The sequence below is a fragment of the Mesocricetus auratus genome, unplaced genomic scaffold (assembly GCF_017639785.1).
Source record: "Mesocricetus auratus isolate SY011 unplaced genomic scaffold, BCM_Maur_2.0 Super-Scaffold_100007, whole genome shotgun sequence".
NCBI classification, from domain to species: Eukaryota; Metazoa; Chordata; class Mammalia; order Rodentia; family Cricetidae; genus Mesocricetus; species Mesocricetus auratus.
Genome location: NW_024429191.1, coordinates 37,153,493 through 37,275,388, shown reverse-complemented (window position 1 = coordinate 37,275,388; position 121,896 = coordinate 37,153,493). Strand labels below are relative to the sequence as shown.

General features: G+C 46.8%; 2 protein-coding genes across 2 annotated transcripts; one reads left to right on the top strand and one right to left on the bottom strand.

The window, feature by feature from the left end:
* Window positions 1-327: 327 nt before the first annotated feature.
* Window positions 328-25,838, top strand: Faxdc2 (fatty acid hydroxylase domain containing 2). Its single transcript, XM_040748691.1, has 9 exons — window positions 328-469; window positions 13,709-13,756; window positions 15,686-15,777; window positions 15,873-15,976; window positions 18,813-18,934; window positions 22,661-22,866; window positions 23,242-23,347; window positions 23,606-23,772; window positions 24,507-25,838. Exons 2-9 carry the CDS (start codon window positions 13,709-13,711, stop codon window positions 24,697-24,699), a joined length of 1,038 nt encoding a protein of 345 aa, XP_040604625.1. The 5' UTR covers window positions 328-469; the 3' UTR covers window positions 24,700-25,838.
* A 480-nt stretch (window positions 25,839-26,318) lies between these two features.
* Window positions 26,319-75,838, bottom strand: Larp1 (La ribonucleoprotein 1, translational regulator). Its single transcript, XM_005067732.4, has 19 exons — window positions 75,440-75,838; window positions 47,459-47,520; window positions 47,188-47,253; window positions 46,232-46,406; window positions 45,367-45,495; window positions 45,083-45,289; window positions 44,824-44,986; window positions 43,717-43,861; window positions 39,535-39,709; window positions 39,260-39,429; window positions 37,273-37,665; window positions 36,425-36,548; window positions 36,124-36,329; window positions 35,606-35,712; window positions 34,724-34,875; window positions 32,922-33,066; window positions 31,202-31,311; window positions 30,970-31,097; window positions 26,319-29,722 (listed from the first exon to the last, which is right to left on the bottom strand). Exons 1-19 carry the CDS (start codon window positions 75,792-75,794, stop codon window positions 29,516-29,518), a joined length of 3,219 nt encoding a protein of 1,072 aa, XP_005067789.1. The 5' UTR covers window positions 75,795-75,838; the 3' UTR covers window positions 26,319-29,515.
* Between the last annotated feature and the right edge of the window lie 46,058 nt (window positions 75,839-121,896).

Here is a 121,896-nt window from a genome sequence, read left to right as displayed (position 1 = left end):
GGGAGACGGGAGGAAGGGAGAGAAGTCACTCCTCTGATCTGGAACCTTTGGACTAACTGTGCTATTGCCTACTACCCACAACTTTTCCTCAGCCTGTCTTCCGTGTGGTAACACTTTCTAAAACTGGAGAAGACAGGGAAAAAGAAAGTTTGAAGGGAGCAGAATTTGAGCCCATTCCCTGTTCCCTTGAGCTGTCCTCTCTCGTTAAGGACATGTCCTTCCAAAAGAAAAGCATTGTGTTTCCAGCCCACACAGACCTAAACTTTTTCTCAATCACGTGCCTGGCCAGAGCCAGTCGGCAGCCATGTAATGCGATCACCAGGGCCAGCCTCCCGACCCACCCAAGCTGAGCCGGGTGACCACAAGGTTAGCCTGCAGAACTACGCAGCAGTCACACACACAAAACCAGCACTACAGACTGGACCTGTGGCTTGGAGACAGGGACTCTTGGGAACAGCCCTCTGCAAAGGTGAGCAAGGGACTGTTGGGAGGGGATTATTTGGGAAGGCCAGGATACATCCAAGCCTGCCTCTGCCATCAGCCTGTCCTTGCCCCTCCTCGGCAGGTGAAGTGTGCCTGGGCTGTTCCCTACCTGTGCCACACCGGGTCAGCACCACCTGCCTGTGTCTGCACCTTCTGCCTCCTCCATGTTGCTTTTCTCAAAACTGATGGAGTTCTTATGAGCCCAGTCTACTTTTAAAGCTGGTGGGGGAACAGTTCCCCAAAGAGAAATGAAACTGGAAGAGATTGTTGGGAGGCAATCCTCATCCTAGAAGATCATACTCTAAGTCTCAGGAAGGATGTGTGGGCTGGGAGCTGGGCAGCCAGGTCAAGGTGCCTTGAGTAAAACAGTAACTCCAGGTTCGGGCCATCAGTACATCCAATGGTCCTGAAGAAGGACACCCACCAAGCTACTGGGTAGAGATGGAGCCGAGAAATGCTTTTCAGGGAGAGGTCCGGGGTGTGTAAGCCAGGCGAGACACAGGGCTGCTGCATGTGAGTTGCTGTCAGTTTATCTTGTAATTCCAAACAGATGTCACTGGCTGAGACAAGCAAGCAAGTCAATTTGATAAAATAAATGCAAAGAGGGTCTGCTTCTGCCTTTACCAAACAAGTCACTAGAAGGAAGGAAAACCATACAAATGCCCAGCCACTAGCCCTGGGAACATTCTGGGAGCCAAAACAAAACAAAAGGAAACACTTTTCTTATTTTGGGCTCTGTGTTTATTTATTCAGCAAGTGTTTCCTGAATGTGGGCTGGGTGCCAAGCTGTATTTGGCACTTAGACACCATTATAAGCCAGGGCCTTACAGATGCTAGACTTGTGTCCTATAATCAAGCCACACACGTTCTTTTGTTTTTCGTTTAATTTTGAGACAAGCTTTTGCCAAGCTGCCCAGGGTGACTCTGAACTGTGATCTTCCTGCTTTGGCATCCAAAGTAGATGGGTTTCTGAATGTGCACAACCATAACCGCTGGCCAGAAACTCTTAAAGGACATTACCCAAGGGAGTCTGAGCTTCTGGAGAACCCTTCATCATCTCTGTTCAGCATCAGCCAGCTTTCTTCCCGCCTCTCCTCACACCAGGGCCTCTGTTGCTCTCGTGAGCCTTTCTCCTGCAGAAGGGCATGTCTAGGCTGCTGCCTCTGAGGCTGGTGACTGGCCAGGAGGTCCCCTTGACTGGCTGGCTCTTCCCTAGGATGCAGACAGCCTGTGCAGAAGGCTGGGGGCGGAAGAGCATCATGTCAGTTGTTGGCTCTTGTGAAATAGTTTTTATCGTTCTTTTTTTGTTTTTGTTTTTCAAGACAGGGTTTCTTTGTGGCTTTGGAGACTGTCCTGGAACTAGCTCTTGTAGACCAGGCTGGTCTCGAACTCACAGAGATCCGCCTGCCTCTGCCTCCCAAGTGCTGGGATTAAAGGCGTGCACCACCACCACCACCACCACCACCACCACCACCACCACCACCACCACCCAGCTTTGAAACAGAATTCTTTTTTTTTTTTTTTTTGGTTTTTCGAGACAGGGTTTCTCTGTGGCTTTGGAGGCTGTCCTGGAACTCACTTGGTAGTCCAGGCTGGTCTCAAACTCACAGAGATCCGCCTGCCTCTGCCTCCCGAGTGCTGGGATTAAAGGCGTGCGCCAACAACGCCCGGCGAAACAGAATTCTTAAAGAATATGGAACTGGGGCTGGAGAGATGGCTCAGTGGTTAAGAGCACTGACTGCTCTTCAAGAGGACCCAGGTTCAATTCCAGCATCCACATGACAGTTTAAAACTGTAACTCTGGTTCCAGGGAATCTGACACATTCATACTAATGCACATAAAATAAAAATAGTAAGTTATTTAAAAAAATGGAGCCTGAGACAAAATGTTGAGAAGCCTGGCTTCCACTAGAGACCTTGGAGGGTTTGGAGTGAGACTCTTTAAAAAATATTTCTGGGGCTGGAGAGATGGCTCAGAGGTTAAGACACTGGCTGCTCTTCCAGACGTCCTGAGTTCAAGTCCTAGCAACCATATGGTAGCTCACAACCATCTATAATGAGATCTGGTGCCCTCTCCTGGCATGCAGGCATACATGCAGGCAGAACACTGTATACATAATAAATCAAAACAAAGAAACACAAAACATTCTAAAAATATATTTCTGGCCGGCCAGAGGTGGCGTACTCCTTTAATCCAGCACTTTGGAGGCAGAGGCAGGTGGATCTCCATGAGTTTGAGACCTGTCTTGGCTCCAAAGCAACAGAGAAACTCTGTTGGAAAAACAAAACAAAACAAAACACCAAAGGGGGAAAAAATGGGGGTGCTAGCCCTGATCTACCACACCCAGATTGTTTTTGTTTCATAAGACAAGATGCTAGTCCTGCCTGGCCTGGAACTTTCTGGATAGCTGGGACTAGTCTGAAACTCTTTCAGTCCTCCCACCTCAGCCTCCCCCGTGCTGGGATTGCAGTCATGAGGCAACACCAGCAATTTTGTTGAAACTGTTACTGTTTTTGTTCTGTAAGTTATTAGGCCAGGTGTAATGGCACACACCTGTGACCCCAGCATTCCAGATGAGGTTGGCCTGGGCTACAGAGAAAGAGCCCGATGCAAAGACAAAGCAAGCTGGATGTGTTGCTGCATCCGTGATCCCAGCACTCATAAGTGGAGGCCGAGGAGTCATTTCAAGACCTGGGCTATAACTCCTCTCCAGAGGAAGGGACAAAAGGAACAGGAAGAGTCCATGGGGGCTAGCCCAGAAGCAGTCCTTCTTGGTTGCCCATCTAGTTTTCTGTTTGTTGTTTAATACTTACTCACTTTTGTTTTATGTATATGGGTGTTTAACCTGTATGTATGTTTGTATACCACATGTATGTCTGGTGCCCTTGGAGGCTAGAAGAGGGGTTGAGTCCCCTGGAACTGGAATTACAGATGTTGGAATTAACAGTACTTGCTGCTCTTACAGATGACCTGAGCTCTGCAGCACCCACATGGGGCAGCTCCTAACTGCCTTTAATTCCACTTTCAGAGGAATCCAACGCCCTCTTCTGGCCTCCACAGGCAGTGTTTTCACATAGAAAGTCACACACCCATACACATACATAATTAAGAATTAAAAAGAAGCTGGGCGGTGGTGGCACACGCCTTTAATCCCAGCACTCAGGAGGCAGAGGCAGGCGGATCTCTGTGAGTTCGAGGCCGGGCTGGACCGACAGCCTCCAAAACAATACAAAGAAACCCTGTCTCGTAAAACCAAAAAAAAAAAAAAAAAAAAGAATTAAAAAGAATGGCAGTTATAGTGGGGCACATCTTTAATCCTAGCACTTGAGAGGCAGAGGCAGGCAATTTGAGACCAGCCTGGTCTACAGAGCAAGTTCCAAGATAGTCAGTCCTACACAGAGAAACATGTCTCTAAAACAAACAAAACTTTTTTTTTCTTTTTTGGTTTTTCAAGACAGGGTTTCTCTGTGACTTTGGAGGCTGTCCTGGAACTAGCTCTTGTAGACCAGGCTGGCCTCGAACTCACAGAGATCCGCCTGCCTCTGCCTCCCAACAAAACTTTTTAAAAATCATTAAAATAACTTCACAAGATGTTTACAAAGCAATAAAACTTCTAACTGGCTCATTTGGTAAAGGCACTTGTAGTCAAGCCTGAGTTGCATCCCTAGAATCCACAAGGTAGAAGGAGAGAACAGACTCCTAAAGGTTGTCTTCTGATCACCACACGTGTGCTATGTCTGTGAGGACACACGTACAGATATGTTAATTAATATGTAATAAAGCATCTGGGCAGTGGTGTGCACGCCTTTAATCCCAGCACGCAGGAGGCAGAGGCAGGGAGATCTCTGTGAGTTCGAGGTCAGCCTGGTCTACAAAGAATTCCAGGATAGGCTCCCAAGCTACAGAGAAACCCTGTCTCAAAAAAAAAAAATGCAATAGAGCATTTTAATATAAGTGACACCCATTCACATAATGACAACACACATCATAACACCATAGCTACATAAGCAACAATTCAGAGAAACTAACCAGACCACTCTGGGAAGAAAGAAAGACTTATTGGGGATCAGCCTGGGGACACAGGGAAGAGCAAGCAAGTTTTTTTTTTTTTTTGAGACAGGGTTTCTCTGTATTGCTTTGGAGGTTGTCTTGAACTCGCTCTGTAGACCAGGCTGGCCTCGAACTCACAGCAATCCACCTGCCTCTGCCTCCTGGGTACTGGGATTAAAGACGTTCGCCACCAATGCCTGGCTTTGGGGGAAGGTTACAGTTAAAATTATCCCTGGAGAATTAAAGGTAGTTCCTAGCAGTTAGGGACCCCCTAAAATATCTGTTTTTTTTTTTTAATAAATAGAACCATCCCTTTAGGCTTGTTTACCCAACAAAGTCAGCACTAGCTGCATATCAGGTTTAAGGTCAGTCTGGGATATACAAGACCCTTCAAATTTAAAGAAAAGAAAGACTTCCTTGTTCCGACTGACCTCAAACCTGATGATATGCAGCTGGTGCTGACTTTGAAGGTCTTTTTGTTGGTTTTGTTTTTGTTTTTTGGTTTGGTTTGACTTTTTGAGACAGGGTTTCTCTGAGTACCTCTGAATGTCCTGGAATTTGTTCTGTAGACCAGACTGGCCTCATACTCAGAGATCTGCTTGCCTCTGCCTTCCAAGTGCTGGGATTAAAGGTGTGCGCCACTACCACCTGGCCTTGATTAATTCTTAAGGAAGGAGACAAGAATATTTGTTGCTTCACAAGAAGCCAATGTCTAGGTGATATTAGGATATTTCTACTTTATCTATCCATCTATTTAGTGTGCGTGCGTGCGTGCGTGCGTGCGTGCGTGTGTGTGTGTGTGTGTGTGTGTGTGTGTGTAATAGGAATTGGTTCTCTCCTTCCTGCTTGCTTTGAGGTAGGGGCTCTCTTTTCCTCCTGTCATTAAATTCCACCTTGAGTCACCTATCTCTGTCTCCCAATGTACCTACAAGTGCTGAGATTAAAGATTGGAGCCAATACACCAATACATTAGCTTTTTGTGTTCACATGAGTTTCAAGATAAAACCCTGACTAGCAAATGCTTTTACCCACCGAGCTATCTCCTGGTCTAGTGTTAGGAGCTTTGGGCAGTTTCAGAAGCCTCATCTGGTCACCACCTCCAGAGACAATTCATAGGCATGTTGGCATAGCTCAACAACAAACAGCACATTAGGGAACCACAGGTCAGTAGATAAACCGCACTACTGCCACAGCCCCAGGGCCTTTCCACACAGGAGGAATGCCTCATCCCTTGTCCTGTGTGTCTGGAGCAGAGTCCAGCCTCTTCACTTCCTCATCCCTTGCTCCAAGCAGTACCTGCTCCCCAGAGCTCAACTCTGCCTCTTAAATGACCATGGCTGTCACAGGTCCAGCGTTGGGTCTTTTTTTTTTCCCCTTCGGTTTTTACGAGACAGGGTTTCTCTGTATTGTTTTGGAGGCTATCGGTCCAGCCAGGCCTCGAACTCACAGAGATCCGCCTGCCTCTGCCTCCCGAGTGCTGGGATTAAAGGCATGAGCCACCACCGCCCGGCTCAGCGTTGGGTCTTAATGAACCAACAGCACCCCAAAGGAGTCTGCTCCTATCTAACTGTGATGACCTCTCCCCTGGACCCTTTCATCTGCTTTCTCCACAGACTGAGAACCGCCGTCCTCTCAAAATCATTCGACCATCAGGTGTCAACTTTATTAGATTCCATCTATAAGGGACCCTGGTGGTTGTCTTTCTGTTTGGGCTTTAAAAACAAACAAACAAACATAATGGTCTCTAGTTTGTTCCATCCATCCTACTGAAGACAGGATTCTCCTTGTCATTCTTTGTATGGCTGAGACCTCAGTTTTGATTTGTCCATTCATTGTTGATGAACAATTAAGTAGTCCCTTCCTTCCTTGCTAGTGTAATAATGAAGATAAAATTCAGGGCCTCGTATGCATGGGAAATGCTCTATTAGTGAGCTACACCCCACACCTCCATCCATTAAAAAAATCATTTTTATTAAATCACTTTATTTTAATTAACTCACAAATAAAATATCACACAGCTGACTCAAGGAAGTCGAACACTTGGATAGTCCAACTCTACAAATCTCTGTGATCCCCACACAGTGGGCACTGCCTTCCATGGCCACTGAAGCAATGGTGCTGTTATAAGAATGAAGTTTATTTGGGGTTTACACTTCCACTACCAATCGGGCTGTCTCAAGTAATTCGCTCATCAGAACTTACTTTCCATTTCTTCAGTTTGAAAGGAGGTTTCAGTTTTTAGTTATGTTAAGAGTGCATTTAGCCGGGCATTGGTGGCGAACGCCTTTAATCCCAGCACTCGGGAGGCAGAGGCAGGCGGATCTCTGTGAGTTCGAGACCAGCCTGGACTACCAAGCGAGTTCCAGGACAGCCTCCAAAGCCACAGAGAAACCCTGTCTCGAAAAACCAAAAAAAAAAAAAGTGCATTTAAAGTCTACACTGCCTCAGCGCCCCGATGAAAACTCATAGGGTGACCCCAATTATGGGCACACTCCAGAAACTGATTTCAAAAACACAAGACCTTGCAGATTGCTGATCTACCAGCCAGGCTCCCTGGTAAGGGATGTCAGGGTTTGTGGGCTCTGAAGCCCACTGGTGTGGGTGTCACTGGCACCCAATCATGAGCCCACAGCTGCACTGACTGCGTTGTTGTCACCAGGCCAGACTGTCCGGAGGATCGGAGGAGCCACCTGGGATGAGAGGCTTTGGTTTCTGTGTGTGGTCCTGAGTGTGTAGCTGCTCAACATCTAGATGTTCTAAACTGTCAAAAAGGTGTGTGTGTGTGTGTGCACGCCTATGCCTCTAGGCCATGCACTCATACAGAAGTGTAGGTGTGTGCATTTGTGCACTCCTGCAGAGACCAGAAGGAGCTGGAGTTAGAGATATTTGTGGGACACCTCCTTATATGGGTTCTGAAATCAAAACTCCAGTCCTCATGGTTGTGCCGCCAGTACTCTTAACCACTGAGCCATCTCTCCAGCTCCCATCTTTAATTATTTATTTTTTATTTTGAGGTAGGGTGTTGCCAAATTTTCTGGGGGGTGGTGTCAAGTAGCTAGGATTGTAGATGTGCACCACTATATTGGCAGTTACTGAAATTCTCAGTGATTGTAAGCAGTAACTCAGTGGACACAAGAGTGTTGGCATCTCAGTGCATGAACATCACTAGATCACCCATTGGTTAACCCTGGATCACCTACCTGTGAGTTCCAATGGGCATGCCCTCCACACCTGGCCAGTAGCTCGGAGCTCCTTTTTCGTTTTTTGAGTAGCTCCATCTTATTTTTATGAGCACACAGGTTTCATTAAACAGAAACTTCACTGTTGTTCTTCCTTTTCTTCTCACCCCCTTTGTTATCTTGCACCCCACAACCACAGTCTTGCTTCTTGTGGTCTGTGTTTTTGTGTCCCCAGCTTCTCCTGTGATGTTCTATCTAGTTTCATAGCCTAGCCTGACTCTCTTACATGCACATGAGAACACACACACACACACCCCAGCATTAAAAGTTATGAGCAGAAAAAAAAGCTGGGCGTTGGTGGTGCACGCCTTTAATCCCAGCACTCAGGAGGCAGAGACAGGCAGATCTCTGTGAGTTCGAGGCCATCCTGGTCTACAGAGCGAGTTCCAGGAGAGCCTCCAAAACAATACAGAGAAACCCTGTCTCGAAAAAAAAAAGTTATGAGCAGCATATGGGAAAGAACATGCAGGGTTTTGTTGTTTTGTTTTGTTTTTCCCAAGACAGGGTTTCCCTGTCCTGGAACTCACTCTGTAGACCAAGTTGGCCTCAAACTCACAGAGATCCACCTGCCTCTGCCTCCTGAGTGCTGGGATTAAAGGAATGCACCCCCAATGCCCAGCTCATTTTTCTTTTTGGCTGAACAAAATTCCATCATGTATAGGTACCACATTTTCATTATGCATTCATCTGCTGATGGACAAATAAGCTGATTCCATGTCCTAGGTATTTTGAATAGAGTAGCAATGAACATGGATGTGCAAGCATCTCTATGACAGGGTTTGGTGTTTTGAATGAGAATGGCCCCTGTAGGTTCATACATTTGAATGTTTGGTCCTCAGTTAGTGGAACTGTTTGGGAAGGATTAGGAGGTGTGGCCTTGTTGGAGGAAATGTGTCACAGGGGGTGGGAAACTTGAAGAGCTGATGTGAACTCTCAGCTACTTCTCCAGCACCATGCCTACCTACCTCTGGTCATGTTCCCTCCCCTGATGATCTTGAACTAACCTTCTGAAACTGTAAGCCAGCCCTCACTTAAATAGTTTACTTTAAAAATTACCCTGGGGCTGGAGAGATGGCTCAGAGGCTAAGAGCACTGACTGCTCTTCCAGAGGTCTTGAGTTCAATTCCCAGCAACCACATGGTGGCTCACAACCATCCCTAATGAGATCTGGTGTCCTCTCCTGGCTTGCAGATATACATAGAGGCAGGATGTTGTATTCACAATAAATAAATAAAATCTTTTTAAAAATTGCCCTGGTTCGTTGGTGGCACATGCCTTTAATCCCAGCACTCGGGAGGCAGGGGCAGGTGGATCTCTGTGAGTTTGAGACCAGCCTGGTCTACAGAGCAAGTGCCAGGACAGCTTCCAAAGCCACAGAGAAACCCTGTCTTGAAAAATCAAAAAAAAAAATAAAAAATAAAAAGTTTTCCTGGTTATGGTGGTTCCTCACAATAACAGAACAACTAAGACATAAGGTATAGAGGTATAGAGTTCTTTGGGTGTACGCCCAGGAACAGTATGGCTGGCTCATATGCTAGTTCCACTTAATATCTAAGAATGCTCTGTGCTCATTTCCACAGTGGCCTTGCTAGTTTTCAGTCCCACTGAAAGTACTAAGGTTCCCTTTTCCTTGGTCTTTGCCAGCACAAGTTATCTTTCAGATAAGAGACATGCTTACTAAGTGTGGTGCACACACTTAATCACAGCCCAAGGGGAGGTTGGAGGCAGAAAGACCAGGACTTCAAGGACATCCTCAGTCACCATAGTGAGGCCAGCTGAGACTACATGAGACTGTATCTCAAAAAAAGAAAAAGAAAAGTGGGGATGGTGTGTGTGTGTGTGTGTGTGTGTGTGTGTGTGTGTGTGTGTGTGTGTGGTGGCACACACCTTTAATCCCAGCAATCAGGAGGCAGATCTCTGTGAGTTCAAAGCCAGCCTGGTCTACAGTGGGAATTTAGGACTGCCTGGTTTACAAGAGCTAGTTCCAGGACAGCCTCCAAAGCCACAGAAAAATCCTGTCTCAAAAACCCAACCAATCAAATAAATAAACTGGAGAGACTGGGAGATGGCTCAGCAGTTAAGAACATTGGCTACCCTTGCTGAGGACCTGGGTTCAGTTCCCAGCACCAACATAGAGGCTCACAACCACCCCTAATTCCAGTTTCAGGGAATCTGACAGCCTCATCTGAACTACATAGTCACAAGGCATGCAAAACATCAATACACATAAAATAGCCTAAAACAATTTTTTTAAAACTGGCTTTCAGTTGCATCCCACGGAAAGCTTCCAGAGAGAGAGAGTCCTGTCCTATCTCCTCATTGGGGTTGATCTGTGTCCTTAGAATGTGCTGTCTCCGTAGAAACTGAAAATTGCAAGAAGGAATATCTTCCACGGCAATCACCACATTCACACAGCTGAATCTTAAATCTATCTTGACATGAAGATCTGCCATAGCTTAGGCTGGCTTCAAACTCCCTAAATAACTGAGGATGACCTTGAACTACCAATCCTCCAGCCACCACCTCCCATATGCTGTGTTCACAGAAGTGCCTGCCTAGTTTATGCAGCGCTGGGTATCAAACCCAGGGAGGGCCTCGTGTATGCTAAGTGAGCACTCACCCACCCAGCTAAAACTACCACCCTGTAAGTCTTGAGTGGAAACATGGATGCAGTCTGCCTAGAGCTCAGCTTCCACAGTATACACTAAAACCTAGTCTAAGCCACTCGAGTTGGTATACACATGTAGCCCCAGCACTTTGGAGGATGAAGCCAGAGGAAGTTTGAAACAAGCCATCTGAGAGGAAACAATTCACTGTGAGCTTGGAGACATATGCCTAAGGATGAGAAGCATCCTGGGCATTCAAGGGCTTTTGTCCTCAGAAGTTTCCTAGCACAGGCTTACTCGTTTTTTTAAGATTTATTTATTTATTACATATACACTAGATTGAATTGTAGATGGTTGTGAGCCACCATGTGGTTGCTGGGAATTGAACTCAAGACCTCTGGAAGAGCAGTCAGTGCTCTTAACCTCTGAGCCATCTCTCCAGCCCCCATTTTTTTAAGTTATGTTTTAATTCATCGTTGTTTTCTTAAATCTTTGTTTTTATGTGGGAAAGCCTACACACAGGTGTAGAGAGATCAGAAGAGAGCGCTGGATCTCCCAGAGCTGGAGCTACCGGCCCTGTGCCAACAAACTCTCTGAACAGCCCAACCGTCTCTCCAACCCCAGTTTTTAATTGTTTGAGACAGATTTTACCGTGTATCCAGGCTGGCATGGGGTTCACTATGGAGACCAGACTGACTGTCCTTGACAATGACCCTCAGTCTCTCAAGGGCTGGGGTGAAGGGTGCACATCACCAGACTTCTAGCTTGGTTCTTCTGAAGATGACTTTGCAAAGTATGGGTTGTGTGGCTGAACTGAAGGTTTTCCTTCAGGTTCATAGCTCCAGAATTTGCCACAGTCCCCTGTCCACAGTGAATTCTTCACAAAAGCTTCTGGAAGGTGTGGAAGAACTCTGGAAGGTCAAAGGTCAAATCTCACAAGCTCTGGACAAAGATAATGGTGCTGATTAGATGGGAGGATGCTGGAGAAGACTTTGACTTGTAAGGGAGGCTCCCCATGTGCTGTTGCACCACGGGTTCTGGAAGCTTACAGAAGAAATACTCCAAAAATACCTCCTGCCTCCTCCCAAGTGAGAGAGCCATTCTGACCGTGTTTGTTACTTTATACTGCCTGATAGCAACAGAGAGGAGACTGTGAGCCAGAGCTATGCAGGTGGCAGCCGTTCTGCAGACATCTGGATAATGCCCCCGCCACACACAGCATCTTGAAGCAAACTTGGACACTTGGCTACTTGTCACAAGACTGTTAATAGGCTCAGCCCTAAAGTCCTCACACTTCTGCCTCCCTGGGCCGTACGCACCATACTTTTTCAGATTCCCAGACAGCAAGCAAACTGTGGGTCTTGGAAGGACCTATGTTACTCAGAGACCTGGTGGGGTGTGAAGGGAGTTTCTCTGACCTTCCCTGTTCACTTGGGGATATTGACCAGATCAGAGACTTTTTTTAAATTTGGTTTTTCAAGACAGGGTTTCTCTGTATTGTTTTGGAGGCTGTCCTGGAACTCACTCGGTAGACCAAGTTGGTCTTGAACTCATAGAGATCCGCCAGCCTCTGCCTCCCAGTGCTGGGATTAAAGGCGTGCACCACAATTGCCCCACTCAAAGTCGAGTTTAATACTGGCTTGGTCCTGCCTCAAAACACTATGCTTCACAATTCCTTTATAATCCAGTTCATTGATGTAACAATGGCCAGATGTATCTACCTCAGGTTTGGACCAAGGCTTCTGTCCTTGTGGTATAGATATGACTCTGCCAGGTCCTATTACCAGCTCCCTCATCCCTGCCCGGCATCTTTAGGGAAGAGCTCCCCAAGGGGCAGGACATAAGCAGGCCCAGCAGCCTACCCCACATCAAGCATCCTCTTCCCCTTCATCTAAGCTCCTTCCTGTTGTCCCACGTTGGGCTAGGAGACCTGAAATCCCTGCAGCTGGGTAGAGCCCCAGGTAATAGGGGGACGGTGGCCTATTCCTCTGAGCTGATCTGTGGCCTTGTGTTCCAGACCATGCTGGACATGCCTAACAGAGACAAGGAGAAATTACTACCTAGTTTTCAGTGACAGTCTGTGTGTGTGCAAGTGTGTATGTGTGAGCGTGGGCTCCATGGAGGAAGGTGGGTGTCTTCCTCAATCACTCTTCACATTATTACTATGTTGCCTGGCTGCCTCCCAATGTTGGGATTAAAAATTAAAGGCAGACACCACCATGCCGGGATATCCACCTTAATTTTTGAAGTAGGATCTCTCATTCAACCTGGAGTTTTCTGATTCGGCTAGACTGGTTGGCTGGCCAATGAGAGCTGGAGGTGTCCTTTTGTCCTTGCCACCCCAGCATTGAAATACCATTGTGTACCGCTGTACCTGGATTCAGTGAAAACTTTCTTCTCTGCACTCTTTGTCCTCTGACTCCTGAGTGCTGGGATTACAGGCATTCATGTGTCGCCTCGTCTGCTATTGGAACTGGAACCCAGAGCTTCAGGGCAGCTACACCTGCTCCACTCACTAAGTCACAGCCCCAGCTCTGTGTAGCATTTTCTCTATGAGACCCCCCTCTTCAGTCCTCCACAGGGCCCTGTACTCATGGGCAATACCCATGAAAGACAAAAACATCTGCACATAATCTTTTTTTTTTTTTTGTTTTTTGTTTTTTTTTGTTTTTCAAGACAGGGTTTCTCTGTGGCTTTGGAGGCTGTCCTGGAACTAGCTCTGTAGACCAGGCTGGCCTCGAACTCACAGAGATCCACCTGCCTCTGCATCCCAAGTGCTGGGATTAAAGGTGTGCGCCACCAACGCCTGGCCCAATCTTTTTTTTTTTTTTTTTAATTGTGTGATTGCTTTGCCTGTGACTGGTGCCTAAGGAGGCCAGAAGAGGGCATCAGATCTCCTGGAACTGGAGTTACAGATGGTTTTGAACCATCATGTGGGTGTTAGGAACTGAACCTGAGTCCTCTGCATGAGCAAGCAGGGCTCTCAACTACTGAGCCATCTCTCCAGCGCCCCCAAATCAGTTTTGTTGTTGTTTGTTTGTTTGTTTTTTTTTTGCTTTTTTTTTTTTTTTGGTTATTCAAGACAGGGTTTCTCTGTGTTTTGGACTCTATCTTGGAACTCTCTTTGAAGACCAGGCTGGCCTCGAACTCACAGAGATCTGCCTGCCTCTGCCTCCCGAGTGCTGGGATCAAAGGTGTGCGCCACCACTGCCCAGCTCTCCAGTATAAATTTAAGGATCAGTTTATCTGGTGCCAGCCTTCTCTTTCTCCACTGCCCCCTCTTCAGTGGCACATGGCAGGGACTCTAAAACCTGTACTTTATCTTCCAGATGACAGGAGACATGGAAAGCCCAAGACGCCATGAGAGGTCCACACAGGTAAGCACCCAGTCTCCCACTGTGCTGGTAAAGGGCTGTCCCTCCTCAGGGTGTCATATTCTTCTGTTCCCTTTCATTCTACACAGAAAAAACCTGTCTCAAAAAACAAAGAAGGCTGGAGAGATGGCTCAGAGGTTGAGAGCACTGACTGCTCTTCTAGAGGTCCTGAGTTCAATTCCCAGCAACCACAAGGTGGCTCAAACCATCTGTAATGAGATCTAGTGCCCTCTTTTGGCCTGCAGGCATACGTGGAGGCAGAATACTGTATACATCATAAATAAATAAATCTTTAAACAAACAAACAAAATATCCCCCAACTGTGGCCCATGACTTTAATCCCAGCACTCAGGAAGCAGAAGCTCACAGATCTCTGTGAGTTTTAGCCAGTCTTGTTTACATAGAGAGTTCAGGGCCAGCGGAAGGTACGTAGTGAGACCCTGTCTCAAAAACAAACAAACAAACAGTCCAGGGCTGGAGAGATAGCTCAATGGTTAAGAGCACTGGCTGCTCTTCCAGAGGATCCAGGTTCAATTCCCAGCTCCCACATGGCAGCTCACAACTGTTTGTACCTCCTGTTCCAGGGGATGTGATACCTTCACACAGACATACAAGGGGCAAAACACCAATGTACATAGAATAAAAATAAATTATTAAAAAAACCAACCAACCAGACAAAAAGAATCCCCTAATAGTCCAGGAAGCTGCTGACTTGTCCTCAGAGCACTGTAAGGGATTCACTGTAATAGCCCAAAGAAGCTTGTCAAAGTTAGGGTGATGAAGCCGGGCGTTGGTGGCACACGACTTTAATCCCAGCACTCGGGAGGCAGAGGCAGGCAGATCTCTGTGAGTTCGAGGCCAGCCTGGTCTACAGAGCGAGTTCCAGGACAGCCTCCAAAGCCACAGAGAAACCCTGTCTCGGAAAAAAAAAAAAGTTAGGGTGATGAGTGTCAAAGAACAAGTTACCATGTAAGCAGGAGGACCTGAGTTCAAACCCCAGAAGGGATGTAAAAGCTGGATACCTCAGCATGTACTTTTAATTCCAGCTCTGAGTAGCAAGCACAATCTGAGACCTTGGGCTTTCTGGCCAAACAACCAAGCCTTGTCAATGAGCTTCAGGTCCGTTAGAGATTCTGTCATAAAAGACAAGGTGGGCAGCTCATGAGGAACAGCATCCAAGTTCTTTCTTTTTTTTTTCCAAGACAGGGTTTCTCTGTATTGTTTTGGAGGCTGTCCTGGAACTTGTGCTATAGACCAGGCTGGCCTGGAGCTCACAGAGATCTGCCTACCTCTGCCTCCTGAGTGCTGGGATTAAAGGCGGGCACCACCATCATCCAGCTAGGCTTAGGAAGAGTGTGGTGTGTGACATTTGTCATTCATGTCTACAGTACAAGGGATGTGGGTGCATACTGGGAGAGGCCTGGGACCTTGCTATTCTCTCTTGGTTCCTTCTATGACTTCTGGTTAGAGAATTTTTTGGAGATTGTATAAGGGCTATCATCCAGCGGTTGTCAGTGAACTCTGTGAGACAGGGTTTCAAGTAGCAGGCAGATCTTGAATTCTTGTTCTTCCCACCTCTGCCTCCCAAGAGCTGGGATTACAATTGTGTGCCACCATACCTGACTGTAATTGTGATCATTGAAAAAGGGACTCCAGGACACACTGAGTGGCTCTTTCCCTTTGCCAAGAGGTCTGATGACATACACATGGCATAGCTGTTAAATGCCTTTCCTATCCAGATCTGGGTGGCAACATTGCTCAACAGTTTCTCTGGAGTTGGGGCAATCCTATTCCCTCCCCCAGCTCTGGCTTTCATAAACACACCCAGCTACAGCCAAGAGCCTTTGGTCGGGAAGGGCCTTCCACAGACGGGGAAAGGTCATCAGCCTGCTCCCAGCAGGAGCCTGATCAACCTGACACCCTCAACTGCAGGAGGGACACATCTGGGGCTCCATGAGGAGGACGGCTCTCATCCTGGGCTCTGGGCTGCTCCTGTCTGTGGCCTTCTGGAACTCAGTCACATGGTAAGTGTGCTCTAGGCCTTTGGGGTGAGAGGCACGGCGTGAAAGAGCTGGCTTTCCAGTCTTTTCCCAGAAACAGAAATGCTTTTCTTTCCAAGGCATCTTCAGAGATTTTGGGGTGCTTCTGGCTACTTTTGGCAGACCCAGTGGGAGAAACTGCTGTCTACATTTGAAGGCAACCAGTGGATCCTGTTCATCATAGGTGAGGTTCCAGCAGAGGGTTGTATATGTGGGACTCCACACTTGTTCTCTTCCGGCACTACCTCATTATTTTTATTATTATACTTACTTCACATACGTGTGGAGGAGGCATGAGCATGCCATAGCATGCGATGTGGAGGTCAGAGGACAACTTGCAGAAGTTAGGTCCCTCCTTCCACCATGTAGTCCTGGGAATCGAACTCAGGCTGTCACACTTGCTGCAAGTGCCTTTACCTGATGCTCTCTATCTTATAGGCTCAATCTGTTTTGAGACAGGGTCTGAAAATGTGGCACTAGCTGTCCTGAAGCTTACTGTGTAGGCCAGGCTGTTCTTGAACTCACAGAGATTCTCCTGGGTGTTGGGATTACAGCATGCATCACTAACTGCCCAACCTGCTGAAGATTTTTTTTTTGAGGGGCTGGGGGATGGGGTTCAAGTCAGGGTTTCTCTGTGGCTTTGGAGGCTGTCTTGGAACTAGCTCTTGTAGACCATGCTGGTCTCAAACTCACAGAGATCCGCCTGCCTCTACTTCCCGAGTGCTGGAATCAAAGGCCTGCGCCACCAATGCCCAGCAAACCTGCTGGTTTTAACCAAGGTTTATGCTGAATACTTATAGGCACTTTGCCACATGAGCAAGAGTTGAGTATGTCATGGTACCAGGTCTGTTCTGTCGTGTGAAAGACGTTCATCTCCTATGAATAGATATTTTGGCTGCTCTAAATGTTTGTGATAAAAAATACTATTTATTTCCTTTGTATGTGTGTGTGTGTGTGCACCTGAGTGTATGTCTGTGTACCATGTTCATACAGGAGCTGGGAGTGACAAATTGGCTTCCCTGAACTGGAGTTACAAATGTTTGTGAGCCACCATGTGGGGAGTGGGAATTGAACCTGGGTCCTCTGGAAGAGCAGCCAGTGCTCCTAATTGCTGAGCCCTCTCTTTCTAGCCCCCAGGTTTTCCTGTGATTTTTATTTATTTAGATATTTCAAGACAGCATTTCTATGTGTAGCCATGGCTGTCTGGGAACTCATCCGTAGACCAGGTTGGCCTCAAACTCACAGAGATTTACCTGGCTTTGCCTCCCAAGTGCTGGGGTTACAGGTGTGTGCCACCAACACCACACAGGTTTTCTTGTTACTTTTTTTTTTTTTTTGGTTTTTTGAGATAGGGTTTCTCTGTGGCTTTGGAGGCTGTCCTGGAACTAGCTCTTGTAGACCAGACTGGTCTCGAACTCACAGAGATCCACCTGCCTCTGCCTCCCAAGTGCTAGGATTAAAAGTGTGTGCCACCACCGTCCAGCTTTTCTTGTTATTCTTAAAGATGCTGTATCAGCATTTCTATGCACAAACCTATGTGTGTTTGCTTTCTGTCTCTTTTTCACTGCAGGGTCTTTCCAACTATTCTGCAGAATGAGTCTACCAGTGGTGCTCCCACACTGGCCAAGTCCTTCTTGTATCCTTCCTACCCCAGATGTCTGATGGGTAAGGAAAGAACTAAAGGAAGGGGACAGAGACAGAACTGAGTGAAACAGCGTCTTTGTCCATCGGGATTCCTAATCCAGTAGTTAGGCAACACTGCTGTATGCCCTGGATAACTGCCGCAGGTGGCAGAGTAAAGCATGAGACTGGGTGTCTTCATCAGTGTTTTCTTCATTTGTATTTATTACTATGTTTGTGATGCCAGTGGGGACATGCATATGCCACATCGTGTGTGTGGAGGTCAGAGGACAAGTCCAAAGTTACTGCTGCTCTTTGCATTTTTACATGGTTTGTGGAGCAGAGCTCGGGTCATCAGGCTTATCTAGCAAGAGCTTTATCTGCTATGATACACTGCCAGGCTTTATGTTTCTTCTTCTCGGCATAGGAATTCACGTATCCCAGGATGTCCAAAAATGGGCTATGTGGCTGAGGATGACCATTGAACTTCAGAGCTTCCTGTCTTCCACTAGTATTTTCTAAAAGTTTTTGTTTTTCAAGCAGGGTTTCTCTGCATCTCCACTCATGAGATGACATGCCAGACAACGCTGGCACACACCTAGCCCACTGGAGGAAGAGGCAGGCAGATCTCTGTTGAGTTCAAGACCAGCCTGGTCTACAGAGCTAGTTCCAGGACAGGCTCTAAAGGTAGTCTCAAAAAACCAACAACAACAAGTATTTCTCTATGTTAACAGTCCTAGCTGTCTTGGAACTACATCTGTAGACCAGGCTGGCCTTGAACTCAGAGATTAAGACATATGCCACCACTGCCCAGCTTCTAAGATGCTTTACAGAGCATCAGCACTGAGAATAATTGACCAGGCGGTCAAATTGCTTCAGCGCCCAAATAGGAACACTTGTGATGAGAGTAAAAGCATCTGTAACTGTGCTGAGAGGGTACAGCAGCTGTTATCTCAGAAGGAGGCAGAGGCAGAGGGATTGCTGTGAGTTTGGGGTTCATCGGGACTGCACAGTGAGAGTGAAACCCTGTCTCAAAACAAGTCAAAGGAACAAAACAAAACCCAAACTCCCAGGTGTGGGGTACACACCTTTAATCCCAGCATTTGAGAGGCAGAGGCAGAGGCAGTGGGGAAACCTATTATGAGTTAGGGTCAGCCTGAACTACACAGTGAGACCCTTTGACCCTCCCTCTTTTTCCCCCTCACCTTCCCTCCTCCTCTCCCTCTCCCTGGGGGAGGGGCACAGAGACAGACAGACAAGACAGAACAAATACACTTAGTGACTTTTCCAGGCTCCATGGCTAGCATATGAGCAGTAAGTCACCAGGCAGAGGACAGCTCCATTCAGGTTCATCCACTTCCTAGTGGGGCTGCTCTAACTCCCTCTGCTCTCTGCCTCAGGTACTGCGCTGGTGCCTGGGCTGTGCTTCTGGGGCTTCAATGGCCTTCTACTGGTGGTGGACACAACAGGGAAACCCAACTTCATCTCCCGCTACCGCATCCAACTGGGCAAGAATGAACCGGTAAGTGTCACTGCAGCTCATAGTGTTGGGATTACAGGGACCAAAGTCAGGACAAGATACTTACCTTTGAGGTGACCTGAATCCAGAGGGTTAAAGGAGCTGGGGGGTGGTGCTTGATTGGTAAAGGGCGTGTCTAGCCTCAAAGAAGCCTTGGGTTCTATCCCTAATGCACACGTGGGGGTGTGAAGCTATAATGCAGTCATTCAGGGAAGTGGAGGCAGGAGGCCTTCCTTGGCTCTGTGCTGAGGGTACAGCAAAGGGTGTTTGAAGGTACCTAGGGCTACAGGAGGCCCTGTCTAAAAGAAAAAGCCAGTGAGATGGTTCAGCAAGGGAGGGCTTTTGACCCCTGGAAGTCACACAGGAGCCTGTGAGCTGCCTAAGTATCTACCTGAATGCCTTATGTGTGTCCCACCCATCGTCAGGAAGCGGAGTCAGCATAATGCTGGGTTCCAACAAGCAGCACTGAACCCATGGCACTGAGACCATGGATCTGAAACCAGACACCCACTGCCCCAAGGGAGGTATCCCCACTGTGGCAGGGGGTGATGCAGACTCTAGATGTATAGATGTAGGTAGTCATTTTAGCACATCCCCTTTTTTTTTTTTTTTGGAGACATGATTTTTCTATGTAGCTGACTGTCCCAGAACTCACAATGTAGACCAGGATGATCTTGAATTCACAGAGATCCACCTGCCTCTGCTTCCCCAGTTCTGAAATTAAAGGTGTGCACCACCATCATCCAATGCAACCAGCAGTGTGAGCTGTCCAGACAACCACAGTAAAGGCAGGAAGAGCCCCGGCTTCTAAGCAGCTGCATTTGCTCACTGTAGGATTGAGTCACCACACTGCAGTCTGGACCTGCCTTCCTGGTGCTCTGACAACCTGCAGAGACAGTCTTTCCTTACACAACAGGGCAGCGGCTGACTCTGAAGACAAGCTGTTCCCTCAACCCCACCCAAACCCTGTCCTGGCAATAGGCTCTTAATCGCCCAGGTGCCTGGTGAGTCACCTCTACTCTCAAGGCATCTTCCCAGCCTGACACCAAAGGCAGTAGGTAGAAAGGAGTCTTGAAGGAGTCCTCTGGAATGGTCCCCTCCTGACATGGCAGCTGCCAGAGTTAGGAGGACTTCCTCCAGCCCACCCTGGCAGAACAGACTGAAGCCCTCTGTGTTAGTATTTGACCTGTAAGACCCTTTCATCTATAGGCCTGCTGTCTCCAAAGCAGTCACCACTGACAAAATGCCTTCAACCTTAAGGCTGAGCACTGTAATGACTGTCAGGGTTCAGATGAGGCTTTGCCATAGTCTCTGGGTAGGACATGAGACACTAGAGCCTCTTCTCCCATCTCAAACAGTCTCACGTAGCCCAGGCTGGCCTCCAACTTGCAATATAGCTGAGGATGACCTTGAACTCCCAACCTTCCTTTCTCCACTGGTTATGCTGCTGGGGATCAAACCTAGGGCTCCAAGGATACTAAGAAGGCACGCTACCCAGTAAGCCATGTCCCAGCCCCACCCTGGGCCTTTCCAGTTCCAGGGCTCCCAAAGAGCCTCACTAGTCTACAGCTCTGCGTACCATGCGCCACCTAGAAACCTTCCTATGTGCAGTGATTAGACAGCACTAGGCAGTGTGGGGCCTCTCTCAGAGGCCAAGGTCTAGAGGTGAGTGATCTGCTCAAGTTTCAACTTTCCAGGTGGCAGAGGCAGAGCTCAATCCATGTTATTCCAAGGCCAGCATACCCATGCTTCAGACTTTCTGAGAACACATAAGGAAGGACCTTGGGACCTCTCCCTAGATAGCTGCAGGAGGTGCTGACTTTAGAAGGATCCCAGGAACAGACTGCAGTGGAAGCTGAGGGCAGCAGGCATCCCTAGGGTCCTAGCCTGCCCACACACTCGTCCATCTCTTCCTTGCCTATGCACACCTCTCCTCCCAACTCCTTCCTAACCTGGCCCCACTGTACTGAGGGGATGAAAGCCCCATGCCCAGCTCCCATCGCATTAGGTCTCATGCTCTGCTCTGGGTCTCGCTTGCCACATCTCCTGGCTCCTGTCCTTTCTGAACCAGGAAACGGCCTCAGAGCATTCTTCCTTCTTTCTTACTATTCTCTCTCTGCATTATCACATAAATGTTTTACTGTTTCCATCTCTAAGAAATAAAACACAAACCTTGGCTGGGTGGCACACATGGAATCCCAGCATCTGAGAGGGAGGCATGATAGATGGGAGTTAAGGCCAGCTTGTGCTACATGAGACTTTTAATATTTTTTTCTAATGTGTATGGGTGTTTTACCTGCTTACATGTCTGTGTACCATATATATGGAGTACCCACAGAATCCAGAAGGTAATGGATTGAGTCTTGAGCCGCCATATGCATGTTGGAAATCAAACTGGGTCCTCTGTAAATAGAGTTAGGGTTTTTAACCACTGAGTCATTTCTTCAGCTCCCAGGACTTTCCAAAACCAGCCCTTGGTCCCACTTAACACAAACACTGCCACCCATATGCTGCTCCTTGAGGCAAAGCTCTTTGAGAGTCATTTAGGTACTCTCAGGACTGTCCATACTGTCTGAGCCGTCTATGCAGCCTCCCGGAACTGGATATGCAGTCTCTGTTGTTCGTTCCTCTTGGCTGTATTTTTCCAAGCATTTAATAATAAGCAAGGCCCCCCCCCAAGACAGGGTTTCTCTGCCTTGTTTTGGAGGCTGTCCTGGAACTCGCTCTGTAGATCAGGCTGGCCTTGAACTCACAGAGATCCCTCTGCCTCTGCCTCCCGAGTCCTGGGATTAAAGGCATGCACCACCAATGCCTGGCTAGTAAGGAAGTTTTAAACAGAAAGAAATGTAGGAAAAATATACAAGACTCATTACAGACCATTTCAGATTCAACCATTTAAATACCCTATAGGCCGGGACGCAGAGGCAGGCAGATCTCTGTGAGTTGGAGACCATCCTGGTCTAGTCTCCAAAGCACAGGGAAATCCTGTCTCAAAAAAAACAAAAACAAAAACAAAAAAACAAAAACAAAAAAAAAGCAAAACAAACAAAAGCCAACCCTACAATCTATAACTTTTTCTTCCTAAACTGCTCCAAGTTTGAGACACTGGATGACCACTATTGTTTCTGGTCTTTCTGCTGATGCCTCCTTCCTATTTCTGTAGATGACAAAAGTGGCCTAATTCTCAGGTCATATATTCCCAGCAGATATCCTGCAGCCACCAGGGCACTTGGCGGAGGCTACTAGTTCTTAGGTAGGCAATCCAAAGCGACCATTTAGCCCTTTCTCCTGAGACAAGTTGTCACCTGTTCAGACTCTCTGGACTGGTCACAAGCAGAGCAAACTAAGGTTGGAGCCCTGCCCACGCTGGCCTTGAATCCATGCAGATGTTCCCTATGTAAGTCTAGGGCAGTCAAACCTTCTCTAATCCTTCAAGGTGGCTGAGCCAATCATCACTGCTTATCTGACCTGTGTTTAACTGGTTTTATTTCATTGTCCCTGTAGAGTACTGGATGACCTGTGGGCCAGAACCCAGCAGTGGCTGACCCTGGCACACAGAGCCTATGCTCTGGTGAGACATTCTGGAGGACAGGCAGGACTGTACTGCTCACCATGACCAGCCCCAGACTGTGGACTACCCCAGTCACTCCCAGAAACCCACCCTGAGCAGGTCAGGTAGAGACCTACTTCTCATGTGTCCCCTCCCCCACACCCCTTGTCTTCTGGCAGGTGGACCCTGTGAAGCTGCGACAGTCTATCCCCACAGTTCTCCTCAACCAGACTATGATCTCTCTTCCCATGCTGCTCATCTTCTATCCTTTCTTCAAGTGGAGGGGAGACCCCTGCTGCCGAGAGCTACCCACCTTCCACTGGTTCCTTGTGGAGCTGGCCCTTTTCACCCTCGTGGAGGAAATCTTGTTCTACTACTCACACCGGTGAGCTCTCCATGTGCACACAGCCTCACCCTGGAACAGCTCCCTGGTCAGCAGAGGCCACTAAACTGTGGTCTCTGTCCTCAGGCACCACACCAAAATTGCCAGACACAACTCTTTCTCCAACCTGACACAATGCCAAGTGAAAGAGGAGCTACCCTATTTGTATGGGAGAAGGGGTCAGTTCCCACCCACTTCCTGAGTTCTTTCTAGTATCGGTTTACTTCACCGATAGGGTTGCCAGGTAATGTAAGCCAGTCTCATCCTCCACAGACTAGAGGGCAAGGAGTAGCTTCTCAGATGTGGACCTCAACCTCAGCTTTGCTTTCTCATGACCTTCTCAGGATGGAGAAGGAAAACTATGAATTATCTTTCCAGGCTCCTTCACCACCCGGCATTGTACAAGAAAATTCACAAGAAACATCATGAATGGACAGCACCCATCGGTGTGATCTCAATCTATGCCCATCCGATAGAACACGTGGTAAATACAGCCCCTGGAGCCCCAGAAGTGGAGGCTCCTGGTTCCTTGCCCTTACTGAATAGCCGCCATCTCTTGTGCCAGGTACCCAGTGTGTTATCGTACCCCTCCCAACCTTTTAGACACTGACTGCTTAAGACAAAGGTGAAGCTGAGTTGAGTGTCTTAAGTTACAAGCCAAGGTGGTCTCCCTGAAGCACCATGCAGGGCAGAGTGAACACCCAGCTGGGTGCCTCTACTGGAATCAGCCTTTCTCTTGCAGGTTTCCAACATGTTACCAGTTCTGGTGGGTCCTCTAGCAATGGGCTCTCATCTGTCCTCCATCACCGTGTGGCTGTCCCTCGCTCTCATCATCACCACTATCTCCCACTGTGGTTACCACCTGCCTTTCTTGCCTTCACCTGAGTTCCACGACTACCACCATCTCAAGTAAGCCAATAGTACTTTTTTTTTTTTTTTGGTTTTTCAAGACAGGGTTTCTCTGTATTGTTTTTTGGGAGGCTGCCCTCAAATTCAGAGATCCGCCTGCCTCTGCCTCCAAGTGCTGGGACTAAAGGTGTGCACTATCATGTCTGCCTCCTTTCACTGATCTACAAACTGAGTTCTGGGATAACTAAAGAAACAACCACCCCAAAGGAGGGGAGGGTGATGGTAGCAGGCTTTTAATCCCAGGTCAGCAGGTGAGTCTCTATAGTGTGAGATCTCAGCACCACATACATATCAACCTTGCTACTGTCCATACCTACAGCTCCTAGTATTGAGAGGAAACAGGAGAGCTGGGGCTTGCTGCTTGACAGCTTACTGGATTTAGGGAAAAGAACTCCAGGTTCAGGAGAGTTCAGAGTAGTGGAGGACATAAATGCCCACTCTGGGTCACGCACAATACCCAACAGAGGCCCAGGGATCGTTAGGCCTTGCCCAGGGTTCTATCCGCCAGTTCATAATCACACAGTGGCTCACAATTTTAATGCCAACACTGGAGAAGTTGAAGCAGGAGCAGTGCCACAAGCTCAAAGCCAGCTACAGAGTTTGGTGAGACTGTCTCAAACACAGTAAACCCCTAGACAACCCTCAATTGGAACCCTTCAAATGCTCCAGGCTCCACTGTTATAGCCGGACAGCATGGTGATACTAAGCATGGGAGGTTCTCTTCTCTCCTTCAGGTTCAACCAGTGCTACGGGGTGCTAGGCGTGTTGGATCACCTGCATGGGACTGACATCATGTTTAAGCAGACCAAGGCCTACGAAAGACATGTCCTCCTGCTGGGCTTCACCCCACTTTCAGAGAGCATCCCTGATCCTCCAAAGAAAACAGAGAGTCCACTTGGACCATCTGGACTGTTCCCTCACAAGTAGGAGGTGTGGATACTGCCTAGGGGCCATGCTGCCCTTAACAACTTGGCCACCACACTCACCATCAGGGTAAAGGGAATGCAAGATTCCTGTCAGGAAAAGGCCATGATAGGCTCTGGGCTTCCTCCCCCCTCCCCAAATCACTATAGAGCCTGGGGGAATCTCTTGGTTCTCTGATACAATCCCCATACAGCTGGCTCCCTGTGGCCTAGTTGGCATAGAGAATAGGGTAATAGTGGGACTGGAGGCTTCTTGGCTCCAAAAACTTTTCTCACACCCACAGCCAGGGCACCCTGGAGTAGTCACAGGCCAGATGTGTTGATGTGCTACACACAACTCCTGCTTCCCATCAAAGCCTGGGTCAACTTCTGCCCTCCAAAGACACAAATCCCTCAGAATGAACAATGACAGCCCACAAGAACTTCTCAAGAGCACCCCAGTCTGTGCCTAACTCAGAACTCATGTCAGGGAGGACCCAGGTCAGTACTCTCTAAACCCAAAAGAATCTTCTCCCTCAACAATGAACCTCAGAAAACAAGCTCAGGGAGTACTGTAGCAGTGGGGTTTCTCCAGTAGTTTTTACCAAGGCCCCACCTTGGCAGTTCATGGTTAGGAATTTTGGGATTCCAAAAACTTGGCAACTAGGTTGGATCTGAAAGACTGCCACCATTACCAATTCGCTCAATCTCAGCACAGCTGTGCTGATCTGACATTTTAGTTCAAGGTTAGTCAAGACTCCATATTGTGGCTCAAATAAAGTAATTTTTAAACATAGCGGTTTGCACTGTAGTCCCAGCTGCTCAGCCTAGACAAACACAGGAAAACATCAATGTCTAATGAGCCAGTTCTCCAGAACAGGGCCTCATCCTGTAGCACTGAGGCCAATGCAAGGCCAGGCCAGCTGGCAACTAAGCACTTTTGCAGGCAGCCCCAACCTTGGCAACCTGTGCCCTTCCATTTCTTCACTCCCGCGCCCTACCCCATCACCAGATGGCAGCCATTCCCTTCCTCATATGAGCATTTTGATATGAAGTATCATAAGGGGCAGGGACAAGAAGCTAAAAATGGAGACTATGAGGTGCTGTTAAAGGTACATGGCCAGTCCCCATCAAGGCCCTAAATAAAGTCTCTATTTAACTCTAGTAGATTGTGTTGTCCTCTCCCCATACACACACCAGGAAGTAAGGCTGAGCCAGGTGACACAGCCATCCCTGTGATTGAGGTGGCTCACCTCACAATCTACAGAATGGAGGCCACTAGTGGCCATTATCATCCACTTACCTTGAAGTAAGAAATGCTAAAGTGTCAAGTCTTGGAAGAAAGCCAAGACCACACCATACCTAAAATTCTGTAAACACTTTGCATAAGGAATTCTTGCATATATCCTGGGGAATGGAAACCCAACTCCACCCTTTCACAAGCTTCACAGTCTATAAGGGTCAAGGGGGCTCAGCACCGAGGGTCCTGCCTTAAGTAGATGCCCAGAAGCCAATTGCAATCTCTTCTTTGCCTGTACTTTACACTATGCTCATGCAGACAGTGTGAGCTTCTCCATCTAGGGACACACACCAGGCTCCTCTCTCAACCCAACAGCAGTGTCCCAGATGGGAGACCAGCCAGTGTTTTGCCTTTTCAAGTTTTTATTTTTATACATTTTTTTGTATTAAAAAGAAAAGCATAATAATTACCACCAATTACAAAGGACTAGAGCAGGACCAGAATAATGAATGAATCACTTCAGCCTGGGAAGCAGACACTCTCAATAATATTAATGTTATAATACAAGCTCATTCAAGTATTTTACATTTTTTTGTCCTGTTGAATGTGATATCCTAGCACATGGTAAAGACAATGTACGAGCGTAAGGTGGAACCTTCTTTGAAAAGCCCATGATGAGTTTTCCTTTCCTGTGAGAACTGAGCTGAGCGTTCTCTTCTGCCTCTGCCATCACCATAGCTGGAGGAGAGAGTGGGGCTGGGGAGAATCCATGGGCCCTTAACAAGAGAGGTACTCTGGGGCTCCCATCCAGGGGACCGGGTAACCCAAGCCTCTGGTACACTCCATTAGCCTTGTCTTCATGCCCTTTCCCTGGCTTCCAGACCATCCAAGCAGCTTGCTTTCTTTTGTAAATGTCATCAAAAAGGAGTGGGAAAGAGCAACAGAACAAAAACATTTAACAATTTGACATGGGGCGCAGCAGCTCTGTCTGAACCCAGGGGTCCAGGCAGCCTTCTCTTCGAGGAGTGCATTTGCTCGGAGGCTCAGAGGGCAGAACACAATCTGGCCCTTGCTGGGCCCAGGCTGATGACCAACCCTGGACAGGCAGAGGATGAAGGCGGTTCAGTTTGGCAGGCTGTCTCTGTCTCAGGTCCTGGATCCCATGGGAAGATGGTGATGGGGAAGTGGCTTGCTCTGTTGGCCCCTGCCACTCCTGGCATACTTGTCACAGATACATCGGTCCTAAATTCAAGTGTCTTCAGAAGGTGAAGATGTAAACTACTCTGCAACGTCAACTCCTAACACGTCACAACGAATACAAACAAAAACCGCACACACACACATACACACGCACAGGCACACACACATTCCCACCCCTCCTCAGCCTGTGTTGAGATGATAGCCTTGTCTTCCTGCCCCAAAGGGGCTTCCTCCCTCAGAGGGGCCTGAGAGGTTCAGGGAGAGGATGGCAACCCTAGCTTGGATAGTCTAGATGCGAACCACCTTCCCCCACACTGGTCCTCAAAGCCCTGAGGTTCTGTGGTACTGGATACAGTATAGGGCTGAGTGAGGAAAGGAAGGAGAAAGGAAAGGAAGAAAAGGGAGCCCACTCTTTGGTGAAGGTGCACCATAGGGCAGGTACCAGACTTCAGGAAAGGCCTCAGATCCCATCAGCGGATCCTGTTCCTGTATCATTTGAGACAACTGAGTCACAGGAGCTGACATGGGATGTGCACATACTAAGTAAGCACCGGGAGGGCAGAGTGGGGCAGGGCACAAGCTAAAAGCAACAAGGTACCCAAAGACAGAGGGCAAGTTCTTGCCAGCCTGGGATGCTGTGTCCTAGTCCCAGCCTTTGGGACAACAGAGGAACTCAGTGATAAAGGGGACCACACAGATTTCAGTAACTGAGCATTCTCAGGGCCCAGTGTGGGGGTGAGCATCTCCCCAGCCCATGTGCTCAGTTCTTCCTTCACCCCCCTCCCCAGCTCCCGATGACAGCAGCCTCCAGTCACTCCTCAGGCATGTGCAGGGCAGCTCAGGCAGACGGTGGCTTAAGAGAAGTCAGGTATAGTCTATGTCCGCATATACCTTCCTGCCACAGGGCTTCACCAAACAGCAGGATCCCCCGGCCCTTGTTCCTCTCACCTCCTGATCCCTCGCAGGGTCAGTGAAAGGGTGGGCAGAGGTGGCCTGCAGGGGGTGGGTGTGTTAAGATGGAAAGACCACACCAAACCCGTGAAGAATGGCACCTTTCTCCACATTGCGAGACAAACCTCCTTGAGGTCAAAGGTCTTTAAGGTCAGACACAGATCTAAGCTGTGGCCACGAGAGGATGTTCACCTCCTTGCCCTGGGGTTGGGAGACACTCTGGCTGAGGACAAGGCCAACTCTGTTTACAACAGTCTGAAGCAAACTTGGCCTTGGCCTTGGGGTTCCGAGGGAAGAGCAGGGTGGCCTGGCGAGACGACAGCGAGCAGAACAAGGACAGTGGCAGCAGTGTGCAGACAACACAGGACATCAGCTTGAGACCATGAGACAGCAGGCTGTCCTAGGCACAGCTCTGATTGAGCTGCCCCCAACTCTCTTGCCTCCAGGCAGGAGGCCCCGTACATGCAACTCAGTCCCGAGGAAAATTCTAGTTAATCCAAGCCCAGGGACATCCCAGGCAGGCGGAGCTCTTCTGAGGCTCGAGGAGGAAAACAGGCATTTGGGCATTAGTTCAGGTTCCCGCTCCACAATAAGGCAACTTTTAAAAAAATATTATTTCCAAAAACAGAACAGAAGAAAAATTCCAAGGAGGGGGAAAGACATCACTTTCTATGGATTAGGTGGGTTCTGATTTTTTTGTCATTTTTTAGTGGTCGATTTTTGTCTTTTTTTCCTTTTTTTGTTTTTTGTTTTTTTTTGTTTTTGTTTTTCCTGTTTTCTCAAGGATGGAAAGGTCAGAGAAAAAAAAATAAAATGAATCATCTTTCAATAGTCTCTTCTGGTGTGAGCAGCGTCTCTGGGCTGGGGAGGGGGAGGGAGAGGCTGGAACTCCCCAACCCCCACTCTGAGATCCTTTGGTTTCCTTCCCCCAGAGGTGGCAGAAGGGTATGTGAAACAGCAGGGGACACGGTGATGGCAAACCCCAGTTGATCGAGGGGCTGGTGCTTCTGGGGCCCATGGGCACCGCCAGAGCCTTCTGATGGGCTGCATAGTTGGCTTGAGGGGAGCGGGAAGAGGCGGGGAGACAGGTCGGCCTAACAGCCGCAAGAAGGGCTGAAGAGTGATTTTGGTAATCCAGACAAACTATCAATAATTTAAAACTTGATATATATATATGTATATATATATATATAAAAAATCTCCCCCTTCCCCTCCCCCTTAGAAGTTAAGATGGAAGTCATGGAGACAGGAGGGGAAGAGGGAACTTGGAGGCTCCTGCCCAGGGGGCACCTAATAGCCCAAATGGTGTACACTGCTAATTAGCACAAAGGCCCATCCTAGGAACTCTAGGCCTGTTCCTTCTCTGTCCACTCTCCTGGGACTGGGCACCCCCATGGATCCTTGCCCACCCCACCCCTTCTATCCCATACCCCAGGGGGCTTCTGAGCATTCACTTTCCCAAAGTCAGTGTGTCCGAGTGCTGGCTTGTCCATTTGGCATCTTCCCGAGTGGCCTGGCCAGTAGATGTCGCAGGGGGTTGGCAGATCCCAGTGGCAGGCCTGCTGGAAGACTGGGAAGGGCACCGTTTCCTGCCCTCACCGCTGCCTCCTGCTACCACTGGGTGTCGCTTGTGGTTGCCTTCCTCGCCCATGGGGGGCTGCAATAGAGGAGTCACAGGTGGTCAGAAAGCACTAGCCACACCACTTTCCAGGACCATAGAGGCTTCCTTTCCGCCTCCAAATTAGACAGTGGTTTGGTTTACAAATGAAGTAGGACCCATCCTGTGCTTTCATGCTGACACTACCAGAAATAAGGTAACTGATCAAAGCAGAAAAGTAATTTGCCAAAATCCTCCTATAATTAGGTCTATATTCTAAAAAGCAAGCTTTGATTCTACAAGTTTCTATCCTCTTCTATGAAGGGTCTCTTACTTAGGAAATGCCCTGTGGTATGTGGCATACAGCATAGTGTATTTGTTGGCTCCACAGAACCACATACACTGGACTGTCTTACTCCAGGCCTCACTAGCTACACAAGCCAACAATGCAGACTGTGACTCAGTCCGCCCTACTATTACCAAAGGCCACCAACAGTGCTTTCCAGGTACCAGGGTCAAGCCACTGGTCTACCTTAACTAGTCTACCCAGCTACCTCCAACTTCTCTGTACACACTCTCCTCCCCAAGAGTGGGTAAGAACACAAGTCCAGTTTACCCATCCATATAATTCTACCTACATCCAACTGGAGCTGGCCAGAACAGTGTGCTCACCAGTGCGGGCACTGAAAGCAGCATCAGTTTTGACGGAACTGAAGACCACTGCTGCTACTCACTTACACCTACCATTTTCTGCTAAAAGTGCTCAAGAGAACACAGGCTGCTACATAATAAAACTTTTTGGTTAAAGCCTTTTCTGTCTTCTTTTGGAGATGGTCAAACCCAGGGCCTTGAATAAGTTAAACATGTACCTTGCCAGTAAGGTACACCCCCAGCACCGCAGATTATCTTAGCATAGACACCAATGATGAGTCAATTAAGCTGACTTTAAAGGCAACCTTTGATACACTCAGAAGTAATACCCAGACTCACCACAGGATGTCACTGTCCAGGCACTGCTCCAGACAATGGAGAACTGGACACTAATTTACAAATTTCTGATCTTTTCAGGAAGGAACATGTACATTTATCAGGGTAGACGGTCCTGATCCTGACACAAACTACAGTAGTGGGCCCGGGCAAGCAGGTGGGCCATGACACGAAGGGATGGAAGGAAAACAGGAGGGAGGCTGGGAACCACCATTCTAGTGAGTACCCACTGTCCGCTCTCACCATCATTTCACATATGGGAGAGGGATGCTGCTCTTTACAGGACAATTAGAGGAGTCAGAAGAGAGGCTTTCACTCACGTCCACTCGGAAGTCTTCTAGACGTCGGAATTTGCCGAGGTATTCTTGCAGTTTGGGGTCAATGTCCAAATTTTTGGCTTTGGAATATTTCAAGAAGGCCCAGAATTTCTCTAATCCATAGAGCTGGCCTGTGAAGAAAGGAGAGTTGGGGAGCTGGGCTGAGATGAAGGGAGACGTGGGGCCTAATACAGCAAGGTCCAGGAGGGTTCCTGCAGCTCTGGCAGACTCTTACCAGCCTCATAGTCCTTTACAGTCTCCTCCTGGAAATCCTTGAATATGTCCAGTCGGAACTTCTTCTCTAGACCATAACTGTAATATCGAAAAAGGCACTCCAAACCATATCTGTGGAGGACAGAAGCTGGTGAGCTTGGCACAATGTCCACTGGAACACACCTTGCTGGCCTAGCAAAGGAACTTGAACAGATATGACAGTGAACTATCCTAGACCAGAAACATGACAGGCCCACATAAAAACTCCAGCAGCACCAACACCAGCCCTGAAGAGCCACAATGTTTAATTCTGCCAGGGCTCAGCCAACTCTACCCACCATAGCGTACACTCACATTGACCTGCTTATTCTGTCTCTAACTACTGCTTTTTACTCCAAAAGCAGTAGAGGAGCCCCGACAGACTTTACAGACCGCAAAGACAACATTAGTTCCTATTTAACTGTTCATAGGAATACGTGCCCTTCTCTGCACCAGCTCTCTGACCCACACCAATTAGCAGGTTTGTTCATTTGCCTTATTCAGAAAGTTCACCACTAGAAATATAATACCAAGGAAATGACCAAAAAACACAGATTCCTATTTTACAGGCATATAAAACTGTTCACATAGCCTCCAAAACAATACAGAGAAACCCTGCCTCGTAAACCCCCCCCAAAAAAACTGTTCACAGCTGTTATGAAATAACTTTTCTGTACACTGTAAAGATGTGTTTTTGCCAAGGTGCCTTCTGATTGGCTTTATAAAAGAGCAGATTGGCCAGTAGCTAGGCAGGACAACAGACTCAGAGGATGTGTGGAGTCTCAGGAGTATTGAGGAGGAACAGCAGAGAAAAGCAAGATGAACATGCCATATTGAAAAAAAAGTACCATCCTGTGGAAAAGAGTGGATAAGAAATATGGGTTAATTTAAAATATAAGAACTTGGTAGGCAAAGGCAAGCAGATCTCTGAGTTTGAGGCTAGCCAGAGCGAGTTCCAGGACAGGCTCCAAAGCAATACAGAGAAACCTGTCTCGAAAAACAAAAAAATAAAATAAAATGTAAGAGTTAGGCAGTAACAAGCCTGAGCTACTGGCCCGGCATTTATAATTAATAATATGTCTCCAAGTGGCTATTTGTGAGCTACTGCCAAGACACAGAAAAATTCTGCCTATACACAGTGGCACTATTAAACAAAATGCAATCCTTTTAAGAACAGAGAAGTGGTTTAGAACAATTCTGGAATTGTTACAATGGGCTTTTGTTATTAAAAGTTCACAATGAAATTCACTGAATGGGTTGGGGGTGGCATATGCCTTTAACCCAGTATTCAGGAGGCAAAGGCAGGTAGACCACTGTGAGTTCAAGGCCAGAGTGAGTTTCAGGACATCAGGGATACACAGACTGTCTTTGGGGAAGAAAAGAGAGAAGAAATTCAGTGAATGATGCTGGCCACACTGTTTCACAGTGCTGTGTAGATGACCCTCTGCAACAAAAGCCTACCCTATGTGCCAACGCATCCCTGGCCCATATGCTTATGACATAAAGGCAAAATTGAGCAGAGAGCAAAGGAATAAACACAAAGGAGACACCTTTATGCACAATCATACCACATAACCCTTTAAGCTCTGAAAAATTATGTAAATACCTTGCTCATTTTTAAATTTCCAATTTCAGCTCTGGCAGCTGACTCACTGGGGCCCTACCAGTCTCCATGTGCCACACAGAGTCCCTGGCTCACTCACCTGTAGCCTTCTTTGGCATCCTCCAGTGCCAGCTGCTTGAACTCCTCATACATCTTTTTATTGAAGTGATCCCGGAGGAAGAAGGACCAAAAGCGGAAAAGGGTATTCATCTCCTGAGACTGGCCAATGCCCAAGCGCTTCCGCTCTGATGGGAAAGATAGGAGAGGGGAAAAATCAAGCCAGACTGCCCTTTGTTCACTCAGAGCTAACTAACTGCATGCAGGCCTTTGTTGCTAGGCAACATTGGTCTCTGACCTGTCTGTCTGTCTAGCTTATTCTCACTTTCTATCATCACTTAGAGCAGTGATTCTCAACTTCCCTCAGACTGCAACCCTTTAATATAGTTCCTCATGTTGTGGTGCCCCAACCATCATAAAAAATTATTTCACTGTTACTTCAGAACTATCATTTTGCTAATGTTGTGAATTGTAATGTGAATATCGGATATGTGATCCCCACAAAAGTGCCAAGGCTGGCCGGGCGTTGGTGGCGCACGCCTTTAATCCCAGCACTCGGGAGGCAGAGGCAGGCGGATCTCTGTGAGTTCGAGGCCAGCCTGGTCTACAGAGCGAGTTCCAGGACAGCCTCCAAAACAACACGGAGAAACCCTGTCTCAAAAACACCAAAAAAAATAAAAATAAAAAAAAATAAAAAAAAAAAAATGCCAAGGCTGAGAAAACCACTGACTTGGAGGAACAGGTAGAACAAGGCCTAAAGTACAAAGAAATCACTTTTCAACAAACTAAGTAGTATAGCATATTAACATAAAAGTATACATATAGGAGAGCCTGGCGTTGGTGGAGCACGCCTTTAATCCCAGCACTCGGGAAGCAGAGACAGGCGGATCTCTTGAGTTCGAGGCCAGCCTGGTCTACAGAGCCAGTTCCAGGACAGCCTCCAAAACAATACAGAGAAAACCTATCTCAAAAAAAAAAAAAAAACAAAAAACAAAAAAACCGAAAAACAAACAAAAAAGTATACACATAGAAGAGATGGCTCAGCAGTTAAAAGCATGGCTGTTCTTGCAGAGGACCTAGGTCTGGTTCCCAGCACCCACACGGTGGCTCACAACATCTGTACCTCTAATTCCAAGAGATTCAAAGCCCTCTTCTGGCCTCCAAGGGTACCAGGCATGCACATGGTACACAAACACACTCATACTCATCTACGAGCTCCAGGTTCAAGTGAGACCCTCCCTCAAAAATAAGTAGATGCTGACTCAAAATATATAAAAAGAAAAAACCCAAAACTCCTACCACAGAGTGATGGGACAATAAGCAGACAAAAAGCGTCTGAACAAACATCATTAGCATCAAAGACAAGGCGAAGCATAACTTAAGAGATGCTGTCATGTAGCTTCTTTTTATTTTTTGGTTTTTCAAGACAGGGTTTCTCAGTGTTGCTTTGGAGGCAGGCTGTCCTGGAACTTGCTCGGTAGACCAGGCTGGTCATGAACTCAGAGATCCGCCTGCCTCTACCTCCCGAGTGCTGGAATTAAAGGTGTGCGCCACCAACGCCCAGCTAAGTTTTTTGTATTTAAAAACCATCTCACCTAAGTCTAACATCAGGCATTTTCTTAAGTTTTTATTTTGAGCTTCATTATTGAGGCAGGCTGGCCTACAAGTCAAGATCTTCCTTCTTAGCTCAGTTTCCGGAATGTATTTGACTACAGGCCATTTCTTATTCCAAGGTCAAAAAAGGGCAACTGCTTGCTCCCTGCCCTGCCCCCTCCAGCCTTTATACTCTGGGGCACCAAGTGAGTCCCTAAGAAATGGCCAGGGACTAGGCTGGCCCTTACTTACCATTAAGGCAGCGCCTCCGATACTTGTGGTAGACATGTTGTGTGAAGCCATTTTCCTTGAGCAGCTCATGTGAAGGATGCTGGAATTTGGGCAGCGACTGAGGGGTACAGCCATAGCTGCCAACTGCAGGTGTTCCTTCTGAAGGACTGGAGCTATGGAAGCACAAGAATGATGGTATCACCAGTCACAAATGGCCTACTTAGCCCCACCCTAAGATTAGGAGAGGTCCTTCTGACCTACCAGCCAGGGTGCAGTCCTGTACTGCATGGCCCTTAACCTACAGCAACCAGCTACACAGTGACCTTGGAAAGTTCTGAGGAGTCATTGAGGCTCACATGGCTTAGGACACTGGTCCAGGGGTGGCACAGATCAATGCCTAAGGAACTCACGGTATTATACCGTTACCTAATTCTAGTGTCCGCCATCTCTGTGGGTAGCAAAGCACACAGACTGGTGACTCCCAAACCTTACTTTAATACAGATCCGGTAAAAACAAATGTAACAAGTGTCTGGGCCCTACACTGAGTAGCTGAGTCATTGAACTGTGATGCTGAGGATGGAACTCAGTCTTGTCATGACAGCATGTCTTTACAGCCAGGCATGGTAATCCATGCTTTCCTTTAATCTCAGCACTAGAGAGGCAGAATCTCATGGCAGGTGAATCTCTATGAACTCAAGGCCAGGATGGTCTACCTAACAGTTACAGACCAGCAAGGCTGCATAGTTAAGACCCTGTCTAAAAATAAAAGAATAAAACACAAAGTAGCATCTAATTCTCAGGCCTTGGGCTAAGACTCCCACACAGCTGCTTGGATTTGGATTTAGCTGGTGAGAGCCATGAGTCCTACATGCTTCACAGGCAGCCTGCCCTGACCATAGTACCTAATGGAAGCAGTCCTGGGCCTGTGCTCCCGGGAATCCATCACCCAACCCACATGACTCTCCAGGGGGGGGTTCGAGCTGTGTCTTGTCTTCCTTTTTCGAGGCATCTGTAAAATGAAACCAGAACTTGTTATCTACACATCTACTACTATGATGTCATCAAGCAGCCCTTAGCATACAAGTGGTATATCCCATTTTGCAAAAGCATTTTCTTATTTGCTATAACTGTAGGTTGAATACAAGGCATTGTGCACTAGACAAGGGCAACACCACTGAGCTATATAATCCCACCCCTACAAAAGCATTTTCTGATTATCTCACAGGTGAGGTGGAGGAGCAGAGAGATGTGCCTGAGGTCTCACATCTGGTCTGCCCTCCCTCAGGCTCTGTAGGCCACGCCTATACTCAAGTCTACTTTGTGAGCTCTCAGCCTAAGTATGCTACTGGGGATCTTGGTCCTTTGTTGGCTCAGACAGGACAAAAAGCAGGCAGGAATCCACCTGACTGAAGTACCTTACCTTGGCATCTAGGGTCCGTCCTTCTTTCACCACTGGGTAAAATCGTGATGTCTGACTAGAGTCTTTGAGCTGAGGGGTCCGGGGTGTGCGGGGGGTCCTGGCGTTTCGGTAGTTTGGTGACTCTGGGACAGTGGTTGGTAGAGATCGGGCAATGGTAGAAGGCTCAGGAGCACCAAACAGCTTGTTGGCCAGGGCGTCAGTTGGAACTGCAGAGGCAGAGTGGGGTCAAGGGGCAAGGAAATCTCTGGCTAGGGCTCAATACCCCTTTACCCACACTGAGCTTTAGGTGCCCACCCCTTACCTTGTTGGAACCGAGGCGGTCCAGGAGGAACCTCCTGGTTGGGATCCACAGGGGGCTCAGGGGTCAATGTGTCAAATTGCTCCCGACTAATCATATTCACTTTTTTGAAGTTCTCGACTTCTTGCTGTAGATATGAGGTAGGTGGAGAAGCTGTTAGTCAATAAGATGCTCTGGCTGGCTCAGGAATCAAGACTGGCAGGAAACTGGTGAGGCTAGCTTCCGTGCCCACACACGATTCTAGTCTCCATCACCATCCCTCAGCACAGGTACCCTGCATGAGGGTACTCCTCTCAAAGAGGTCAGTGCTGACCTTGCTCCTCTCCCTACGCATGACAGCTACCAAGGAACTTGCTGCAGACTGTCCTTTCGCTTCCTGGGTCTTCCTACGACTGTGGACAGTGTCGGCTGCTTTCGTCTCTGCATTACTACCTGTTCATGGCACAGGCTTACCATTAAGCCCACTCAGCACGAAACATAGCTACTTCAAAAACTGACAAGAAGTATCTCCATGAGGATCTCTCTTTTCTCCATTTTCCACTAATAAGAGTCCCTAAAAACTGATTTATACGTGTCTGATTACTTAAGACTAGAGATAACAATCCAATTTTTATCTTTCACAGGGGTCTAACCAATTGTGTGACATCAAAATGAATGGTTAGATAGGACAGCTAGTCACCCTATATGCTCTTTACACTATACATATACACATTTCCTCTTGTCACAGTATTAATCACTCCCTCGTACATACAAAGTTATAATGGCCAAAGCCACATGGCCAATCAACCTTCCTCCTCTCCACATGTCACAAGAACCCCAGGCACTTGCTCAAGGCTATGGTTGAGCCTCACCTTGATCTGTGAATACTCAGGCTCAAACTTCTCAGTCCATAGGTCTTGCTCATAGTAGAAGAGCCCATCATTAATGACCTTGGCCAGCTCAGCACTCATCTTGGCACGAGAAGTATGGTTGCCTGTGCGGTCCCCCCCAGGGTGCCGACGCATGTAAGGTGGTGTTTGAGTGACAATGAGGATCTTGTTGACATCTCGGTCATCAATCTCATAATCTGAGTCCTCATCAGACCAGGCAGTAAAGGTATTCTTCCGCCCGTCCATCTGCTCCATCTCCTCGTCAAACAGGAAGTCTAGTTCTTCTTGCTCATCCTGATCCTTAGACATCAGCTGCTGGGAGGGAAGCTGCTGAGGCAGAGCAGTTGGATGGGAGAACCTGGGCTCCTCTGACTTCTGAAATAGGGACAGACACCAAAAGGGGAATGATTGGAGAATGACATATGAGGCCCTTGGACCAGATTTTCTGGTTGCCCAAAAGGCTCTCATGTCTCTCAGTTCAAAAACATCACAACTGTAACCCTGGCAACACCAGCAAATCACAGGTATCCTCTCTGAACTCAGCTTCATGGAGAAACCCCAAAGAGTCCAGTTCCTTTACTCAGTTATACACAGTCATCCACAAACAACTGTTTCCCTTCACAGTCTACACACTGGCTGCTGGAAGCAGGCACAAGCCAATTCAGTTGAACCTTCCATCACCTGTCTGTCTACTCAACACTTTGGCAGTCAGGAAGTTTCAGACAAGCAGCCGTGTTTCAGTACCTTCAGTTCTTAGACTGGATCCCAGCCACAGCAGATATTCAATGGTTTGATGAGTGAGCACCCACCCAACAGTACCAGGACTGTATGAAAGCCTGAATGAGCAAGAGAAGACCCTGCACTTAGAAACTTCAGAGCTCAGGAGAAAGCGTACCAGCAGTCATCTGCAGCAGGGTTCAGCAAAGGTTCAAAACAGGTCTAGGACGTACAAGGACGGTGGTGAGCCAGCTAGAGTTGGGTGTGGTTAGGCAAAGCTTCCAAGAACAGGCCACTAGAGGCTATATTATAGGCAGGAACAGAGTAGGTTAGGCAGAAAAGACCGAATGTCCCAAAGACTAGTGACAGACTCAATGGACATGACACCAGGAGAAGTGTATCTTCCACACAGTATACATCCAGGAGGCAATTCTCTGATGATGGGCCAAGCACATCCCAAAGAAACTCCAAACTATTTCTTTGAAGGTTTAAGGTATGCTACGCAGAAGGATTGAAGCTAGCTACCCCTGGCTACCATCTTTCTAGAGCTTATACAGTTGCCTGGGCCTTGGAAAGTGCTTGTCTACTCAACAATGTTTCTCTTGGCTGCAGTCAACAACAGTGAGATATTCTGGGAATGAGCAGACAGGATAGGCAGAGAAGACAGGAGAGCCAGACACAGTGGCAAAATATATATAGGACAGAATTATATAGAAGACAAGTTCAAGATCAGCTCTGAGGCCACTTCACAAGGCCCAGACCAAAGGTCTCTAAAGAGGGAGCTGAGGTTGCAGAGGTAGAGGAAATGAATCTGGTGCCTGCAAAGGCAGGGATCCTACCTATAGTCAACACACAACACACATACTGCTTTCCCTTTTCTAGGACAGTTTGACCCCGACTTTCTTCATCTAAGATAGAAACTGAGATCCAAAGACACTAGCCATCACTGCAGGAGACTTGCTGTCCTCTCCACTGCCTCTTCTAAAGGCCTGAGATACTTAACATACAGAAGACCAAAGATAGAGTTGGGGGAAAGGCCCCAGAAATGAAAAAGGAATAGCCACAAATGAAAAACCTAAGCCATAGATGGATGACTTTATCCTATGGAAAAGCCACACGTAAACTAAGTTGGGTATCTGAGAGAGGTTTCCAAAGAATATGAACAGGCTGCATTAGCATTCCTACACCAGAAAACCCAGGATCACTTAGGTTTTCAGCTTAGCCCCTCAGGACTAAGTCAGGCCTCACCCACCTTGGGGCGTGCTGGGGAAGGCCGAGGCCTTTTCTTCACTTCAATCCAGCTCTCAGAGTCCAGGTCTGGGAGACTGGCAGACAGGCCCTTGGGAAGAGTCTTCAGGTTGCTGACCTCCTCTGTTTTGGTTGGCACTGGGGTAACAGCACGGGGAGAGCCAGGTGCTGACTCTGAAGGGAAGAAAAGCAGGGCTTCATTATCCTAGTCCTTTCAGGGCAGTCCTGAGGTGACTACACACTGGAGGATAACATATGCAGCCCCCAATCAGCACCTACCCGTCTCCTTCTGGTAGTGCTGGCGGGGAACAAACTCTGGGCAGTTGAGAAGCTGAGAGAAATCTGTTTGTGAATAATCCACTATTGGGGGACCAGGAAGGGGCCACTTCTCAGGTTGTTCCCTCCTGCGGACTTTCTCCTCAACGATCTCCACCACCGTGCTGTCCTTTAGAGCCTACAGAGGAAGAGGGACAAGAATGAAGAGAACCAACCACCTAGGGCAAACAGATCTGGAGACAACCAGGTCCCTAAGCACCTGATTCAGGCCAGCAGCGGTAGTAACTGGCTACACCTTCCCTGATTGACAGGCACATGTAAAAGGTATAAACATGAAAATGAAAACCAAAGTTACTCAACAAGCCTGCAAGTCAACTTCCAGAAATCCACAGAACACTTGCATAAAGTAGACCATATGTCCAAGATTTAGGCAAAAGGTCGTTAACAGTGGCAGTGACTGTAATAGGAAAAGCAACTGCCGTCATGCTGGCAATTTAAACCATAAGACAGGAATAGGTCAGGACAAATACTAGCCTTTTATTTGGACAAAAAACAAAACAAAACAAAACAAAAAACCCCAGAGATTTATATAATACAACTGTATTTTGTTTTTTTCTTGTTGTTGTTGTTGTTTGTTTTTTCGAGACAGGGTTTCTCTGTGGTTTTGGAGGCTGTCCTGGAACTTGCTCTGTAGACCAGGCTGGTCTCGAACTCACAGAGATCCACCTGCCTCTGCCTCCCGAGTGCTGGGATTAAAGGCGTGTGCTACCACTGCCCGGATAATACAACTGTTATTAAGAGGCACAGGTAAATTATTATGGGCTGTTATCTCTGGATACAAAAGGTGAAGATTAGTCTTTTTCTCTTTCTTTCCTTTTTCCAAGACAGGGTTTCTCTGTGTAGACCTAGCTGTCCTAGAACTCACTCTGTAGACCAATGTGGCATCAAACTCAAGACATCTGCCAGCCTCTGCCTCTTAAGTGCTGGAATTAAAGGTGTGCACCACTACATCTGGCTTAGAGATTTTCTATGTAAACTCTTTGAAATCTTTTGAGGGATAGACGAAAAGGGAAAACCCAACATAAGGTAACAGTGTCATTATAGCCAAGGGAAGAGGAAGAGAGATATTGTGGGTGGGAGTGCAGAAGATTGACATCTAGAAAGGGTTATGCAGTTTCTTGCAAAATTAGTTTGTATTCATTCACCTTTGGATCAACCACACTACTTCTAGAGATCTATAACAAAGACAGAAAGCTAAACACACAAGGCCATATGCTGTTAGTATATCAGTAAGACTGGAAGCAGTTAAGGGCACTGACTGCTCTTCCAGGAAGGTCCAGGTTACATTTTCAACACCCACATGGCTTCTCAAAACTATCTGTACTCTAGTCCCAAGGGGAATTCAACCCCTCATTTCTGGCCTCTGGAGACACTACACACACACACACAGTGCACAGATACACATGCAAATAAAATACCTATACATACATATACTGCCCCCCCCACACTGAAAGGAACTGGAAACAACCAAGATTCTATCTTAATGAACGCCCATGGGATGGTGTACTACGCAACTTATAATAGAATGGGATAGTGAGTTCCAGGATAGCCAAGGCTACGAAGGGAAAGCTGGGGGCGGGGGGGCCAGACAGGGACTTCTATTTTACACTGCTTCGAAGCTAGCTCTCAGATACATAAAGTAAAACAAAGAAGCGATAAAATGCCTGTGACTTATCACCATATACCAGTGCTTGGGAGGCAGAGGGAGGCGGATCTCCGTTGAGGCCCAGGCCAGCCTAGTCTACATACCAAGTTCTAGGACAGTCAGAGTTACACAGAGAAACCCTGTCTCAAAAATGTAAAACAAATAAAATATCAACAATTTTATACATACACGTCTCTATGTTTTTATTTCATTTATTCATTTTTGTTGTTGGTGTTTTTTCCAGACAGTTTCTCTGTGTAGCCCTGACTGTCCTGGAACTCACAGGGATCTGCCTTCCTCTGCCTCCTGAGTGCCTGAATTAAAAGCATGCACCATTACCACCAGGCAAAAATGAGTTTTAATACTTTAATGTCATGTAGACTTTGAGACCATGTATTTTAATTTTTTTCTGAAAACTGAGAATTATGATGGCTGCTATAATTCACAAAATTTGAGTGCAAAATAAAACTAATACATACCTAGTTAAAGGCATAGTTTCACAAAAAAAATTTTCTTGTGACATTCATCTGACCATGTAAATTGCCAACAAGAAAACAAAAGCCAGCCTGCAGTGGTAATGAATGAATTATTATAGGAACCATATGTCCATAAACACTATGGATTAAAACAAATTAATTGGGAATTTCGGACACAAAACTAAAAACACAGAAGCCAGACATGGTGGCACACATTGTAATTCAGCACTTGGGAGGCAGAGAGAGGCAGGCAGATTTCTAAGAGCTTCAGGCTAGTCTGGTCTACATACCAACTTCCAGAACGACCAGGGCTACACAAACAGACACTCTGTTTTAAATGAAAAGAAAACAGGTCTGGGGCACACACCTTTAATCCCAGCACTTGGAAGGCAGAGGCAGAAGCAGGTGGATCTCTGAGTTCGAGGTCAGCCTGATCTAAACAGTGAGTTCCAGGACAGGCAAGACTACATGAAGAAATCCTTTCTTGAAAAACGAGAGAGAGAGAGAGAGAGAGAGAGAGAGAGAGAGAGAGAGAGAGAGAGAGAGAGAGAGAGAGAGAGAGAGAGAGAGAGAGGGAGGGAGAGAGAGAGAGAGAGGGAGGGAGAGAGAGAGAGAGAGAGGAGAACACAAACATCTCATACTGTACTTTACTCAACCTAGAAACAATGACTAACCAAGTAGCAACAGCAATGTGTGATGTCTAAACTCCAGTTCCTCTGAAGAGGAATTAATGATTTTTAATCCCAGCACTTGGGAGGGACAAGTAGGCAGATTTCTGTGAGTTCAAGGCCAGCCTGGACTATGCAGAGAGTTCCAGGATAGCCAGGGAGATTATACAGAAAAACCCTGTCTCAGAAAACAAGAAAAAAAAAAAAAAAGTAACAAAACAAAACCCTAAAACAACCAAAAGGCAGCTCACCTGGAGCAGGCAGGGTGAACTATGGCTTCATGGATCAAATATAGGAAAGTATTACCCAACAATGGACTGAGAAAAAAATAGAGAGCAATTCATATTGTTTATAATGTATAGTGAGTGAAGGGCATGGGGATCCAGCTCTCCAAGTTGTACGAACTGTTCACAGGATGCAGAGGATCAAGGTCTTCTCTCTGTCCCTCCTGTTCTACATCTTGGTTAGTGAACAATAGACAAGCAAGTGTCTCATCTCAAGCTAGCTAAGCAAAGGTTGATTAAAGTGATTAGAGTACCACTATTGTGCAACCCCTAAGGAAATTGTTTTTGCAATAACCGCAGTAGGTTTTATCTCAGGCGATAGACTGTCACATGCCATCCAAAAGAAGACACTAGCCATTTATTTACAAAGCCCTGATTCTCACTTCAAAACAGAACACCAAGTTACCCAAACTCAGAACTATAGATGCACTAGTATGTGAGATGATGCCTGTCCCGTGAGACATGTAATCTTGTACAGGAGACATGGCCTAATTTACCCAACAAAACACAGCAAAGGAAGAATGAATGGGTTGAAGGAGATGCAAGTCCACACAGATCTGATCTGGACTCTCATATTTACAAACCATTTCATTTTATTTTTGGTTTTTCGAGACAGGGTTTCTCTGTGTAACAGTCCTGGCTATCCTAGAACTCAAATTCATCCTGCCTCCGCCTCCTAAAAGCTGGGATTAAAGGTGTGTGCCACCACTACCACCCAGCTTATGAACCACTTTTAACTATGTCTGACAGCAATTGGGGAGAATCTGAAACAGAGTATCTGACAATATTAAATAATTGTTAATATTTTTAGGTGTGATGATGATACTGTGGCTACTGAAATGCTGTATTTTCTAGGAAGACCTACAAAGATGAGTAAAAGCAGATAAGGGTACACAGGCAGGACGAGCTGTAGCTGAAGTGCTATACCATGGTGGCCCCTTGGGACTCAGTAGATGCAGTTAGTGGGGTTTCATGCAGAGTTCAATCCTTCAACTCAGGACTCACATGGTTCATCTTACTTTCCCCACCCTTACCCATGGGAGAAGACATACCGCAAAGATGAGTGAAATGTCAGTGGTTAGGGCCTGTACACGGTGAAAGGAAGCAATAAGGGTGATGGGAAGGAAACCATCAGCATCCATTTTCCGTCTCAGGAAGAAGTCTCGCTCTAAATTGTCCACGCTGAAGTAGTATTCACTAAGTGGGGAAAAAAGGCATCACTGAGGGGCTATGGGCCTTCCCTGCTTCCTATCCACCCTTGCAATCTCTAGGCTTCTCGCCCCTCTCCTATCATACAGCTTAAAGCAGAGGCTCTCAATCTGTGGGTCACAACCCCTTTGGGGGTCCAAATAACCCAACCCTTTCACAGGGGTGGTCACCTAAGCCCATTAGGAAATAGATATTTACATTATGATTCATAACAGTAGCAAAATTTGTTAGGAAGTAGCAACAAAACCAATTGTATGGTTGAGGAACTATATTAATAAAGGGTCACAGCATGACGAAGGTTAAGAACCACTGACTGCCTTCCACCCTTTCTGCCTTTCAGCTATCACAGGCGAGCCCAACAAACTAACCCTCCTTTGAAACACAGTTCCCATACTGTTCTGCTCCTAAAACACTAACACGACACTGCCTGCTTCTTTATATGAGGTTTCCTCTGTTCTGTGAGCCAGCACATTAGTTATGAGTAAGGACAAAGTGTTTATACAGAAATAGCTTTAATCCTGTACTTTGTTACATATTGTGACCTTGGAGGAGTTACTGACTTGCCTGCTCCCCTATAAAATAGGGCTAGGAGAATATCCAGCTCATGGAACTCCTATATGCAGAGGTTATAGGATGGGACAAGACTCGCCTACACTTGGCAAGAGCCTGGCCACAGTGACAGCTCAAGGACATGCTTGCCAGCATGTACCACACTGCTGATGGGTTGCTTTGTGACTATAGGTGTATGTATATAAGGGAACCAGGCTGTTCACCTGTTAATGGCAGTCTTTACTTTCCTTAAGGTAAATGTGAGTAATCTGTAATGAACAGTATTCTGTGACAGCAGAAAAGTCATTTTGCATAGCTTAAACTGGACTACTACATCATCGCTCACTAGACCCTGTCCTGGGCCCGACTCTGGCATAGACTGGCAGAGCCTTCACACTCACATCTGGCGCTTGATATAGTCCTTGAGCAGCTCCTGGTCCACATTGTAAATCTCAGTGCTGCTGAGATTGTCAAAGTAGTAGGTGATGTTGTTCATGTACTTGGGGGTGCGGGGCCCCTCTGTACCATCAAATTTTCGGTAGCCAAACTGGTAGTCAAAGTGGGCTACGGGAGAAATGGGCATCATTAAAGAGAAAATTCCCCACCTACTACCCCTCACACTCCCTTGGACATCCCAGAGCCCAAATGGACTTCACGTACTTCTAGTGCCACCCCGTCCACGACCCCGTCCACGACCACGGCCCCGTCCTCGGCCACGGAAGGAAGCCCGTGCCCCACCAGCCCCATCACTCTTCACACTCGATGTCTCATCCTGGTCATGCCAGGCAGGCTCTGGTTTGGTCTCTGGTTGCCAGGCTGGGGTGGGTGGGGCCACAGATACAGGCATGTAGGTAACAGGTTCAGATCCTATGGTGAGAAGGAGCACAAGGTAAATCCTGAGAGCATCCTCCTCATCCAGACCCTCCATAGTAGGCAGTACATACCTTTGATCTCCCCTCGGCTAGCAGGTGTATGTCTTGGCTCCTGTGGGCGAGTGGGACGTGAGGCTAATTTCTCTCTTGGTACTTCAGGCTTCATGTCTATTTGCAACGGAACCCACTTGTGTTTGTTCCCTGAGGGACAGCATGGGCATGTGAGAGAGGCATGGCAGGCCCCTCCTACATGGCTTTTTTCCTTCCCCCAAAGTTTTGGCCCAAAACTACCCATCTGGTAGCCACAGGCAGAGTCTTTCCAAACCCTGTGGGCACCCCACCTCCCCAATGTCTAGAATGAGGAGGTCGGTGGCTTTCAGGGTTAAGAGTCACTTTCTGGAGCCAGACACCTGGCTGCCCAAAATTAAGACTAACTTTCTATGGGGGTGGGGGGTGGGGAGAGGGCACGGGAGGAGGGGAGGGAAATGGAGAGGGACCTGGAACTGACTTGTGAAGCAACCTTGTTTCTAATCTAAATTTAAACTTAAAAATAAAGAAAAAAAAAAAAGACTAACTTTCTAGGATTCCTTCACACATGCCACATCACTGCCTGTGAGTTTAGGTGGAGTGAGCAGGAACCAGGGAGTCATCTTTGATGGAGAAAGGATGCTGTGCTGAAGTGAGAATGAGTCAGGGTTGCTACCTCAGGCCTGGCCTGTGTGTCTGTGAGAAAAAGCAGTCAAGCCTGTGTCATTTCAGCGGGTTTTTACAAACTCTTAGGGCAATGTAAAAGCCCATTTAAGAGTAGATGTATTAAGGCTTAACACAGCTGTTCCAAGCAGTGAGTCACCTCCTGGCCTGAAGACCCTCCAAGAGAGTGATTTAAAAGTTCTGCAAGCTGTACCTCCCAGGTCCTGCCCAAAACAGGACCACTTACCTTTCTTCTTCTGCCCGCCTCGCTGGCAGTCCTCATCCCCATTCTTTTCCTCCCCTGATTCATCTGACTTTGTTTTCGGGCTCTCCTTACTATCACTTCCATCTCCTTTCTCCTGCTCCTTCATGTCCTTCTTGGGAGGCAGCTTACGGGCAGGTTGAGGCTTGTGGGACTGTGGCTGCAGTAGGCAAGGGAGAGAGTGCATACTAAAGCCTCCTGGATTGGAGGAAGGATACACCTGGTCATTGGGAAGGTATTAGGACAGGCTACACTGGATACATCCTGAGGCCTAGCATTCACTACAACAAGTAGGAGAAACAATTCATTTCTCTAGCCTACCCAAATCTGTGGGCTAGAAGAAATGCTGACCCTGGCTTGTCTGTACCACCTTTACAGTAAGGGCAAGACCCACTGAGGTGGTCACTAGCTCAGAACAAAAAAGGATGAGAGGGACAGAACTGACCAAGAGTCTTTTCTGTCAGGGTCTAGGGGAGCTAAGTACACTTTCCTAATCTAGAGCCAGGACTTAACCTGATATCTCTCCTCAATCACTCAGAAAACCCTGCCACATTAATGGAGAAATACGAAAACAGTAGCTGTCTCCTAACCTACTGAACCATCAAGAGCTACTACACTAACTTTGGGGATCAGATCACTAGAAGGCAAAGAGGAAATGAACAGTGCCTGGCAGATCCTGAAACTAGGCAAAGGCTCACATGATGGTAATTCCTAGTTATTTCATTGCTGCTCACCTTATATAATTAATTCACACGTGTTTGTTCAGATCAGAAGGAACAGCCATCCTTCTTTGAGTAGTTGGAACTACAGAAGTATTCTATAGTGCCCTGCCAACTACTCCTCTTAAAACTCAAGAAAGGTGAGATTTATGGCTCTTGGACAAAAGCCAACAGAGTTTGTAACGACAGCACCTGAACCTGTCAGCCCCGCCCCACACTCACCTGCACACTCTTATTGGCTATTTCTCCAGGTGTAGGCCAGTTGATTGCATCTCCAAAGTCACCAACCTGCAAGACATAGTCTATGAAGACCCCAGGATTACCCTGTCTCGGTCATTTCATCCACAGCCACACCCAATTTCCCCTGAGAGATTTAAGCCATTTCAGATGCCATGCAGGAGCATCCAGAAGGTGCTCCCACAGTCTTCATGAGGGGCCAAAAGTGCTTACTAGAACAAGAAGAGGCATCACCCACAGGAGTCTCGCTCCTTACCTTGCTGCCCTTGCGCTGTTTAGGAGCAGCTGCCCTCACTACCTTGGCTGGAACAGAAGGTTCTGTGGGAACAAGGAGAGAGAAAACAGCTGTTAAGAACCTGTGTCACCACCATGCCCACCTGACCATGCACCTGCAGGTTCCCAAAGGAACCACTGCAGAGAGGGTAAGAAAGACTATGTGCCGACAGCCCTGCGACGAGGTTCACATTTCTTGAGAAGCCAACTGAAGCTTGAGAAGGAAGCCCATGCCCAAATCTGCACTGTAAATCAGGCCTCCAAAACTACGGCAAAATCTCTAATAAAAACGTTCAGGGCCATACCAAGGCCTGCTTTGTCCTCACTGACCTATAGTTGAGGCAAGAACCGGCTTCTCTTCCCCTAAAGAAAAAGTATTTGACCCTATAGTTCTGTCTATTTGGACAGCATCTCACAGCGCAGCCATTACTGCTTTGGAACTCTTTACAAACACCAGGCTATTGAACTCAGAGATCCCCTGCCTCCGCCTCCCAAGCACACCACCATGCCTAGCCAAAGTTTAACCACAATAGTACAAGTTAAACATGAGCTATGCACAACTTCAGCTTCAACTGAAATCACCAAATTAAGTCTATCCGCTTTCACAACAGTCACTAAAATATAATGGTCTCAAATTGTGTGAAGACGGACACAATGAAAGAGCAGTCACAAAATAATATTTTCTGTGGAACAGATAAGAATGTGTACATTCACACATCCACAGGGCAAACTCTGGAAGGATCTATTTTAGGAATGAAGAGTATATCTACAAAGACAAAGACAACTTTTAAAAAATGGTGTGTGCACATGTCTTTTCTTTTCTAAAGTCAGTGGCTCTAGTTAGTTTGCTCCCATCTACATGCACATAATTTCCTCAACGCAGCTCTGAAAACCAAGACTGTTGTCTGTCCCTCCCTCTCTTTCCCTCCTCTGGAGATCCACAGGACTCAGTTCATCCACTTAGTTATTGCTTCCCTCCCCTACCTTGCCAGGTCAGGAACTGCCCCAGCCTCCAAGCACAGAAATCTGTCCAGCTGGCCTCACAAGAAGGTTCGTCAGACCATGTCTTTTAAATGAGCAGAAAGTGTCCTTGCCCAATTCCGAACTGTGAGGGAGGCCAATGCATTCCTAGTTTCCGGCCATTACTGGAGTCACTGCCCCTAATGGTAGATACATGCCTTCTGATAGCTGGGGTTGTAGAGCCCAGCCCACAGCACCCTCACCCTCCAGCACTGAGAAGCAGAATACCAGAAAGTCTCAGTTGTAAGAAAACCACTGTCGGGCGACCCCAGGATGACACCATCTAGTAGTTGCTTGACTAGTCTAAAGATCTTCACCTGTGCCAAGTGTGGTAGCATATGCCTTTGATGCTAGCACTTGAGAGACAGGAGGATCTCTGGAAATGTAAGGCCAGCCTAGTCTAGATGGTAAGTTCCAGGAAGATCAAGGATACATAAGAGTGACCCTGTTACAAAATAAAACTAAACTAAAAGATTTTCACCTGCTTTAGCCCAGGGTCCATCTAGTGCCCACTTTGAGCTGTAAAAATTTCGTTATGTGCTCAGCATTGGTGCATGAAGGAAAGCAGGCCCCAGGGCTAGCAACAAAGTTTACCTAACAGGAAGCACATGAGAACTGGGAGTGAGGTATACTAAAGATGTATCTGAAAAGAGGGCAAAAGTTTTCTAGACATTGGTTTTTAAGTTTCTTGGTCTGGGTAAAAGAACACTGCCAGAAAATGTAAAACCAACTGCAACTGTTTTCTGATTTCCACGGGCATGCCATCAAGCTCCTGTTCCCTCAAATAAATGTAATAAAACCCCTTTAAGCTCTTTTTTTTTTAAAGGGTCTTGCAATGTAGCCCAAAGCAGTCTCAAAGTTCCAGCAATCCCCCGGTCCAGCCTGCCAAGTGCTGAAATTCCAGATGTGTGCCTCACTACCCAGCTTATTCCCCCCACCACCTCTTTGTTTTGTTTTTTTTTTGAGACAGGATTTCTCTGTGCAACTAGCTATGTAGACAAGGCTGGCCTTGAACTCTCAGAGATCTGCCTGCCCCTCCCTGCCTCTGCCTCCCAAGTGCTGGCACTGAAGGTGTGCAACATTACAGCTTCCCAGCTTATTATTTTTCTTTTTTTATAAAAACTCTCAAAACTGAACCAGACGCTGAGATCACCCTTAGATTTCAGCAGAACATGATCATGGACTGCAAGTTCTGTCCCCAGTACAGAGAAAAGGCCTGAAAGAGCCTACTCATTCCTATATGAGCATTCACCTGGGGGAGAGGGGAGGGCAGCCTCACACTTTCTTGGGTCACGCAGAACAATCTTAAACCAATCTATGGAGTTTGTTAGAAAGTTCCACCCCCGAGAAGGCTCACTGAGGATCATTGGTGTCCCTTTTTTTCCCCACTGCTCCTTGTTAGAGTCTCTCAGACCACCTCCAACAAGTCCCAGAGTTGGGAGGGGAAACCAAATGGGACTTCTAGAAATCCAGCAAAGTTCTGATGAGCTGCCACCAGGAATCTTCCATAGCTTGAAGAGAGAACTAGGCTTTTGCATTTGACCCCAATCATACATGCACCATCCTCTGCACATACATGTGTACAGGGGTGGAGTGGCAGAGACAAAACACTGGCCCAGTAGGACTTGACACCTAAAATCATTTCCAATGAAAAACAAATCTTCTGTGCTGAGGCTGACACTAACTCCTGTGTCATCCTGCACCAAGTCAAGTCAGCCCTCCTATTTATTGCCTTCTGCCCACTGATCCAAGCCAAGCTCAGAACACATCACTGTCGCTTATACAAGAAAACACCTATTTAAGGCAGATCTACCTCCACTGTTTGCAGATAGTGAACATGGGAAGGATTTTCCTACAATCCGGTAAGGGCTAAAAGGCTTCATTCATTCTCTTGCAAAGGCTGCTATCAGCCTATGAGGAACTCCATGGGTTCCCAGACATACACTGCCAGTACAAAGCCCCCTTGCTGTAATTTGGGGCTCTTCCCTATTCTTCCCAACTAGTTACCACAGTCTGGGCTCAAAAAAAGGAGGGGTCAGTATGATATGGTAGGCCCAGATCCTAGAACAGGTTCCTCCTCAATGATCAGAAGCTGCAGGGTACATGGGAGAGGAGAAATCACCTTCTGTCTCAGATGACCAGGTCTAGCCAAGCACTGGGTCATCTCTGGGGGGGGGGAAGGATCTCAATTACAAAAGAAAAAATAATAAACTGTCTCTAACTCCAGTCATAGGAGATCCAATATGCGTGCTAATTAAATAAATAAAGACTAAAACATTTCCTAGAAAGTGCATAAACAAAAGAAAAAATTTAAACCCTAAACAATAGCAAAAGAAGTTATGTCTGTGATCTTCCACTTTCCAATGTTTGGCCCTTTACTCAAACAACTAGGAAAGTCAGATGGCACACTTATGCACATGGAATGAGCCCCACTGAGTCTAGATTTCCTCTGTGAGAAGTGAGATAATACTTATGTCAGAGGACCCACTGGAACATTTAAGTGAACAAAACACAGGATGCCTAGCACATAATAAAGCACTCAGCAAATGTTGTGTTACAATTTGAACCCTCATCCTCAGCAGTGAAGACAGCTACTAAGCCATCTCTCAAAAGGGAGATCACCATTCCAGGAGATTTCTAGAAAAGTCTGTTTCAATTCCCACCCCAAATTATAAATCAGACCCCCTAGCCTGTCTCCTAAGCAGAGATCTGTGGGGAGTAGGCACCCATAGCCTCACACTACCCCACAGACAAGAGATAGCTGGGATCCAAGGTGTTTCCATAGGAAAGAAAACCTTAAGAGTTCTACAGCTGAAATAGGAAAACACGAGGAAGTTTACTACTGAACCTAGTCCCTTACACCACACAGCTTTTCATAAAGCCTAGGGTCCTTTCAGTTGAATTTCTGGAATTCAGTTTTTCACTCAGGAAGAGGAACAAAGTACAGGCCTCAGGGAATCCCTCCAGCCCAGCAAAAGGGCTAAACCCACAAACACCTGGTACGAAGAGACCAAGTATTTTCTGTATTGTCCAGGTCTAGAAAGACCTAAGGCTGCTAACATTTTGTAACAAAGGCTAACAATCCACAGAGGCCGTACACCTCCTGAGTTGAATTGAGGACTTGGTTCAACCACACTGAAAGTAATTAAGGTTTCTGGTAGAGAAGGTATGTAGTAATTCAACCTTGTCAGGTCACAGCATAAAGAAATGGATAGGGGAAGAAATACTGGATTGAAACCAAGGGCCAGTACGGATGGAGGGATGACATGGGTTAGTTGGTAAGTCTAAAGGAAGGAGTGGGTGGCCAGAGTGGGGCCAGAATGGAAGGTCCTAGATTTGCTGGTGCTGGTTATTATATCCTACAGATCAGCGTCTATCTAACTGGCTGAGTTTAGCCTGACTGCGAGGCTTGGCTGTCTGAGAATCACAAATCAGCCAGCTATCCCATCCCTACTCCGGGTTCCTCCAGCTCCCTCATCAGGCCAAAGTCAACGTCCTTTTGGGAGATCTCCAGAACCTGGGTAAAGTCAAGACTCTCTACTGGTGCTCTCAGGACATGGTGCATGCATGTTAATACTCAGTTACCTACTGGCCTCTCCAGACAACAGGTGTCCTGATGAATACAGGGACCAGGCTACTCTCACAGCAGCAAGCACAGAGCCTAGCCCCAGTAGACTCATGAGGTCCTGGTACCAACCTTTGGCCTTTAGTCTGACTGAGCCTTCCAGGAGAAAAAGAGAAACAAGCAGCCTAGATATTACTGGCTCCCATAGGCCCTGGGCCCAAGGCCAGGCACTAATTCTATCAGATTCAGGGTTATGAAAGCACTGCCAATTATTTCGGCAACAGCAGTTTCTTCAGCTGCACTAAAAGCTGATAGGACTCTGCAGTATGAAAACAGAAAAGTCAAAAGACAAAAACCTCATCCTAAGCAAGGTGTGAGGTGCTAATGATTGTAGCTACAGTTAAACGTGACATGGGTCTCACAATCTTTAAAATAAAGATGAACTTATTCCTTTCACTGGTCCCACAAACAAGAATATCAAGATATATGCTTAGAAGTGTTCATCAAATTCGGAGTCAGCAAGCCACAGAATAAGACCTGGAGTGTGTATTCTGATATTAAAGACAAAGACTTAACCACCAGGAAAAGGGTGGGAAAGAAGTCAGGGGCCACAGAGTAGGTCAAACAGCAAGGCCATGGGTGCCAGTGATATGATCATGTGCTAGCCTCCCCCCAGTCCTCCAGACTTTGCCCCTAGAAGGCTCCTTAGCCAAGCCTTCCATCAGAGGGACACAGCCTCACCCCAGCCCAGAGCCCTGACTATGGAAGGCAACGACGTCACAGGGAAGGAAGTTACCTGCATGTGCCTCTCCCTCCCAGGCCAGCCTACATAGAGTCGAAGTTAGAACCTAGAGATGGACAAGTCTGTCTTTGTTTCATTCCTACAAACCCCAGCAACTTCCCAACAGGAAGGTTCTGTACAGGGTAAAAAGAATGTCCAGGTAGCCTCCATAACCTTGTATGGACTCTCTGTGGCCTGAACTACCACTTCTATCCAGTTTCCAAGTCTGCAGATAAAGCACAGGAGGGGCTATGGGGAGTAGGAGGAGGTGGGCTTCAGAAACAATGCTGCAGGCCAACATCCACCTTGTATCTTGTGGTATATAACATGGGGGGGGTCGTCATGGAAGCAGTCACATGATGCTTGCTACCCTAGCCAAACCTATCTTTAGCTTGCGGTGACCCATGCATTCCGTGCTCCCACTCCTCCTGCCCAGACAGGGACTTTACAGCCCAATAGTGCCTGTGGTCACCCCACAGCTGGTACCAGTGCCGGAAGCCCTACCTGAAAATGGAGTAAAAATAAAGAGCTGAAATCCCAGCTCCCTAATTGGCATTTTCTGAAGAGCTTACTGGACCCTCGTCAGATCAGCAACTACCACCTCCAGCTGCATGCTGACTTATGCAAAGACTAAGGAGGTATCTTCTAACGAGACACCACTGATTCTCTTCCAAAGGATGCCACCTTTCTAGTGTCCAGCATGGGGGAAAGACTTCCTTTCCAAATGTGCTATGTTGAAGCAAAATGGCTGATCCTTCCTTCACCATAGTAAAGCCTCAAGTGTAAAAGCCTCCTTTTATGCCTTTAATCCCAGCACTCGGGAGGCAGAGGCAGGCAGATCTCTGTGAGTTCGAGGCCAGCCTGGTCTACAGAGTGAGTTCCAGGACTGCCTCCAAAACAATACAGAGAAACCCTGTCTCGAAAAAAAACAAAAAACAAAACAAAAACAAAAAAAACCCAAAAAACCACTATGCATAATAAATAATTTTAAAAAAAGGAAAGAAAACCAAGGCTCATAGAAACTCACTCCATTAGCAGACAGCAGAGTTAGTCTCTCTCCAGCATGTTTTGCCCCACAAACTAGCCATGTGTCTTAGAGAACTAATGGGAGCTCTACAAGTACAGGTCCCCAGCATCCAGGACTTTGTGTCAAAACACTCACTGTAAATATTTACCAAACATATGGTTACCTCTCAAACTCTCAGGAATACTGGTAAGTGCCCCTCCACATTGCAACTAAGCAGCAAGGCCACACAGCTGGATTCTCACACCAATCTAAGCACCCAAGGCCAGCTGTGGGAAAGTGTGAAGTAAGCAAAACAGCAAACAACCTTCCAATCATAGGCTTTGGGTGTGAAGCTCCCCAGGCAGTACTATAACCCACCACCAGTCCTGTGGCCGAGGTGCTCCCTTTGCCCTGAACACAGGGGTTTAGTCCCTAAGCAAAATTCATTCCTGGAAATACTCATGGTTATAGTACTGCCTGAGGCAGGAGGATCTCTGAGTTCAAGGCCAGCCTGGTCTACAGAACAAGTTCCAGGAGAGCCAGGCCTACATAGAGAAAACCTGTCTCAAAATAACCCCAAAATAAAATGATATGCATGCACATGGCATAGACACACTTGTGGGTAAAACCTTCATACATATAAAATAAAAAATAATAATAATGCCAACCCCCTCCCACTGCTGTCAAATCTCCCTGCCTCAGCCTCCACATACCCCTCTACCACTATAAATCAAGTCTCTCAAGCAGTTGACTGTTGGGAGAGGCTTCTGACTCTCCAAGAAATAAAGTACTTTCTACTGCCCGGATTATTGCAATGGATACTGACACCCAACCCAACCAGAGCGGAACAGGAACTGAAAATACTCATTGCATACCGGGAGTCTGCAGCTTGGGAGTAACCAATTCACACTCATAGGTTAGGGAAGCAGCTTCCCACAGCACCACTGACAGAGCATCTACTATTCATCTGCTTCCTCACACGCACAAGAATTCTGACTAAAACGGAGGGGTGCTTGGACACCATGACATCTTTCTTCTTCAGTATGGATCAACAGACTAGGATAGGCCCCTCAGTGATAAACTTGAAGTCACTACAAAACAGGAACAAAGCAAGCTGGGCACACATATCTATGGGAGCAGCCTTGGCTAAGTCAATCAGTGCTACATGCTATGCCCCAATAGGGAAGAAGGAAAGCATAGGACAGCATGGATGGATGGATGGACGGACGGACGGACGGACAGACAGACGGACGGACGGACTGACACAAACAAGCTAGAGGGGGGAGAGACAGAGCAACTAATATTCTGCTCTACCAAGTCTCTGGATCCTGCTCCAAAGATGTCACATTTGAGTCCTGTATACTATACTTTCCCTCAGATGTGGAGGGAGTTTCCTGGAGTGGCCAGGTCATCCAAGCAGGAAAGGCAAGAAGATCCCAAGTCTGAGGAGAACCAGAGCTACCACAGCAAGTTTGGTGCTAGCTTCAGCTACACAGTGAAACTCTATGTCTCAAAAAGTATAATAGTGGAGGGGATCTGACCCCCACATCAAACCAACCCTACCCAATGATGTACCTACCCAACCACTGGGTTAAAGGCATGGACTGTGGAACCCATTTTTCAATGTGCTAACCAACTCTAACATAACACACAAGGCCTGGGAAGACGGGTCAAAACTAACCAATAGATCTCATGTAGCCTGTAACATGGTAAGCTTCAACTGGGCAACGTATCATTAACCACTACAAAGTGGCACAAAACATGCCAGGCAGGCTGCTTGTTGAGTCTGCTACATTCACCCACAACACTGTTAATGTGAAATGAGCTCAGGGGAGTACAGCAACCATTTTTCATTTCTTTGGATTTCTGAATCTTTTGGGACCCAAAAGATGGAAAACAGGGAAAGTGTAGCTGGTAGACAGTTCACTGAAGCTTAAGACATCCAGTTATATCTGAATTTAAGATAAGCAAGGTGAACTGTTACATTATGTACTACTATGCAATACTCAGGACACACTTAAAATGCTCCTAAAATTCAGTTATCTAAAGCCCAAACTTAACCAATGTTCTATATCCTTAGTTGTTAAACCTGGCTACCATGAGAGGGAAGGAAGGATGGAGCACTACCTCCTGTCCAAACTCCAAAGTGGTAGGAGTACTACAGTCCCTGCTCTGGATACTTGGCAAGAACACACCCCACCGCAGCAGTGGGTAGTGGCCGGCAGACTGTGACTTTTACTTTACATGCAGATTCTCTCAAAAGCAGACAGCTACCCATGGGGACAAGCCTCCTCTGAAACTTGGAGCTATAAAGCCCCAGTTTCAAGTGTATAAGAATTATCCTCTAGAACTTTCTGCTCAGAATGGTGGGAACAAGAATCTGCTAAGGCTGGGCATGGTGGTACACCTTTAATCTTAGCACTTGAGAGAGAGGCAGGCAGGTCTCTGAGAGTTCCAGGGCAGTCAGAGCTACATAGTGAGACCCTGTCTCAAAACAAAAGCAAACAAACAGGGGAGGGGGAGGAAAATAAACAAACAAAAGATTATGCTGGGTATTATAATGCTGTCCCCACACTGACCAAGCAGCAGCAGAGTGGGCAATTCTAAGTTGGTTATGGGCTGGGCGGTGGTGGCGCCTTTTATCACGAACTCAGGAGGCTCAATTAGCAGGCAGATCTGTGAGTTCAAGGTCAAACTGGTCTAAGAGTAAGTTCTAAAACAGGCTCCAAAGCTAGAGAAACCCTGTTGGGGGGGGTGGTTTTGGACATAACTTGACAGTTTCTTTACTTTAATCCAAGGGATTTTAAACTGTTAATTTGATAGGGGTTACCCAGAAGCACATCTGACATTTTAAAATCAGGGCTTCTTAAGCCAGGGGCTGGTAAAGCTAGACTCCTAATATTTTTTATTTTACATTATATTCTGTTGTGTGAATTAAGAACTTCTTTCAAAAAATGGTAATAATACTAATAAAGGTGGTGGTGGCACACACCTATAATCCCAGAATTTAGGAAGCAGAGAGGCAGATGGATCTCTGTGAGTTCCAGGCCAGCCTGATCTATAAAGTGAGTTCCAGGACAGCTAGGGAAGAAAACAAAAACAAAACGAGAGGGGGGGGGGGAGAGAGAGAGAGAGAAACCCTGTCCTGAAACAAAAAAAAATCAAACAAACAAACAAAAAAGGTGGAGCTGTTACATAAACAGTCCCCAAGTCCTCCCCATTTTGCTTTAACACTCACCTAATTCCAGAGCAGAAAACAGTTGGAAAAACCCTCACCTCGCAGCTGTAGAAACATCACCAGAGACATACAGTAACATGGCACGATCTCTCCAGACCCCAAAAATCTACCTAGGGAGGTGTGCTGTCCTGGAACCCCCAGTTTTAACAAATTCCCTGCCATGGAGAAAAGAGTCTGGCCTCCCAAGCCCTGCTAGGGGTTCACACCTGATCAGGAGTCAGGAAGTTTTAATGTGAGCATAGAAGCAGGGAAGAGGAGCTTATCAACCTGTCTGCACTTCAAGCCCCACGAATAAAGAAAGACGAGGTCACCTGGCTGAGGTGGCGCATGCCTTAAATCAGAGCACTCGGGAGGCAGAGTCAGGTGGATCTCTTTGAGTTTGAGGATAGCCTGGTCTATAAAGCTACACAAAGAAACCCTGTCCCAGAAAACAAATAAATAAACAAGTAAATGAAGAGAGACAGACAGACAGACAGAGGAGGTTGAGAAACTGGAACTGTGGCAGACCCGAGGTCACAGGGAGTCAGTTTGGGCTAGGCTTAATGTTTAGCTTCACACCAACCTCCCAAATGTGGCTATGCCAGGAGAAAAAAACTCTAAAGTCACTGTCCATCTGTGTCATCCTTAGAGCCACTGTCTCCATCTTTTCTTTCCCCCAAACCTGCTTTTTGCCTTACTCAAAGCCCCATGTCTAAGTCCCTTAAAATAATGGCTACTACTATTTACTAAGCACTTATTCCAGAAAAATCAAGCCTCCTGCTGTCAGTCTTTATGCTAATGCATAATTACCTTTATAATCCCCACAGCAAGATTTAGCTTAGAAGATTCAAAGCTAAAGCCAAAAGAATTTACGTTTACACTAAACAGCACAGAGTAGAAAAGTATGTGACTCCAAAGATCTGAAAACAGGCAACACAGGAAAGAAATGCTAGAGTTCTTTGTTTTTAATGCCCCCCCCCACAAAAAAACTCCAAGCTCAAGTCTGCAGATTTTTTTTTTTGAGACAGGGTCTCTCAATGCAGCTCTGGCTATCCTGGAGTTCACTATATAGACACGGCTAACCTTGAACTCTCTGATCCTCATCTACAATGCCTGCAAGTCTTACAGGAAATGAGGTTACTCACCAGAAAATCAGCTCTCTGAAATTAGTTCATCTATGTGTGTTGGGGGGAGCATAGCTGGGGGGGGTGTTGAGGGGTTGTCAGAGCAATTGTTATCACAAAAGCAATGTCCCATGGCTTACTAATCAGCAAGGTCTTGGGTTCAAGCAAAAACCAAAGCCCCGGAGAATTTTGCTTCCAGGAGCAGAATTCAGACAGATGGGCACAGGAAGCTAAAAAAAGCCCACAGATCACAATGTCAAAGAGGAGGCAGGAAAGGGGAAACAAGGTGAAAAGCCAAGATATGCATTTAGGCCCTGCTCTCAGACCCAGGGGAAAACTTGAATGGGGCATAAGTTACCTTTCCTTACCCTTGATAACCAGGGCTAAGTACTTCCTCACCCACCAGCACTACATCTGTCTCACTAGAATAAGCTACGTCTTCCCACTCCACAGACAAGTCATGACTTTCCTGACTTGTCTCGATAGACAATTGGATCATGGACGTGGTTCAGTGATAAATAAAGCCCTCCCAGAGTACTCCAAAGGCTCTGGGATCAGTTGCCAGCAATCTGATTTTGAGATCCTGGGCCTGGGATCCTGCCACTGGGAAGCAATGTTGAACAGCCAATCGCCATTCCTAGTGCTCAGCATATGAGGCTTTAATCTTTAGCCTACCTGGGTCTGGCTCATGCTACTACCTGGTGATGCTCTCTACATAATCTCAGACTGCAAGAGGCTCAGGAAAAATCTGGAATCTATGCCTGTTATAGGTAGAAGAGCAAGAGCCACCAACGTGAGTGCTTACAACTTAGTCAGCAATGGATGAGCAGTGCTCTTCTCTCGATGGTGTGTGCATATGATGTACTGGGTGCTGTGGAAAGATGAAGGACAGTGCACAAACAGGATCTGCTGTGAGCCGACAAGGCTGACAATGGGGTCAGCGCTGTCTCCATTCAGGGACCATTCTGTCCTAAAACAAGACTTTGAACTCTAAGACTGAGCTCTCCCCAAGAAATAAAAGAAAGCCAGGAAGAACAAATGCAGAAATGCAAGCCAAGTACAATGAGGGAGACCTGGATGGTGGTCTGATAGCTGCTTGTACTGTTGTCCTAGCTCACCCGTTCAGCTACCAGCAGGACAGTGTAGCTGGTAGTAGCTGGTAGGCCACCGCCATCTTGAGCAACATCTTGCCTCAGGACAACAAAGCTCCAAGGAATGCAAGGCAAGCCACCTCTCAGACTTGGCTCATGTGGCATGCATGCTGTCCCTGCACACACGTAAGTCACAAGGGCAAACTAACTGCCTCCTTCAAAGTAGCTATCTGGCAGCAAACAAACAGTACCCTGGGAGGCAGCCCAAAACAAAACAAAAAGGCTTCATTTTGGGAATGAGAGGGCAAAGCAACAAGAAAACTGGTTTCTGTGCACCCTGGCCACAAAGGATGCCCTTCCGCAGAGAGGCTGGGGAGAGAGAGGATGCCCTTCCACAGAGAGGCTGGGGAGAGGTGCATAGGAAGCCCTGTGAGGGAGTCTCATACACCCACTCTAGCCTTGTTGGTCAGCATCTACCAATGGTGTCCTGGTTTTGGAGGCACTTCCTGGACAAGGCCAGATGAGGACCTTTGCCTGCCCTCCACTGATTTCTTCTACAGCTACTTCCAAAACCAAATGGTAAGCTATCGGGACTCTGTGAAGGCAGCAGGTGTAGAGGGAGGAACACTGGTCCTGCATGGTAGCAAAGATAAGAAGTGTGCCTATGCTGCCAGGCTTCTCTCAGCCAGGCCAGGGACATGTGCCCATGTGAATTCTGAGCACGTCTCTGACCTCTCAAAGAGCTCAGGGAGCCAAAAGGGTCAGGGAGTGAGCGAGGGCCTCCTCTACAGCTATCTAGCATTGACTAGAGTTCCTGTCTTCCTTCTCCCAAGCCTGCTGGGAGTAGAGAACTTCCCTCATCCGTGCTAAGCAAGCACTCTACCAACTGAGTGACATTCCCGGCCCACTGCATTGTATTTCTAGCAGGCAATACTGCTTTAGAGAAAGATGTAATCCTATTAGTGCTTACTAGTACTCATGGTGGTTGGTGGGACATAATGCCAAGGCTTTCCTTTTGCTAAAATCTATTTGGACATTTCTGATAATGAATTGTTATTGTCTGAGAAATTTAAAAAGATTTTCCACTTCAAAAAGCTACAAGTCCCAGCACATAATAGTTGGTGGCCCAGAGGACCTCACAAAGCCTGGAGTGCCAGCCCACCCTTCCTACTCTTCAGACCAGACCTGAAATCCCCAAGGTCAGCAGCTCTCTTTCCAACAAATCTGTATGGCCCTACCATAACTAAAAAGAACATCTCTTGGGGGGAAGAAGGGCCAAGGCTCCCTGGCAGGATTCAAAGTTCCCAAGACTTGGCTCATACCCACTAGTCTTATGCCCAGAGAGCCCAGCCTGCCAGAGGGGCAACGGGGCCTCCAGGCTAATGCTTGAAGGTGAGTACAGGCCCTCTTCTTTCAGAAAGCTTAAATTTTGTAGATATATGCATGTGTATGTACGTGCATATGTAAACACTCTCTCTCAGGAAGAATGCTGGCTGGGCAATGAGCTAAGCTATTCACTAACTACTACACAGCCTTAAGTAAATTTCTGAACCAACAGGCCCTCCATTTTCTTTTGAAGATTTATTTACTATTTTCTATGTGCATTGGTATTTTGCTTGCATGTGTGTCTGTACAAAGGTGTCAGGTCCCCTGGAACTGGAGCTACAGACAGTTGTGAACTGCCATGTAAGTGCTGGGAATTGAACCTGGGTCTTCTGGAAGAGCAGCCAGTGCTCTTAAGCACTAAGTCATCTCTCCAGTTTTCTTATACACGACTGTGGTAAAAATGAATGGAGATAATGAATGGGATGGAGGTTCAGGACTCCCATAAGCATGTTAAGAAGTTTTTTGTTGTTGTTGCTGTTTGTTGGTTGTTTTGTTTGGTTTGGTTTTTTGAGACAGGGTTTCTCTGTGTAGCTTTGGAGCCTATCCTGGAACTCGCTCTGTAGACCAGGCTGGCCTCGAACTCACAGAGATCCACCTGCCTCTGCCTCCTGAGTGCTAGGAACAACGCCTGGCTGGCATGTAAGAAGTTAAGGGTACCCCAGCACTTTAACCAGAATCTCTAAGGCAACCTTGCCACACATGCAGCAGATCTAATGAGCTAAGACTCGACATAGGAAGAGCAGCTTGGCTAACACACAACACCACTGTGAGAAAAGAAGCCAAAGTCAGAACTGGTTTCTTTCTTCATGCTCAACCTACTGATGAAAAGTCTTACCTAGCTGTCTAAACCCACAGCAAGATCTAGCATATGCCTGGCACCTGGGAGACAGAGCTCCAAGCTAGTCTGGCCTACATAATGAGTTCCATGACAGCCAGGACTGCACTGTGGTACTAACAACAACCTACAGCGGTTTCTGTCCTGAGAAACAGAAAACTAGTAAGACCCAGGGTCACTGGGGGTGGCGAGATGGCTCAGCAGCTAAGAATCTGTACTGCTCTTCAAGAGGACCTGAGTTTGAGACATATGATAGATTCCCAACATTCACAAATGCCTGTAACACCGTTTCCAGATAGTGACACTTCTAGCCTCTGCAGGAATACACACGATTAAAAAAAAAAAAAAAAAAAAAGACCCAGGTCATGATCACTCTGTAACTCATCTAGGACTTGTGATTCTTTGCCCTGTTATTGCTGGTGCCCCATGCTAACCATTCACATCTTATTTCAACTCTACCCAGCAGGGGCACGGAGCTTAGGAAGGTATGAAGACTCCAGCTCAAGAGATCTGGGCCACAGAACCCAATGTCCCTTTTTCCTGATTGACATGGTGTGATCAGTTCAGCTCCTAGGCACTTGAGATATTCAGAGGAAGTAAGAAACACAGGGAAGGTGAGTTGGATCAGAAAAAAAAAAGGGGGGGGGGCTGGAGAGATGGCTCTGTGGTTAAGAGCACTGACTACTCTTCCAGGGGTCCTGAGTTCTATTCCCCAGCAACCACATGGTGGCTCACAATCATCTACAATTCAATCTGGTGTCCTCTTCTAGCAGAACACTGTATATGTAATAAATAAATAAATAAATAAATAAATAAATAAATAAATAAGAAAGGAAGGCAGGAAGGTGGGTTGGAGAGATGGCTCAGCAGTTAAGAGCACCACAGGACCCAGGTTCAATTCCCAGCACCCACATGACAGCTCACACCTGTCTATAACTCCCCTTCCAGAGCTTCTGACACTCTCACAGATACATATTCATGCAAAACGTCAGTGAACATGAAATAAAAATTAATTATATAGCCCGGCAGCGGTGGCACACACCTTTAATCCCAGCACTCAGAAGGCAGAGGCAGGTGGATCTCTAAAGTCACACAGAAAAACACTGTCTCAAAAAACCAGTGTGTGTGTGTGTGTGTGTGTGTGTGTGTGTGTGTGTGTGTGTGTGTGTGTGTGTGTGTGTTCAGTACCCACAGAGACCAGGAGGGCATTAGATCCCCTGGGGTAGAATTACAGGTGGTCAGGAGCTATCCCACATGGGTTCTGGGAACAGAACTAGAGTACTCTGAAAGAACAGCAAGTGCTATTAACTAGTTGAGCCCTCTCTCCAGCCTACACATTTCCTAGGAAAGCAGACTTGTAGGTATAAACAAAGACCTTGTCTACATTCTGCTCTGACAGAAGGCAAAAGAAAAATTTTTATTGAAATCTCACTTGAATACCACAATTCAAGTTGTTTTAAACCAAACAAAAGAACCTTCTAGACTGCTTAAAATCCCTAAGAAATAACACAACTAAAACAACTTTTTTCTTTCTTTTTTTGGTTTTTCAGGGTTTCTCTGTGGCTTTGGAGGCTGTCCTGGAACTAGCTCTTGAAGACCAGGCTGGCCTCGAAGTCACAGAGATCCACCTTCTTCTGCCTCCCGAGTGCTGGGATTAAAAGAGTGCACCACTAACACCCGGCCTAAAACAACTTTTAATCCTTACCATCTTGTAATTTTGGCTCCATCATTCTCCTGATCATATATGATACTAAGTATCAAAATGTATCTGGGGGAGCAGGGATTCTCCAGCAATTAACTCTGATGCTATTTCCTTCAGGTCCACTGCTGACTCACATTGAGTTTCCTGCAGTCTTTTCTGCTTCCATCTTGCTCCCCACCCTATTCTCTACAAATCTGAGGAATCTTTAAAACATTTTGCTGTTTTCCAAGACAGGGTTTCAGTGTATAGCCCTGGCTGTCCTGGAACTTGCTCTGTAGACCAGGCTGGCCTCAAACTCACAGAGATCCAACTGCCTCTGCCTGGCAAGCGCTGGGATTAAACATGTGTGCCACCACCGAGTGCAATCTTAAAGCATATACTTGAGTGTCATCTCTCTCCAACTTCCACCACAGAATGGAGAATCCCCTAAATCTCCATCTACAAAAGTGCCTGCAGGTTGTCTGACTAGAATGATCACCCCGATCACACCAACACCTAAGCAATGCCTGCCCCTAATCACTGCCCAATACTTCTCTATGAAATTGCCTCCAGAGTAGCTGGGATAACAGGAATGCACATACGTCCTCAAGATGGCTGTTTCTTTAAGCTGCTATTTTGGGAGGTGATTTGTTAGGCAGGAACAGATAATTGGTAGTTAGTTCACTGCTTCCCTGTGGGAATGTAAACAATAAGGCCAGGCGACTCTCTCTACTGCCCAGCTGAATTCCCAGATTCTAACTCTTAGTAGGCTGTTCAAACCAATGGCTAACTATGTGACTTTCAAGCTGGTGAGAGTCAAGCAGTTTCTGCCACACAAAGGAGGTCACGTTCAAGCCATGGGATCTGTTTTCTGCTGAGCTGGTTGACACTTGGACCCCAGATTCTACCAGCCCTCGGTTCTACACGTTCAGACCAGAAGAGGATATCTCAGTAATGACCCAACCTACCACAGAAAGTATGTAGAACTCACATTACTTCCAAAAAGTGCCTACCACTGTCTGCATGCTGCTGAGTGAGTATCATCACCTATGGCACCATCCTACCCCAACATGAGCCAGACAGAAGCCTAGACAGAGCACAATGCCACATACCTAAAGACCCACACTACCTTAGCCTAGCTCTAGGGAGGAAGGCAGATCCAATCTGAGTAGAGAGTCTCTGAATAAGATCTTAAGAATCTCTGAATGAGATCTCAACAATTGGGGTCTTAACTTCTGACTCAAATGATATAGTGAAATTAATCCTAATGAGAAAGAGCCTTGACAGACTTTGTGGCTCAACAACTCCCAGTCACAGGAAGCAGGGAAATTCAGTTAGTTGCCCAAGTATCGAAGTGAGATGCATAGCTGAAGCTAGCAACTGATCTTCCAATGTGCCTAATTTCCTCCCCTCCCCACTTCAGTGAACACAGGACAGCACTGTCTGGAAGAAGTTTCTGTCCAGAGAGAAATGCTCCAAGGAGCCTTGGCTCCCTTCCCCAAACAGAAGATGACACTGCACAAGGCTTCTACCTGGGATCTTTCTTTCCCTTTTCCACTGTGGTAGCTAACACCCGCTTAATCATTTTCATGACTACAAGATGAGCAGGGTAGAAGGTGCCTTAAGAGACTGGAACCAATGATGCTATTTATACCCACTCCACAGGAGGAGGCAAAGAAGGAAAGGCTAGCTCATCCTTAGCTTTGCTCCATCCAGGGCCTCAGGTCACAGTGCTCTTGGTATCACGTCCATACCACACCCCCTCTCCCTCAAGAGAAGATTAAGTAGCTCTCTCTGAAGAGCCTTCCAGTCCCATCCAACAACCCCTCAACTGTTCTACAAAGGCATTCCTTGAACAAAACACTGTCCCTTCTCTTTTGATGATGAAAACACAGGATCTGGGCCCACCAGCTTTATGCTGGAAGAAAGCCTGATTAAGGATGAAAACTCAAGGGCTTGCATGTAAATAGCTACTAGCCAATAGTCCAGAGGTGGCAGTGCTTTGGCCACCAGTTGACAGTGATGGCGCACTTTGATTCCAGACCATGTCCCTCACCCCATTATTCTCATACATTTCAGCAAAGCTTTAAGCATTGCTTTGAATTCTTTAAAGTTGGAAATCTCTACGATTCTAGATAATTTCCTTTTCTTTCTTTTTTGGAGGTGTGTCTTTTGAAACAGGGTCAGTCTCTTCATATAGCCCTGGCTATCCTGGAACTTCACTATGTACACCAAGCAGGCCTCAAACTTACAGAAATCTGCCTGCCTTTACCTCTTGGGTGCTGGGATTAAAGGCATGTTTGCCACCACACTGGCCCAATTTTCCCAATTTTAAAATACAGATAATTCCTTAAAGCAAATCGAGTGAAACTTGTAAGGAGGCAAAACCTGCCATAAGGATGTGGATACAGATAAACACTTTGTGACTTGGTTTTGTATTTTGAAACAGAGTCTTTAACTATGTGTTCCTGGCTGGCCTGAAAACTCCCTATGTAGACCATGATGACCTTGAATTCAGAGACCCATCCAACTGCCTTTGCCTTCCATGAGTTGGGAGGCAAATGCCACCATGCCCTGCCTTTTGTTTGGTTTTGGTGCGGCCTGGTTCTTGCTGCAGTATCTCAGGCTGGCCTTAAGCTCAGGGCAATCCTTCTGCCTCCAACTCTAGAGCCAGAAATAAAGATGTGCACCACCACAGCTAGTCTACTTGTGACTTCTTTCGGAATAAAAGCCCCACTGTGGCAAATGTATCTTGCTTATTGTTTAATTGTGAGTAAAGGAGGGACTGCCAGCTAACAGAGTCTAAAAATTGTGTGAATCAACAAACTTGAACTTTGCCAGTTTGTTGCTACAGGTCCTTCAAAAAAATGCCATCTAGTCGGGCGTTGGTGGCTCATGCCTTTAATCCCAGCACTCGGGAGGCAGAGGCAGGCAGATCTCTGTGAGTTCTAGGCCAGCCTGGTCTACAGAGCGAGTTCCAGGACAGCCTCCAAAGCAATACAGAGAAACCCTGTCTCGGAAAAAAAAAGAAAAGAAAAAGCAATTGTCATCTAAATTATTCAAATGTTACTGGGCAAGGAACTCAGCACCTGCTATGTTCACTTGGGAATACTGTTCAAAGTTACCAAGTAATCAACCCAAAATTCACCAATGCTCCTCCCCACACCAAAACTTAACCATAAGATCACTGAGATGATAGGACTTAACTCCAAAGCTATGCTGTTAATGCCAATTTACCGTTTTGTCATACACAGGAAAGAACTCTCTACAACAAATCCAAAGTTGTAGAAAGACACCAAAGCACTAAAAAATGGACAATTTTACCACAAAGCATCCAGACTCATCTTTCACTAAAAATTCCAAGAGCCACAATTTGACTCAGCACATAAAGACCTGAATCTGATCCCTGGCACACTCATGCACCTACACCAACTCCAGCATGTTGTCCTCTGATCTCCAATCGCAGGCACGCAAGGAAACAGACACTCATCAACACACACACACACACACAGAGAGAGAGAGAGAGAGAGAGAGAGACAGAGAGACAGAGAGACAGAGAGAGACAGAGAGACAGAGAGAGACAGAGACAGAGAGAGAGACAGAGAGAGAGACAGAGAGAGAGACAGAGAGAGAGACTTACAAGGTCCTTAAATTCGCCTCTACAATAAGCCAGCAAAGGGCAGGGTCAGGAAAACTAGCTGGAGGATGTGATGTGAACTACCTTCCTTTTTATGCTCAGCTCCAAATTCTGGGGATCATGGGACAGAGGACGCTGGGCCATGAGGAAAAATGGCTTCAGCATATCTCTGTTAAGAAAATGCCAGGTTCCTGGAGAGCACTTGCACACTCTCACCTAAGCTCACCTTCCAGTGGTCCTAGTAGGTGGGTGCTATGGTTTGAATATGCAATGTCTCCCAGAGGTTCACACATTAAAGGCTTGGTCCTCAGCTGGTGGCATTATTTTCAAGAGATTTTAGAAATGGCTTAGGAAGTGGAGACCTGGCTGGAAGTAGGCGACTGGATATGTGCCCAGTCTCCTCCTCTGTATATTCTTCCTGTCTGATATTCAGCCTGTCTCAAGCCAAAGTAACCCAGATAGTCCAAGACTAAACCCTCTGAAACCCAGAGCCCAAACACCTGCATCTAAGTTGTTCTGCCACTAGCAATGCTGTGCCTAACCTGTGAAGGCCAATTCCATCTCTGCAGGCCCTTCCAATTTTAATTATCTCGTTCTCTTCAAAGAGGAGGAAAGCCAAATGCCAAGGCATAGCTACCAGAACAGAGCTGACAACTAGGGCCTGGTCTGGGAACAAAGCCTACCTCCTTAGGTCAGCCTTCTCAGGAAGGCACGCCTGTCTAGAACATTGCAAACTCCTTGCTCCTGAGCACAACTCTTAATTCAACTGAATTCAGACATGTAGGAAACTTCACCCAGAACAGTCCAGGGCTGTGCTGCAGAGTGGCTGAGGTGCACTGTAACATGTGGGCTCCTTTTTTAATCTGAGAATTCTAGTCCAAAGAATCAGACATGAAAACTCAAACCATTTATCTTGTAAAGGGAAAAATTGACCACATCACTTTTCACTCAAAATCCCCTAAGGCTCCCCAGGGGCCTTCTACTTAAATTGGGACTTGGCACACCTATAAAGTAAGACTGCCCACCTTTCTAGTAGTTGGCTATGCTTCAACCATAGGAACTCAGTTCCCTGAGCCCCACCCAAAAATAAAGTGATCACAAGCTCTTCTAAGCAACCCCACTCACCCTTCCTAGCCAGCTCAACCCTGCTCCCCAGAAACTCTGAGAGGAACTGCACTGGATATCCCTCTTGCACCACACCTGCTCTTCCCACACGGCATTTTCTTGCACACTGAACTCTGGGTACATGTCTCCCTATCCACTATATTATCCTCAACAATTCACATGTAGAAAACCCACAAAGAACACTATCTACTTGTTCATCAGTATGTGTTCATTAAGCTGTCCACTACAACCTGTCAACCTTGACCATAGCATTGGAAACACACTGACCAAATAGAGACAAAGCTAAAAAAAGACAAAGCAGAGTCAGAGGAATGGGATACAGTCCAGGGTCAGGGTTTCTAAGACTATACAGAATAGTCTAGGGAGGCCTCACCATTAGTGCAATCTAGAGAAAGAGCATTCCAGAACCAAATGTCTGCATGCAGCAGAGTCACGTAAGACACACTGTAGCACTGGTGGAAAGCAAGAACGTGGTGCATGGTGTATAACGGGTGGAGGACCCAGTTCAGGAAATCTTAAGATGAGCTAAGGACTCCAGTGGTGGCACATGCCTTTAATCCCAGCACTAGGGAGGCAGAGGCAGGCAGATCTCTGTGAGTTCAAGGACAGCCTGGTCTACAAGAGCTAGTTCCAGGACAGCCTCCAAAGCCAGAGAAAAACCCTGTTTCAAAAAATGAGAGAGAGAGAGAGAGAGAGAGAGAGAGAGAGAGAGAGAGAGAGAGAGAGAGAGAGAGAGAGAGAGAGAGACTGAGACTGCTGGAACAACCTAAGTAAGAAATGATATCTAGTTCATAACTCAACAGAGTAGAAACAAACATCTAGATCTGGAAGTAAAATTTAAGATCCAAAGGACTTAGATATGCTTTGACAAAGAGTGCAGGATGGCCTCAAGTTTTTCTGAACATTTAGGATAGCTGCTCAATCTCTTGTGAATATGTTCTTCATATGAGAATTAGGGTAAGAGCATCTGCTGAGACTACACAGTGACTACTTTATACAAAACCAACAAACAAAAAAAAAACTATGCATCCTGTCAGCTTTACACATTTCTTCCACATCTAGAGTTCAGTCAGTCCAAAGATTCAGCCAAAAGACAATGGTGTCACATCAAAAGACTATTTCATGGAAAACACTTACGAGACATCTCAGGTCACCAGCAACAGGAGGCTGGCCATCTCAAAATCCACCAACTCCTGGCTACTGGCCCCCATTTAAAAAAGGCATGAAATACCTCCTTCCCCAAGACCTCAGTCTACACAAACAAATCTGGTTGTGGAATGCATCTTCTAGCTGTAAACCAATTGTGCCTGTGTAGGAAGCTGTGCCATCAACCTGATTCTCAGAACTTCTGATTTAAATTTCTTCAGCTTCTCCCTTCACTTAGCTGTCTTCACTAGCTGTTATCAAAACCTCAGCCCCACAAGATTAAGGTCATCCATCCTCTCTCCTGGCCACTCCCCTGAGATCACCCTGGACCAGCCAACAGAAGTCTGTGAGCCTTGACTGAAAAAACCCTTTCAGAGCCAACACCTAATTACCCCTCTGAGCCCCTCTTGGATTTTGTAAACAGGGGCACTCCTATCTGCCAAGCTCTCCATTTTTAAGAGGGCTTTGTGGTTTGGGGCACTGTTCCTTCTCTCTCAGTTTGTTTCCCAGGGAAGAGAAGACAGATGCTGAGTAACAGCATAAAATGCTGACTCTGGCTTGGGACCCTCTGCAGACCTCAATGGAGATTCAGCAAAGTCTCTCAGGAGGTTCAGACTTCAAGAGCGCTTGTGCTGACTACCCCATCCCCCAAAACCCAATAACCTCTCCTTGCTGGGCAGGTAGCTGGAAGGTTGCACCCCTCCCCTGCAAAGAATCCTAACTGTGCCTTCTTCAGAAGTCAGAGTGACATGAACCAGGGTGCAAAGGGCCTTAAGCCTCACTTAAACTGTTCCTACTGCTCATTTGCAAAAACGTTTAACATAATCAACAAACTCCAAACAAGGAATGACCATATGCCCTGAACAAAACAGGATAACCTAATATGACCAAAAATGATCAAATCTCCCATCAAAAGGATTTGTGTAGGAGTTTGCTTGAGACAAGATTCACTCTATAGCCCAAGCTGACCTAGAACTCTCTTGTCTCAGTATCCCTGTGATGGGAGCACAGACATTAACTACCACACCCTGCTTCAAAACATCTCATGGCCCGGTGTTCAAATGGAGATTCACAACAATGCATGACTGGCCTTAAACCTTTTCATCTTTATCATTTCCCCTTCTTAGAGTCCACTTCATTGTTAGCAAAAATTTGTTTTGCTAGGTGGTGGTGGTGGCGGCGGCGGCGGCGGCAGCAGCAGCAGCGGCGGCGGCGGCGCACGCCTTTAATCCCAGCACTCAGGAGGCAGAGGCGGATCTCTGTGAGTTCGAGACCAACCTGGTCTAAAAGAGCTAGTTCCAGGACAGCCTCCAAAGCCACAAAGAAATCCTGCATCAACCCCCCCCAAAATTGTTTTACAGAATTTCTTGTTAAACACTGAATAAACTAGGTGGCCACACACACCTTTAATCCCAGCACTTGGGAAATGGGGTGTTAGGATGGAAACTAAGGTCATCCTATTTTCTCTATGCATTAGGGTAGGAGGTATCTCACAGGTGTTGTTAATAGCTCTCTATTACCACACAATAAGGTCAATCACTCCACCACATGCCTTCCCAAGCTACCAACTGTAGGTCATGAAACCAAGAGTCACTCTCCATCCAGCCTTGGAGTCAAGACATGAGGTTCCCCCATCACACTGGCAGATTTGAGGAAGCATGCACTTAAAAGCTCTACTTCAATTTTGCTTTGGTGGGAAGTGGGTTTGGGGTTCTAGCAGGAAGAACAGTTTTAACATTAGAATCTTAAAACATTTCAGTCTAATCAATTTACTGCAGATGAAAAAAACAAGGTAGGGAGACCACAGGGTGTTGTGACTGAAGTTCAATCAAAAGCAGGATTAGTAAATGATGATAATTATCACAAATATATCTGCTTACTTTTATTTATATATGTATGATCAGAGTACAACTTGCAGGTATTAACCATGAGTCCTGAGAATCCAACTCAAGTCATCAGGGTTAGTAGAAGGTGCCAGATGCCTTTTATCTGCTGAACCATTTCACTAGTCCCACAAAATAATTTTAAGTAGTATTTACTGTATGCAACACTTATGGGTTCCCACTGTGCCTGGCACCTGTGCTAAGGGCTTTGTAACATTTACCACCTTCGCCGGGCGTTGGTGGCACACGCCTTTAATCCCAGCACTCGGGAGGCAGAGGCAGGTGGATCTCTGTGAGTTCGAGACCAGCCTGGTCTACAGAGCGAGTTCCAGGACAGCCTCCAAAGCCACAGAGAAACCCTGTCTCGAAAAACCAAAAAAAAAAAAAAAAAAAAAAAGCAAACAAAAAAAAACATTTACCACCTTTAATTCTCACAACTCTTCAAAATCACCATTACTCTCCTTTAGAGGAGTAAATTAATAATGACTCAGGTGCACAATTCCATTACCCAGTAAGTTAGAAACTTAGCTAGAGAACCAGCCTTTAATATAAACCCAGTTTCCAGAGCCAGCTAAAGACTTAATAACACTGAGGCCCCAGTGATGACCAACTACTTTAGCAGCAGGGGCAGGGCAGGGTCTCAGGACACCAAGAGTTAGCTGGCTTTGGAAACCTGCCTCTGTAATCATCAGCTCCATTTCAAGGAGGCTCATACAAACACAAATGAAGCACCTGAGTCTCAAGACTCTTACCCCCAGCTCAGGCACAAGCTTTCTCAGTATACCCAGTGAGAGGCAGATACACAACAGTCACACAGGCTGCTTGCTGTATGTAAGTGAGCACAGTGAGCTTTCTCCCAGGTCTAGGAAATGCAAATTAATTAAAGCTTGAGTCGAATTAAAGCTGGACTTGGAAGCTGGGCTTGGCAGTGCTTGCCTTTAATTCCAGCACTCCTGAGGCAGAGGCAGGAGGATCTCTTTTGAGTTCAAGGCCAGCCTGGTCCACAGAGCAAGTTCCACGACAGCCAGGGGAATACAAAGAAACACTATCTGGGGGGGATGGGAGGGTGAGGGGGAGGCCATTTCTTTGAGTGACTGACCAACCTTTAAGACTCTCATTACCAGCCAGGCAGGGCGCACCCTTAATCCCAGCACTGTGGTAGGCAGGTCTCCAAATTGAGGGGCCTGGTTTACAAATCAAGTCCAGGACAGCCAGGGTTGTTACACAAAGGAAAAGGGGAGAAAGGGGCTAATACCATGGGCTGGCAAAATGGCTCAGCAGGTAAAAGCACTTGCAACCTAGCATGACAACCTGAAGGAGAGGGCAGACTCCTGTAAGATGTCCTCTGACCTCCACTCACCAACACCCCATCATACAAAACAAATGTTTAAAAAAAAAAGCTGTCCATATCTATATGCTTTGCATCCAAAAATAATCAAAGATAAATAAGAGTCGATTTTTTAAAAAGATAGTGTCTCCAGAAGCTTGCCCTGAACTCTCAGTCATCCTTCTGCCTCAACCTCCCTTCTTGTAGGATGATAGGTGTGAACCACCATGCCCAGTACAAAAGTTAACTTTAAAGAATTCCATGTTTCTTGTGAGGGTGCTGAGCTACACACAAAAAACAAATTGTGCATTCTTTGAGTGCTTTCTTTCCACAAGTAAAAAAATTTGATCAAATAAAAATGGAGATCCAGATAAAAGTTCCTGAGGTTCCATAATTTCCCAGGCACTAACCTGTGCTCTCAACCTGTAGGCTGTGACCCCTTTGTGCTGTGTGTGTGTGTGTGTGTGTGTGTGTGTGCGCGCGCGCGCAAGGATCCTTTCACAGTGGTCACTTTAGACCACTGGAAAATACAGATATTTACATTATTATTCATAACAGTAGCAAAATTACAGTTATTAAGTAGCGATGAAAATAATTTTATGTTTGGAGGAGCAACTGTATTAAAAGGTCACGGCATTAGGAACGTTGAGAACCACTGCACTAAACTAAATCATGCACAGGTGTCAGTTATCAAAGTGAATACTTGACACTACTTTTTGAGGCAGGCACACCATAAATTAATCCCTGTTACAAATGGGGAAGGTGAGACACACTGCCAAGAAGGGGTGTAGAGGCTGGGTGTTGGTGGCACATGCCTTTAATCCCAGCACTCAGAGGCAGAGGCAGGCGGATTTCTGTAAATTCAAAGCTTCATCTGCAAATTCAATTCCAGCATAAGCCAGGGCTGTTACAGAGAAAACCCAGTCTCATAAATAACAACAAAAATTATAAACCTAAAACCAAGTATGACATTACATACCTGTAATCTCATTACTAGAAAAGCAGAGGAAGGAGAATAAGGAGGTCAGGACCACCCTTAATTAAATAAGTTCCAGGCCACCTTGAGCTACATTGGACCATGCCCTTGTCTCCACCTACCCAGCCCTCCTACAAAAACAAAACAAAACAACAAAAAAAAAAACCTACAAACCTAGAACTTAGAAGTTTAAACCAGATTGAATACACTGGAAGAGAGGGCAAACCATTATTTTATTACTGGTTACTGCTTGTGTCCCTGAAGAACTAAAACACTAGCATCTGAGCCAAAAGAAGGCTAAAAATAGGCATTTGCAGCAAGCTTCAGAAAGCTTAGCTTGCTTATGAGATTCAATTGTGTAGACTCCCAAAAACATATACGCAACACACAACACAAAAATCCCAAGACCACACAGTCACTCCACTAGTGTCACATTTAAACATGTCCGGTCTACAAATAAAACCAGGGCTGAAAAAGATAGCATTGGCTGATGAGAAAAGGCCAAGACCAAACTGTACCAGACAGACAACCCAATCACAGAATTCACTCTACAAAGCACCAAGGCCTTAACAAGTTTAAAGGCAGAAGCTATTGGATTAATTCCAGTAGTCTGCCAAAACACTACTCCAAAGATTCTAAACCAACTGGTAGTCACTCTTGTTTTATGATTCCCCCCCCCCAAAAAAAAAACAAAAACAGGACAAGCCAGCAGAGGTAGTGAACGTCTTTATCCCAGCACTGGGAGGCAAAAGCAGGTGGATCTCTGTGAGTTCAAGGCCAGCCTGGTCTAGAGTTCCAGGACAAGGCTAAGCAGAGAAACCCTGTCTCCAACCACCTCTCCCACCCCGAAAAAGGAGCAGAACATATCTACTCTACCTAGAATTTGTTCTTTGATCACTTAAATCGTGCCTGGCTTTATCTGGAGGGAAAGCTGAGATGCCAGCCAAGCTGTCTTCTTCCCACGATCAATAACCCCAGTGACACAAGCTATCAAGGGCCCTTGGCTTTACACAAAATGCCAGCTCAGGCACCCAATCCTGCCTGATGTCACAGCTGATTTAAAACCCACAGGGCAGGTTCACCAGTAGCTAAGCGCCACAGCCTGAGTGAACAGCCTCATTTAAACTTCTGAGGCGGCTCGAGAGGATGATTATACCTCTGGGTTTAAAGAGGGGCAGGACCAAAGAGCGTCTTAAAGTTGTTTCCCCCACTCTGTGGGTGGAGAGCGAGGATCTGAAAGAAAATGGAGGTTTCAGTACTGCCCCTTGCATAAGAGGATTCTGGAAGGGAAGGAGAGGAAGAGAACATTGGTACTACAGCACCCCCCCACACCCCATGTGCCCTCCTCCTAATGAAGCAACCCTAAGAGAAATCGAAAGGGCAACCAACGTGCTGCTGAGGATGGGTTGTGCTGGGTTCCCCCGGGACTAGGCCTACATTTCCCAGCACTCTGGAACCTGAAAGCGGCTAGCTCCGACTTCCTCGGTGCCCACGGCTTAAGGGAATTTCAAAAATAAATACAAGTACTGGGACTCCGATGGTCAAACTCCAGGGCCACTCTCACTAGGAGGCACCTGGGAATACATAGGCGGAAATCCTCCGTGCCTCCAAGGCTGTCCCGGAGCCGTGTGCCCCTCGCTGACCAAGCCGATCGCCCTCCGTCGGGATTCCCTAGTCACCTCCCGCCCGGACTCGGAGGGGAAGGGGAGCCCCGCGTGCAGCCCAGGCCAGCGAGCGCAGCGAACAGCCCCGGCGCAGCGCATGGCGCCCAACTGTCACCCGCCTGCCCCGCACCGGCCCGGCCACTCCTTCGCCGCCACACACGCCCCTTGCGTCGCCGCAGGCCGCCACCAGCTCCGAGGCACGCTGGAGCCCGCACTCCCCACACCTCACCCGGCTCCCCGAGGCGCAAAGTTGCGAACTTCAAAGCCAGGCCCCGCTCGGAACCGTGACACATGTTCACTGAACACGCACTCCCGGGGCGCCAGCACGCACAGGGAACACAGGGCACACCGAGAGCACACCGAGCGGCCCCGCCCGGATCGGTCCGGTCAGCTAGGCCCGAGGCGCGCCGTTGCCACCAACCGCTGCTGCCCGGGCAGCCCCGCTCTAAGAGAAACGCCCGCGTCACCGCGCGGGCCAGTGCCGCGCCGAGCAGACCCACCTGGAGGCGGCTGTCCGTTCACCGCGGCCGGCGGCGGCGCGTGCTTCGTCCACGGGTTCACCTTGGGCGGCGGCGCCTCCACGAAGTCACGCTTGCCGCCGTCCTCGCCGTCGCTTCCCGCTGGAGCTTCGGGGGCTGCGGGTGGCCGCGGGCTCTCGCGCTCCGCGCCGTCGCGGCTGGGCCTGGCGCAGGCGGGCCTTGGCCTGCGAGCGCTGCCGTCGGGCTCGCCGCTGCCGTCGCTCGGGCCCGGATCGGCCTGGGCGTCAGGCGCGGGCTTCTTCCTAGCCAGGCCGTGCTCGTCGGCCTGCAGCAGCGCGGCACCCGCCGGCAGCAGCGGCTCCACTTGAGTGGCCATCTGCGCGGAGCGGCCGGGCGCGCCGCGGGCCCCGCTCGAGGCCGCTGGCGGGGCGCCGGGGCCCGGGCCGCGCGGACGCGGGGCGGCGCGGGCAGGCGGACGCGAAGCGGCGCGCCGGGCAGAGGGCTCCGGCGCGCCTGGCCGGCCTCGGTCCCCGGCCTGCGTCCCCCCGCCCCCGGCCCGGGGCGGCTCGGGGGGCTGCAGCGGTGCGGACGGCCCGGGGGGGAGCGGCGCGGAGAGCCGAACCAGACCACGCGATCCGCGGCGGGCGGCGGGCGGGCGCGCGCCTCGAGACGCGGCGCGCGAGGGGCGGGGACGGCGCAGCGGAGGGCGCGCGCGCGCACGGCGGAAGACCCCGCCCCGTCCCCGCCCCTCGGCGGCCATTCTTGCGGCGCGGCCAGCGGACGGGGGCGAGCACGTGCCTGATGCAACTCCGGAGGGCGGGGGTGGGGGAGGAGCCTTAAAGGGCCAGCGCCCAAAAGTCGCCGCAGGTGGAGCACATGGGGCCTGGCCACGCGGCTAGGCTGTCTGCTAATGCTGGCGACGTGGGTTGCGGGACTCCGGGGAAAGGATCTTTTCTGCGTCGGCCCTGACATGAAGATGCTGCAAAGGGGTTCTTTGACCGGCCCCTATGCATGGCTCCTAGACCCACTCCGGTAACCTTGGCCCAGCCACAGCCTGGCCATGACACCTCAGTGGGTCCAAGTGAATCCTTACTTACCCCTTGGAGGCAGTGAACGCCTCGAAAGAGAACAGAATTCCCAGTAGTGCTCACCTATCCAGGCACCCGAATCCCAGTGTTTTATGGGCAAGAAATGGTTTTTCTTTCAAGTAGCTTGTGCTTTTTCTAAAGAATTGTTTAGGGTGGATTTGAAGTGACAACTGGGAACTCCTAGAACTCTGAGATTTGGATCCTGATCTGCAGTAGTCAGGTCCACTTCCTGGATCTCGATTTCTCTATTTTAACATGAAGGAACCATTTATTTCAGGCAGTTTCAAATTTCATTGTCATTCGGTTCAATAAATATTTACTGACTTCTCCTGACTTAATGTTCTGGGGGCCTGCGAAATTCTTAGAAAGGTCCGACAATAAACCAGGCTAACATGCACCTGTCCTTCTGGAATTTACACTGTCATGTGGGGGAAGGCACAGTAAACACCAGAAACAAATGCTATCCAGTAGTTGCTACATAAGGTAAGGAAGAAGATGAAATTAACTTCTTTAATTGATGAATAAAGGTTTCCTGGAACTCTGATCCCAAAATATTGGAAATGGGAGAACTTCTGGAACTAGATCTAGAAATCTGAGACCCTTACTACTGTAGGCCTTCCCAGGAGTCCTACATTCACCTAAGACCCTAACAACTTGGAAGGTTGGCCATCTCCAAAAAAAGTATTAAAGGACAGATGGTCTCCTGGATAGAGGGCAAGGCTTCCTGGAGACTCTTGGAGCCTAGACCTTGGTATTATGATCATCAGGGATACTGGAAGAAATATTGATAGCAATTTGATGTCCAGCTCCAACTCCAGTTACTGCCCTGAAAGCCTCAGGGTCCCTCTCTCAGAGGAAAATCAAGGGCAATTAATGCCTGCCTTAAGAAGTCAGTGAAACAGTCAAAGTGCCCTATTATAAGGCACAAACTAAGGCCAGTGCTTGAAGAGGTGCCAAGGAACAAAAGGTTTAAAGGGACTCAAGAATTTAGCAGGGTTTTATAAAACAGCGGCATGTATACCCTGAATCAGAGAGTGTGCCATTACATATCTCCACCAGGCTGCACTTTTAGTTATTAGTAAATATTCTCTGTAGATGATATTTACACTAGACCTCCTCTGGGCTTTGTCGGTATTGGCATAATTGTCATTAGTAGCCATGTTTTGTTTATTTTGATATAGAATCTCATTTAACCTAGGCAGTCCTCAAATTGGCTATATGATCCAGGGTCATGACCTCAAACTCTTTGAGATAAGTCTCTTGTGTAGCTCTGACTGTCCTGGAATTCACTCTGAGATCTGGCTGGGATTAAAGGCTTATGACACCACACCTAGCATAGAACAATTCTTAGATAATTTCACACAGAGGAGAGATGTACCCCATACAACATATACGCATAGCAGGACTTCGTGCAAACTATAACTAGCTGGCTTATCTACACCCAGCAATCAGTGTCACAGCCAACAAAGGTGGTCAGGCCCTGCTGGCAGGTAGAAACTGGGGCTCTGAGATGGTGGTTCTGGGCCCTGCCCTTATCCAGGAAAACGCATGCACCGAGGCACTCAGAATACTCAGAATTTAAGAGACCTTCTAAGACTATCCTCAGCCAGGCCTTGGTGGCGCACATCTTTAATCCCAGAACGTGGGAGGCAGAGGCAGGCTGATCTCTGTGAGTTCGAAGTCAGCCTGCTCTACAGATTGAGTGCCAGGATAGCCGAGGCTACACAGAGAAACCCTGTCTCAAAAAACCAAAAAAAATAAAATAAAACTATCCTCAACTAGAGATACTTAGCCCTGGGAAAATAAGCTGAATGATTGCTTCATCTTCTTGTTTTGAAGATGAAGCCACTGAAGTTCAGAGAGATACTTATCCAAGGGCACAAGGCCAGTCCGTGATAAAAGAAAATCTATGAGTTTTTCCTACATTAAAATAATGGAAGGCTGGGAATTCAGGCAGTAATGGCATACATTCGTAATCCCAGCACTCAGGAGGCAGAGGCATGTGAATCTCTGAGTTTGAGGTCAGCCTGGCCCACAGAGTAAGTTCCAGGACAGCAAGGGCTACCCAGAGAAACCCTGTCTTGAAATAAATAAATAAGAAAATAGAGGGCTGAGGCTAGAGAGAAGGCTCAGTGGTCAAGAGTACTAGCTGCTCTTTCAAAGGATCTAAGTTCTGTTCCCAGCACCCACTTTTTGGTTCACAACAACTTGCAAATACAGTTCCATCGAATCTGATGTTCTCCTTGGGTACCACACACCCATGTGGTACATAAACATACTTAAAGGCAAAACACTCATGCATAAAATAAAATAGAATCTTAAAAAATAATAATAATAAAGCCTGGAGCAATGGTGGCAAATGCCTTTAATCCCAGCACACTGGAGGCAGAAGTAGGCAGATCTCTGTTTGTCCGTGGCTAGCCTGGTCTATAGAGTGAGTTCCAAGATAGCTGGGAATGTTACACAGAGAAGCCCTGTCTTGAAAAAACATAATAATAATAATAATAATAATAATGATAGGCAAGTCAGGGGTGGTGACACATGCCTGTAATGCTGAGGCAAGAAGATTACAGACAGTTTGAGGCTAGCCTGGGCTACTGAGTGAGTACCAGTCTAGCTGGAACTAAATAGCAAGACCCTGTCTCAAAAGGAAATACAAAATTTTTAAAAGTACAAAAATTACAAAAGGCTAGTGCTGTAACTGGCCTAAGTATGTAGCACCATCAAAAAGAAAGGTTGGGGAAATGAGTTGGATTGTAAAGCAGGAGATGGAACTCAGATCAGGTTTTGTTTTGTTTTTCCAGTACTGAAGATTGAATGTCAGTCTCTTCTTGGATGCCTAGTACATACTGTACTATGGTACCACTGAGTAATTCAGGCTAATGATTCCAGTGATATTTTTTTAAATTTTATTGAACTTTCCAGGCCCAGTGTTAGACTGCTGAGCCTGTATCCCCAGCCCAGACTGCTGATTCCTAACATACTACAGCTTTCTGAACAGAGAAATTTTGTTCTAAGTACTAGACAGGACCAAACATTTAATATATAGCCAGACACATTACTGCATGCCTGTAATTTCAGCATTCAGGTTGTGAAGCCAAGAAGATCAGGAGTTCAAGGCCAGTCTTGTCTACATATTGCCCCCGAGGATAGCCTAGATTACCCATGACAAAAAGACAGTCTAAATACCTTCATGCAATTAAATGTGGATGTTTGTTCCTGGTGCTGAGAACTTCCTGAACTGAAGTAGAGTTGGGAAGGTCAGGTAACTGGGAGACTGTCTGATAACCCAAATCCCTATTCTGGAACTATGGTTGCCTTTGGGAAGCCCCCTCAGCCCAGGACCAATCATGCCGTCTTATTTTAGGGCTAGGGACGAGTGAAAGGGGAGTGACCCAACCCATGCTTTAGCTTCCGGTGCACTTGCTCATATGAGAGGGTTGGTTTTGTTTTTATTTATTTGGTAGAATTTGGCCGGGGGTGGGGGGGGGTGGGGGGGGTTTCAGACAGGGTTTCTCTGTGTAGCCCTGGCTATCTGTAAACCAGGCTGGCTTGGAACTCAGAGATCCGCCTGCCTCTGCCTCCCAAGTGCTAGGATTAAAGGTGTGTGACTATTTGGTCGATTTTTGATGTGTATGATTGTCTTGCCTGTATGAGTAGGTGTGCCATGTATGTTCTAGTGGTCCTGGAGTCCAGTAGAGTATATCAGACCTCCTGGAACTGGAGTTACAGATGATTGTGAGCTACCAGGTATACGCCAGGAACTGAACCCAGATCCTCTGAAAGAGCAAGTTATTTACGTTGCAGACCCATCTCCCCAGTCCCAACAATAAATTTATAATCCTCCTGTCCCTACCTCTTAGGTCCTGGTATTACAGATATGCACCTCCACACCTGGCCTTGAACACAGGGTTTTATTCCCCTGTGAGTTTAATTTTCCAAAGGACCTTGGGTTTCTGGAGGAAATTGCACTAGGCTGCTCAATTGTTTTGGTAGCTCTTCGGTACAGTACTGCCTAGGCCAACAGGGAGAGGGGCGGGATAGAGAGGAGCAAAGACCTTGACCAGAACAAACAATGCCAGCTGGGGAGCATTTTCCATCCCCAAAGACCCAAGGCCCTCTGGCACACGCAGTGCAATGACTTCAGTTGCTGGGAAGAAGCTCAGCTGAGATCACCTCTGTGACCTGTCATGTGGCAGGGGGTGGCTTCCAATCCCCTTCTATCTCCAGTTCCAGGGTTCCAGTCATACATACAGTGATGAGGATTGAACCCAGGGCTTCCTATAAGCTAGGTGAGCACACTAGCAACTAAGCTACATTGGCAGCTCAGGCTGATGAGACTCTTCCTGGCCAACCTACTGTGTGAGGTTCACCACACAGCCTCAGGCTGTGCTCTGACTCCAGTGAACTTTGACAGGCCCCACCTCTGCTCAGCAGCTCAGTGTTCTCACTGGCACAGCCTGACCCTCGCCTCCTCCGTACCCTGTTGTCTTCATACTCTCTCTACCCTCCAGCAACAGCAGACCGCTCTCAGCCAACAAGAAGCAAAAGACATGACAAGGAAACTCCATCTCACCTGAATTAGAAAAGCTCTTATCAAAAAAAAAGAAAAGAAAAGGGAAGGAAGAAAGGAAGGAAGAAAGAAAGGAAGGAAGGAAGGAAGGAAGGAAGGAAGGAAGGAAGGAAGAGAAAAGCATGTTGGCAAGGATGTGGAGAAAAAAGAACCCTTATGCACTGCCAAAGGAGTGTAAATTTAGTGTAGCTACTGTGAACTGCCAATTGGTAGTTCCTGCAAAAAAGTAAAATGGAACTAAAATGGAACTACTATTATGATGTAGTTATGACACCCCTGGGTATGGATCAGGAGGAATGCTATCCACAGACAAAAGGGGCGACTGCACACCCTTTGTGCAGTACAGCGCTGTTGACAGTAGCCACGATTTAGATCAGCCTAGGTGTCCATCAACAGAAGAGAGGCATGAGCAAAATGTGTGGAAACGCGATGGACAATCAGCCAGCCTTAAGAAGGAATGAAACATTGGCATCTCCGTGAAAATGATGAGAACAGAGAGGGTGAGGTGGAGAGTAAAGCTGCTGCCTCCGCTGGTCGACCCGAGGGTAATCCCCAGGTCCCACGCGGTGGAAGGAGAGAACAGGTTCCACGCAAGCGGCTCCCTGACCTCCACACCTGTGCACCGTGGCACCCGCTATGTACACATGTACCCACAAAGTGAAATAAAAGAAAATCTGGAAAAGGATGGAGATGCAGACAAATGAGTACTAAAAGAAGAAAAGAACCTAAGGGAAGACAAGGGATGACTAGGGCCTTGGAAGGAGGCTAGTGTCAGGAGGGAGTAGAAAGATGTGCAGACCTGATGCTGATTAGGCAGGGTATGGTCACTGTGAGCCCCATTTATTTGTACAGTTATGGTAATAAAAATAATAGTGAAAAAGAACATATAGCCAGTGAGATGGCTCAGAAGGCAAAGGTACTTGGCACCAAGACTGATGACTGAGTTCAACTCCTGGGAACTGACTCCTGCCAGTTGCCCTCTGGTCTCCCCTACAGGCACAGGAAAGATAAGTAAATATAAATTAAAAAACAGACTAACAAATATGGAATGATAAAACACTGGGCTACTCACTGTTTCCTCAGTTAACACACATTAACTGAAGATTTACAGTGTTCCAGGCACTGCTAAACCCCAAAATAAAAGAGTACACACATAATCCCACCTTCAGAAATAAAAGAGTACACACATAATCCCACCTTCAGGAAGCTTTGTGTCCTCTCCCCGTGGGCCCCACCTTACCCTGTGACAGGGCCGTTTCCCAATGCTCATGCCAGGTGTCTCACAACAGCCCACAACTACTCCAGTTCCAGAGGGGCCTGGGGTACAAGGTGGCTTTGATGCCTCTGGGAAGTACTTCTTTCTAGGGTGTTGTATTCGTGTGTGTACAAATGCGCGCGCACACAGACACACAAACAATTAAAAAAAACAATAAAAATGGCCACAGAGGCCAAGGCCGAGGCCAAAGCAGGCACATCTCTGGGTTCGAGGCCAGCCTGGTCTACAGGGCAAGTTCCAGGACAGCCTCCAAAACAATACAGAGAAACCCTGTCTCGAAAAACCAAAAAAACAAAGACCTCAGTAGTCACTTTGCTTCCCCAAGCTTTCGGGCTTTCAGATATATATTGTAAAGGGGGAAAAAAGCTGTGCATGATAGTGCATGCCCTTAAACCAAGCCCTTGGGAGGCAGAGGTGGACAGATTTCTGTAGGTTCATTTACATGGTGAATTAGGGAGACTGTTTCAAAGGGGGCAGAGAAAAAAACTAAATCACTTAATAAGATTCCTTCTGTCTTTGAAAAGATAAAATGAACCACCATTTTTAAAGTGTTTCCCAGTCCTGCAGGTTCCTTTGTCTCCCTCAGCCTTGGTTGTCTGTGAAATGTTTGATAATAGCATCTACCAGGTAAGTGAAAGAACGGGAAGACTTGGAGCAGTGTGTAAATAAACACCAACTGGTGCTGGTCTCACAGGCATGTCTTTTAATTCTTTGTCTTGGTTCTGGGGGTGGAACCCAGGATCTTGAACATGCTACACACACGCTTTACCTCCCAGCAGCTCCCCAGGCCCCACACAATATTTTCATTTCAGAGATATTTTATAATTTTGTTTCTTTGTTTTTGTTTTTCAATCCAGGGTTGTTCTGTGTAACAGCCCTGGCTGTCCTAGAACTCATTTTGTAGACCAAGCTGGCCTCAAACTCAGAGATCTGCCTGCCTCTGCCTCCCAAGTTCTGGGATTAAAGGCATACGAGATCACTGCCTGGCAATTTTAAAAATCTCTTTGTAAAGTTACATTTACCAGCAGTTGAAAGCTCTTACTGTCCTTGCAGAGGACCTCAGCTTGGTTCCCAGCACTCAAATTGTATGAATTGCTACCACCTGTAACTCCAGTTCCAGTACTGATCCTTTGGTCTAGTGCTCCTCTGATGTGACTCCAGCCCACTGCCCCACTGGATCCCTGGGTAACCCCATCCCTTTAGTCATGAGGTGCAGACAAGTCCTTGGAGACTACAGTAGTGGTAGTGAAGACTCCAAGAGAAAAGGACAGGAAAAGGCAGGCCGGAAGCCTTCCCGAAAGTGGCTGGGCTTGACAGAGGATTTGGAATGGTGGAGGATTTTTCTAACTTAAAGGGAGTCTAGGGAAGGGGGCAGCTGGCTCCAGACCTTGACATCCTTGAGGGAGGGATGTCTCTGAGTTTTCCTGACAGGCTTCCTAGGCCTTTGTCTTGGTAGAGACGAGAAAGATAAGAGCTGTCCTTTATCTTGGGTGAGCTGTGCTGTCCGGGAGGTCCAGTCAGCACACATGGTCAGTGTCCATTTGTAAACAGACTGAGTGATCTTCCTCTTTCTTCTTGGGACTCTCAGCATGGGTGGAGGAAGTACAGTTACAGCCCCAGGTATAATGTGGGGTGCTTCCATCAATCACAGTAACAGACTAAAAGGCTATTATCTATTCTGTCACTGTGGGCCAGAGGCTGGGAAAGGGCATGTTTAGGTTGAGGGTGGAGCCTAATAACACAGACCATGGAGAATCATGAAGATATAGTCCATCTTTGGACCATCTGGAGAAACTTGGGGTGAATAAGGGGAAGACAGATAGTTCAGTGGTGGAGCACTTGCCTATTATGCTCAAATCCTTGGGTTAATACCTTAGCACTACAAAATACATAAACTAATTAAATAAAAATGTTGCATGGGTGGTTGTGGCACACACCTTTAGTCCCACCACTCAGGAAGCAGAGGCAGGTGGATCTCTGTGAGTTAGAGGCCAGCCTGGTCTACAGAGTTTCAGGACAGCTAGGGCTAAGCAGAGAAACCCTGTCTCAAAAACAAAACAAAACAAAACACAAAGCACAAAATCAACAACAAAACCCTTGGGATTAGACCTAGTCTGTGCTAGGTTACCACTAAATTATGTTCCACCCCTACTATTTTATTTATTTACTCTCTCTCTCTCTCTCTCTCTCTCTCTCTCTCTCTCTCTCTCTCTGTGTGTGTGTGTGTGGGGGGAACAGAAGATGACTTTCATGACTTTGTTCTCTCCTTCCTTTACATGTTTACTAAACTCAGGTCCCCAGGTTTGGTGGCAGCTATCTTGCAGACTCTGAATAACAGTTTGTAGTAAATCTTAAACCTGTGGCATCAGATGACTGAGGGGAACACAGGGCTAAATAATATTAAGCATGGCTGTGGTGTATAGTGCACCCCTTTACCATTCATGGTGATGGCCTTTGATCCCAGAGAGGGGAGGGGAGTTTGTGGTGAGCTGTAGGCCATCTGAGAGCCTGTGAATAGCATGAGGTTACAGAGCTTGCACATTCCTGGGTACTTGGATCGCTATGTCCACCCTAGCTACATGGAGAAAAAGGAACTGCCAATGAATGTGAGTGGCCTAATTACCACTTGGGTAAAGTACACAGAGACCTGCTTACAAAAGCAGAGTGAAGTCAGGCTCATTTGCATGGGTAGCTGGGACTGGAATTCCATTGTTTTTTCCTTCAACTGTTCCTCCTCTTCTTCCTCCTCCTTCCTCTCCCCTCCTCCTCTCTCTTTCCTCCTCTCCCCTTCCTACTTTCAATTTCTACTCTCCTTCTGTTCTGTTTTTTTTGGACACAAGGACATGTTATTTAACCTGGCTAGTTTTGAATTCACAGTGATTCTCCTGCCTCAGCCTCCCAAGTGCCCAGTTTGCATGTCTTGAAAAAGAGCCCTCTAACAACTTCCTATTGTAAGAACTGACTCCTGGACCTTGGGGCTTGGGGACACAAGCCTAGAATCCAGCACTTAGAAGTTGAAGGCAGGAAGATCAGAAGCTTAAGATCATCATCAGCCACACATCAATTCTGAGGCCAACCTTGGCTACCCCAGACACTGTCTCAAAACAAACAACCACAGCAAACAAATCTCCCACAAACAGCAGCCAGCTCTAGATTTCCTCTCTTGAGGTTTATCCCTGCTGGTCAAGCTCCAGGAGGCTCACCCTAGCTTGTTCTCACTCTCTGTACTCTTGTTATCTACCCTTCAACCCTCAGCTTAAACTGTTCCTCTCAGACAGCCCTCCCTAGAGCGACTTGGCTGATATACTCCTTGTTCTTCATAGTTAGATCACAATGCAACTTTGTGTGACTTCCTGCCGTGGACTCCTCTGCTATGGATGTGCTAGACTTCCCTGGGCGTCCCAAGTGCTAAGCTGGGCAAAGTGGGTACTCAGTAAATGTACTGAATGAATACTATGCGTCCTCATATCTCTGGGCCTCTGCATCTGCATACATGACGTGACAAGCCAGGCAGTGGTGGCGCAAGCCTTTGATCCCAGCACTCGGGAGGCAGAGGCAGAGGCAGGTGGATCTCTGTGAGTTCAAGGTCAGCCTGGTCTACAGAGTGAGTTCCAGGACAGTCAGAGCTACACAGAGAAATCCTGTCTCAAAAAAAAAAAAAAAAAAAAAAAAAAAAGGCTGGTTGAAGTGCTGAGTACAAGACTGTGCTGTCTCCGGGAGGCAGACCTGGACCTCAGGCCCACAAGCCATCAAGGCAGGTTGCATTTCTGAAGCATTAGCTCAGTACGCAATCATTTAGCGCTCTGCTGTCCCTTTTCCTAACACTTCCCCCCTACTGAACCCAATGCCGAAGAGGGAAGAGTGCGCAGGTGGGGTGGGGTGGGAAGGCTTCTTCAACCTTGGAGCCCCGGGGTGGATGAACTTTCTGTCATCCTCAACTGAAAGGCTGGAATGTTTTTCATTGTTGTTTTTGAGACAGGATCTTACTTTGTAGCTACTTTGGAACTCACTATGTATAGACCAGGCTAGTGCTGGGATCAAAAGTAGGTGTCACCACATCCAGCTAAGGCTAGACTCTTGAGGAGAAGTCACCAAATTCTGCTATCTCTAAGTCAGAAGAGACCTTTGGGTCACTTGGCCTCCTTTGGACCACTTGATCTAGTCCTCTGCCTTAAACCTAATAACATTCTTGGCTCCCCACAAAGTGCTCAGACATGGGCCTTGTAGCCTATCATTTGCCCATCTGCTTTCCTTGGAAAGATTTTCACCAGTGGTGTAGTGTACAGACAAGCAGATCAGTGTAGGGATGAAGGTCCCAGGCCTAGATGTGCATCCTGGCTGCCCAGGTTGGATCTCAACTTTGCAGGTTCACATACTATGTAAGCTGGAGCCAATGGGAAGACAAAGCTTCTGTGCCTCTGCTCCCTGTCTGTCAAACAGGGAAAATGGTACTGGGCTACTGGGACACTAAGTGTTTACACACAGGGGGAGTGGGAATGTCTGTGAACGATGCCCTTGCTTAAAAGGTTGCAAACTCTGAGGTTTTCTGGATTGGTTGGTTGGTGGGTTGGTTGTTTGGCTGGTGACTAAAGAGAAAATGGGGCCCAGCCCAATGAACCCAGGGCTGGGGTTTAGACTTTGGGAAGGTAGCACTCAAGCTAGGCACATCTTCACTTCCTCTTTCAGAGCATGAAGTAGCTCATCTGAATGGCAGGTGAGCAAGAGCAGCCCTGTCTGCTTCCTGCACAAAGCCAGGGTGTAGCTCTAGTGCAAAATGGACAGGAAAGCGTTGGAAATGAACAACACCTCATTCATGCAAGAGATGCCTTCCTTCTGTGAAACCGAGCTAGAGCCACTCTGGAGCTGGTTAGGTGGCTCAGCACATAAGAAAGAGACTTTGCCACCAAGCCTGAGGACCAGATTTGATATCCATAGATACACACACACACACACACACACACACACACACACATACACACACACACATCAAGGAAGGCGAGACCTGATTCCCATAGATTCTATTCTGACCTCCACATGTGAGTGTGGCACCCCAAGAATAAACTATTATAATTTTGTTTTTAAATAAAAAGGAAAAAGGAGAGAGAAACTCAAAGTATTTGGCCAGCCATATGTTTGGGACACTTGCTGCAAACTCAAAGCTAATCCCCTAAGAATATTCATTGCTTTCAGTACTTTGACCAAATAAACAAAACATTGTTTTTGTTGTGTGTGTTTCTTTTTTTTTATTTTTATTTATTTATTGTGCATACAGCCCTTTTGTCTGCAGGCCAGCAGAGGGTACCAGATCTCATTCAAGGTGGTTGTGAGCCACCATGTGGTTGCTGGGAATTGAACTCAGGACCTCTGGAAGAGCAGTCAGTGTTCTTAACTGCTGAGCCATCTCTCCAGTCCCCGTTGTGTGTGTTTCTGTTGTTGTTTTGAAATAAGATCTCACTAAGTATCTCTGATTGCCTGAATCCTACTCTGTACACCCACAACTGGAGGAGCCTCTGCTGTCAGTCTTCAAATTAAAGATTACCTATTACCTTTTTTTAAGATTATTTTTGGGGGCTGGAGAGCACTGGTTGCCCTTCCAGAGGTTTGATTCCCAGCACATACATGGCAACTCTCTGCCCTCTGTGACTCCATTTCTAGAAGCCATGATGTAGTCTTCTGGTCTCTACTGATATCAAGTTGCACAGTGTACAGACATAACAACATACACATAAAAATAAATTGCCCGGCGTGGTGGTGCACGCTTTCAACTCCAGCACTCAGGAGGCAAAGGCAGGTGGATCTATGTGAATTCGAGGCCAGCCTGGTCTACAGGGCAAGTTCCAGGACAGCCTCCAAAAGCTACAGAGAAACCCTGTCTTGGAAAAAAAAAATCAAAATAAAGAAAGAAAAGAAAAGAAATCCCTAGATTCTATCCCCCAGCATCCCATAAAGCAGGCATGGTGGTACACACCTGTAATTTTAATATTTGGGAGGTTGTGGCAAGAATTCAGTGAAGGGATCAGACCCTCACCCAGCCCCCTGCTTTAGCAGCCATGACAGGCTGCAGAAAAGACCTAACAAGACAAAGGCCCCTGACTCAGCACATGTGCTTAGTTTCCGACCTTCTGACCTTGCAGGAGGTGCCCCAGTCACTAGGAGGTCAGATACCCTCCACATGGCAAGGAACCAATCAGAAGTTAGCTGGAAGGCTCTGGATGTGCTTTACAGAGCTTTATGACAAAAGTGGCATAACAGTAACATGCAGAGCATAGCAACCACCCTGGGAGGGCTTATAGGCCATAACAACCAGTTGACCAATCAACACTGGACAGGTAGCCAAAGCCCAGAAGTACACCAATCCTGAGACTGTTGCGTACCCCTAGATACTCCCCTTGCACACCTCAATAAATTCCCTGCCTTGTGGTTTCCCCAGGCCCTTTTCATTCCACTCTCCATGATGAATGGACGAGGGGCCTGAGTTAAAACAGTTAATTCGTTAAACAATAAAAGACTCTTTGCTTTTACATCAGAATGGGTCTCTTGGTGATTTGGGGGTTCAGAATTTGGGCACAACATTCAGAAGTTCAAGGCCAGGCTGGGCTACATGAGACTATTTCTTCCTTTTTCTTTCTTTCCTTTTTAATTTTTATTTTACTTTTAATTTTAGAGACGGTGTTTCTCTGTGTTAACGGCCTTGGCTGTTCTTGAACTAGCTTTGTAGACCAGGCTGTACTCAAACTCACAGAGATCTGCCTGTTTTTGCCTCTAGAATGCTGGGATTAAAGGCATGGGCCACCACAATCCATCTGAGACTCTGTTTCAAAGATGCAATGACAACAACAAAGGACAAAAAAAAAATCTACGTGCCTCTTTTTTCACTGAAAAACAATTGGTTACAATGTAACCTCATCTTCTGTTCAAATGCTTATGAGTCATTTTCCCTGGAATGTGTCTAAAGGTATGGTGGCTGTTTAGGAGTAACAGGTTTTTTTGTTTGTTTTTTGTTTATTTGTTTTGTTTTTTGATTTTGAGTTTTTCGAGGCAGGGTTTCTCTATGGCTTTGGAGGCTGTCTTCAAACTAGCTGGTCTCGAACTCACAGAGATCCCCCTGCCTCTGCCTCCTGGGTGCTGGGATCAAAGATGTGCCCACAGCATCCAGCAAGTGACAGCTAGCTTTGTTCATCTGTGTTCTTTACTGAACAAATATCTTGCTATTTACTGAAATAACTACAAAGCTTCACTCCCAGTCTAGCCTGTCTTGATAGCCACAACATTGGATAAGCAGAGTTTACATTTTTGATGCTTTATTTTGTACTTAAATGAAAACTTATTCCTAAGAGCCCATGTTAAGACTATAATGAAGGCCAGGTGGCAGAGGCACACACCTTTGATCCCAGCCTGGTCTACAAGAGCTAGTTCCAGGACAGCCTCCAAAGCCACAGAGAAGCCCTGCCTCAAAAAATTAAAAAAAAAAAAAAAAAAAGATTATAATGAAGCCAGACTTGGTGTCACACCTTTGATCCCAGCATTTAAGAGGCAGAGGCAGGCAGATCTCTGTGAGGTCAACCTGATGTACATAGGGAGTTCTAGGACAGCCAGAGCTACATGATGAAACTCTGTCTTGAAAAAAACAAAACAGCCAGGCCATGGTGGCTCATGCCTTTAATTCCAGCACTCAGGAGGGAGAGGCAGGTAGATCTCTGTGGGTTCCAGGACAGCCTGGTCTGCAGAGCGAGTTTCAGGACAGGCTCCAAAGCAATATAAAGAAACCCTGTATCAAGAAAAGAAAGAAAAAAAACCAAAACAAGATTATAATGGTATGGGCTGGTTGAGATGGCCAGCCTGATGACCTGTGTTCCAGCTCTGGGACCCACATAATAGAAAGGAAGAATGTAAGTTTTCTTTTGACCTCAACTCATGCGGCCAAGGCCACTTATAATAAATAAAATTTAAAAAACAAATTTCAGTTGATCTGTTTATTGAAACTTGCTACCGAAGATAAAATTCCCACTGTTTTGGGTCATAAGATTATAGAAATCTAAAATTAAAAATCTTAAAGAGATTCTAAAGGTAGTATTTCCTTATGTAGGATAACACAATTGTGTTATACATGAATCAGCTCATATAATCCTTTGAGGTAAGTACGATTATTAAGACTTTTATCATTTGAGGGGTTTTCAGGGATGACTCAGTTGGTTAAACACCTGCTATGTAAGCATGAGGACCTGAGCTCTGATCCGCAACACCTAAGTGGAAAGCAAGGCATAGCCTCGTGTGTCTGTAACTCCAGTGCTGGAGTGGGTGGAAACAGGAAGTTTCAAACCCAGGACAAACAGCTTAGGTGCCTATTTAACATATTAAAGCTGGACCTGGCTCTCAGGTTCTCCCAGCATCCCTCAGTCCCTACCTGTTACAGAGTATGGCTTGCATACCCCACACCCTCTACCCTGAACTCTCCAGCCCAGGGACTGGGCGGCCCTTCCTCCAGAGGATTTTCCCTATACGATCCAGACACTGTGGTCGCCCTTTTCGGACCTTTTGCCTATGGCGGCTGCACCTGGTTCCCCTCTCTCCCTTTTCCCTTCCCTTCCCGCTCTCTCTACATGGCCCAGCTCGCTTAGTCATGTCCACTCTGGGCTTTCCCAGATGTCCCTGCCTCTCACTATGCTCTCCCAAATCTACGATAAACTTTCTCCTTCTTTCTTTTCTTTTTTCTTTTTCCTTTTTTGGTTTTTTGAGACTGGGTCTCTCTGTGTAACTTTGGAGCCTGTCCTGGAACTAGATCTCTAGACCAGGCTGGTCTTGACCTCACAGAGAGCCGCCTGTCTCTGCCTCCCGAACCTCAGTTCCTACCTCCATAATGTTGTACCTCGGCATGGGCCTAAATCAGTGGAGGTGAGGACTATGGATTGAAGCCTCTGAAAATGGGAGCCTGAATCCACAATTCCTCTCTTTAAGTTGTTCTTTAGGTCTTTGGGTCCCAGTTATGGGAAGCTGGTTAACTGAAAGCCCACCCTGCAGATGAGCAGAGAGAAGTGAGTAGCTTGTGTAAACTCTCCTACAAACATCACAGTCAAAGCCATAGCAATCACACCCCAAACCCAAAGTCAGTGACAGTCTGGCAATGCCACTACACCTCTGTCCTTACCTGTCTTCCTGACCATAGGTCCTTTCAATAGCCATGGATCCACAGTGCATGTAAATACATCATGTATGTGTTGTAATGATCACTAAATAATATCAAGACCAACTTTCTCTTGGAAATCTTTTTATCATTTCATCTCTCAATCTCTCTTTCTCTCACCCTTCCTCCAACCCTCCATTTCTTCCTCTTTTTTTTTTTTAATTCTAAATTTTCTTTCTTTCTTTTTTTTTTTTTTTTTTTTTTTTGAGACCAGGTTTCTCTGTGAGCCCTGGCTATCCTGAAACCGGCCCTGTAGACCAACTAAGCTGGACTCAAACTCAGAGATCGACCTGCTTCTGCCTCCCAAATGCTGGAATGAAAGGCATGTGCCACGACCGCCTGGCCTCTTTCCAGGAACTACAAACTGCATGAAACTTTAAGTGGACTCAGACAGAACCAAGAGTGAGAGCATCCTGGGAAGCTGAGAATTCTGGACTGTGAAACTGTGCTGAGGAAGGACACTCACCTCATCTGCCTCCTCTGGCTACCATGACCAATGAATACACCCATCTACCAGGACCAGCTTCAACTTGAGGGTAGGGCAATATGCAGTCAGGAAAGGCTGTCAAGTATGGTAATTACGACGTATAATTTATCTCAAAAGAATGATTTGGGGTATGTAATTAATACTTTGTTCACAGACATTTCTTTCTCTCAGGAGCTCTGAGAGATGTGAAGAATATTTAAATATTTATCACATGCACTGCTGGAGACAGTCTAAGGTTTCAGTAGATAATTAAAATTCCTCCCCCTTTGGAATTAGGAGAATTGCCTGCAGGATGAGGCTGATGACTACCAGACACAGGAGTGGGTCTCAGCCTGGGCGCTCTGAGCACGGGGCTGTTAGAAAAAGGACCTCAAAGTGAAGTCTGTTAGCGATGAATATCGAATACACATGATACCACCTTCAAATCCCCACTGATGTTGGGAATTACTAACCTACCTCTGCATTCTTCCCCATGGAACATGGATTTCTCTTAGGCCTCTCTTATTTTGAGACAGGGCCACATGCAGCTCAGGCTGGCCTCAAATGTAGTAGAGGTTGGCCTTGAACTTCTTTTCTAAATTTAATTTAATTTTCAGACAGGATCTCACTATGCTATCCTGGTTGGCTTAGAATTCTATGTAGGCCAGGCTGGCTTCAAGCTCAAAGAAATCTGCCTACCTGTCTCCCAAATGATGGTATTAAAGGCATGAGCCACCAAGTTTGGCTCTTTTAATTTTATTTATTTATTTATTCATTTTTAGTTTTTTGAGACAGGGTTTCTCTTTGTAGCCCTGGCTGTGCTAGTGCTCACTCTAGACCAGGCTGGCCTCCAACTTGCAGTGATCCACCTGCCTCTGCCCCCTGAGTGCTGGGATCAAAGGCATGCACCACCACTGCCTGGATTTATTTTTAATTACATGTATGTGTATGGGTATGTGAGTCGGATTCTCTGGAAATTGAGTTATAGGTGGTTGTACACTGCCAGAGTTGGGTTCTGGGATCTGAACTTAAGACCCCTGCAAGAGCCATACAGATTAAACCACCTCTCCAACCTGACTTTGAGTTTCTCATTCTCCTGCCTCCACCTCCTAAATTCTGGGATACGGGTGTTCTATCCTCTTCTCAGGAAGAAGTTAAAGAGAATAATCACGGATATACTACCACCTACCAATCACATCAAATCCTATTTGTTATCCTGGACCTTCACCCACTTTCATTGCTACATGTGACAGAAGAATGCTTTCTGTCAGGCAACCTGACTAAAACTAAATGGCCATATCACAAAGACAAAGTTTCCTAGTTTACTGGATCTCAATCTCTCTCTCCTTCTCTTCCTCTCTTCCTTCCTCTCTCTCTCTCTCTCTCTCTCTCTCAGACAGGATCATGATATATATATATATATATAGCTCTGAACTCACAGAGATCTGCTTGCCTTTCCTCTTGAATGCTGGAATTAAAGGTGAGCACCATGGTGCCCTGCTATTTTTTCCATTAATCCTCACACTGACCCTTTTTGAAGATTCCACAGTACACTAGATTCCTCTCATGTGAGCCACTTGGAAGCATTTTTCTGAATGATAGTCATGGTTTTTTGTTTTTGTTTTTGTTTTTTTTTTGTTTTTGATTTTTTCGAGACAGGGTTTCTCTGTATTGTTTTGGAGACTCTCCTGGAACTGGCTCTGTAGACCAGGCTGGCCTCGATCTCACAGAGATCTGACTGCCTCTGCCTCCCAAGTGCTGGGATTAAAGGCATGCACCACCAACGCCCGGCTAATAGTCAACCTGTTGTTTAAGCACTTACAACATCAGCTGGGTTCAAATTTTTGCCACTATAAAGAAAATGGAGCATTGCCAGGTGGTGGTGATGCATGCCTTTAATTCCAGGCAAGCAGATCTCTGAGTTCCAGGACAGCCTGGTCTACAGAATGAGTTCCGGGACAGCTAGGGCTACACAAAGAAACCCTGTCTTCAAAAACAAAAAAACCAAGAAGAAGAAGAAAAAGAAGAAGAAGAAGAAGAAGAGGGCTGGGCATTGGTGGCGCATGCCTTTAATCCCAGCACTCAGGAGGCAGAGGCAGGCGGATCTCTGTAAGTTCGAGACCAGCCTGGACTACCAAGCGAGTTCCAGGACAGCCTCCAAAGCCACAGAGAAACCCTGTCTCGAAAAACCAAAAAAAGGAAAAGAAAAAGAAAAAGAAGAAGAGCAGGAAGAGGAGGGAGGAAGAGGAGGAGGAGGAGGGAAGGAAGGAAGGAAGGAAGGAAGAAAGGAAGAAAGAAAGAACAAGAAAGAAAGAAAGAAAAAGAAAAGTAAATGTGTATGGGATAGAAAGGAGGCATCAAATGTCTGAGGAATCCTTCATAGGCAAGGTACAGAAACATGATTTGTGTAGGAGTATGCAGAAGGAATACTATGACAGGGTAGAGATGTGGCTCAGTGGGTCAAGGGTTTGGCTAGCACAAGCAAAGTCCTTGGTTCAATCCCCTCATTCCACTTAAAGCAGACATGGTGTTACTCATCTATAGCAGCTCTCAGGAAATGGAAATAGGAAGATCAAAAGTCCAAGATCATTCTGAATTTGAGTTCCAAGCCAACTCAGGCTACACAATATTAAAAATGGGCTGATCGGCCAGGTGTTGGTGGCGCACGCCTGTAATCCCAGCAATCGAGAGGTAGAGGCAGGTGGATCTCTGTGAGTTCGAGGCCAGCCCGGTCTACTGATCGAGTTCCAGGACAGCCTCGAAAACAAAACAGAGAAACCCTGTCTGGAAAAACAAAAACAAAAAACCAACCAAAAAAAAAAAAAAAAAAACAGGCTGATCTTAGAGGTACACACCTTTATTTCCAGAACTGAGAACACAGAAACAGGCAGATCTCTTTGAGTTCAAGGCCCGCCTGTTCTATACTGAGAGGTCGGGGGAGCCAAAGCAGTGTAATAAATAATATACAAAAAGAAGTAAGACATTGGCAGACTGCACAAGCTGGTTCTGCTGAGGCTGCTTGAAGGGAAGTGGCATTTGAGTGAGACTCTGAAGATCAATAGGATTAAATGTTTCTTTTGATTATTATAAAAAGAGTACACGGTTATGACACAATTATTGGGAGACACAGAATGTCAAGAGGAAAAGTCACTCCTGTTTTCTTTACCCATCAACCATGCTAATATTTTTTTCTTTATCTGATGTCTTTCATTCCAAGAACAAACATATGCTGTTGGTTTTTTAATTCTTTTACACAGTGTACCACCATGCCCAGCTTTATATTTTGATTTTTAACTATTTTAAAATTATTTATTTACTTTATTGATGTTTTGCTTGCATGTATATGTGTGTGAGAGTGTCAGATTCCCTGGAACTGGAGTTACAGACAGTTGTGAGCTGCATGTGGGTGCTGTGAATTGAACTTATGTCCTCTGGAAGAGCAGCCAGTGCTTTTAACTGCTGAGCCATCTTTCCAGCCCCTGTATGTTTTAATTTTTCACCTCTTTTTTTGTTGTTGTTGATATTGTTGTTTTGAGGTACAGTTTCTCTGTGTAGGCCGGCTGCTCTGGAATTCTCTCTATAGACCAGGCTGTCCTGGAACTGAGAGATGCCTTTCTCTGCCTTCTGAGTGCTGGGATTAAAGGAGTGAGCCACCACTGCCCTGTTTCAATTTTTTTAAAGATCTTTTCTTCTCTTTTTTTTAGATATTAATGTATCATGACAATGACTCATAGCCTAGTAATTCTGCTTCTGGGACTAGCCGAGACAAATGCACACATGTTCCAGAGAGGCAGAGGTAAACAGGAGTTACAGTAATAAGAAAGGCTTCCTGCTTACAGCACCTAGCTATGCAGGTAGCTGTCCTCTATCCATGTCCTGCGGAACAGGTGTTTTCTCTAATGTCTGCTTCCCAGGGCACTGTGACCAATGGCAGTGGGCTACCAAGCACTTTCCCATGAGTCCCTCCAAAGTGGAGTGGTTTAGTTGTGTCTCCATGAGTCATTTCTATGCGACTGGCTATCATTAGCACCTGAGTGGACACACTTGTAGCAATTTCAAGAGATTCTCTCTTCCAGGTTCCACTGGTTTGGCAGCGGGCCATGCCAACCCATTCTGCCCCTTAAGGAAACACAAGCAGGAGCTGTTCAGAAAGATCTGGATCCTTAGTTCTGGGGTATGACTCCTTGGGAAGATTCCATGTCAGTCAGTACTATGGGTGGAAGCTGATTTTATGCTTGCAGTTCCTGTGTTTTTCAGGATTCTCTTGACTTCCTCTAGGCTAACTCTTCATTGTTCTAACCCAGCTGTATTTGAGGTCTTCTTGCTTGTTGTTTTAAAGAGTTATTTTTAAAGTCTGTGTTTATGTGTGTATATGTGTGGGTAGGTGCGTGTGAGTGACAGTGTCTGTGGAGGCCAGAGGTGTTCCTCCCTGGGTCTAGAGTTACAGGTTCAGTTAACCACTGAACTATCTCTCCAGCCCATTTTTAAATTTTTTACTACAATTATGTGTTTATTTATTTGTTTGTTTGTTTGCTTCATCATGCATGTGGAAGTCAGAGGACAACTTGCAAGAATGAATTCTCTCCTTCCATCACATAGTTTCCAGGTATTAAACTTTGGTTGTGAGGCTTGGTGACAAGCACTTTCTTTTGTTTGTTTGGTTTGTTTTGGTTGAGGGGAGGGGTCTCGAGACAGGGTTTCTCTGTAGCTTTGGAGGCTGGCCTGGAAGTCACTCTGCAGACTTGACTGGCCTCGAACTCACAAAGATCTGCCTGCCAAGAGCTGGGATCAAAGGCATGTACCACCACCCACCACGTGGCTAGTAATTTTTTAAAAATTTATTTATGTTTATGTGCACTGGTGTTTTGCCTACATGTATGTCTGTGTGGGGGTGTCAGATCTTGGAGTTATAGACAATTGTGAGCTGCCATGTGAATTCTGGGAATTGAACTCTGGTCCTTTGGAAGAGCAGCTAGTGCTCTTAACCACTGAGCAATCTCTCTAGCCTTCCCGATGACCCCCACCCCCAATAATTCTTTTTTTTTTTTTTTCCTGAGACAGGGTTTCTCTGTAGCTTTGAAGGCTGTCCTGGAACTGCCTCCTGAGTGCTGGGATTAAAGGCATGCACAACCACCACCCAGCTCCCAGTAATTAAATAATTAACTATCATCAGATATTGCCTCTAGCTGGATGATCACAGCACTGGGGTGCTGAGGAGGGATTGTGAGTTCAAGGCCAACCTGGGATATATAATGAAGTCCTGTCTAAAAACAAACAATAACATGTTGCTCTTCCTTTATTTTTTTCCTCTTCATTTGGTTTATCTCCAGATTTCTCCATTCCTTTACCCCATGGGTTCAATTAGATACTTTTCTGTGTTTCCTTGACTTTTAAGTTTGTGTTTTGTTTTTGAGACAGGGTCTTGCAATGTAGCCCTTGCTGACCTCGAACTTCCTACCTCCAGGGAGCCTCTGCTTCCTAGGGACTCCAGGTGTGTGCCACTCCCCCCATCTTGTTCTTTTCCATACTATTTCCACTATAGTACAGAATCTGCACCTGCTTCAGGTAGAGGCAAGAGACGTGCATTGGATGCCCTAGAACTGAAGTTATAGACAGTTGTGATAGTAGGTGGTGGGGTTTGAACCCTAGCCCTCTGGAAGTGCAATCGATGCTCATAATAACTGAGCCTCTGCTCCCTCTCTTTTTGAAAACAGGAACTTACGTAGTCCAGGCTAGCCTAGAACTCATGTTTGTAGCTGAGACTGGCTTTTTGCTAGGATTGCAGGAGCATCCTCATCTTAGATATCTTAGATTTTTCCTACTGATTTTCAGGTCACTAATGCAATATAATTTTTTTTTCTTTTTGGTTTTTCGAGACAGGGTTTCTCTGCAGCTTTGGAGGCTGTCCTGGAACTCGCTCTGTAGACCAGGCTGGCCTTGAACTCACAGAGATCCACCTGCTTCTGCCTCCCGAGTGCTGGGATTAAAAGCATGTGCCGCTACCGCCTGGCTATAATCTTTAGCACTGTTTTTGTTCTTTTGTGTGTTTGTTTTGGTAGTTACCATGTGTGACTCTTAATTTCCCTTTTAATTTCAACTTTAAAATTTAATTTTATGAGTATGTGTGTTTTGCCTGCTTGGCACCCTTGAGAACCAGAATAGGATACTGGATCCCCTGGAACTAAAGTTGCAGATAGTTATAAAAGTATTGGGAATTACACCTGGGTCCTCTAGAAGAGCAGCCAGTGCTCTTAATGGTTGAGCCATTTCTCCAGGCTGTCACTTTGAAATTACCCAATCCAGCTTCCAACTCTGCTTCTGCTTCCCTTGTGCTGGAATTACAGACCTGAACCTCCATGTTTGACCTCTTTTGTGGTTCTCTAATATCTTCTGATGGACTGAAAATGGAAAATACTTGCTGGGCTTGCATGTATTTTGTGTTTTCAGTGCAGGGAAGCTGCCTGTCTCCTTCCTATCTAAAAGTCTTCAGACGTTGGTAATTTGTAAACTTCTTTCCCTCTTATCTGTAGTTGTAGACAGAGGAAGTCCTTTTCTAGTTCTAGATAAGGGACCCAGAGAAGACAGCTGAAAGCCCCCTCACACAGGTCCACCAAGAAATCGGTGATCTAGCTGGGTGATGGTGCATGGGAAGTGGAGTCAGGAAGACCAGGATTTCAGGGTCGCTTTCAACTTCAGGACCCTGTGTCAGCGGGGCATGTGGACATGCCTTTAGTATCAGCACTCAGGAGACAGGGAAAGTACATTTCTGTGCTTTGGAGATCAGCCTGCTCTGCATAGCAAATCCCAGTCCAGCCAGGTGCTACAGAGTGAGACCCTTTCTCAAAACAAGCAAACAAGAAGCCTGGGCTCTAGCATAAGGCAGACCTGAGCTGACATGTCTGTTCTGACTGCATAACCACTGAAGCGGCATATCCCTCCTCTGGTGGAATGGAAATGGTAGACACCATTCCAGATAGGGTTGCTGGGGAGTGGGGGTTGAGGCAGTGTGCATAAAGTGCTTGACAAAGGAACTGGATCTGCACGTAGGAGTTACTACTTACATAGCAGACGAGATCCTTACTGCAGTTTGCTGCCTGCTGTGCGAAGGTTCCACAGCTCCGAGTGAGATCTCAACACCCGGTACTTCAGGAAAGGATTCGTGGTTCCCTACATGCATGGCTTAAGACACCTTGGACAGTGTAAAAGTGCATGCCTACAATCTCATTCAGAGGTGGAGGCCATGGTATTAGGACTTCAGAGATAGTTTGGACTACAGGACACTCAGTCTCAAAAAAACTCAAAATGAAGCAACAGAATACCAGCTCCAGTCTTGATGATAATCTCAGGGCTGGAAGGCAGGTGTGGGGTGTTGCTTACCGCTTACAATCCTCTTTTTTTTTCTTTTCTTTCTTTTTTTTTTTTTTTTTTTTTTTTTTTTGGTTTTTCGAGGCAGGGTTTCTCTGTGGCTTTGGAGGCTGTCCTAGAACTAGCTATTGTAGACCAGGCTGGTCTCGAACTCACGCTTACGATCCTCTTAGGGCCTTCCTGCCTGCATCACTCCTGCTGAAGGCCTCTCCATAGTCAGGGTGGAGGGAGACTCAGCAATAACTCCAGGAACATGCCTGAACACCAAAGTCGCCTTCCCCTAATGGTCTGCAGACAAGTCCCTGGCATGGGGGAGCTAAACCCAGAGTCCAGAGAAACCCAGCTTTGGGCTTGCATCTAAATCTTGCCCCTTCCCCCCCAGACAGGGTAAAATTCACTTTGCAGACCAGGCTGACCTCAGACTTGCAGTGCTGGGATTAAAGGTATGTGCCACCATATCTGGTGCATCTAAATCATTGTATAAAAACTTTTAAAGATTTATTTATTTTATTTTATGTGTATAAGTGTTTTGCCTGAATGTATGTCTGTGTACCACATGCTTGATGACCGTGGTGATCACAAGACGGCATGTTGGATCCATGAACCACTGTGTGGGTGCTGGGAACTAAACTCAGGTCTACTGCAAGAGCAGAAAGTAAATGTCATGGTGCATGTGAAAAGGTTAAGTACATGGCACTTGTAGAAGTCAGTCTGCCTCTTCCACCTTGTAGGACCCAAGAATAGAACTCACTTCATCGAGTTTAGCAGCAAGCACCTTCACCAACTGAGTCCTCTTCCCAGTCCCCAAATAATACTTATTTTTGTTGTTCATTTCTTTAGATTGTCTGGTCTGACCTTGAATTCCTGATTCTCCTGAGTCCTGAAATTTCCAGCAGTAGACACCATAACCATTTTATGCTGCGGATCAAATCCAGAACTTCATGGGTACTGGGCAAGTACCAACTGCAGGAGCTTCCCAGACCTATATTTCAATTACATTTTATATATTTTGTGTGTATGTGTTCTTCAATACCAAAGTAATAAAAGTAGAGATCAGAGAACAAATTGCAAGAGTTGCTTCTCTCCTTTCACCATGTAAAATCCAGGGATCTAATTCAGGTTGGTAGGCTTGGCAGCAAGCCACTAAATCATCTCACCAGCCCCTCCAGTCCTATTTGCCCTAAGAGGCAAGCCAATCCTGGTCTTGACCTTATGATCTTCATGCTTCAGCTGCCTAAGTGTTGGGATTTGGGTGTGGCCAAACATACACCCCCCCCAGCCTTCTTATTCATGGAGGCCACGTGAGGCCTGGAAGGGACTGGCTGGAGTGAGGATGGGCCTCCAGTGTCTCTAGGGGCCCCCTGATCATCATGATGAGAGGACATTATATCTAAGACTTATAACCTGTCACTGTGCCCCAATTAGACTCAAAGGTTAAGGTGTGACAATCCCTGGTGAGACCCAGGACTCACACTGCCCAGCATCACTGCATTAACTCCCTGTGGGTCAGTCGGTCCCAGGCCAGATAATCAGTTTCCTGGCAGAGCACAAAGACAGAAGGAAACCAGGTGTCACTTCTATACCAGATGGCCTTAGCTTTACCTGTGGCTTTAGGCAAGTCACTCTCTAGCCCCAGGAACCACTCTCCTCTCAGGAACTTAAACCTGAAGGCAGCCGAGTCTGCCTCTGACATTCTAAGAATCAGAGGTTCTGTGACTCCTGCATGACTTGGCAGCGCTCTGTGCCCCCTGACCTGATTCCAAAAAGCATGGAGAGTGTTCGGCTCTCCCTAGCTGTACTCTGTGGGCTGGTCTCCCAGACTTATCCATCTGCTGGTTGGGTGTGGTGGTACAGGCCTAAACTCTGCAATCCTAGTACTTAGAAAGTAGAGACAGAAGGATCAGCTCCACACAAAAACAAAAAGCAAAAAGAGGGCCTGAGACTGCAGCTCAGATGTTAGGGCACCGGCCTAACACTTGCAAAGTCCTGGGTTCCATCTCCAGTACTTCATAAACTGGGTGTTGGGCACACCTCTGAGCAAGACATCAGGAGTTCAAGGTCATCCTTAACTACTAATGGAACATGGGCTAACCTGGGCTACACTGTGACTCAGTATCAAAGCAAACTAACCAAGACTCCACCTGACTGAGACAATGGGCACCCTGATCCTTCCCTTCCCAGCTGAATATCCTGAATACTTCCTCATTCCTTCCCACCAGCTTCTGGTGGAGACAAATCTCAGATTCTGGAATTATCCCTCTCCTCCTAGCTCCCTGTGTTACCTCATTGTTCTGGGTAACACAGAAGGCACAGAAGACAGGGCAAAAGGTGCCCACAGCTCTATGAAGGCATGCACTCACTAAGGCACACATCTGGGCACAAGGAAGTACAGATGTTGGAGAGGGGGACATAGGGAGCCTAGAGGGTACCAATATGGGCTGCCCTACTCTGCCTGGTGACCTAAATTCAATTCTAGGACCCACATGGTGCAAGGATCAAACCAGCTCCTGCAAGCTGTCCTCTGATCACAGCACTCACCATGGCACACATGTGCCCATAAATAAATACTTTTTAGAGAGAGAAGGGTGGGGACAAGGGAGATGGCTCAGTGGCTAAGGGCTAAGAGCACTGACTGTTCTTCAAGAGGACCCAGGTTCAATCCCTAGCACCCACTTGACAACTCACAACGGTCTATAACTCCAGCTCCAGGGGATCCAATACCCTCATATAGTCATACATGCAGGCAAAAACACCAATGCACATGAAATAAAAATAAAGAAAAGAAAGAAAAAAGACAGATGGTAGGCTAGTTGACTTCCTAATTGGTGTTTTTATCTCTTTCTCTCTTAAAGAATGTGAAGACAAAACAAAACACAAATAAAAAAGTTTACTGGTCAACCTCCTTCTCTATACACTTATTAAATTAATAAAATTCAAAAGGCCAACTAGTCAACCTGAGCGGTGGGGTTAGCCCAATGATGTACTGGTGACAGCAAAGAGGAGGTGTCTGGAAGGTCCCCGGTAGGCTGGCATCTAGGAGGATGACAGCTGTAGGTCAGGCTGTAGCACAGGTGGCTGATGGGAGGGTGCTGACAGCATCCTTTCTTCCCATCACCTCAGCACCAAGTGTTTATCATCTGTTTTGCAGATGAGAAGCCCAAGACAGAGCCAGAACCAGGAGCTTGAATACTGACTCCTGGTCCCATGAAAGACTGCTTCTTTGACATGGATACAGGATGGGGTGTGGAGAAGTTGACCTCCCCATGCTTACACTGTCTCTCCCTGGACCAGCCCTGCCAGCAAATGGAAGCAGGGGGAGCTCCTTTACTTCTGTGGCCTCAGCTTTGTTTTACGGCATATGAATGGGAGCACAGAGCCAGGGAAGGGTTTTGTCTTGTTTGTTTTTGAGACAGGGTCTCCACCTGGGATAGCATGGCCTTGAACCTGCTTCTACAGCTTAAGCCTGTGTCACCAGACCTGTTTCATTTTTACATATTTCAACATATGCTGGAAAGGGGTGAATAGACTTCGCCAGTTTGGCGGAAGTGTCTATGGCACCGGTGTAGTTAAAAACCTCTGTCTTGCCTTGTTGGTGGCTCACGCCTTTAATCCCAGCACTTGGGAGGCAGAGGCAGGTGGATCTCTGTGAGTTCGAGGCCAGCCTGGTCTACAAGAGTTAGTTCCAGGACAGCCTCCAAAGCCACAGAGAAACCCTGTCTCGAAAAACCAAAAAAAAAAAAAAAAACCACCTCTGTCTTGGGACTTCTCTTCCTAAAAGGGGAGCTGGGGAACTGGTTGGAGGCTGCCAAAAGAGGGTATTTAGGGCTCGGGTCTCCTGAGGTCCCTCTGCTCCAGTGTGCACTCTCAAGCCAAGGAAAATGAAACAGGAAATTGGGACAGGAGCAAAGGGACTCTGAGAAGTAGAGCAGAAGCTGAGGAGACCGGCTGGCAAATCACAGTCTGGTGGCACAGAACTGGGTTCCTCACCCCACCTCAGCCAGGCTTCCCAGGGCTCCTGGGGCCCAGGCTGGCTTCAAGCATCTCCCTTCCCAGGCTTAAGTTTTCTCCTCTAAATCACAATAGTGGAAGGAAGGATGGCTTCAAGGTCAAGTGTGGTCCTGTCTGGGTCTGTTCTGCCTGGCTTGGTGCTGAATTTCAGACCAGTCCTCTCCTCTTGTCAGGCCAATTTCCCGTGTCTAGTGAGAAAACTGACTGGCTCAAAGATACATTTCTCGGTACTCTGTTCTCTCAGCCATATCTGCAGTAGACATCACCAATAGATCTCAGAGCCTGATCAGTCCACACTCATCTAACGCTTTGGAAGTCTTTTCTTTTTTTCCCTTAGAAATGGCAAATTGAGGGCTTGAGAGATGTCTCAGCAGTTAAGAGCACATGTTACACAATCTTGGTGACCAGAATTCAGATCCCAGCCCCCACATAGCAGGCGGATGTTCTATGCATGCCTGTAACTCCAGCACCTAACCGGGAGGACACAGGAGGATCAGGTTTGTTGACTTCCAGCCTAGCTGATAAAAATACAAGCCCCGGGGTGAGGGAGAGACTCTGCCCTAGAGGAATAGGTGGGGAGTGATAGAGGACACACACACACACACTCACACACACACCCATATGCACGCACGTACACACATACTCACATAGACACAGACATAAATAAGCATTTTAAAAGTTGTTTTTTTTTTTAAATGAAAGGACAAATAGTGAAAACTACTTGTTGATGTTATTCCTAGCTGGTCAACGTCTTATATTCCACCCACATTTCCATTTCTGACACTGCAGATCTCTGTAGATATGATCTCAGAGGATGGTGAGATGGCTCAGCGAGCAAGGTGATTGATGCTAAGTCTGATGACCTGAGTTCAAGCCCTGGATCCCAAAAGTAGAAGAAGAGAACTGACTCTGGCAATTTGTCCTCTGAAGTGTGTACCCCCACTCACACACAGTAATAATAATAAATAAAAAATTTTAAAGATTGCACCTCAGAACTCAAATATGATACTAGACAGGTGTAAAGAGCTATATAGTAGGCTCTCTCTGGTGTGTGTGTGTGTGTGTGTGTGTGTATGCACATGTGTGCACGCACGTGTGTTTGGGGGGGTACAGAAGAGAAATTGAGACTGCTCTCTGCTAGGCTGTACATTTTCTCTCATGTACCTATATCAGACTCAGGTGAGAGTTGGGTCCTGAGATGTGAACTGTAGGAGAGCCCTTCCTGGGTAGTGTGATGCCCGTACAACTGATGGACAGAGACAGCTGGAAGCCAGCCTCTCTAGTCAAAGTGTTGGGAATTAGTGTTGCATGGGACCCCTTCCTGTCCCCCAGGAGACCCATACCACAAGGATCATTAGGCAGGCAGCCCAGCAAAGGCAACAAAAAATGAACACTAGCTGAGTACTGGCAGAGGCCTCGAAGGCAACTCTAGAGAGTCATTTTAGAGCTCGGCCAGCCCAGGTCAGAAGACGCAGCCAGAGGTAGCATCACCTAGCTGACATCACAGCCGGTCCAGTCAGCACTGCGTCTGGGGGCTCAAGAGTGCTATGCAGCAGCTGGGTAACCACAGACACAAAGTGGGGAGAAGCCTAAAGGAAAAAGTGGACTGGGGTAGAGGGCTCCCTAGAAGAGAAAGACCCCCTGGCTAGGGCAGCCGGGACTGGAGGAGAAGGTGGTAAGCTAGAGGTCACATTCCTGCCCTATTCAAAAAGCAGCTAAAGGGCTGGGGAGATGGCTGAGCGGATAAAGCATTCCGATTCCAGCCTGGGGATCTGACTCAGAATCCCTAGAACTCAGGGGAAGCAGCTGCAATGCACACATCTGGAATCCCAAAGCTCCTAAGGTGAAATAGGAGGTGAAGATGGAGACTCTCTGGGAGCTAGACTAGCCACGCCGCATACACGTTGACTAAACGAAGAAGTCCTGCCTCTAGAAGAGTGGAAGACAGCCAGGAGGGGGTGGAGCGCGCCTTTAATCCCAGCCCTCCAGAGACAGAGGCAGGTGGGTCTCTGTGAGTCTGAGGCCATCCTGGTCTAGAGTGAGTTCCAGGACAGCCAGGACTGTGCAGTGAAACCCTGTCATGAAAAAGAAAAAAAAATAACTAATTAAAAATTTTAAAAATTCACAAGGCATGGTAATGAACACTATAATCTCAGCCCTCAGGTGTCAGAAGGGGGGGCACTGCAAAATTGGAGTTATCATGAGGTACATTGCAAGACCCTGTCTCCAAACAAATAAGCAAACAAAATCCTAGCTGTGAATGGAGCCCAGGGCCCCCCTTGCCCTAGGCCGTGCTCCTCCACACAGCTACATCTTGGGCTGCTCCATCAGCCTCAGTGTTGTAACTAGTACCATGAACAGGTTTATTCTGAGTCCAACACTGTGTAGAACGGCTACCCAGCAGATGCCAGCTAACCCAGCCACTCGTGAAGAGTGCTTTCAAGCTTCCCAGGGGGAGGAGCCCCAGCCCCTACAGAGGTCTAGCTCTAACTCTGTAAGTAGCTGAAAATGACCTGAACTTCCCACCCTCCTGTTGCTACTTTCCCAGTGCCAGGATTACAGCTGTATACTACCACAGTCCAGTTTATGGGGAATGAACCCGGGGCTTTATGTACACTTTTCAAGGTTTGGTGGCTCAATGAACCTACACCTGAAACTCAAAATCTCAATACTCATTGCAGTTTCTCTCTCTCTCTCTCTCTCTCTCTCTCTCTCTCTCTCTCTCTCTCTCTCTCTCTCTCTCTCTCTCTCTCTCACACACACACACACACACACACACACACACACACACGGCTCTGCATCCTCTTGGGAGGATTGTGGAGATGCCAAGGCTGTGGTTACCAAGGAAAGGTGTTTGAAAGCCTTCCCTTGGGTGCAACTTAGCAGTGTTGCTTAGGTCTGCCCTGGAGCAGGGGACTGGCTAGCATGACTCTTCAGAGGCCAGAGAACATTCCACTAGAAGTTCATTTGCTCCTGTGTTCATACAGCCCCTGTGTCTGGAAACTGTCCTAGCTGCTACTCACTCCCCTGCCACAGCTTCAGAACCCACACACCTTGAGACTCATGGGGAAGGGGAGGGGAGGAAGGGACAGGCAGCTAAGCTCAAATGACTAAACATCGAGGGTTGTCTTATTATTTGCTTTGTTGCATTTACTCATTTGGCTTTTGAGACAGGATCTTGAACTGGCCTTGAACTCCTGATTTTTCTGCCTCTGTCTCCAGGTACTGGGATCACAGGCACAGATTACCAACACAATTATTAATGATCATGGTCAAGTTCTGGGATTACAGATGTGAGGCAAAAGTTAGACATGTATTTCTTCAATTACCTGGCCTGGTACTCACTATGTAGATCAGGCTGGTCTTGAACTCACAGAGATCAGTTTGCTTCTGCAGGACTAAAGGCATGTGTCATTGTACCTGGTTCCTAAAATGCATTTATTCCTTTCTTTCCTTCTTTCCTTCCTTCTTTCCTTCCTTCTTTCCTTCTTTCTTCTTTCTCCTTCTTCCTCTCTCTCTCTCTCTCTTTCTTTTCTTGGTTTTCGAGGCAGGGTTTCTCTGTGGCTTTGGAGACTGTCCTGGAACTCACTTTGTAGACCAGGCTGGCCTCGAACTCACAGAGATCCGCCTGTCTCTGCCTCCCGAGTGCCGGGATTAAAGGTGTGCGCCACCAATGTCCAGCTCTTTTTCTTTTATTATTATTATTTTTTTGAGACAGGGTTTCTCTGTGTAACTGCCTTGGCTGACCTGGAACATACTGTGTAGATCAGGCTGATCTCCAACTCACATAGATCCACCTGCTTCTGCCTCCCAAGTACTGGAATTAAAGACGTGCACCACCATCAAAAAGTATTTTTATCTTTAAATTCCTGCAATTTATTTATTTATTTGTTTGTTTATTCTTTTTTCTTTTTTTAGGTTTTTACAAGACAGGGTTTCTCTGTATTGTTTTCAAGGCTGTCGGTCCAGCCCAGCCTCGAACTCACAGCGATCCGCCTGCCTCTGCCTCCCGAGTGCTGGGATTAAAGGCGTGCGCCACCACCGCCCGGCCTGTTTGTTTATTCTTATTGAGCTACGATTATCGAAAATTCCTGCAATTTAACCCTCCATGTAATATAGTGCTTTATTTAGCTTCAAGAATAAGCCTGGTAATAAAGCTTATCTAATCTACCTGCCTCTGTCTCCCAAGTTCTGGGATTAAAGGCATGCACCACCACTGCCTGACTAAAATGCATTTTTATCTTTAAATTTCTGCAATTCAACCCTCCATGTACTAAACTGTTTTTTATTTATTTATTTGTGTTTTTCAAGACAGGTTTTCTCTGTGTAGCTTTGGAGCCTATCCTGGCACTCGGTCTGTAGACCAGGCTGGCCTCGAACTCACAGAGATCCCCCTGCCTCTGCCTCCCAAGTGACTATACTGTTTTATTTAGCTCTGAGGATAAGCTTGGTGATAAAGCATTGCCCAATTACAGTTCCTACTTGTGGCTGGAGAGCTGAAGCTCACAGTAGTTAGGCAGCTTGTCTAAGGTCACAGAGCCAGGGAATGCAGCAGAGATAGGACAACTGCAGCCCTGTCCTGAAATCCCACGCCCACTAGCTGAAGGTGCCTTGATCCCCTGACCAGCAGCAGTACATTAAAGACCATTGCCTATCCCACTTGTCTCCAAGCCACACTTCAGCATAGGTTGGAGGGAGACCTCCCTGCACACATCCAAAGTTCCCTGGGCAGAGGTTGGGTGAACTGATGTGGAGCCCCTAGGAGCACTTTCCACCCATGCAGGAGGTTTTCAACCCCAGCCTGTCACCTGCAAGGATGAACCCTGAACCTTGTATCTGAGGCAGAATCATTTGACACCAAAGCTGGGCTCAACATGGAAAGTTATTTCTGCCTGGTGTCCTTCAACCCTGTATGTGCTACATCTAAGGGGTTCCCGCCCACGGTCCCCACTCGGAAACCTCACAGTGCTCTTTCTCATATTTCACAAGGTCAAGTAAAAATTAAACATTGACTCCTGATAAGATCTCGAAGGCAAACTAAAATGCCACATTTCTTTACTTTCGGCTAACCTTGCATCAGCTCAGTGGTAGGTTCCCACTGACCAGAAGACACACACTGGCTACTGCTGTAGGGCGGCGAATGCTGTGGAAAGGCTGTCAGCAGTGAGTTAAGTGACAAGTACAAGTTGGCAGGAAAGATGTTCAAAACAGGGTGCAACAGAGGAAAACTTCGAAAGGGAACCTGAGCTCCCCCTCCCCCAAGTTAAGAGTGGAGGCTCAGAGAGCTGAAAATGACTGATTCCAGGTCACCCAGCCACTAGAGGCAGCACCCAGGCGTCTGTCCTCAGACAGGGATCATTCCACCAAACCCTGTTCTCCTGAGTCTCACAAAGTCCAGGGCCTGGACTCACCAGAGCTGCCGAAGGGGATCAGGACAGGGAAATGGTTCCTCCACGTCACCTGTGGATTTCTCCTTCTGGGGCAGCTGCCAGGGTCACTCAGCTTTTCCTTCCTGGGACGCGGCCAGGGCTCGGCATGAGATCCTCCTGGGAAACCAGCCCTGGGTGAGGTGGGGGTGGCCTTCAGGAGTGACTGGATCCTAGGGTCACGATGGGGTCTCAGTGTGTGACTCCTGGCTCCCAGGGCTGCCACCTGGCATGATTGGCGCTCCCCAGTTGTCACACTGCTTTTGCTGCCAGCGGCCAGTTGCCTTTAAGAAAGCCGCCTCCGCTCATTGGCTGATGGCGCTCCTCTAGCTCTTCACCTGAGCAGGTGAGAGAAGGCAGGCTGGGAGCAGAGCAGAACTCCAGGGAGTAATCAATAGACTGCCTTCCCCGCAGATTTCTTTCTCTACTACCCCAACAGGTCAACAACCTGGGGCAAAGAACTGGCAAAAGGCTACACTGTCAGGGGTGGTCATCTGTCTCTGTAATTCCAGCACTCCGAAGGTGAAGGCAAGAGGGTCAGAAATTCAAGGTCATCTTCCTCAAGGTCATCTTCCCCTATATAATGAATCTGAGGCTAGATTTGGCCAAATGAGACCTCTTGAGAAAACAAACAAGCAGATGGCTCAGTGATAGAACATTTCCCAACACGTACAAGGCTCTGGATTTGATCTTCACTAATTCCCCAATTTACACTCCGTGTAAAGGAAGCATAGATTTATGAAGCTCAGAGTAGTTAGGCAGCTTGTCTAAGGTCACAAGCCAGGGGATGCAAAGGTAGGATGACTGTCCTGAAATCCCCAGCCCACTTGTTGAAGGTGCCTTGAGCCCCTGACAGCAGCAATGCCGCGAGGATTGTAAATTTATGCTATTTTCATGTAGCATGTGCCTATAGTCTCAGCACTTGGAAGGCTGTTCAGGAGGACTACCACAAATGCAGGGTCAGTCTGGGCTGAATGAATTCCAACCCAGCCTGGGCTACAGTGTGAGCACCACGTGTGCAAACACACAAACTCCTTATTTCACAGACATACTTTCACCACACACACACACACACACACACACACAGCCATCAGACCACACACATAAATAGTACCCCCACACCACACACAGAGCCATTTAATTTCCATCACCAAGTTACAGAACTCAGGGCCTCCCCTTCAGACTAGTCAAATACTCACACAGAAGTTTCCGTGTGCATTAGAAAGCAAAACCTGAGCAGGGCGTTGGTGGTGCATGCCTTTAATCCCAGCACTCGTGAAGCAGAGGCAGGTGGATCTCTGTGAGTTTGAGGCCAGCCTGGTCTACAGAGTGAGTTCCAGGACAGCCTCCAAAACAATACAGAGAAACCCTGTCTCAAAAAAACCAAATAAATAAATGAAACCCAAAAACAACAGCAATAAAAAAACTGGATCTCTGTGAGTTCCATGCTAGCCTGGTCTACAAGAACTAGTTCCAGGACAGCCTCCAAAACCACAGAGAAACCCTATCTCAAAAAAAAAAAAAAAAAAAAAAAAGACAAATCTGGGCACCAATTAAGAAAATTACTGTAACAGGTTGGAAGACATCAACTATACTATTTATTTATAATTTCCATTTTTTCCTAAGTAGACTCAGCTTTATTTACTTTTCCAAGATTGGTATGTACCCCAGAAAACACCACAGTGAAGGATTATGATTTTCTTCGGAAAAGTCTGTCATGTCTAACGACTAAAGGCAGTTATACTAGCTATGGTAAATATGTCACAGGACATGCCATTTAAACAGACACTTATCTTAGGAGCTTGAGTAAAGACATGAAAATATTTTTGTTGGAATTTCTAGTTCTTGCTTTTTAGGAAGAAATAAATATTTATCATGCATGTAGATGCGCTAGCACCCACATGGAAGTTAGAGGACATTCCCTAGGAGTTGGCTCTCTCCTCCCACCATCCCTGGAGATTGCAGTCTAGACTAGGCGGCAGGTGCCTTTACCCACTGAGCCATCTCAAAAGCTCAGGGTCTCCTTAAGTAGCCCTGGCTATTCTGGACATCTCTATATAGACTCGGTTGGCCTCAAACCCACAGAGATCTGCCTGCTTCTGCCTCCCAGGATTCAAGGCATTCAGCACTACACCTGGCAAGATTTATTTCGTTTTAATCAAGTTTGAGTATGCATATGGATACAGGTGTCCTCAAAGGCCAAAGGCATCACATCTCTTTGAATTGGAGTTACAGGCAGTTGTGAGCTGCCTGATATGAGAACTAGAACTCTTACTTGGGTCTTCTGAAAGAACAGTATGTATGTACTCTTAACCTCTGGACGATTTCTCTAGCTCTCTTCATTATCGTTTTTATTATGAGGAGTTAAAATATATTTATACCATTTCGTTCACACTTATTTAACTGCTAACGTTTGCTAGCTTTGACAAATCTCAATTTGGGGAAGGATGGGGTGTGGTTCCCCAGCTGCTGGGAGAATAAATAACTACAATTTCTGAGTGCAGTTTGGGTATACTCTATGACCCAAAACCTCCATGTCTGGGTTTTGTTAAATGAGACCTACTGGGACCTACTTTGTGGGAGAGGGAGGCTTGCTAGGAGGTTCTGGTGTGGGAGCACACTACTTGTACACATACTTTTGACCAAAGAGCACCGGGGAAGCTTGGAGATGCTCTTTCCCCATTTCTGCACATGCAGACAGGAGGAAGGGCCTCAGGACTAGCCAACCAGATTAGCAGAATCAACCCTGGTGCTCAATGAAGCGGCACACACCAAAGCCAGATTGTTGTCACATCCAAAACCATTGTTTCAAACTTGCTGCTGTACTGGGCCCCAGAGCACCAAGCTAAAAGTCAATACTGAGGGCTGGAGTGGTGGCTCAGCGGTTAAAGGCACTTGCTGTCCTGGTAGTGGACCAGAATTTGGTTCCTAGGACCCAGGGTGGGCAGCTCACAGCCTCCTGTTTCCTCCTTCTGAGGTCTGGGATTACAGGTGTGTGATACTACACCTATTTTATGTAGTGGCTTTGTGCATGGTAAGTGTATGGTGGGCAAACACTCTATTAACTGAGTCATATCCCCAGCTCTAATTCACTTTGTATGGTGATTTGAATAGGAATGGCTACCATAGGCTCACATATTCAAATGTGTGGTCCTTAGGGAGAGATGATACCTGTGAGGGATTAGGAGGTCTGGCCTTGTTGGAGAAAGTGTATCACTGGGGTTTGGATTTGGGGTTTTAAAAGCTCAATCTATCATTTCCTGAAGCTTGTGGATCTGGATATAGCTCCCTCTCCAGTACCATGTCTGCCTGCATGCCACCATGTTTTCCGCCATGATGACAATGGACTAAACCTCTGAACTGTAAGCCAGCCCCAGTCAAATGCTTTTCCTTTATATGAGTTGCCATGGTCCTGGTGTCTCTTCACAGCAATAGAACAGTGACTAAGATACTTTGCTTTATGAGACAAAGAGTGGCCCAAGTCTGGAGGAGAAAATAAAGCTGTGAGCCGGGCAGTGGTGGCGCACGCCTTTAATCCCAGCACTCGGGAGGCAGAGGCAGGCGGATCTCTGTGAGTTCGAGACCAGCCTGGACTACCAAGCGAGTTCCAGGACAGCCTCCAAAGCCACAGAGAAACCCTGTCTCGAAAAAAACCAAAAAAAGAAAAAAAGAAAAAGAAAAAAAAAAGAAAAAGAAAATAAAGCTGTGTGTAATATCATTATAGGTATCTCCCAGTGCTTGTCTACTTGAAAGAAAGAACCCAGTGGAAGGACACAGCTGAAACAGAAGTTCACTCATCGAAGCAGGCACTGTAAATAGCTTTTGGATGGAACCTGGAGAGATAGATGGCTCAGGGGTTAAGAGAACTTGATACATTTCTAGAGGACCTGAACTGAATTCCCTGTGCCCACACATTGACTGGAAACCATCTGTAACTCCAGTTCCAGGGGATCTGATCCCCTCTTCTGGTCTCCTTGGGGACTGCATGAAGGTGGTGCACAAACATACCAGCTGACAAAAACTGCATGTGCAAATATACTTGAGAGAAAAAGAGACCAAGACAGACTGGGGTGGGCAGCCCCAAGATGGGGTGCAGTCCAGAGCGTTCTCCATTGTCTTTTTCTTAAATTATTAATATTTATGAGGCTGGTGGACTATTTATTAGTTGGCTCTTTTTCTCTCTTAAATCATGGTAGACTGGTCATCCCTTTGGGGTATTTCCTCCCATGATTAGCTAGAGAAACCCACAAGGGAGGTCAAATTTACAATGTAAATTATATGCTAATGAGGCAGTCTTTTGAGGATGCAGACCCTTCATTAACGAAAATGTGCAAAAATATCCCAATGTTTTAGTTTTTCATACAGTGGAAAAAAACGTTTCTATTCAAGTATGCTTGGTTACTGATGGGGTCACCAAGACACAGCTGCAATTTTCCTGGGTTCTCTCATATCTAATTCCTCATCAACAGGTGTTAAAATGGTGCCTCTTATATTTTGAAAGCTAGATTAGTGGGCTGTGCCTCTGAACGAAAAACCAAATGTTTCTGTAGCCAATGGACACCCATCTGTTAAAGCAGGAGCAGCTGTGTACACTCCGCATCATTCTCAGCAAGAAAGAACACCATCAACGCAGTCATCTCTGTGATCTCAAAGCACAGGCACATCCTTTGTTTTCCTGCCAGTGAAAGTGAACATGTTTCAAGTCCATCTATCTACCCCATGTTCACAGTGGTTCTCAATGTCTTCCTTCCTTCCTTCCTCCTTTCCTTCCTTCCTTCCTTCTTTCTTTCTTTTTTTTTTTTTTCCCCCAAGACAGGATTTCTCTGTGGCTTTGGAAGGCTGTCCTGAACTAGCTCTTGTAGGCTAGGCTGGTCTCGAACTCTCAGAGATCCACCTACCTCTGCCTCCTGAGAGCTGGAATTAAAGGCATGTGCCACTGCCCGGCTCTTCCTTCCTTCCTTCCTCCCTTCCTTCCTTCCTCCCTCCCTCCCTCCCTCCCTTCCTTCCTCCCCCCCCTCTTTTTTTCTTTGGTTTTTCGAGACAGATTTTCTCTGTGTAGTCCTGGCTGTCCTGGAACTTGCTCTGTAGACCAGGCTAACAAACTCACAGAGATGCGCCTGTCTCTGCCTCCCAAGTGCTGGGATTAAAGGTGTGTGCCACCACTGCCTGGCTACTTATTTATTTATTAAAACAGGATCTCATTCTATGACTCAGACTGGCCTTTTTTTGTTTTTCTTTTTCAACATCATGTCAATTCTTTTATCTCCCATGAAGTGGGATCACAGACATGTGTCATCATACCAGGCTCAAATATTTTATTTACTTATTTTGTTTTATTTTTATTTATGTGTCTATGTGTGGGTGTCTGTAGAGGCCAGAAGAGGACAGTTGATACCCTGGGGCTTGAGTTACAGGAAGTTGTAAGCCTCCTGATGTGGGTGCTGCACACCAAACTCAAATTCCCGGGAAGAGCAGGAATTCATCAATCCAGGTCAGAGAGCTTTATTTAAAATGCAGTTTCCTGCTGGAGCACATGAAGGGGTGGGTCCTGCAGATCCAAAGCTGTAGGACCCCATGACGCAGGGCAGCAACAGGATATCTAAAAAGAGGATCCAGTATCGATAGTGTAGCAGAAGCCAGAGGCCTCAAACCAGACCAATGACTCATTGCAATGAACACTTGAAGGTAAAGATGTGTGGACTAAAGGGTATACTGTGTGACTCATTGTGACACACTACAGCTTCCACGATGAGAGTTTTTAAAAATTGTATTTTATTTATGGGGAAGCTGCAAGAGCAGATATGAAGGGACACAGAAATGAATGGTATTGGGGTGAATTATGTGAAATCCAGAAAGAATCAATACAATGTTTTTGGGGTTTTTTTGTTGTTGTTTTTGCTTTTTTAAGCAGAGAACCCATAGAATTGATGAAGGAAAAACTAACTGAAAAACAAAATAAAATAAAATGTAGTTCCCACCAGGCCTGTTGGGGTAATATCTATAACCCTATGTACTCCAGAGGCAGAGGCCAAGTTTAAGGTATGCCTGGGCTACATAGGGAGTTCAAGACCAGCCAGGGCAACATAATGAGACCCTGTCTTAAAGTACGAAATACCAGGCTGGGATGTAGTTCAGTGGGCAAAGGCCAGCCCAACATAGCAGAGGCCTTGAGTTTGATCCCCAGCCTACTAAAACGGGAGTGTGGAGGCAAGCAGGCCTGTGGTCCCAGAACTCCAGAGCCAGAAGGTGAAGGACTGGAGCTCCAAAATCATCCTTCACTTCACCAGCTCAAGGCCACTCAGGCCACATTAGCCCTTATTTCAGAATAAAAGAAAAGTCACACTAACCTTCTTTGGGTTGAGAAGGATGATTCATCCGGTAATAGTCTCTGCTGCTAAGGCTGACAACCTGGTGCCTTCCCAAGGACCTATCAGGTAGGAAGATCGCTCCATGACCAAATACAGTAAATAAATAAAATGTATTATTTTATCAGGATTGGAGATCGGACCTAGGTATGCAGGGAAAACTATTGAGCTGTTTTTCCGGTCTCAAAGTCAATACTTTAAAAAAAAATACGAATGGGTGTTTTGCCTGCAAATATGTCTGTCTGTCTGTCTTCTTCTTCTTCTTTTTCTTCTTCTTCTTTTTCTTCTTCTTCTTCTTCTTCTTCTTCTTCTTCTTCTTTCTTCTTTTCTCTGTGTAGCCTTAGCTGTCCTGGAACTTACTCTGTACATCAGGCTAGCCTCAAACACACAGTGCTGTGTGTTCTGTGTACTTCTTGAGTACCTGGTTTCTTTAAAGGCCAGAAGAGGATGTTGGATCCCCTGTGACTGGAGTTACAGACAGTTGTAAACTGCCATGTGGGTGCTGAGAATTGAACTCAGATCTTCTAGAAGAATAGCCAGAGCTCTTTTTTTTTTTTTTTTTTTTTTGGTTTTTCGAGACAGGGTTTCTCTGTATTGCTTTGGAGGCTGTTTGTCCTGGAACTCGATCTGTAGACCAGGCTGGTCTCGAACTCACAGAGATGGCCTGCCTCTGCCTCCTGAGTGCTGGGATTAAAGGTGTGCGCCACCACTGCCCGGTGTAGCCAGTGCTCTTAACCACTGAACTATCTTGCCTGTCACCACAATCAGTATTTTGAACAAGTTCTTTCCTCTCTGACAACTTGATGGCATCTACTGAAGTGTTTGCCAAAGAAGTTATTCCTTCAGATCCTTGGGAATATGTTGTTGCTGTTTCCTTGTCTTTGTTGTTTGAGATGGGGTATCATGTAGCCCAGGGTGGCCTCAAACTCACTGTGTAGTCAAAGACCATGAACTCCTGATCCTCCAGTCTCTACCTTCCAAGAGCTAGGGTGACAAGGATCACTAGCCCCATTTGGAGAGGGGCAGTCAGATGAACCCACTTAAGTGCCCACAGAACCAGATGGCAGCGAGGTCTCCAGGGCCCTTTTCCAGACTGAGAAATGGCTTCCCCTCACTCTACAACTCCACATTTCTCTCTGGAAGAAATTGCCTGTGTGGTTCTCTCCTTCCAGAGATGGCCCGGTAGACTCAGGAATTATTCATTGAACTCTCGGGTTTCTTTTAGTATAGTGATAGGTTTCTGGGAGTGTGGAGTCAACACGCCAAGGGAATTCATCCAGGCTTTGGGAATGCAGTATGTTTCTGTTGACTGCTTCTTTCTCACATTCTCTCTCTGTCTCTGTCTCCCTCCCTCCCTTTCCCCCTCCCCCCTCTCCTTCTCCCTTTCTCTCCTGTTTTTTGAAACAGGGTTTCTCTGTGTAGCCCTGGCTGTCCTGGAACTCACTCTGGAGACCAGGCTGACCTCGAACTCAGAGATTCACCTACGTCTGCCTCCCAAGTGCTGGGATTAAAGGCGTGTTCCAACATCCCTTCTCATAACACTCACTCGCATAAGCCTATATTAACGTATCTTTATCAGCCCTCCAGCTCTGTTTAAAAAAATGATTTCCCCCATAAATTGATGACACCACTAAGTGCCAGTTAAAAGGTGTGTGGGCATACATGCCAGGCCATCCTGAGCACAGTAGATAGATACAGGTCGTAGATGGTATGCATGTGTAAGGCAGCCTTGATGGACGCCTGAGGCTTGGCACTTGGGAGGCAGGAGCAAGACCTCTGCAAGTCCTAGAGCAGCCTGGCCTGTCTGTACATGGGGTTCCAGGCTAGCCAGTGTACACAGCAAGACCCCATGTCAAACAGAACAAGAAGGGAGGTGAAAGGGATGCACCTTTCATCCCAGCAGTCAGGAAACAAAGGCAGGCTGGTGTCTGTGAGATCACAGTCAGCTTGGTCTACATAGTGAGATTTTGTCTCAAAAGCGAAAAAAGAGGAGCTGGAGAGATGGCTCCATGATTATGAGGATTGAGTTCTCTCTCTCTCTCTGTCTCTCTCTCTCCTTCTCTTTTCCAGGCCTCTGTGTGTATTAGGTGGATTCCCCCAGTCCCCGGTTTCCTGCACACCTAGACTGAATTCAGGGACAGCTTTCCGGCAGGAGCTCAGGTAGGTAAGTGATGGCTGGTATGCAGCATCCTGGCAGGCAGCTTGATGATGCTTGAGGACCATTGAGGCAGTGATCTCTGGCTACAGCAAGGCTGGGCAGGCAGGAAGGAGGGTGCCGTGCTCTGCTTGAGCGAACAGAATGTCTTTCTGGGTTATAAATGGCCTGTGGCTGAAAACATTCAAGGCCAGATAAAAACACTTTCAATGTCAACACTGCATCCCTAACCAGAATCTTATGGGACCACACACCAGACATCTGGGAGCACTGTCGATCTGTCCATCTTTCCAATCCTGGCCCCACCCACCACCTCTAAACTAGACCTTCTGAAAGTCTGCTGTGCCTCCTTGCCAGAGTCTCAGCAGCTTCTACAGCATAAAGGTCTACAGAGGGATCAGGTTGGGCAGATGTTGGTTAAAGAACTCAAAAAACCCAAATCAGTATCACATGTGAATTGGGTAAGTGGGGGTGGGATTTTGAGAGTCATATGTAGTCCCTTCTTCTCCCTCTGCTTCCTGCCTGCTATGAGGTGAGCAGGCCTCTCCAAATGATGCCACCACCTGTCTCTCAAACATCGAAGGAGTCTGCCATAACGGACTGGTGCTGTCTTAAACTGGTGTCAGGAACTTGGCCACAGGGAGGAAAAGAACAGCCAATACAATGCTCAAGTTCTTCCTGCTGGGAGATGTTAAGACAGTGTCCAACAGGCCTTAAACGGATTAAGCAGATCACCAGGGAAGCAGTGGTACCAGCTTCCACATCAGGTTGTACACTACATAAAGGTACTCAGTTTGGAGAGCAGGCAAGAGTTGACTGACATCCTGTCCACTGGCCTGAAGCTGTGTTTTCTTCTAATTTATACAAAGGCGGATGCAGAATTGTAGGGTGGCGTTGCCTAATCTCCTCCCACCTTCAAATGCCAAACTCTAAATAAATTAATCACACTACAGAGGTCTCTGAGGACCTAAGAGGAGGCATTGTGTCTGAGGGGTGGACAAAGATGGGAGGTTTGACTATCAACTGAAAGTCTCTTCTCTATCCCCCTCCCTAATCAGGCTCCCCACCTCCTACCTGTATACCTGCACTGCGGTGCACACACACCACACACTACACATACAGTAATCATACAGCAATAACAATTAGAAATTGTTGCATCGACGGGTGGTGGTGGCACACACCTTTAATCGGGAGGCAGAGGCAGGCGGATCTCTGTGAGTTCGAGGCCAGCCTGGTCTACAGAGCGAGTTCCAGGACAGCCTCCAAAGCCACAGAGAAACCCTGTCTCAAAAAATCAAAACAAAAAAGTTAAAAACAACAACAACAAACGAAATTGTTGATATCTGTTTACACTGTAAAGATGGGTCTCTGCCTGAGATGCCTTCTGGTTGCTTTAATAAAGAACTAAATGGCCAATTGCTAGGCAGGAAAGAATAGGCAGGGTTTTGGGGCAGGGAGAGAAATAGGGAGGAGGGGAAAAATGGGTTAATTTAAGTTATAAGAGCTAGTGGGACAGGCCGGGTTTTGGTGGAGCACTCCTTTAATCCCATCGCTCGGGAGGCAGAGGCAGGCTGATCTCTGTAAATTGGTGACCAGCCTGGTCTACAGAGCAAGTTCCAGGACAACAGCCTCCAAAACAATACAGAGAAACCCTGTCTCGTAAAAACCAAAAAAAAAAAAAAAAGTTTAATTAAGTTATAAGAGCTAGTGGAACAAGCTTACGCTAAGGTCAAGCTTTCATAATCAATAATAAGTCTCTGAGTCATTACTTGTGGGCTGGTGATCCAAGGATAGCCCAACAAGAAAGCTTGCTACAAATAATAACAATAACAACAACAACAACAACAACTAATAAATAAGGCTGGCATGACGGCTCAGTGAGTGAAAAAGGTTTATTTCACAAGCAAGAAGACCTGCATTCACTTCTTGGAACCCACATGGTAAAAAGAGACAACCAGCTCCCCAAAAGCTGTCTTCTACACAGACAGGTACTATGGTGTGAGCATGCCTTCACTCAACACATGCATTCAAAATAACTTTAAAAATAATAGTAATAATAAAGTTAAAAATAAGGAGCTCTCACTTAGAGAACCTGCTAGGAAACACTTGTTCAGCCTTGTTCTTGGAAAGAAGCATTTTGGTTATAGTTGAATGGGAGATAATATGCAGGGGTGAGGTTGGCTGGCTACTCATAGCAGGACCCCTTAGTCAGCCACTCTGCATCAGGGTCCAGGAGCCCAGGGCCTTGCCACTTGAGACAGAGTCTGGAGCTGCACAACCTCATCGCAAGGAGGCTGTGCAGCCCCAACCCACCACCTCAGCACCCACTTCTTGCAAGCTCAGAAGTATTCCATGTTGAAAGCCAAGTGAAACAGCCATTGTCTCTGCAGCCCCGGGACCACAGCCTGGACCCTCACTGGCCAGATGACCATGAAACAACCTGTGGCAGCCAGTTCCATTGTCAAGTTACCCAACTGTCTGTCTCGGGCTTGTCTTCATGGGCACTCCAAGGGAAAGGATGTGGAACACCTACTTCACACTTCTGTTCAGACTCCCAGCAGCAGCTCCTGCCGTTTCCCGGAATACAACTAAAGTTTTCCATCCTCCAGGTTAATTATGGAGCCAAACCGTCTAACAATTGGGGTTCACTGTTCCCCCCTCATCGTTTTCTGCGGCCCATTTTTTTATGTCTTAGGTTTGCGTAAGTATAGGAGGAAGGACAGTATGATGTGTTCCCTGTGTTCTCAGCACTTGGGAGGTGAAGGAAGGAGGATCCGAAGTGCACAACAGCACTCGGGAGGCAGAGGAAGGTGGATCTCTGTGAGTTCGAGGCCAGTCTGGTCTACCAAGCGAGTTCCAGGACAGCCTCCAAAACAATACAGAGAAACCCTGTCTCGGGGGAAAAAAAAAGAAGTTCACGGTCATTTTCGTTTACATAATGAGTTTGAAGGCAACCTGAGACAGGAGACCCTGGCAGAACACTGCCCCCCCCCGCTCCCCAGGGGGGGAAAACCCCACTAAACTAAAAGCAGGCTATCTTTATTGGAATTGGGAATGTGATTTTTCCTACAAAATATATGGTGTTTTAATACCGGCAAGTGTGTGCGGCAAAGACGAGGTGTGTGTCAGCTGAGTCCGTTGGCTGCCAAGGTGCGATGTCTGTCCTGGCCCCTCCCGTTCGGTGTACTCTTGTGGGTCCTTTCTGCTGGGCAGACCTTCCAGAGAATACTTCAAAGCAGCTACTGCAGGGGCGGGACGGGGCGGGGCAGTGGTCGGCCCTAGCCCAGAGCTTTGATAGGACCCAGTTGACTCTCTAGTGCTCTCGGGAGCTGCAGAACGATGACTCAGCCCAAACCCCAGGGCGGAACCGGCCAGGGCGGGAGTGGGGCTGGGGAAGGTAGAGGGAGGAGGATCGAAGGATTCCGAGAGAGATGGGAGGGCAGGGCGAGTAGGCTCTGGAAGCTGAAGGTGTGTCACAAGCTGGGTGAGGTGGAGAGCAACGGGAAGCTGCGAGAGAGCTGGGTACCACGCCCCATCTTTCAGCCGCATCCCTGCTGTGTGCACGCGCCTTCCGTGGCCACACCCCCAGCCCCTCTGCCTTTGTCAGGATGGACTCCCATGGTAATCACCCGTAGCTGAGGCCTGGGGAGCCCAGCACCCCGGAACGCACAGGCAGAGACGCGCATCCCTTGTGGGAACTGAAAGCGAAACGGATCTGCCTCCCGACTGAATCTGGAAGCCTCTGGCAAAGAAGTTTTCGTAGCAGTTATTTTGTAATATAAATGAATGAGTTTGAGAACAGACTGGTCTGCATGGTTCCAGGCTAGCTAGTACTACGTAGTGAGACCTTCCCTCAAAACAAAATATCAAGTAGGAAAATTAAACTAAAATTTAAAATCTTCAGGCCAGATGTGTCCTTGCATGCCTTTAATCCCAGAAAAGGCTAGCCGATCTAGGTAAGGACAGCCTGAACTACTGGGTGGAGGTATGGGGATTGCTGGGAATTTGAGGCCAGCTTGGGCATCACTGTAAATTCAAAGTCAATTAGTGTTACTAATGAGTTTTAAAACGAACTAAAATAACAAGAAAAAGAGGAATGTGTCAAGGAAACATAGTATTTTGTGAATCTATTTATTTATTTGGCTTTTTTTTTTTTTTTACAAGACAGGGTTTCTTTGTGTAGTCTTGGCTGTCCTGGAACTAACTTATAGATCAGGCTGGCCTCAAACTCACAATGATCAGCCTGCCTCTGCCTGGGATTAAAGTCTGGCAGGGATTAAAGTCGTGCGCCACCACCTGGTAAACAATATATATTTGCATGGGTGTTTTGTCTGCATGTATGTGTTTGTACCACGTGCATGCATGTGTGGTGCCTGAAGAGGCCAGAAAAAAAGCACAAGGTCCTCCTGAACTGGAGTTACAGATGGTTTTGAACTACTATATGGGTGCTGGGAATCGAACCTGGGTCCTCTGGAAGAGACTGAGTCATCTTCCCAGCCCCTATTTGCTTGCTTATCTATTTGTTTATTTATTTATCTGTTTTTCAAGGCAGAATTTATCTGTGAAACAGTCCTA

Bases quoted from the DNA above. Each gene is read 5' to 3' on its own strand.
- Faxdc2 (XM_040748691.1), top strand. From the start codon at position 13,709: ATGACAGGAGACATGGAAAGCCCAAGACGCCATGAGAGGTCCACACAG. The intron at 15,977-18,812 runs GTGAGGTTCCAG...TCTCTGCCTCAG, and splicing joins GTGGATCCTGTTCATCATAG to GTACTGCGCTGGTGCCTGGG. The intron at 22,867-23,241 runs GTGAGCTCTCCA...TTATCTTTCCAG, and splicing joins TTGTTCTACTACTCACACCG to GCTCCTTCACCACCCGGCAT.
- Larp1 (XM_005067732.4), bottom strand. From the start codon at position 75,794: ATGGCCACTCAAGTGGAGCCGCTGCTGCCGGCGGGTGCCGCGCTGCTG. The intron at 45,496-46,231 runs GTAAGTGGTCCT...GCTGTCCCTCAG, and splicing joins AGGCGGGCAGAAGAAGAAAG to GGAACAAACACAAGTGGGTT. The intron at 44,987-45,082 runs GTACGTGAAGTC...TTTCTCCCGTAG, and splicing joins TGGACGGGGTGGCACTAGAA to CCCACTTTGACTACCAGTTT.